Source organism: Onychostruthus taczanowskii, unplaced genomic scaffold (assembly GCF_017590055.1).
Source record: "Onychostruthus taczanowskii isolate IOZ18803 unplaced genomic scaffold, ASM1759005v1 scaffold23, whole genome shotgun sequence".
In the NCBI taxonomy this organism is placed as follows: Eukaryota; Metazoa; Chordata; class Aves; order Passeriformes; family Passeridae; genus Onychostruthus; species Onychostruthus taczanowskii.
In genome coordinates, this window is record NW_024499573.1 from 9752454 (window position 1) to 9864280 (window position 111827).

Genomic DNA, 111827 nt, shown 5'->3' on the forward strand with positions numbered 1-111827 from the left:
GGCGGGCGCGCTGGCCGCTCTGCTGCTCCAGCTGAAGCTGGAGCTGCCCTTCGACCGCGTGGTCACCATCGGGACCGTCCTCATCCCCATCCTCCTCGTCACCCTCGTCTTCACCAAGAACTTTGCCGGTAAGGGCGGCAGGACGGGCAGGGTCGTGTCCCGGTGCATGCTAAACGAGACCTGGTGCTGGGGGATGACAGCCAGCCCTCGCCTTGGCGGGTGGGGACAGCGGCAGGGCGGCAGTGGCCGCTGCCTGAGAGCCACTTGTGCTCAGGAGGCCGCCGCTGCCCCTGTCGTGCCAGGACAGGGGTGTCGCCTTGCTGGGCAGGGTAGTGGTGTCGCCGTCCAGGCCGGTCCCTAACGGGGACAGCTGCTGCCTCTTTCTTGGCCGGCCGGCGAGGGGTGGGGAGGTGCTGGTGGTGCCCAGCAGCAGGTGAGAGCTGGCATGGGTGACAGGGCAGGTTAATGCTTGAGGCAGATCCTGGACAGGTCCTGAGCTGGACCTGGCTGATGTCAGGCATTGTCCTGATGTCGCTTCAGGCATCTACAGCATGTTAACTGGTCTGCCAGGGAGAGGCTGATGCTCTCATGGAGACTGATACTATATATGGATCCCCATGCAGTGTGCTTTGCCGGATTGTGACACTGGAAATCACTGGTATCTGTGTCTGCTGAGGTCATCTTGCATAAACTGGTAACAGTTTAAAAAGCCTGGTTTGAATGCCCATCACCACCAGTCTCAGAAGGTCAAGTTTTGGTGAGCCTTGAAAACTACTGATCCAGTAAAGTGTTAGGACACCTTTTGGGCCACTAGCATATGTGTAAACATTGTTTTGCTGAGTGGATTGTAGGCTTGATGAGTGTAGCTGCCAGTGCATGACTGCCTTTAATGTCCCTTGAAGCTCCATACTGAAAATCCATGGGAAATTATTGGTGTTTTAATATGCAGGGCTGACCTGGCAGTCTGTAGCTTGTGAGGTTGGTGAGAATTGGCTGTACTTAACCAGCTTAAACATACCAACATCAGGCTCTTGCTTTGTGTGCTTCTTTGGGATTGACTTACAGTCCTTAACACTTATTTTCATTATGAGGTGAAGTTAAATCATCTAGAAGTATAACTGCTTACAAATGGTGTCGTGAGATTTTTCTTAATCATAGTTAAAACTTTTTCATCTACCTCAGTTTTTTAAAAAATAGTTTTATAGCTCAGGATCTTCAACCACAGTTAATAAGAACCTCATCTTTTGGATGCTCTTCTGGAGGTGTCTTGGAGAAACCATGTTTACATGGTACATGAAAACTGGCTCTTCATAGCAACTGAAAGACAGGTTTCAAGGTCACCTTTGAGGATCCTCTGTGGGGTGCAAAAGTTTTGTGAAAAGAAAAGTTCTCTGCAGAGAACTAAGCTAACAAAAAGGCAGTCCTACAGCAGCTCACGAGAGTGCATCCTTACATATATACTTTCATACTGTTTGAGGCGTACAGATTTGAGCCTCAGTCGGCCTAAAGACAGCCTTGGATGCAGGCAGGGTCATGCCCCCTTCACGTGTGTTCCTTGACACAGGGCAGGATTGCTAGCAGAAGCCCCTAGGTGCCTCACTGCTTGGTCAGACAGCAGCAGCTTTCTCCGTATGAAGAAGTCATCTGAGGCTGCAGATGGTAGAGAAGTATCAAGTCTGAGACTCAGATTTATAAAGTGACTCTCCCTCTGCAAGGCTAAACTGTAGTCCCACATACAGAACAAAGAGGACCTGTTGAATTTGCTCGCATCTCCCTGTGCTTCTGCTGTTGAGTTTATTTTGTGCTGTGGAAGACTATTACCTAGGCTCACACTTGTGTTCCAGATTTGTTTTTCAGAAGGACTAAAAGCAGTGTCACTTATGTCTACTTATGGGCTGTGTATGCTGATTTGACCCAGTAAGATTGAGAGCAGTAGCCTATTGTGTCCTGCCAGGACAAAATTTATAAGGTAACACAGAAAACACCCTTACATCTCTGGGAAAATGTGGGAAAATGTTCTTCTCTCATATGATGTCATGTGTGTTCAGATGGTCTGCAGTTAGAAAAATAATATGAGAAAATGAAAAAATTATGCAAGAGAATGTAATTGAAAAAGTCTAAGGATCTAATAAAACTAAATAGATAATTTTTAAGCTTACGTCAAAGAGTTCCAGGTTAGTGAATTCAATTCTGCTTCCACAGAGTTCAAGAGAAAAACTTACATTAATTTTAATGTGATCTTAATCAGACGTTGCTCTTTTAATGAAACAGTATTTACTCAGACTTCTTTGCTAAGTCATGCATGTCCAGATACCCTGGTAATAACAATAGTTCAGCTGGATTCATGTTTACTACTGATTCTACAGTTTGTGTTGTTTCACCCATGCACTGTCACCAACCTTGAAAAAAAATCTAACTTTGTTTGCTTTGGATACTGCTTCTTCTGTGCAATTTAAATAGTAGCTATGCAAGTACAAACTTTGCTGGTGTAAGGTACCTACTGCCTTTTGGTTGTGAATACATAATAGCTTTCCAAACTTTGCTTTGGGCCCTTGTGTGCTTTTCTGATACTTGCCCTTATTTCTCATTTCTGTTAATGATACCCAGTGCAAGCTATGTGAAGATACCATCATGCCACTAAACTGAAAACAACCCCCTTTTCTGGGGTCTATACCATCTTACTTAATCAGTATTGGTAAAGCTTTTGGAACAATGGTGTGTGCACTCAAGACATGAAAATGTAGTTGTCTAAAATAAGTGGTTTCTCAAAACTTTTTTTCTGAGGATTGGCAGAACCCTCATGATCAGTGGGTAGAGGAGGTCAGAGCCTCTTATCTAGTTTGTCTGTGTGCAAAGTGCAGCTGAAAGTCAAGACCAGTCTGTCCAACAAGCCTGGTGAGAATTGGTCCTGCAGGGTGGGTGTCCTGCCCTGGGGGTGCAGAGGGCACCCCACCATCCTGGGAAGCCTGGGAGTCCCCACGCAGCAGTAAGTCTGCTGGGGCCAGAGCCTGCAAGGAAGCACGTATGAAAGCAAAGTTCAGCCCTTCATCAGAAGACAAAGAAAGAGCATGGTGTTTATTTAAAAGTTTGTAATTGACAACCTTAAAAGTCATTATGACTGTAGTATAATGTATTGTATGCTCTGTTTTGCCTGTGACTGCAGATAAAGCTACCTAGTTAATTATTTTGTTTTAGTACCATGGGAAAAGTCATTGTTTTGGTAAATGCATGTGCTCTTCATGTAAGTGATTTGTTTGCCCTTGAGTTGGAGTGTTCTGATCTTTAAATTTCTTTTGAGAAATTTAATGACAAATTACTGTTTTGGTAGCATAAGAGGCAAGACCTAATTATTTAGCAGATTCTATGCCAATATTGTGAAAAAATCACAATTCATCTGAACTTAATGTGTTACAAAAGACTTTGAATTAGATATTGTGCTTTTCTTCTATTACATGTATCATAAAGTCAAGGAGCTGTTTGGGTCAGAAGGTGCTGTAAAGATCATCTAGTCAACTCCCTGCCACGGACATGGATGCCTTCCCTTAGACCAGGCTACTCAAAGCCCTGTCCAGCCTGGCCTTGAACAGTGCCTTGAAGAGATGGGACATCCACAACTTCTCTGGACAGTCTGTTCCAGTGCCTCACCACCCTCACAGTAAAGAATTTCTTCCTTGTGTTCCATCTAAAGCTACCCTTTTCCAGTTTAAAACCATTCTCCTGAGATACAGGCCCTGCTAAAAGTCTGTCCCCATCATTCTCAAAAGCCTCCTTTAAGTACTGAAAGGCCTCAGTTAGGTCTTCCTGGAATCTTTTGTTTTCCAGGCCAGACAGCCCCAGTTCTCTCAGCCTGTCACAGAAGTTCTCCATCCCTGTGGTCATTTTCAGGTCCCTCTGGTCTCACTCGGGCAGATGTTTCCTGAGCAGAGGGTTCCAGAGCTGGGTGCAGTACTGCATGTGCAGTCCCACGAGAACACAGTGGAGGCTCTCAACCTGCTGGCCACACTCCACGCTGTGCAGCCCTGCATGCTTGGTGTCCTTCCAGTGTGTCTTGAGGTGGGAGGAGAGGTTGTCATCCTTGGTGTGCTTTTGCTCTATAAATGAATCTGTAACGTGGCTAAAATATATTGGGAGATAAGGTTTTGTTTCCATACGTCACTACTAGGTGGCAGTGCATTCGGGGTGAAATTGAGCTCTCTGCAGGAGCAAGGCAAAGGGCAGACACTTTGCTAGGATGTGCTCCTGAAAGTTAAATTCAGGCTGCAAAGGAGACAGCAAGAATTTGACCGCTGAATTCAATGGGGACAAGAGTTCACTCTGATGGCTGAAGTAAGATACGATTCTTGCACTGACCCCCACTTCCTAAAGTTTTTTCACCGGAGGAAAGAAAGTCATGTAGCTAACCTCCTACAGTGTCATTTCTGAGTCTCCTAATTCTCCTTTGTTTTTCGAGCAAGCCAGTGTGATTCCAGAAAGGAGACCCATAGAAAGTTAATTAAAATAAATCTATGAGCCATATTTTTACTGAGCGTAAGATCATCATAAAGTCATCTAGGAGTGATATTCAGCTACCCAACACAAAGAAAGCCCACATCAGCACTCACAAAAGAAGAATGAATATTATTTCCCTTTCTAAAACTCAACCATGAATGGACTTCATACAAAACTAGCATATCCTCTATTTAGAGGCCAATGTATGATGACCTTGAGGATAATAAGGAAAGTTTTTGAGGCATTTTCTCTCACCTAGTGGGTGGAATCTATATTTAACCATGAGTTTTCTGGCTTCCTGGAGTCAGAGGGCTCTCAGAAGGCAGCATAGGCTAAAGGATATCTCTCCAATAGCAGTGTCCTTGTTAAGGTAACAGTGTGTGCAGCGGGTGGTTCCAAGGGAACATTGGTTTGATCTGTTCTTGTTTGAAAATTACTGCTTTAAAGATAACAACTAAATTTTTTATTTAAATATGAGATCAAATATGTCTGAAATTCTGTCAGAACAGTGACATAACCCCCATCACAGTCTTAAGCATCTTCTGGAGCGCTCATGAGATGTGTATGCAGTGCTTTGCAGAGATCCATGCTTGTATTTGACTCTCTGGAGGTTTGATTTCTCACACGGAGCTTTTTGTTTCCTAGCAGTTAGTTATTCCTGTGCAAATTAGAAGTAAAATACAACCAGTATGAGCAGAGAGTCCAGATTTGATAGTACTGCGCTGTCCCAGTGTATGAATGGGTGACTATACCAGGTACTGCCTTGGAGGTAAAGCAAATTTTATGTCTGTTAGTATAGGCTGTCACATTTGTCTTTCCATTTTAGTTGCATTGAAGCCTCCTGGATTGTTCTCTTTCCTATGATAAAAGTTTTGGGATTCTTTTTATTGGAAGTGTTTCTTTGTTAACCTAAGTCAGCCTTAGGTTAATATTTAATGAAAAAAATGGTAATACACCAAATTTAATTAAATTTTAGAAGGTAAGGATTTAAGGTACATAGTCTTAGTCCAGCTGTAGTCTGTGTTGGTTTTCAGTTTATAACATTTTTTTAGTTATAAATTTTCAGTATCTCTTGTCAAGGCATGGTCAGTCTGGAATGGTATGGATATAGAGAAACAAGATCAGTCCATCAGCCTTTCCATTTTCACTTCCTTTCCAAAATGCACAGAATGTGGGGTGTTAGGCTGCCAGTTTGAGGTGGGTCTGTTTGATGTTCCGTGCTTTTTATCCTTCACTCTCCCTGGTTTTGCCATGGCATCAGTACACACAAGCTGCAGCCACAAGTAGGATGCTGCTGGGTCAGCACCTGCTGTATCCTCTCCTCCATGACTGGGAATGGTGCTGCAGCAGCAGGTGGCAGCCTTTGGTGTTGAGTGTCTCATGGCATTTGCTGAATTTCAGGACACTGTTCTCTAATCCAGTAGGTATTGAGAGACATTTGGCTTTCATGATGTGCTGCTTAGTTCTTTTGTATCACTTCATGCTTTTAGTGACGGGTTGAAATATTCCAGTGTTGTGCTGGGTTGAGAAGCAACCCATCAATAATATCTGTGGGAAGTTCTGTCTGTAAGGGACCAGAGAGTGGTGCATCCCAAAGGAGATTACGTTGCTGGTTTTGTTGTGTTATCTTCATAATATTGAAATATTTTGGTTTCCAAACTGATGTTGTAATGGTATTGCTAAGTCATATCCCTCTAGTACAGTGCCTCACGCTTTCTATTCACAGTGAATTATTCTTTCCATATTGCAGTCATGTTTGCTTTTCCCACCCAAGCTGTTAAATGCCGGTACTTTATTAAAATAAAGCAGAGCATTCATCCAGTTGATTTTTATACTTTAGTCAAAAGCCAGGCTTTGGCATTGGTTTTCTTACTAGGTTCTTAAAACAGTGCCTGCAAAATAAAAAAGAGGTTGCTCAAAAATACTGTATTTCTTTGTCTCTTAGCAGTTGTGTAGTTCAGCCCTCTACCATCTTTCTGCTAGAAAATTTTCATAAGAAAGCAATGGAAGGAAACAATGTTTAATGACTGAAGTATCACTTCAAGGTTTTATGTTACATTTTCTGTAATTATTTGTATAAGCAATGCTTATATTACTGTATAATACAGTATACACATGAGTTCAATGTCTTTCTCAATTTTCACCCTACAGTATGTTTGAAATAGCATATGTCAGATTTTTATATTATGAGATGGAGTTTTATTTTGTATTTCTGGTCACTTTTCTAATTTGTATTTGTTTTGAATTGTGTCAGGATAATTACAAATGCTTATTTAGGTGACTTACCTAATAGATGGCTTTCGATCTTTCCATTTTTTCTCTCCAACTGCACTTGAAGAAAGTGAAGATGGCATTTTCCCAAGTGACTTTGTTAGAACTAAGAGTACAGATCCGGATTGTTTAGTGTATGACAAACTGATGACACTGGTGCAGAAATTGTTCTGAGGTGATATTTGCAGAGAAAACAGAATCTAGGGAGTGTAACAGTACCACTTAAGTGCTTTCTTAGGATGTATTTTTAGAAAGGGTTGAAGTGATGCAAGTACCCACAGGCTGGCTGCAGTCTGGCTGCTGGCTGTTCACATTGCTGGTGGGATTTTTCCCAGAGGATGAGGGCCCTTTACACTCACACAAACTCGAGGTGTGCACAAGATACACTAGCTGGGACTCTGTGAGTTTTGATCATTTAAAGATTTGCAATTACACAGGTGAATGGGGAATAGGACAGTATTCTTGAGCAAATGCATGAGCCATGCAGGCTCCACTGCAGTTCCTAATGACTGCAGATATTTTTTCTGTCATAAATTCCATTTCTCAGACTTCATCAACACACATACATCACCATTTTTTAGTTATGTCTTTAATGACCTGTTTGCATTGTTAACCCCTTCATTTTTTCAAATGTCATATGTGGGAAGAGGTCCAAAATACGGATGAATTTTGGCTTACTACATGCTTTCAGATAACCAACAGACTTGAACAGATGGTCAAAAATATTTTTCTTTAAGAGTTACTTAATTTATTCACCTTTGACAAAAGGAAACCTTGTGAATAAATGAAGAGTAAGGTCAAGACTGTTTTTCAAAGCTACCCTGAAGTATTTGAGGCTCTTTGTTGTTTCTAAACTAGATAGAAATCATGCATCCATGATGTAGAGGAAATTTCAGCTTGCGTGGTTTCTTAGGTCTGTAAAAGTCTTCAGGAAGAATCTGCATCATCACTGAGTTCCTTGGGTCCTCTCATTATTAAAAATAGCTGCAGTGGATACCCTCAGTACGTGTATATGTTTAATTACAAAAGCTGAATAATTTCACAGTAGACCAGCATAATTCTTGTAGATTCCTTCTTTTCCACATTATACAGGATTTATTCTAAGAAAACCATTGAAATCAGGACACATATTTGCATCATTGGGGATTTTGTCCCCGGCATGTATTATACTCTTGCATTTGAATGGGGAAGTGCAGCTGTTCACTGGGATAGCAAGCACAGTTAGCGAGCTCTGGGGGTTTGTGTGCTTTTCTTTAGTGGCACCAAGCCTGTCATGCAGGCTCAGAGTTCATGGAGTAGTGCTGCAGCCAGGTGCTGAGATGTGTGGTGTGGTTTTTGCAGCTCAGAGCTCCATGGCTGTTTCTGGAGTTTCAGTTTAATTTTAGTTTTATGATGAAGTAATTACTTCACATTTTGAAGTTGCGGTACCTTATCTTCTGTGAGAGCCATGTTTTCTTCAGGAGGTCAGGAGACCTCTACACTGGAAGTGGCAGAGCCCTTGGGAGCCTCGGGTGGTGCATTGTTCTGTCTCTTCTGGGATGAATCCATACAGTTCTGATACTTCACAAAACCCAACTTCTCTACACATGAGGAACCAGTTTTCCAAGAGCAGTAGACCAGCCGTCTCTGCCCTCTAAATACTATGTTATTAAAATAATGTTATTACCCAGTGAGCTAACTGTAGGTTCCTTTTCTTTTTTTCAATATGAACTTTTCTGGGTGCTGTGTTTATGCCAAAAGGTACTTAATACAAGCCATCTTTTTAATATCTAGTCATTAAATAATAATAATGCAATAGAACAAACTGTGGTTGTATTTTGTACTTGACCCTTGATTTAAGACGCCACCATTGTTCATGTATTATCAGTTTCACTGGATTCTCATGATTCATTTCATTTCAGCATTTATTCTTGCAGTTTACTTTAGGTGTTACTGCAGTCCACATTATACTGTCTGAGTGCATGTAGTTGCTTTGGGGTTCCATCTCCAACAGGCAATTTTTGACCTCTGCAAAACATTAAAATATTATTTTCACACCTTACTACTTCTATGCAGAAGATCTGTACATCACTGAAATTCCACTCACCTCCTCATGCAAGCACTAAATTGAAAAGTAAACATTATTCAGATCTCTTTCGTGGGACTGACTGCATGGCTGAATTTTATTAATTATATTTAGATTAATACATTCCTTTAAATTCAGATCTAACCTTCCCTCAAATCTTGGCACCAACAGTCAGTCATATAAATAAGCTCTCTTTTAAGTGACTTTACCACCACGTGGTAGAGGTCAGCTCATGACTGAGGACACATTCCTCTATAGGAGCAGCCTAAGGGATTTCATCCAAGTGTTTCTGCACCTTCCTCATGACAGGGGCTATTTCCAGCACACCAGACAAGCAGGAGTCTGTTTTTCCTGACTAACCTGGGCAGGTGTACAAAGCCTGAAGCCTCAGATTTCCAGCTACTTTTAGAAGAGACAGAGTCTATTACATAAAGGGAATATGGTTCTGTGAATTCATATATACACTAGGAGAGTGCACTGTTAATTCATTGATTCTACAGATCCAAAATATATGCAGTTCGAGCAGCAGTCCTGCAAGGCAAAAAGACCCAAATTGGAAATACAGGGAGGCCTGCTGCTACCCTCGCACTTCAGTTACCCTTGTGGGTGAACCATTGCCAGTCAGTCTTTGAAATTGCTTATCTACATCTCACTCTTTATGACTAATCCTTGCAGAGTATAGGCCAATGAAGCCTAATAGCTGCAGTGGTTTCCTGTCTCATTTATTTAGGGACTTTCTTTTCAAGATTTTTTTCTTAAACAGGACAAGTTGTTTCAGAGATTGGGCAAAAAAGGCTTTGCTGATCATGGAGAAATTTGTACCTTAGGAAGACTTCATGGGCATGGAACCTGTATTCAGTCTGGAAAGAATATTCCCTAAGAAAGGTAAAGGTATTGCCTTTTTATTTCAGTAAAACTAGTAATTCTTAATAATTAGCTGGCTAAGTTGAGGCTTAGTTTGATGGATGTTTTCTCATTCATAAGAGTAAACTCAGTGAGTTAAATAGGACTGTATGACACACAAAATTAATTTCAGGGATCCATCCTTACCCTGTACTAATTTCTAACCTTTAAATATCCTTTAAATAAAATTGTTGAAATAAACTAGTTAAATTCAGTGAGTTTTTCCTTTTGCTGACAGTTAATTAGCTAGCATATGTTAAAATTATTCGAAGCAGAATTAGGTATTCCTTGTGGACTGTGTGACTGGGATGGAAGACATGTATACTGTTTAGATAATATTTTACTTTCTTAGACTACATTTTCAACCTCAGTAACATAAATGTTCTTTATTTGTTTTTCCAGAGAGAAGAGGATCCAGGACATTTCTTCTTTTCCATTTAAAAATTGCTGAAAAATAAATTATTTCTGTTTCTAAAAATAAACAGTTTGCTACCTGCTTTCTTGTGCAATCCTTTTAGTACCCTAGATGAATGAGGCATGTATGTCAGATTGCTTACATGTATGTGCCACAAAGCAGTGTAAGGAATACCCTTGTTAAATACTGGCATTTATCACTGAATTCAGGGAGTTTATGATTTATTTTGTCTATTAGAAATGTGTGTACTGGGAAGTGATGGGCAGGGAGATTCAGAGATTCTACCTAACTGTTGAATTTCTCCTTGGAGACAAGTGGAGAGGACTACACAAGGAGTGCTTCAGAGATCTTGACTGGATTGCCAGCTTATCTTCACAGGCAGGCTGGGCACAGGAGTGAGGATGATTTAGAGCTCTCTTCAAGAGGGCAGAGTGCCAGTTGCTAGGAACACTAGGCTAGCATGAGTGTGCAGTATATTTAACTCAGTAAGTGTAGTTATCACTATACCTACCTGATACTTAGCTAGGGTCTCCAGCTAGAGTGGTTAGGCACTTGTCCAGAGGCTGGGAGATCCAGCCTGCTCAGCAGCACCTAATCACCAGTTCTGCTGCCCACACCCTGTGTGGGGTAGTGGCAGTCACACTGAATGTTAACTAGATCCTTGAAGCCTTCACACAAGAAGGCTTCCTTTGCCTTGAATTGAATACTTACCTTTGCCTTGAATTGAATTCTTGCCTTGAAGATTTTTCATAATTTTTTTACATTTTTGTATTATATTTTCTCAAAACTGTTTCATTTTTTCTGTCTGCTAGAAAATTTTACTGTTTCTTTTGCTCTACTCAATTATTACATTGGAATGCTAAATAATGCATTTCAGTGGGAAGATTAATGAAGTGTGATTTCTTCTCTTAGAGTAAATTCTGAAAGCTGGAGGTCACAGGAAGCATATACAATTTGTTATCATGGTTTATATTTTGGCAAATATACTTTATTCCACTGATAATGCAGTAGGTATAAAAAATCATTTGCCCTGTTATGTAGGAGCATATACATATGTTTATTATTAGTATTATTATTTTCTTTTTTTTGTAATGCCTACCAAAGCACTCTAAATGTGTTGTCTACCTTTATTTAAATAAATTTTGCTCATAATAATATTTTAGAAGCTTTATAACTACAACATCATATCTTCAAAGAGAGATGCATATGCCAGATTTTATGCACTGTTAGTAATCACATTGACTTAAGGGAAATGCCCAATGCCTGCAGTTGCTTAAGTATTTTCAGGAGCAGGTCTGACTTTTTATAGCATTGAATGCTAAGAGATGTCAGTTTTACTTTTATTTTTAAGTGGTGAGTGTGTTAGATGCAATTCACATGCTTTCCCAGGAAGACTTGTAAAATCTTAACTTTGAATAGACTATGGAGGGTGATGCGCATCTACAGTTTCACCATGTCTTCTTGGCAGTGTCATTTTAGGCCACATTTCTTGCAAAGTGTTTCTTGTTATAGATGGGCAAATACATGCACACACGCCCCTCCCACGGCCTCCTTGGTGAGCTGTGCTTCAGCATCTCTTCCCTCTGTTGAGGTGCAGTACTGAGGCCTGAGCTCCAGCCACATGTATGTCTGTGACAGCCTTCTAGCTGTATTTTACTGGATGTGTTCTTAATGCAACTGGCCATTGCATTCATTTTCTGAAATGGCTGTTTCTCAAAAATGAAAAAAAAAATACTGCTACATGGATCAGCCATTCTTGCTGGACATGACCTAAAGAAGATGAAAATTCACTTTGAGGGCAATCAAGCATTGTCCCTGCCTGAGCAGGATGCAGGGGCAGGTTGAATAGCCTCTGTTTTGAAGTTTTCAGATTGACAAAGCCCTAATCAAGCTGGTCTGAAGTCAGTCCTGACTCTGCTTTGAGTGGGATGTGGGACTCAGCATTTCTATGATTTTGCATTGGGGTATATTTTCAAGAAATGGTCTAGGAACAGCAGTCTGGTAACTCCATTTCCACATCTGAGATTCATTTCTGTAGTGGAAAGTTTTCAAGGGTTCCAACCCCAAACCTCAGCATTCTGGCCCCTTCCTTGAGGAATCCAGAACTTGGAATATTATAACTCCAGTTTAAAATTTAGCAGTTTTATTTTTATTAACATATAATTCATGCCTAACACTTGCAGCCTGAAAAAATGGTGTTTAATTCAGGGCCTCTCAAAGAGGACAGTTGAATGTATATCACAGTATATGGAGGTTGGGGAGCAGGAGGTGGCTGACCTTGCATTGGGAGCGGTAGGAGTGGGAGCATGTGCCTGCAGGAAGCCCACAGGCATTTCTCCAAGCCTTTTCTAAAAGCAGCAGACTTGACAGCTCCTAGCTTCAGGACTTTGACTTCACTCCTTTCCATACTGTCTGGATTCTCTCTAAAGAGTTTTTTTGGGCACAACCCCTTCCTTTATCCCTCTCCCTACCTTGAGTGTCTTCTGCAGCCATGCACTTCCATTCCCTTGAGGTACGACTTCTGTACCACAGTACCTCCCTCAAGTCACTTCTCTCCCTTTCAGAAATGCTTAAAATGATGGGATGGAGTGAGATGTTGCAGAATGGAGCATGTGAAAAAACTTCTCTGCCAAGGGATTTTAATTTCTCAAGTGTCATAACACAATCAGTTGTATTACACAACTAAGTAGTTCTGTGTTGTTTATTTCGTCTTGATTGCATGTCTGAAAAATGCAGTCAGATCTCTCTCATACCTTATCCTACAGGACAGTTCTGTGGATTTCTAGAAGCTACTTAGGTGCATAGTGAGCAGGATAAAATGTAAAATGTATTTATGTACAATTGTTGAAAACATCTGACATACTGAAAAAAGGGAAATGAAGTTTGTTATTGTGCATGTTTAGGCTTAAGTTAATATTTTTAAAAAATCACATATCACCATCAAAGCCTTTTTTTTTTTCCCAATGTAGTAATTATTAGGAATACATCTTTCAAGGAGCAGAGAGACAGATTATTTTTATGGGCTGTAGATTAGATAACATTGAGAGGATGACCAATCTACTCAGCCATATTAATGCTCCCCAACTTTTAAAAATTTTCTTTACAATACTTTATTCATTACCATATGCAGTTAAATTGTGGCGTCTCAAGGAAGAGCTGTTTCATGGTGGCTGGAATGGCTATATGAAAAAGGACCTTCACAAATTGTGTAAGAATTTTCAGGATGAAAGAAGAGTATCAGTAGAAACTTTCTATATTTATGAATATAAAGTTAAAAGCAAATGCAATTTTTATATTGCATGATCCAACATCAGAGCTATGATTTTAACACCATTGCAACCTTTTTTTAATGCTTCTTACCTATCAGGAGAACATTCTAAAACAAAGAAATAAAAAAAATCTGCTGTGTCTTGAAACTGCATTAAGCAGAGGTCTCACAGCTAAGTGAGTTATATGTGTGAGAACAACTTGTTCCTCTGCTGTCCTCATCAGATCTGTGTGTTAATATGCAGCTATAGATCACTGCCAGCTTTCATAACAGGATTAGTTATTGACATGGTGCTTTTCTTTTTCATTAATTAATGATGGACACAGGCTGCAGCAGAGAAGAAACAGCCCCATACCCTACTACACCTGGATCAAACACCTTCAGGGTGTTTGTTAAATGCCAGGTTAAATGCTGCCACTGTCTAAGAAGTAACATTCGCAAAAGCTAACTCAAAACCTGGTGTGGATCCTGCTTGGCAGCCTCTTGTCAGTGCAGAGAGACAGATTCTTTGTCCAGGCAACAGCTAAATGAGTCTTTTGCTTTGAATCACTTCAGAAGGGAATTCCTCTCTTCTCAGTTGTCTGGACCATTTTCTAGGGGAAGGAGCTTCCAGGTTTGATGCAATGCTTTGTGAGTCAAGTCCTCTGATGAGAGGGTTAAGCTAAATATCCCTGTGGAATAACTTCACCTAAATTTATGGCAGTCTCTGACAGTAAATACAGCTCAAAGATAATGCTAAGAGAGGTTGTGGCAGTGCCATCCCTGGAAGTGTTCAAGGCAAGGCTGGATGGGGTTTTGGGTAGCCTGGTCTAGTGGAAGGTGTCCCTGCCCATGGTAGGGGGGCTGGGACTAGATGATCTCTAAGATCCCTTCCAGCCCAAACCAGTCTGTGGTTCTAATATTATATTAGAAAATACTATTTGAATGTTGGAACCCCACTGCTCTCACTTCAGTCAGTTATCCGAAGTCCCACTGGCTCCACAGAGGATTTGTTTTTGTTTGAAGGGTCTTCGGGTTTACGTTACATAATGAAAATCATGCTAATTTTGCAAATATGCAAAGAAAATACTAGATTAGTAGCAACAAGGTACAAAACATTGATTAAGAGTGGGACACCGTGCTCGGCTGGCCAAATAAATTAGAATCTTTTACAACCTCACAGAAAATTGGGTCAGATAAAAACAAGTTTAACAGAGGAAAAGAGACCAAATTCCTCTCAAGTGACGTTTGCTTTTCCCACTGTTTGGGACAGCCTCATTTTGTAGCCTGTAATGCAGCTCGTCAGTCCAAACTGGACTTCTGAAGCTCTTTAGACTTTTTTCACCAAAGCAGTGGCAATGGATGGAGTGCATTAGTCTATCAGTGATCTGTTCAATATAAATGTAAAATGTTAAGATATTTTCATTTGTTTCTTTTTTTTTTTTTTTAATTTATAAAGGAAAAATATATTGGATTGTTGTTGTATATATATACAATTTTGGCAACAGTCACCCTAGCTTTTGGGTCTCAGTGAAGACAACTGAAAGAACTAATCAGTTTATTTGATAGTAGTAACTGATGCAGGAATGAGAAGATAATCCTTATGGCTGATTTGTAGGAATACTTGCTGCTGTTTTCCCAAGTATTTGTGGTGTTGAGACCTAGAAGAAATGAACTCATGTCTGCCACAGAAAACTTGCTTTCATACTGGAAAGTTCTACTGGGCTTAGGGATACCCAATTAAAAAAATTTCAGCTTATGAGAAACATAGCATTCTGCTTTGCCTTTTTTTTACCCCATGGGAACATTTTTGCGCAGGATTCTGTTTGGCCTCCTGGGGAATTTTACCATAAGTCTTTGATAGTAGGAGATTAAGCTTTTTGTATGCATCCCTTCATGGGTAGGTTTGGGAGGCCGTGTAATTACGAAACCGAGGGAGTCAATGAGCAATTTTCTTATTACATATATCTGCAAGTACATAAAAATAGTCTAAATGGAAGTGCTTCAAGCTATTCTCTGAGACTGAAGTTAGATAATTTTAAAATAGTCTTCAAAAATTACATTTAAATATTTGCAGGGTGTACTCACTTTCCATGCTGTCTTGAGTAGCAGCATTTATTCTGTCAACTCTGTTTAAGTTGGTAGCATTAATTCTCTCTAGGTCACAGAAGAGGTTTATACCTCCACTCCAAAGAACTCACTTTTGCTTTGCTCACGTGTGAAAAGTAACTGGTCAAGTAAGGAGTCATTTTTTAAGCCAGAAAGATTAGGGGGAGTTGCCTGTCTATTAATTTTTAATATTCTATTTCTTGTTATCAATATGGTATTTTTTGTTTTCATTTTTATTATAAAGAGAACAGTGCCACCATGCTTTTCCAGGGAGCTGTTCTTGATCTGAATTGTAGACTACATTCAGAGCCAGAGCAGGCTTGGTGTTCTTGAGTGGTTCTCAAGTCAAAAGAGCATGCCTCCTCCTCCTCCTCCATCCATTCTGGGATGTTTGTTAAAGGTGTACCAGAACACTGTAAAATATATTCTCTTTGTTCTACCTGTCAAAACATGAAAACATGGTCTTCCTCTTTGAATAAGATGTCTTCATAATGGTCATTGTTCTCGGGGGAATTGATGCTGCTTTAGCTTTCGCAAGTTTTTCTCTCTCATGTATTGCTAGGAAAAAAAAATCATGTATAATTTATCTACTGGGTCAGGACCTTTATCTCAACATTCTGATGATGACGGTGAAATACAAATGTTTAGAAGGAGTGTTAAAATAGGCAAGTATGTGGTAATTTCCTTTGACAAACCCTTCTGTCCTCCAGCAGAATATGACTGAAACATTTTCTGAGAGAAAAATTGCATCACTGTGAATTTAATAATCCTTGCTATACTTTTTCTCCTATTACTTTTTCTGATTTCTTTCTTGATCCACAGTATTTGTTTCTTCCATAATACTGTCTGAGGGCAATTTGCATTTCATTACACATTGTGTAAAAATCCCAAAGTTGCAATTACAAATGTAGAATTAAATTTTCTTAGCCAAAAAATTGTTAACACACCAGATTCTGTCCTGGTCAGTCGCACTTTTATTCAAGAATATTTGCTGAGAGGAATACAGTTGACTAAATCCTTGTATGTCTCGAGTTTCATTTTTTCCTATCATATCAAATGAGTTGACTTTGTTAATAATTATTAAAAACATTGTCTTAAGCTATGTCTAACTTTTTTCTATATAGAAGAATGCTTAGCTGGGATGAACCTTATATTTCATCCCATTTTCAGCATTTGCATGGAACATCCTCGGCTGCTGGCTTTGTAGCGAATATTAGGTCTTTTAGCTTTACAGAGTTTACATCACAGTTGCTTAGGATGTTGTTTTCAGAGAGGTCATTAAACCAAAATATATATTTCTTGCTGACATTTCTAACTCAGGCTCATTCTAAAACTTTCAGGTAAATAGTTTTGCCGTAGGGTTTGTGAGGATGTGTGTGCAGACTGAGCTGGCTAATAGATGTGGAGGGCTTAATGGTCATGTGAAGATACAGTAAAATAAAATTGATATAATTTGAAATGTTTATTTTCCAGAGCCCCTTTTGTAGGTTAAATGCACAGCAGTGACTTTTCTCTCTGTTATACAGAGGAGCCAATATACTGTTACACACCACACAACTTCACCCGCGATCAAGCCTTGTATGCCCGAGGATATTGTTGGACAGAATTAAAAGATGCCTTGCCAGGAGTTGATGCCAGCCACTGGCCCTCCTTGTTTGAGCATAAGTTCCTACCTTATGCACTGCTGGCTTTTGCTGGGATAATGTACATTCCAGCTTTGGGCTGGGAATTTCTGGCCTCCACTCGACTGACTTCGGAGCTTAATTTTTTGCTTCAGGAGATCGATAACTGCTACCACCGTGCAGCTGAAGGGCGGGCACCAAAAATAGAGAAACAGATTCAGTCCAAAGGCCCAGGGATAACAGAGAGAGAGAAAAGAGAAATAATTGAGAATGCAGAGAAGGAAAAAAGCCCTGAGCAGAACTTGTTTGAGAAATATCTGGAAAGAAGAGGACGAAGTAATTTTTTAGCTAAGCTTTATCTTGCAAGACATCTGTTCATCATCTTTTTAAGCATCATACCAATCACATACTTATCCACCTACTATGCTACACAGAAGCAAAATGAATTTACGTGTGCACTAGGTGAGCCTCCAGACAAAACTAGCAGCTCCAAATTGCACATCAGAGTGAACTGTAAACTGCCATCTGTCCAGCTCCAGCGGATTATTGCTGGTGTAGATATTGTTCTCCTCTGCTTCATGAACTTGATAATCCTCATCAACTTGATTCACCTCTTCATATTTCGCAAGTCTAACTTCATATTTGATAAACTGAACAAAGTAGGAATCAAGACCAAGAAACAGTGGCAGAAGTCCCAGTTTTGTGATATTAATATTTTGGCCATGTTTTGTAATGAAAATAGGGACCACATAAAATCACTGAACCGTCTGGATTTTATTACAAATGAAAGCGATCTGATGTACGACAACGTGGTGCGCCAGCTGCTCGCGGCACTGGCCCAGTCCAACCACGATGCCACTCCGACCATGCGTGATTCAGGGATTCAGACCATAGACCCAAGCGTTGATCCAGCAGACATCGATGCTAATGAACAGCTCATCATTAAGAGGCCAAGGAAGAAGATGAAATGGATCCCAACTACCAATCCCCTTCCGCAGCCATTCAAGGAGCAGTTAGCCATTATGAAGGTTGAGAACCACAAGCCTGACAAACCGAAGCCTGTGCGGAGAAAAACAGCGACAGACAGCCTTATAGCTCCTTTGCTGGAGTCTGCTGCAAAAACCTCACAGCAATCGTCCGCTCACAAGAGCGAGCCAAACGCCATCCCAAGCACAAGCAGTGAAAAAAAGCACACACGGCACTTTTCCTTGGATGTTCATCCATATATACTCAGTAGCAAAAAACCCAAGCCAGAGGTTCAAGCCATCCCCTCGATGCCTACGTCAAAAAGCCAAGAGGGTGGATTTTTAAACCAGGAAGAGAATGTTGTAGTGCATGTTACCTCCTCTCTCAAAGGTACAGTATGCCATAATGCCCATACCACCTCCACAGGCCATAATTTACATAGCAATCTTAAGGAACTCAGAAACTGTTTGACCTACCTTGCTAGATTTGGAGATAGCTAGTAGATAGTAATCTCAAAGTTTGCAGGTCTCAGAAATAGAGGTTCTCTCTCTTTAACAACTGTAGGGAGGGTAAGGATTATTACAAGTGGAGCTGTACAAAACAGGCTGCAGGCTGTTGGTGTGGGTAATGTTTCAAATGTAAGCAGATTTTCACAACTGCAAATGTGATCATGCCTTGCCAAGGAAATGAGGAGCGTTCGGCTTCCATGATACCCTTCCTGCTCCACCAGCACCTGGCATGTTTCAAACCTGCCTTATTTTCAAGTCGTATGGGAACTGCCATGGTACATGACCTGAGCAGTAACAGCCCCTTAGGGGTGTGTGGGTGACTACTAATGGCAGTTAAAGCTGCCTGTGGAAAAAAGATCTCTTAGACTACCAACTCTCAGGGGTTGTCATATGTTTGTCACCTAGAAAATCAAAACTCAGCTTGTTGGCATTGTTCTTCACACACATTTTAAACTGCCCTGTGTCTTATGTGGACCAGAGGATGGATGCTCTGAAGTGTTGGTGCTGGTCAGGGGTTCAGGATTTCTGCCATTCCCTTCCCATGTGGCCTCACAGGAGATGCTCTTTCTGTGCCTCAGTTCCCTGGGGGTCTTGTAAATCCTGTCCCTTTCTTAACTCAAGGGAGTGTTCCAAATATATCAGTAATTGCTGTGAGCTAGGATGATGAGGAAAGCCATTTGAACATTACAAAAAGTGATAGATCAGTAAATAAACTGATAGACAGATATCTTCTTGTTTATTTTTGTAAGCTACTGACATAAGAAAGAAGCACAATGCAGTTGAAGTTACAGAAAAATCTGTACGTACTTAAAGCAATGGCTCTCATCTCATTACAAGCTAAGACCTCCCTCTGGGCTTCGACAGACTGACCTCTACCGTCACCCCACTGCCCAGCAAAGAAGTGATTTGAGGTATAAAAGTTTCTGTCACTTCCAAATCCCTATGCTCCTTAGAGTCCTGCAACTCCCCAATGTGCATGTGAGCTATTCTACAGCATTCTTTATCCAGTCACCTGCTCTGATTTCAACTCCTCAAAACTGCTGGGGTTTTCTGGTTCAATTACCTTAATCTAAATTAGTGCTTGAATATTTTAAGGGCAATAAATAATTATTGGAGTTTTGGGGCTCTGTGACTCCCTATTCACATTAAAAATTTTCAGCTTTGTTTTTGAGTTAGACCTACATTGCAGTCCATCAGGTAAGGCAGACTTATAAATTCTGGAAAGAGACTTCAGTTTATGACAAATTGCTGAGTTCCTTCTAAAGACAAGTGGCTTACAATGTGTAACCACTGTTTTTTCCCACTGAAAATATCAATGCCTTTTGTATTCCATCCTGTGGATTTCAATAGTCATTGCATTTGTCAAAATATTAAACCATACTGTTTAAAAAACACTGGCCAGACTAGGAGGGGAATAAATATACTTTTCAGTTGGTTTTTTTTTCTTCATTTTACAAAAATACCATTCACATAAGGAAGCATGAGCATGCATAAAACAGAGTGAGATTTAGAAACCCCACTTGTTGTTTGTCCTGTTTCCCTGAGCTTAAAACCCTGTTATTTTCAAACAGTCCTGTTTGGATTTCTCAAGGGTCCTAAGAAAATTCCATTTGGGATCCTCTTCTGATCCCACTGAAATCAGTGTCGAGACTGCCAATGACTTTTATTGGTTCAGGACACTCCTCGCTGATGGACTGGAATGGTGAGAGACTACCTGTCCTTCATCTGTCTGTTTTGTTCTCTTGTAGACACCCCTCATCCTGCAAAAGAGATCCTGTACTCATCCGAGACATGCAGAACTGTGCCTGCTGCTGCGGCTTTTGTCACGTGTAACCACAACCATATAGCCACCACTGCTGCTGCCACCAGTATGGCTTTGAACCAGGTCAAGCCAGAGCCCACGCCTGCACTGAGCTGCAACCCGGCCCACCCTCTGCTGCACATCAACACGCTGTACGAGGACCATGAGGAGGAGGTATCCAACATGATGGACAATGGGATTCACTCGCCGAGCGACGCCGGGGAGATGCTCTCCATCCCCACCCCGAAGCAGATCAGGCTGGCGACGTTTGACGAGCCCATGGCGATGGTGAGCTCGGTGGAGTACTGAGGGCCCGGCCGGGCCCGGGAGCACGGCGGTGCTGGCCATGGTCCCCCAGCAATGCAACTCACTGCATGAGCATGGAGAGTTTTCTCACGGACTATAGCTTCTGGTAATAACACCAAACAGTTCTTCAGGATCACATCATAGGCACTGTCAGTCATTTGCAAAATAGGATAAAGAAAATCTGGTGGAAATAGACCTTTAACACTAAGACAACCATTAGCTCTAACTCTAAACTATAGCTTCCTGATTTAAATGGGAATTAGCACAATTTATGAACATTAAGAGTCTAATGGCATGCCACAGCAATTTTAGTGAGTGTTTAAATCCTTTGCATTCAGAATCACTGATTAAACTTAACATGGAAGTGAGGTATGCTTTTTAATGGCAGCAGTTCAATAAGAGTTCTTTTCTAGGCAGGGAGGATTTTTTTTTTTTTAATTCAGGATTATGAAAAAGTTATATGCAAGCAAAATTTTGTGTTTGTTTGTTTATTTAGCTCACTGATGTTGGGCTTGATGAAGACTTAGCTGAAAGGGCCTTACTACCACCAGCATTTAAGTGCAAAAGATTGACACACTCAATCTCTTGCATTTATAAATGAAAATACCTGAATTATGCCCCGCCCTTTAACATGCTTATATGTTTGATGGAAGATGATTAAATTAAGAGTTTATTTTTTTAAATATATTTTACCATGGAAAAAATTGCTTTAATAACTTTTCAAACCAGGTGTTACTTTTAACAAAATGTGTAGAAGAGAGTCATTGTAGCTGCTTATTTTTTCATAGTGTATTTATGAACCAGGTTAGAAACTTTCATGGGTGCTTCACTGATACGAACAATCTTACAGAGGTCATTACAAAATATCTTACAAAATGTGAAACCAGCAAACCTGTTTTCAAATAACACACAGTTAAAGAAGTCTATTAATTCAGTTCTACAGATTTGGCTAGTCCTTGATTCAGCAAAAATTAAGGCCATGGATGACACTGAAATGACTCATGTCTAAAACTAAGCACACACTGAAATGGCTTTGCTGGATCTGGGCTCTAGTGAAGGCAGACAATAATGCTGCAGTATGTGCTATCACTGATTCAGTATTTGCCATCCTTGGCTCAAAGCACATCTTCATGCCCATCTTCCTATAATTACGATATGTGTGATCTAATAGAAAACTCTAGTATAACTAAAACGTCTATTAAAAGTGTATCATGCAATAACCATTCTCAGCAAAATTATAGTGAAACAAAAAGTGACTGTGTAAAACAATATTCCTAGCTGCATTCAGAATTACAGACTGTGTGTGTTTGCTTCAAAAATATGTATAATGATAGAAAAAAATATGCAGCACAAATATGGGACTGAAATCTTGAGTTTATTTTTAATTTATTACCTCAGACATGGATATATTATACCGATATTTAATGAAAATAGTACTGAAAATAAATGCCTATTATTCTGAATATTTTAATGTGTACTACTTCCTAGCTTAGTGTTACAACCAACCTCAAAAGCAGGGTAACCGAAGTTCTTGTCAATAGATCCCTTGGGACAGATTAGAGTAAAATGACACTGAATTACCAGTGTACATTTTTGAGGCAAGTTTATTTTAAAACAAATTGGTTGCACTGGAAAGGAGGTATGTAGCCACTTCGTTTCTTCTCTGTGCAATCATAAAAAGATGACAAAGAAAATATATAAGGAGAAGAAAAAAAGAGAAGGAAAGGACAAGAGTAGATAGGGGAAGGAAAGATGTCACCACCCGTGGATCTACAAAATGACTTGATTGTTGCAATTTTGATGTCCATGGCTGGAGTCATCATGGCAGCCTTGTTCTGTTGGGGCCAGCACCCAGACAACAAAGAGTTTGACAGCTTGTATGCATTCAGGCTTAATACCCCAGTACTTCCCCCGGGGAGGGGTTTTCTCTGGGGGTCTTTTGATGGTTTGTGGCCCCTTCCAATGACATGATTGCTTCTTTGGCCCTGTTTCTAACTGTGCCAGCTGTGCCTCCTTAGGGAGCAATAGCTTCAGGCCTCTGTGTGAGTGCCCAACACCTGCTCTGGGAGGGAGTTTTATGCTGTCAGCCTTATTGGGGGAGAGGAAATTGGTATGATGAAAAGCATTACTTCATCTCTGCAGGACAGACTTCTTAACAGCCTTTTACCTTATCTGGAATAAAAATGCCTTGTTTAAGACATCAGTCCCACTTTATGAGGGAAACAATAGCCGAGCTCAACCTGCCCATCCAAGCAAAGTTCAGTCTATCACACATTGTTACATACAGTGGGGGTTTTATGATAAGCAGTATGCAGGTCCTGTAATTTACATAATGGAAAGCCACCGTTCCTCCTTACATTGCCTCAGTTGTGCCCAGCTGCATGGCCTCTTTGGCCTGAACAGCTCAATACCATAATGGCAGCAAGGCACAGGACAGCTGCTGCCAACAGGACAGAGGGTTGGGGACAGCTGGAGGACCTGGCTCTAACACACCCAGGTCTCAGAGCAGTGCAGCACGGAGCTGATGGGGGACGTGGAGCTCGGTCCTGGCTGCTGGGAGATAGGACTGCAATGGCTCCTGCTGGCTTGTGTCCTTCCAGCCCTGGGAAAAGGCACTGGTGTGACCCCAAATAACAAATCTGCACCTGCATAGCCTGGGTCTCGTTCCACTCAAGGTACAAGAGTGGAGCATCACCTGTGACAGGATTGCAGGCAAGGTCAGTGCCTGGCCCGATGGGTGACTGCCAGGTAACTGCTCAGGTGACTCAGAGTCACCTGAAAGCAATGGCACATAGATTCTGGAGAGGAGTCAAATGCCCCACTGCAATTTTTTAGATTAATTAAAACCATTATAGTTCAGAACTTGTTAGACACCAATAAAAAATTAGGTTAAAAAAAAATTTAAAAAAAAAAAAAAAAACCAGAAAATTGCCGTAAGAATTGTTACTAAAAGCAAGGTGAAAGAACAGGACCCTGAGGCCAGTTTTAAAGTGATGTAACTTCCTTATGCCACTGTACTTTCAGTTGTCAGTGTGGTGAATTTCTTGCTGGCTGCAGCAGCTCAGCTGACAATTTCAAGCCGTGTGGGGGAGTCCTTGAGGCTGCCCATTCACTCTCCACTTGGTACAGTTACATAGGTCAGTATGGGTCTGGAGTGATACACCAATGTATGGAAGTACCAGTGTCAGGCAAAGCAGATTTTCTCAAAACTAAGGATCTGAACTTTGTGATGTGTTTTGAAAGCAGCAAAATTCAATAATTGGAGAGAATTTCATTATGCAGAAAATGCAGAGCCAGATTCTCTAAGGCATGTACCCTTACTCATCTGATGAGGGTGGTGTTTCCTAGGAAGAGCTACCCACAAAGGTTCACGTGTTGCCATTTCATTCAAGAGCAGGACTCAAAGCTGTGTGGACAAAGTCATTCTCTGTGACACTGCTGGTTCCTATTGATTTAGCATCTGTTGCTGCCCTCGTAGAAATCAATATCAGACTTGACTGGACCTACTCATAGAAAGAAAGACAGAAAGAAAGAAAGGAAACCATATATCTTTCCTTGTCCCTGGGATAAGCTAGACTCAGAGAACACCCCCTTTACTCATCTCTGCATGTTGTGTTCCAGGAGGTTTGCACCAATGCTTTCACAAGCTGGAGGCTGCTGATGTCGGGCACCCAGCTGAGAGCGTTGGCACAGCCCCTGCTTGCTGAGGGCAGGTCGTGGCCCACATGTGGTGTTTGACTGACCAAACTAGCAGACAGCAAGTATATCTTGGCTGATGGAGGGCTAGATAATTCATGCAGGCACATAGCAAGCACTGCTCTGCTGAACTGAAAGGAAAATTTTAGTGCCCTGTCCACCAAAGGGGGGCATTTAAACTGAATGACCAAAGAGGAGAAAGATGAGACAATGCTGCATTTTTAAAATGTCTGTTCAGCCTGAATTGCATTTACATCTCCATCTGCCTTGCCTGTGCCTAGTGGTTTCAGCTTGACAGATCTGATGACTCACATTCTTCAAGGCTGCTTTCCCATTTCCTTCACAGGAAATAGGACTCTATGTTGAGAGCACAGAAACCCCTTTCTCCAGGGTACTCTTACTCAGAGTACATTTGACAACCAAAAAGAGAGACAAGTGTGTCAGAAACATCTTTTGAGCTATATTTGGGCTGTATAAACCCAGCAGGAGATCAACAATTTCTGTCTCACAGCAGCTAGAGAAGTACAGTGCTTCTGTGAGGACTTTTCTAATGCAATAATGACTTTAGTATTGATGTTACTAATATTTAGCTATACTGAGTGAATGTACACATACACAAATATAAATTTTTATATGTATAAACTGTACATCTACTAATTCTATATATACATGCAAATATGCATCTTGCATAGGAATGTTCATCTTCTGTACTTCACTTTGTAAATAAGCTATATTTAGTATATTTAGTAATTTGTTTTCCCTTCATTTCCCATTATCACATATTGGGCCCAACCCATCTGGTTACATCTTGCTGACTCCACTGGCATTTTCCAGTGCTCAGCCTGCTGCTGAGGATGCTCTGGTCCTGCTGGGTTGATACTGTTAGTGAGTCAGGCCCTGATCGTGGGAGCTGTTCTCTGCATTGTACTTCCTATGACTCCTCAGCACTAAAACCCAGGGTAGAATTTCTCTCTGTGCTGCTGGGGGCACAGTTGGTATAGCTGGCAGTCACTTTGCACATCCTTTGTATCTCCAGAGCTGGCTCCCAAAGCCAGCGTTGGACCAGAGGAAAGCAAAGCAGAGATGAAGCTCCCAAAGCCAGCACTGAGCAGAGGAAAGCGAAGCAGAGGTGAAGCTCCCAAAGCCAGCACTGGAGCAGAGGAAAGCGAAGCAGAGGTGAAGCTCCTGTCACTTTGTCCCAGCCACCAGGTTATCTGCCATTTTAAAGAACAGCAAGGATAGAGCTGGCAGGCTGTAAGAGATGCTGCACTGAGGGAATTGCATCTCCAGCTTGAAGCAAGCTTGTCACTGCCCTCTCAGGCTTACATCAAAAGGAGCACTAATGAAAAGCTAGAGCTGAGACATGAGCCCAGGCTCCTAAAGCCACTGACTGAACGAGAACTGAAGACAGCCTCAATCACACTTGACCTAGCACTGCACAGGGGAAAATTCTCACCTTCGTATCACAATCACAGAAGAGTATTAATAGGAATTGTGAAAACCCATCTTTAGCCATTCAGTCAGAGGGTTCAAGAAGCTCCAGAAGAGCTCATCCTTATTATCCCTGGCTTATAGTTACAGACACTGAAGCACAAGAAAGCAAAACAATTTGTCCCAAAGCTACTCCCGCTCTGTCTAAACTATCTAATCTAAAGCTGACAATGTGCCATAGGTAGAGCACTACCTGCCGGCAAAACCAGGTCAGGATGGTTTTGGGTTCTGCAGGAAAGCTCTCTGAACTGTCTTCCTACTAGAATTTTTTTTTTTTTTTAATTCTGACAGAATCATTGTGGAATATTGATCAAGGAAGGTTTCATTTTAAAGATGCAACATCTTTTCTCATTAAAATCATTCTACTAAAATACATGCCACAGAGCACATTGGGAGTTTTTAACAATAATTTTTGAGACATCTTCCAATATTTTCTGGCTTTTAATGATGAATATTTCACTCTGTGTGTAAACAGACAGTAACTAATGGCAAAACATTCTGTATACTTTATTTACAAGAAGCAAAAATAATTATTAATTACTGCCATGCCATTGAGGATCTCAGGGTTCTGCAGGTCAGATTCAAGGAAATGCTGGCCTCCCAGTCCTGTTGTCCTCATTGGTTTTGGATGCTTCTGTCTTCTAATGCTTCACTGATTTGCTGTTTGTTCACAGAATGGATTTGCCTGGTGCCAGTGCCAGCTCCAACTGAAAGAAGTTGTTGGGCCTCCTGCTGCTCTCGAGAGCAAAGAAGTTTACTGACTCTTGCTTAACTCATTTTGCTTTATAATCACAGGGTTCATAGCAGTCACCAGTCTAGCTTTCCACAAACACATCCAGGGACAGCAAAGACTACAATAAATCCCTGAAAGAGGAATGCATGATTCACAAGCAAAATTTGACATCTTGCATGAAATGAGACAGAAAACCGACCCATAACCCACTCCACTGCAGATGGGTGCCTGTAAAGAAAAATTACACATTTAGAAGATTATAGCAGTTTTTTGCTCTTAGAGCTTTTATACCATGGCAATAACCCCATGGCAGTTTCCCAGTTCCTGCTCTGGAATTAACAAGCTTGTGCCCAGACCCTGAGGCGCACAGCGGAGGAGACAGATGGGTACATTTTGTTGCTGAGGAAAAGAGTTTCTGAGAGCAGTTCAGGAACTTCTTTTGCAAAGTGATGGATGTGTTCATCCATGCAAACTTGGAAAAAGGATGTGTCACAATGGGGGCTAAGAAAACTCTGTACTATTTGTCCTCTATGTGCAGTCCTGTGGACTTCACATTGACAGATTTATCCTGTTATTGGAAAGGCTTGAACAATATAAAGGAGTGACTAGATGTCTAGAATAAATTAATAGTCAGGAGAAGGGAAGCCTCCAGGGAGATCTTATTGTGGCCTTTCAATACTTAAAGGGGATTATAAGAAAGATGGAGGCAGACTTTTTCATAGGGTCTGTAGAAATATGACAAGGCGTAATGGTTTTAAACTAGAAGAAGGTTTAAAAGAGAGTTTAAACTAGAAGAGGATATATCTAGATTCAGACTAGCTATAAAGAATAAATGGTCCAGAATAACAAAACTGAGAGTCTGAGAAACCTAGTATCCCAGGTTTCTTCATAGGATGCTTCACATGACAACAGAAGTCGCAGAAGAGTCAAAGCAGCTTCTGTAAGAAGCTTAAGTATCATGAGAATTACCCCAAGGCAATGACAGAGAATATTTTAGTGCTTGGAAAGAAGACATGAAGGGTCACAAAGGTGATGGAGTATCTCTCCTATTAGGAACAGCCGAGAGAGCTGAGGCAATGAATACAACCTTTCAGCTAGACAGGCAGTGGTTGTAAAAGGAATGCATTGAACATACCTAATGCCTCTGGTCCCCCTGGCACCAAGCTCCCTCAAAACCTCTCCCTGTGACCATGTGAAATCAAGGAATTCCCTGTTATGGAAAGAGAACATCAGCCAGCAACACAGTATATATACAGATAGGTAACTTTCTCTGTGTTTAAGGTCTTTTCAAAAGTTTATTTAACACTTTTTACCGTGGGTTTGTCAGGATGTCCTCCAGCAGCAGTCAAAGTGTTTCTCTGCTAGCCTGTCTTTACTTATAACAGCTGCTGGCCTTGCCTAATTTGCTCTAAATCCTCAGTTTCTACTCAGCTGCAGGGGAGGCCTGGTCTCCTGCCATAAGTCTTTGTTTAAACAGTTTCATCTTGAAGTAACCGCAAGATGGGGACCAAGGGCACATCCAAGAGTAAAGTCTTGGAAAGAGACACTTGGACCCAAAGCTAGAGATATTTCTTTTCATATTCTCCTTTTACCATCTAGATGCAGGTTTATGTTACACTGAATTTCTGGGTAACAACAGAGGAAACGTGGGCTGACAAATGAAATTTCCCCTGCAGGCATGCTCCTCTTTTTTCCTAACAGACCAAGTGTCTCCTTTGGAGGTTCTGACCCTGGACTTTAAACAGTTCAGCACGTTACTTCCTAGTGTTTGGGCAGCAGCAGTGCTTGGGAGCTGCTGTGACAGAGCTGCTCCAGCCGAGCAGGCAGCGAGCCCAGAGCCCTGGCACTGCTCCTGCCCAGCCTCAGCCTGCCTGGGCTTGCAGCTGCCCCTCCTGGAGGGCTCCTGGAGCACTCATGGCTTTGCTCAGCAGAACACTCTCCATTCAGAGGGCTGCCCTCTTCCTTCTTTGTGCAGGCCAAAACGTTACCCAGTGAGAAATGAGAGCCCACGGGCCTGCAGCCTTGGCTGTGCAGGGCATGGGGACACAGGAGGGATCACTTGGCTTACTGATTTCTCAGGAGAGCTGGTGAGGAGCAGAACACGGGTGGGTCAGAGCCCAGAGCTACCAAAGGTAACAGGCATCCTCTGGTAAGTCAGACACAGCCAAAGGCCATGTACACAATGCTTATCCTTAGCTGGAACAGTCACTGACTTGTCTCTGCTCCTCTCCCCTTCACCCAAAGTCCACAATCTGTGACATCCCTGCCTGCTGAGCCCTCTTCTGACATTCCGCTCTGTTTCTCCACCGTACATCTCTTTGCACAAAAAAGCTGTTCTTCTCAAGGCAATTCTTACAAATACTGTGCCTAGGTTTCACTGCCTGCTTCTTTCATTAACCAGTAACCCAGTACCACAGGAGCAGATCAGTAAATAGAAGCAGTTGGTAATTTCCTCACTGCTCCAGCATCTGTGGTCTGGAAGTTTAAATTCAGATGACATTTAATGTGTTGTCCTGGACCAAAAATTCCTGCCAGGCATGTATGTGAGACTTGTCATGTGTCTGAAGCCTTATATCTCTACCAGGGGCTGGTTTGTACCTCTGGTAGAATCTCCAGGGAGTTCTATGCTGGAGAAGCTGCACACACAACAGAGTCACTCTGCAAAATTAACCAATGTGCAGCAGGCAGATGTGACAGGCAATTTTGTCCAGAATCACACTACTCCTTGAAGCCAAACTGCCAGAAATGATGGTGTTACACGCTCTTCTCTCCCTCAGCCATCTTCATAACACCTCACTCCCAGAGCTACAGATCCTGGACTGGTGGGAAGCACCTTGCTCTGCCTCACCAAAGGCTCTGCCTGGCTGCAGCTCATCACCACAGCTGCCATACAAGAAGCTGCAGAACCCCCCAGCAATGAGGAAAACAGGGAGAGCCAGCAGGTGCCAATACTGTTCACCAGCTCTGGAGAGCCAAACTGAGTGGAGTTTACCAGTTTTGCTTCACTGAATGTGAAGTGGCTTCAGCTTTGCCCACTGAATGTGCTAACATTAGCTACTGTGAAGTAAAATTAGACTAAAATTTACAGTCTATTTACTACCTCTGTGTGACAGTTATGTGTGTGTGTTTACTCTTGCTCCATGCTAAGTGTTAAATAAATCCCTCATTTTCACTGAAGAGCAAGTTTGCTTTATCAAAGGATGGACACAAATACAAGACTGCCTGCCCTAGAATACCTAAGGCCTCCCAAATCCACTTTCTAGCCTCCCCCACCAGTTTCTTGTATTCTCTGGAGCTGACTCCATTAGGAAACTCCTTAGAGACAGGAATACTAATGTCTTCATTATCATGTTGAAATTTTAAATGTTCATTTGTTATTTCTGCTCAGGAAGCCAGAGACCATGTGATAAGTGATACCAAATGTGTCCAAATAAGCTATGATTGTGCTGAGCAATCTGTCAGGTCAGAGTAATAAATACACAAACAGAGTAAAAACTACACAAACAGCTACCTTTAATGATGTTTCCTCTGCAGATTTATAGCAGAAAAAAAAACCCCAAGCATTTGGCTCCCAAGCAGCACAGACAAGACCTGTTTAGCATGGATGTCTGATACACACAGAGTTTATAGCATAGAATTTGGTACACCTGAATGCAAACTGAGGATTTTATGCTATCATTTCCATTTTTCTTCCTGCTGCATGTTAATAAAAGCAGCAAATGTATGAATAAGATAACATTGTTTCTGTTAGCAATCAGCTAACCAACTTTCTATGTGCACTAGGTAATTGTATGTGCTGGTCCAATTATGTCTTACTCCTGGAGAATAATGCCTAGTATTTAGCAGAACTGTTATTCCAATGACACATTACCTCCAAATGTTTCTGTTAAAATATCTTCCTCTTGATAGCTCTCTTAATCACCTCCTGAAATGTTAATATGTATGTGTCGATATATTAAATACTTTTCCTTTAATTAGAGTTCAAAGGCAAAAGCTTTGCTGATGAAATGGAGTCAACTCTCCTCTACATTAGCCTGGACCATTTATTTTGCTATCACCTGGGCTGGACGACGAGCTGCTCCTGCTGGCAGGAGTCCTGCTGGGCTGTCAGGATGGGCCCACTTGTCTTCAGCAAGGCAGAGGCAGCAAACTGGCCCTTGTCCTCAGAAAGGCTGTGACTGAAGGGCCACCTTCCTGCTGGGTGTCCTCCATCACAGCAAACTTGGCCAGCTGAAGCCTCTACTTCAGAGGCATAACCAAACCACTAATCACAGGCCACAGAAATTCAGGGGGAATTTAACATGGACTGTTTTATTGAGGCACAGGACCTTTTTTTATAGTCTGAATTATTTTCATAGTTTAGTTATTAAGGTTAGCCAGAGAGTTCTGAGAGCTCATTACTTCAGTACATGTGAGGAAAAAAATATAAATAGTTGTAAAATATTTTCTGAAGCATTGCTTTTTCTGTCTCCTGAAAAAATGTTGAGATGAAAATACCTGACACATATACAGGAAAAGGGATGTACAAGATGGAAACACAGATGACAGCAGATACATATATGAAATTAGTAAATGAAAACTCAGAAATGATATAACAGAAACAGCTTTGCAATTTTGTACAGGCAAGCAGCCTGGATAAAGCTGTATATTTACCAAAGATTGTACAGGTAAAATAAAGACGTTCTATGTGCTATACCTAGACTAAATGTCAAGGTCAAATGCCACGGTGCAACACTCCTCTGTGAAATGAGTTTTCACTGACCTTCCTGCATCACCTCTCTACCATGCTGCTTTCAACACAGTGGTAAACACTGTGGATAACAGATGCTGCTTTGGGGAACAGGATTTGGGGGTAGAAGCCCCAGTGTCTTTTGTTGGGATATTAAGATTGTAACTTGTCTGATTTTATTATTAATGTGTCTGTTGCCAGCTGAACTACCATACACAAAGAAATTCCTGTGGGCAAGCATAACCTCTCCTTCTCTGAGGGGTTTCACATTTTTTAATTCAAAGGCAGCAATACAGGCTGAGCATACCTACACTCTGTATCCCAGTTCTTCAGGTTTCTTCTTCAGCTAATGGCTTATACAAGCCTGCCAGCTTACAAGACATCAGGTTCCAGCCAGGCTGCTTCAGGATTCCACACCTGTCTCACCTGCAGGAACCATTCCAGCACTATCTGAGGCCACATTAAATAACCCACAGTTCTCCACATCTGACACTTTCAAGGTGGACAATATGAGTACAGGTAGGTACACCGATTTATTCACCAGTTGCAGCAATTCCACTGCATTTCCATGGTGGTATGAAGTGAGGAATTCAGCTCAGTTTTTACATTTCCTGGAGAAATATCCAAATAAAATGTATTTAGCAATTTTGGATCAGTGGGTAAGAACTTTGAAGTAGACAGATTTTCTCCCCTTTTCCTAGGGTTCAGTGTTCTGAAGTGGGATGGAACTCTTTCTCTCAGCACCAGCACTCCTTTACTGTTAAAACTGTCCTGTTCATTAAGAATCTTGCAGTAAGAAAGATCCTTTCCAGCCAGTAAGTCTGACACAGTGAGACTACACGAGAGACCAGGCAGAGGAGCTGCTTGTGTCTGAACTGTGTTGAGCTGCAGGTGCTGCAAGGTGCTGCTCAGTATTCATTTGTTTCCTGCCGGGAGCCGACAGCTGACAGTGCTGACTGCCCAACGCTCCGCGCAGGTGGTAAAAGTGCAGGAAACAGCATTTCTACACACAGCTAGCACTGCTAAACAGCTTGTGCCAGCTGCTCCTGCTCCTCTCCCTCTCTCACCAGGAGACAGACCTTAATAGTGTGTGTTGGCAGGAGCTGCCTTTGGTACACACATGGAAATGTTTCCATTAACTTCAACATCGGCATTGATCACAATCATGAGCTCATGCAGAAATGGAAGATTCAAAAAGGAACCAGTTTCTATTCCTTCTGATAAATTAATCCAAAAGGTGACATTTTGTATGCCAGTTCAGAATAAACCCATTGAATGTCCAGTTTTTCTGGTTAATATTCACACATATCCATTATTAACATCATTCAAAGAGATAAAATGTTTTCATTTGTTGCCATTATGTGTCATTCTATCATTTGGTATGATTTAGTATAATAAGTATTTGCAGCAATCTCAGCCCTTATCCTGGTAACTACATTTAATAACAGGCTTCCTAAATGACCTACAAGAGAAATTAATCAGACAATACCTTACCTGCATATTGCATTAATTATGCATTCACCCAGCGGCAACAATTAAAGTTCAAGCCTTGCCTGAAGTTAGACTTAAGAATCAGCAAATGCATTTTTAACAGTTTAAAGCTAAAATCACCCTTTATGTAATTTCTTATTCAGAAATAATCATAGTATTGGTCTTGCATGTAACTTGCAGACACAGGCATTTATCTGATTTTTTTCATACTTTTTTCTTACCATTTGTTATCAACCAAGGTAACTGCACATCTTTGCATGTGTTGTACAGTCTTTTCTATCAAGAGTTTCATAATCAGTTTCTGGAAGAAACTAAAATTTTTATATTGCAGCATGAAATCTAAAACTATCACAAGTGTAGGTGACAGAAATAGAGAAAATATGTTTCCCCAAAAACTTATGTAATATGATCTGAATTAATCTCAATGATAGACAGGGAGAAGAAATTATTTTTTACTAAGTTGTCTGGAAAGAACACCCTCCTAACAGTAAGCAGCAATGTTTGTTCTTTCACTATCATAAGTCATATTTAGCTAAAAACATTAATCCCTCACTTGTGAGCCTTCACTCACGGCTTTGATGAATAACATACTAATATTGCACAGAAAGAACTTGGAACATTTTCTCATATACCTGTCATGTGTGCTTTGTGTTTATGCGAATTTATTTTATGGAATTAGAGTGCTCCTGGTGGTACTGCAACGAAATCAGTGCAGTTATTGTAATTTGATGTACCTTGCCAGAGGAAAGGTCAGCTTTCAAAGAAGAAGGAATAATTTCACCTTTCCCTTCATGAGCCAGACTCCTTTCTGATGTGTATGTACAAAGCCTAAATTTCCATCTCTTTTGTTAGCTGACAAATTTACTGAATTCTTTCTGGAAAAAAATAAAGAAAGAACCCAGAGTAACCCTTAGCTAAAAGCATTTTCAGGCTGCATTTAGAAATCACTTTTCTCATTTCTGAACTGCAGTCACCCCATAGTAAAATGGATTTTCTAATAGGAAGCAGTGTCAGACAATTTCAAAGCAAAATTTCAGGGGGGATGGAGAGAAGTCAGGCTGTAATTACACCTGGTGAAAATTACCCAGGACTGAAGGCTAATAGAACACTTCTTTTTAAGTCTCATGAGATTGCTTCAGGGACAGAAGGCAGCATAGAATTCTCATCACAGGATAGGAGCAGATGAAGCAGAACAGAGCCAATCTGTTGAAAAGACAGAGATTATGTAAAGGATTTGGGCACTCACCACACACCCTGCTTGTCCACATCAGCCCAAGCAAGCACTTACTCAGGAGTTTCCACATCTCTATACACAATCTGTCACATCCTCATGCTCTAAATTATCTGAACAAGTACATTCATAAATATCCAGGGATCTCAAATTCCCCAGGGAAATTAAACAGCTCTTTCTAGGCAGGCTTTGTGGAAACTAAACTTCTTTTTGGAAAATATTGATTTTGCATAAGCAGAATTTATACCATTGTGCTGGGAGGGCAGTTCCACAACTGGCAATCCGTGGCTCCAGGTAGGATAATGAAGCTGGCAGCTCAGCCCATGTGCAGAATGCTACACAGCCACACTGCTGCTGGAGCCAGTCTCTCCCTCAGGGTCCTGTCTCTCTGTCTGCAGCAAGGATTAAGCCCATTTTATTCATACATTTTCTGATGGGCAAGGTCAGTCTCTGCAAAGATGGGTATTGGATCACGTCACGTTGAATATGAGCGTCAGCGACCCATGAAATTAAAGGACGCGTTTCAGTATTCTCTCAGGACAGCCCAAGTTTCCCAAAGGTAGATCTGCTTGGAAAATCCTAGCTAGACTGAAGAAATTGTTGGTAGGTGGAATAAACACCTGAACTAAAAATACAAAGAAATTACAAGTGTAGTTTGAATCCAGTGAAACCACCACTCAAAGTGGTGGTGGTGTCAGCCTGTTTTGTTTCTTTTTTCTTTTTACATCAGAGAACAAGATACAAAACAAGGAAACAAAAATAATCCTAGAGATGTGTTTTATCTTAAAATCTTTGAGGGACTAAAACTACAATATAGTGGTTAGGGCAGTTTATAGGGCATATCAAAAACAGCACTGCGGTATCTGCAAGGATCTGTCTGTTCCCAGGTTTTGGCAAGAATTTCAGTCCTCTGAGGGGGAAACAGCCTGTGAAGAATTGTCTCTTTCCACAGCTGTGGTCACAGAGGTTATCCTCTGATCCTTCCCCTCAGTATGAAGTCTGAGACTGTTTAATGTGAGGTCTTGGTGACATACAAGTCTGCTGCCACCCAAATCTGAAACCATCTAGATTTGGTGATGCAGTGAGTGAGGGTCCACATGAGTGAGTTGCAGTCTGCCTCTGTTATACATGACTTTGGAGGGGCTTCCCAGAAATCCCACATAATGTGACATGGTATCCAATTGCCTGAACTGTTCCCTGCTAGCTTGATAAACACTAGCTTTTGCATATGTCCATTGCATTGTTAAAAACCTCCTGGAGTGTCTCCAGCTGTATACGCATTTCTGTCTTTAATAACACTAATACATTCTCAGAAAATCAATATAACAGGATCAGAATTTGCCAGCCCAAACTTGCTCATTTGATGAATAGGAACAGTTGTGCAGCTACTAAAGAGACTAAAAATTTCTCAGCCTGAAAAAAAAAAAAAAAGGGAGACAAGAATTACTTTTTGAACACAAAAACTGCAGATGACTGATATTTGCATCAAGAAAAAAACTTAATGTCAGCTTTCCAATGTCTAATGCAATTATGTCAAGCACTGACTTTTTATCACATCTAAAGGGCTCTCTATGAAAATGCACCATTCTAACCTGAATGACAAGCAGCATTGCAGGCAGTGATTTCTCCAGCCTACCACACCTGCTTGGTATTTGTGGCCATAGTCTTGGTATCAGCCCAGGGTACAAAGCAGAGATTTGCAGGAGAAAGAAAAAGAAACCTAGCACGAAACTGTATAGTACAGTTCTTTTTGCCAGAAATGATGTTAATACCTGCCCTGTTGAAGTGCAAACATTTTCTTACATCAAACTTTGTAAAACACTTAAGATAATCTGCCCAGAAATGAGATGCCTGGCAGCAAGGTGAACAACTGGCTTCTTGTCTGTTCTTTACATAAGGCACTTTATGTGCTCTACTTATTAAAAAAGTAAAATTAAGGGATTCTGAAGCTAGAAATTGCATGCTTTGATTGCAGGTACTTGTTTAAAATACAAGCAACAAACCAGAAAACCTTTACATAAGGGCATTAAGAAAAGGGTTCTGGCATTGGTAAGATAAACTTAAGTTACGTGACATTGATATTGATGTTTTCTTGGGTGTTCTATAACAGTGTTTTCAGAGAGATGTTTCATTTACCTATTGAATTACTCTATTTGATCCAAATTTTAAATAGTTAGCTTAAGCATTTATCTTCTCCTGCCTCTTATTTTATATCAAAAAAAGTGCTGCCTGGATTCCACAATTCAGATTTACTCATGTCCAGTGAAAGCAGGGCACTGTCAGACAGTAAAGGAATTAGGAATATGGTGGCTTGTACTTTAATCTGGAGCATCCCCAGCTTTGGAGCATCCCCAGTTTTCAGGCCCTGTGTCAGGTGACATGTCATCAACAAATACAAGTATCAGAACAACTCTGAATTCCAGTAATCTCTTCATCTCTCCCAAGGAGATCTGTGGCCCAGAACAGCCAAACCATTCCCTCTTGCATTCTCAGCACCTTCTCTATAGTCCAGAACAGTTGAAGTCTACATGTTCAACACTGTTATTCCCTAAATTTTCTTGCAACCTGCACTGGCACAAAGGATTTCACTGGAAGGAAAACTTCCTGCTGTGCCTGTAAAACTCCTATTTCCTAAAAGGCATTGTCCCAGCAGGCAGAGTACTGAGGGTACAGAGTGCCTAAGGGTACCTCCTGAGATGATACCTTTGGTCTTCTGCTTTCTAAAATGTGTCCACATGAATAAAAGTACCAGCTATAAGCTCAAGGCATACTGTTCAGTAAGTACAGGACCATTAATGTAACAGCCAATCATTCTACAGAAGCTTATTGTGAACAAAATGTAGCTGAAATGTTCCAAAATGCATTGTAGCACGTTTTCAAGACCAAGATTTTCTTAGCAGGTTAAAATTTATAACACATTTACAATCAGCTTTTATCCTGGCCTCTTCAGAGTGTATAACACATTCCCATTACACAGAAAATAAAAATGCAAGATTGTGTTTAGCCATATTCTATTACAAAAGCTGCTGCATACTAAGCCAAGGCCTCAAGAGCACTTGACTGGCCTGTCACATCTGTTAGTACTCAGTGGCTATTGTTTTGCATCTGGTTATATTTTTCAAGAGTTTTCATTCAATCCTTCCATGAACCAGCAGTTTGACTGGTGTTCACAATGGGTACAGGCTCTCCCAAGCTGGTAACAGCAGTAAGTGAACCCCAGAAGTGACATGCAGAGATGCTTCACTCAGCTCTGTGGGAGCCATCACTGCAACCAGGAGCAGGGTGAGCTATGCCAGCATGTGCTCTGCTCCAGATGGGCAGATTTATATGGGACTCACCAACTGAGATGTCTGTCCTGTGTCTGGGCTTCTGCTCCTGGCTATGCTATGGTTCTTCAGCCCTTCTAAGCTGAAAACATCCTCAAGAATGGGTGAGGGAAGGACAACTGCACAATAGGAACTCATACCACTTCAACCCAAGTGCCTGCACTCAGCACAGCATCAAATCAGTCAGTCCAGTTTTAGAATAGAAATAGAAGATGAATGATGTACAAAATCTCTGGACACAAATATTAACTGATTGTCCTGAAATTGCTGGGCAAGATAGTGAAAAAAAATCACTGCTTCTTGTCTCTGGCATAGTGGGAGTGAAATGAGAATAGAAATAGAAGATGAATGATGCACAAAATCTCTGGACACAAACATTAACTGAGTTGTCCTGAAATTGCTGGGCAAGATAGTGAAAAAAAATCACTGTTTCTTGTCTCTGGCATAGTGGGAGTGAAATTCAGCATTTGCCCTCCATGCAAGTAAAGAAAGACATATTACAATGCACTGGCTACCCAGTGGCAATATCCTACACACTGTTTGCTCACGTAATGATTGTTCTTTCCCCCTCAGTTTTGACTCAAACCTAAAGTGTGACTTACATGCGTGTCAGTTCCTACAAGTGACCACTGTGTGACTGAACACAAGAATGCAGCATCTGCAAATGTAGACAACTCTGATACCGAGAGAACTGCATCTTAGGCACACTAAATCATGCCACAAGAAACATGAAGACAGTTATTTGATGACCCCCCAAGCCTTTTTGTCTCCAGGCTGAACAAACCCAGCTCTCACAGCCTCTCCTCATATATCATGTTGCCTTAGCTTCCCAACAGGCTTAGTGGCCCTGGGCCAGATAAGTCACATTTTATCAACTGTATCTTGTCCAAAACTGGGCACACTGGTCCCAAGACAACCTCACGAGTGCCAGAGAAAAAGAATTAATATTTGCTTTGATCCTGCTGTCTACAGTTCTGTTAACACAGCCCAGAATGTGGTTGGCTACCTTTGTTGCAAGAGCACCCTGCTGACTCTTTTTTCACCCAACCTCCACAGCTGCCAGGTCTTTTTCTGCAAACTTGAGAATGGAATAAACTTCCAGAGCCTTCAAAAGTAATCCCAAGGAGAACGATTTAATGTTTCCTTCTTATCTCTAGAATCTACACTTTGATGAATTGATACCCTCAGGTAAAATTCCCATTTCACATTAGCTCCTTACTCCTGAGCTGTGCTCACCCATGTGAGCAAACAGCCCCTACAGCACGGTGCCAGCATAGCACAGATAACATTGCACTGATCCATCCTGTAGGAAACTGCATGGACTATAGAAACACAACACCACAGGCTGACCACACTACCTCCACAGTCCCTGCATAAACCAGCAGGGATTTGGGAGCTGTGATGAGATGGACTGTGAGGTCTGCCTGCTCCCAGTGCTAGCCAGCAGATGGGACGGTCTTCTTTAAGACCACCAATTCCCACCATTAACCCAGCACTGCCACCAATTCCCACCACAAAACCATGTCCCTGAGTGCCACATCTACATGTCAATTAAACACCTCCAAGGATGGCGATTCAACCACTTCCCTGGTAAGCCTGTTCCAATGCTCGACCACCCTTTTGGTGTATAAAATTTTCCTAATATCCAATCTAAATGCTGCAACCTGAGGCCATTCCCTCTCATCCTTTTGCTGTTGTGTGGGAGAAGAAGGTGTCAAAGACTTTTTAAATCTCATTTGAGGCAGAGTAACATACCTTGAAAACATGTAAATATAGGATAGAAATCATATTATAAAAGCCAAGAGGGTAGAACAAAAAAAAATTGAAGTTCCCAAAAATGTACCAACTAAGGACCTGACCATTGTACTACAATGTCATAATTAAAAGCTGGAGAGGAAGCAGCAGCAGGAGAATTACTTTAATGAAGCTTAGATGGTACAATTGAGCAAACTCTGAAAAACAAATGCTTAAATGGAAGCAATTTTTTTTATTATAGTCTCTGTGGACAAGCTGATTAATCTGTGTTTTGTATTATAAACTACAAACAAGATATTGAACAGTGCAGGCTCAGAGAAAAATAGTGATGTCCTTTTTTAGGGGTGAAATATGTAAGAAGCACAGGAGAAATCTTACTGGATTCACCATCAGGGACAGAACCGTTCTTCAACATCACTGCTAAGCCCCCTGCAAAAGGAAAAGAGCATGATGAGTGTCTTAAGACAAAAATTTAGTAAGAAATAAATGTGAATGTCATAAGCACACAAGGAACATCATATAGAATGGAAATAAAGGATGACACACTAGAAGCATGACATATACAACATATGCTAGAAAGCTGGCTTTGAAACAGCACTCACATATTCATTTCTACTCGTCAGCTGTATGAACCATGTGTATGTCTAAATGACCTCTACCAGGGGACTTTAAATTATCTGTATTCTGCTTTTAAGCCATGAGACTTGTTTTCTGGGACCTTCGTTTTTTCTTCACTAAGTATTTGATAATACATTTATTTTCTGATGAGTTTGCTCAATGGTACCTTCTAAACTTTATTAATTGAATTATTAATGTAATCACTAGAGCTGATCAAAATCCACTTATTTCCATGTAAAATAACTAGTTTATCTTCTGCCTGAGTTTCCCAGAATATTATAATTTTAACAAAACAACAGCAACAATACCATCAAATCAACAATGATATATGCAAGGGGAGTGGAGAGGGAGTGTTGCTTAGCTAAGAAACAAATACCTAATTGAAAAATAGCTATCTGAAATTATTGTTTAATTATTACTTTCTGCCAAATTTTTCATATAATTATAAACTACTAGTGCTAAAAAAGTGCTGTTACTGAAACAGGCAAATCAAAAGCTGTCTTTTCAAAAACCTCTCCAACAAGGAGCTCAGACTTCGAAGGACTGTCTGACCTTGGGGTGGGAAGCTAGAAAATAAAGGAATTTGTTCAAGGGAGCCCATAAGGTAGCCGAAAACTAATAACTGAGATTACAGATAATTACAGATAATTACACTCCAGGAATAAGAAGTGGAATTAGAAAGGTAGGTGGAAGGGCAAAATGGATAAAAAAATGTGAACATGCCACACTGGTGGGAAAATTTGCAATATTAATGTGTTTCCAATTCTGTTTATACCTTAGTTATTCTGATGTTTTCTTTACCAGTTTCAGTGAACAACCTTTTCCAAATTATGAGATAAGTATATTTAGCTGTTGGATTTGTGCGTAACCTACATGATTATTTTGCCTGAACTCTGTACTGAAACTCAAGGTGCTACTGTGTCTGACAAGCCTCCACCTCTACCTCTTCCAAGAGTTTCTAGGTAAGAATGGCAGTATCTGGGACTACTGGGACACCAGTACACTATGGCAAGGAACACGGCATAATACTCCAGCACAACTACTGAGAAGAGGATCTTGTCCTAGAGGTGGCTTTTGGCACACTACACAGTGCTGTCTGCCAAGTCAAGGAACCAAAAGCAGAGAAACAGCCCAGGAACATGCCCTCAGAACAGCAGTAAAGCAGTCGAACTACTGTTATTGATGCTGACATTTTAACCAAAATATTCTGAATCCCAACCCTCCAGTCAGTCCTAGAAGTGACCAGGGATACTCTTAGCACCCCATCTCTGTGACCTGGAAGAAGTGAAGCTATCTGAAATTATTAACACTAAGCATGAAAGATTCCTTTTCTTAGGTTTTGAGACCACACCATTGCTCTAAAGTGCTGATACCTTAAGATGATTCATCTCAATGAAGATAGAGAAAAGCTGTAGAACCATTATTTTGGGAAAACTAGGAACACGAATTACCAAGCAGTATTTGATCTATTTGTTGTAGTGTTAGGATGGAATATGATAGTCTTTCAAGAATCACCAGTCCCAAGGAGTTGCCTGTCTTGGTCAATATGAGCATTGCAATTCCCTTTATTTTGCTGTGGCCTTGCCTGAGACTCAAGATACTGTTCAAAACCAACAAATACAAACGTTATATTCATAATGTATCTGAGTACATATATATACACATATATATATATATGTATGTATATACATGTGCGTGTGTATATATATATATGTATATGTATATATGTGTATATATACATATGTAATGTATCATAATTAGTCTGAGTACCGTAATATGATAAACCAGGGATAACATCTACAAAATGGGAATAGTCTAAGATTGAAGCTTCAAACACTACTCAAGTCAAAACTTAGCCAACCTTAGAGTGACTCTAGATGTGAGAAGAATGAGTGCACAGGAGAAGCAAAGCTGCACAGAAACCATTTCAAGCAGGTTAGAGAGATCTTTATAGAATTAGAGCATTTTAAATAATGTTTAATTTGATAATTTTAATTCTGTAGTCCAGATAAGATACTCTAATAAATTCTATTTTGTAGATTTAAAAGCATTAACAAAAGATTTCCTCCTTACAACAGAGTACTGTGTGTCAATTGCAAATCAAAGGTAATGTGAAGGACAGAATATGTTCCTTTGTTTGCTTCTTTTTTTCTGCCTCATCCACAAGCAAATCCATATATTTGACCAATATCTTTCTGAAGAATATGTGTGATGGTGTTCTCTTTGATGACATGGGACACTAAATCCTTGGATATTTGCATTTTACTGGCCAGACAATGGCAACAGTAGAGGGCACAGCAAAGCAGGATTAAATTGTGATATTTTAAGCAATTTCTCAGCAAACTAAAGTGGCACATTGAACAAAGTGAAATCTATGGGTTTGAATCACATAGAGTTGAGTAGAAATATGTATTTTTACCATCTTGAAGCACAATGTGTGCACGACCAATGAAATATTCACTACTGCTGTCAAAAGGCTTACCATACAAAGACTGAAACAGAAGGAAACAGAATCACAGGAGATCCTGCCACTAGGTTTTTTTGCAGTCTAATTTGCTTTGAATGTCTTTCCATAGATCATCCTGAAAAGCTTAAACTTCAAGGAGAGACAATGTGACTGTCATTAACTTTTCAAGTTGCACAAAGTAAACAGTGGCATTTAAAAATAAACTATGCACATGTTGGAAGGCCAATTGTTTAAGTTTTCCAACCCCAGGATAGCCATCTCTTATTTAAAAATTCACCTGTTCTTACTTAAAAATTCATCTGTTATAAAGGCCAGTTTAGTTCTGGTTTTCTGTAACATGAAGTTTAGCTACAGCAAATAATTCATATTGGACGAAATATCAAAGCACTTTTGAAGTTTGAAAGATTTATATTCTTGGCATTCTAGATCAGCATTATAAAATAGTCCTTGTTTCATAACAAGGGTCTAATCTTAGCACCCTGTTAATCCTAAATATTACTTTGTCCAAACAACAGAGCTGTTGTTTCTACAACTGCAACACAAATTGCTCCTTGATTTGAATAGCCAGTATGTTAGAATTTATATTAGCCTTTTGTAAAAAATGGTATGATCTTTTATTAAAATATACTATTTTGATGAGTGACTTTAAAGTGGATGACAGAAAACAAACACATATTCCAGCAAGGGATAGATGGTACTGTCCCCAGTAATATTTTCCAGTTACAGCCATTTTGACCATCTAGACAAAATGAACCTTGAATCCAGATAAATTTTAAAACTTAAAGTAAGATTTGATTACTGAGCACAAAGAATTCCAGACAATTGAAACAGCTACTGGGAATCTCTTAATCTGGAAATTAATTAGAGAAGAATGACATTTCTTTCTCACAATTGCAAAAGTTAATGTTGTTAATTCTAGGAACTGGCAATAAACATTCAATTAACACTCACAGCCAGTTCATTAAATCTTTGGTGATATAAATATATTTAGCATTTACGTGGTCATTGCCAAGGTTTATCCTATTTTATTGAGGCCAAGAGTGCAGAGTGATGGTTTACATTTTTAAATTATTCATTACATTCAGCTGATGTGCTCGGATTCAGACCCAATCACCATACAAACATACATTGGTACGTTTCAAACTTGCTCTTACTCCTATTTTTATATTCTTAGCACCTTAAAACCAAAACAAATTCACTGAAGTGCATATTTACACTATGTTTGAATGTGTTTTAACAAAGTACTTCATTTTGACTGACTATTATGTGTCACATAAAGCAACAAGGGTCAAAATCAGAAATAATTTTAGTCATCAGTAAAGTAAAAATAGAGCAATGTCATATTCTTGTAAATTTTCAGAGCTTATTAACTCAAATAAAGAAGATCTTTTTATAAACCCAGTGCAATTCTATGCCCCTTTCCCACACTCTCTATAATGCCTGTTTTATTGCATCTATAATGGATCTTTTGAATAATAATTTTTAAAACCCACAACATGCTTCTCTCTCTACATTTCAATGTAAACTTCACTTCACTTGCATTTAGTTGCACCTTGTGTAGACATACAGCAATGCAAATACTCCAAGTTGACACAGTGACCTGTTTTGCTCTTAGTAGCTGCCAAACTTTATTTCTCAAGTACCATTTACCATACAAATGACACTTTTTGCCCATTGTTAAAATTGTACATCATCTTGACTTCCAGAAAATAACATGAGTTCCACTATCACATAACTAAAAAAAAAGAGACATTTACAAGCAAAAATTAAACATATATTTTGTAAAATAATAAACATCAGCCCTCAAAAATAAAGCACTGTTTTGCCTTCAGAGATTCCTAACACATTTCCAGAGTCCACCTACGCAGATGAATACCCAAATGACTGTGAAGACTGTTCACACTACACTGTTAACCTGGAACATGATCATCATAGCTAAATAGCCACCTAATACATGAAAGAAAGCCTTTCCCCCAAAGTTGCTCCACTCCTCCCATGAAGCTACCAGTCATCTTCTTTACTCGTTTGACCATTCTCCACAGCTTTACAAGTCACATTCCTAAGAGATGCCATGTTCTGGAGTTCCCTTGTGGTTCTTTGATTCTTTTCTGAAATCATTCCTCCCCTGTTTGCTGGTTAAGGGGGGCACGTCTTTGCTGCGAGGTAGAGAAATACGTAAAAGTAGAGTTCACAGGTTTTAAGGAAGTGGAAAGAAATGGGAGTTAAGCTCTAAAAGTTCAGGACTCTCTGGAGTGTATGGCTTGCTGTTCCTCAAACTCCAAATGCAAACCAAGATCTATTGCAAAAAACCCAAATTATTGTAGATTTATATTGCTGTCTGACCTGAATACACCAAGAGCTACACAGCAAATCTTGGGGATTCTCCATTTACTCTCAGGTTGTATACAGGTCTGGCTTCAAAAATGTAGGTGGGGGCACACTTCAGAGACAGATCCTTCGAGAGAGGAAAAATGTTAGAATCTGAGGGCTGATTTTTAGAAACCCTTCTATAAAACAATCAGCCTGTTCCATTTATTCTGCTATTAACAGTAAAAGTTCAAAGCAAACTTCTGAAGGGCAATGAACCTTCTCTCCGTTTGCCACCCCTCATCAGATTTGATCGTGCAGCTTTTTCCATCTTCTTGTACGACAGGGACCAAGGTTTTAGGTCTTTTCAGCCCTGCAAATATATATATATAACCAGCCACACACTGGCTAAGAGGACAGGCATATCCTGAAGGAGGGAGTAACACTTAGAGCTGCAGCTCCACCTTTAGATAGAAATCGGCATTGGAAATACCAACAGCAGAAAAAGCACCCGTAGCAGCTGAACACTCACACCGAAGGCAGGATACCTGTGGCAATGGGATGTACGATGCTGGACAGTCTCTCAAGCAGCTCCCAGTGTCAGCTGCTGGCATGGCTGTCCAGGTGCCCCTGGACCAGGCCTGCCCCTCGTGCACTCCAGCAGTTTATCAGTAACATCATTTTCCAGTCTCAGAAGAAAACTCACATGGTGTAATGTCAAGAGACACCTCTCTTGCTCTCCTAGATCCTCTACTCTTTCCTGGTCCACGTTTAGGTGCCTTGGCATGTATACCACCCAGAAAATCAGTCAGCCTTGCCTCAGATGTCCCTGCTGCCTCAGAGAGTGATGTCTGTCCAGTTAGCCACCACTCCCTGCCCAAGTGGTCCGCAGGCTCCAGTGGGGACCTGCTGCCCTGCAGGACACATGGCCAGGCCAGCAGGCACCTTCCCAGCACCTTCCCCTCCGAAGGACTTGAGGTGCTCATAGCACACCTAACACAGGCTCCAGAGGAATGGAGCCTGGAGGAGGACGCTCAAGTGGAAATGGTGAATCTGAAGGAAGGATATTCCCAGTGGGGTGTACTCAGTTATGTGGGAAAGAAGGGAACTGGAGGGGACAAGGGGCAGAAGGGGGGGATCTCAGCGAGGGGTGGTGATGCCCAGCAGGTGGGCAGGGACGCGGGCAGCCAGCAGGCAGGCCAGCACAATACCGACGAGCTGCAGCAGCGCCAGCCCCAGGGCAGCGTTGGCAACATAAAACATGTTGCTGCCGACGAAGGCGGACACGGTGCCGAAGCAGCCGTCGCGGTGCAGGCTGCGCGCGTCGGGCGGGCTGCGCTGGCAGCCGCGGCGGGCCCGGCAGCAGCTCAGGGGCACCGAGCCGTTCTGCTCCAGCCCCCAGGGCGAGGCCAGCCAGTCGCGGTAGCTCTCCACACCGCAGCAGGACAAGGCGCGCTGCAGCGCGTCCAGGGCGTCCGCCACCCCGTCGTCCTCCCCGTAGGCCAGCAGCGCCCGGCGCAGCCCCTCCTGGAAGCCCTGCGCCAGCGTCTGGCGGTACAGGAGCGCCGAGAGCCCGGCCGCCAGCCCGGCCGCCAGCACGGCGGCCAGGAAGGCGCTGTAGGCGCGCAGGAGTCCCCGGTGCTCCGTAGCGGCGCCGAAGCATCCCAGGAAGCCCCAGATGATGACAGCGACGCCGGTGGCCAAGAGGATGGCGGGGGCGCTGGGGTAGTCACTGGCCGACAGCGCCAAGTAACTGCCCAGAGACACCTTGGCCCAGAGGCCGATGATGAGCATGGTCAGCCCCGCTGCCCAGAAGACGAAGCTGAAGGCCATGAGGGACAGCTTGAGCAGGGTCATGGTGCCCTCGCGCCCTGGTGTCGTAGGGAGGGCGGTGGCGGTCACGGTGAGGGCCTGCCGCGGCCGTCGGTGCCGCCGGCCGGAGCGGAGCGGAGCACGGGCGGTCACGGTGAGGGCCTGCCGCGGCACTGTTGGAGGTGCGGCCCCGCCGGCTCCCCGAGCAGCCCTCGGTGCTGCCCGGTGCGAGTGCCGCCGCTCTTCCGCCCCGTGCCCCTTTTGAGGGCGCGGCCCGGGGCGGGCCGGCGGCGCTTGGCCGCGCTGCGGGGCTCGGCGGGGGGGTCGAGCCGCCCAGGGCGAGCAGCTGCCCGGCCGTCGTCCCCGGGCTCCGCTCTCGTCTCCCCGGGATAAGTAAACGGGTGCGACTCCAGCTGCTCCTGCCCGCAGCACTGCGCACCCTCAGCCGAAAACATTCTGTAGCAGGAAAGCTCGGTGTGAAACTTGCCCAGGGTAAACCTGCAGCCCAGGTTTACCCTGGGCAAGGGACTAAACTTTTATAAGCACTAGGAGTAACACTTAACACACAGATAACCTACAGGAAGCACAACGAGTGGTTTTGGTTTTATTTCTTTAATTTTGGTTTTATCTCGTTTACTGCATCAAGCTGTACTATTAAGACCCTTTGTAGAAATAAGCATAAATCTGTACCTGACTATTAACTAACTACACATTCAGTCAGTCACTCAGTTTAGATTTTCCCAGCTGGAAACTATTTTCAGTGTGGCCTGGCCCTGTTAAATATTCATTTGATTTAGCCCATGATAACACTGAGCCGCTGAGAAGACATTAAAGCACAGCAAGGTACTGTTATGTAACTAGTGGCCCAGTAAGCTGCAAGAAGAGATCCCATCATCAGTGTAGTCTCATTGCAAAAGAGCAAAAGATAAGCTACCCCTACAAGTTAGGTTAAAAAAAAAATTAGTAAGAAACTTTAAATGAGACAGTGTCCCAGTCAGAGGTAGAATTAGCATCTCCAGGGGTTTAGTTTGTATGTTCAACAGTCACACTGAAAAAAAAAGGCTGGAGTACCCTGTGGTTCACATCTTTATCAAACCCTTTTGTGACTGAATTCTGAGGTTTACTTGTTTCAGTGGTAACATTTTCTTGATTTCTTTCTGTTACAGATTTAGGGAGGGAAAGGAGGTCCTTTGTGTCACATTTTAATGCACAGGCTTAATGTTCAACCAGAAACTCATAGCTGTCAAACCATTAATATAGCATAATCACAACTGAAAAATCACTTGTTCTTTATTAGAGGCCTTGAATTCTGTCCATTCTCATAATCCATACTTCTGGAACTGTTTGTGTAAGTAGAGGAGGTAGGATTGGACTCCTTGGCCATATATGAAGCCATAAATGATGAAACAGCTTCAGTGTCTGAAAAATAAACTTACTAGAATAGCTTGATTTTTCAGACATTAGCCAAATCCTAAATTATGTTTACATCTTACTAATAAAAAGGTTAAAGAATCTCATTAAATCATACAAGTAAATCAATTTCTATTGTATTACATGTGATATGTGGACTGGCAATACGATGAAAGAGAAGTGATGATCCATTCCGTGTTGTTTTGGAAAGCAAAGTGTTGTGAAAATACCACAAGAAGGGAGGATTCAAATGTGCCTGAGCTACTAAGTCAGAGCAGCAACACCAATTATCAAAGAGTGGTTACAAATTTGGGTAGGGCATTCACTGAGAGTGACTCTGGGAAATGCAAGCTAATATATCCTAGAGAAAACTGGTGCTTAGTGACAGCAAGAAGCTGCCTGCCAAACTGTGCGTCTGAAGGACATGGGGGCGATGGGACATACCTAATTAGGCAGTGCTCTGAAATACTGTTTGGCAAGGAAAAGCCATCTGCTTGAAGTATGAATTTTCCTGTTTCTTTACTCTTCTGGTTTGGTAATATCTTAAGTGTTACATTTTCTTGGCAAATGCATGGTGATTTTGATATAAAGTGATCATCTTGACTTCCTGTCGAGATGATCACTTTTTTTTTTTTTTTTTTTTTTTTTTTTTTTTTTTTTTTTTTGCTGGAGTTTACACTTGAGATTCTGAAGTGACTATTTCCCATCATTCTGTAACAGAGGGGAAGAACAATGCAGGGATTCTTCATGGCTTTTCAAGGAAAATGAGCCTTTTTGTGGTTCTTAGTTCATGACTATTTAAGGTACCTCTGGCTAGAAGAATGAGTGGCAGTACTGGCGCAGACAGCAAGATCAGGTACTTAGGAGCTCTACCACAAAAAAATGGGTAGCAAGAGTAGCTTAAAAAAGTATTGGTTTAATGTTCTTAACTGTATTTTCCTTAGAGACCTGAATGAGATTTTCACGTCATGATTTACACATAGGTACTATAGCTGCTAATGTACCTGCAAATTTACCTTGGGGAAAACTAGAAGTCCTATGATGCCAGCATAGTGTTCTGCTGGTGTTATACTAGTGTACCTTTGATGTTGTAACTATTTATTATTGGTAGTTTATTGTCTGGCACTATGCTTAAGAGCTCCTCCTATGGACAAGATGCCTACTGGGTGGGATCCCTGTAAATACAAAACAAAGGTGTCTCCTATAGTAAAGTCTGATATTGCAATGTTTCATCATGTTGACTGATTTCTTACACCATAAACTCAAGTCCATGGAGTTCAATAGAAATGTTAATAGGAACAGTGTTTTAGTGTAAGATAAGTTATCTAATTCCAACTGAAATTATTTTTATCTAAAACTGAAAGTTATCTCTATTTTAAATTGAATCAGATGAAACAGAAGTCATGGTTTTACAGACTCCCAGGGCTGTGCTGCATGGATGTGGTGCAAGTCCAGGTTGAATGGGAAAAGATGAACTTGGGGAAAGAGAATTTCCCCTTAATCTTTCCATTCATTCTGGGAAGGAAATGTATCAACATTTCATAACAGAACTCACTTCCAGCTGCAGGTCCCTTCAGTGAAAATTAATAGATTATGAAACACCACGTATTACTTGCCTCACAAGTAATCACAAACCCTTGGTCCAAGAAGAAATATTGGATAAACTGCTCCTGCTCATCAGCAGACTCAGAGATGCAGCCTGGGCAGAGCAGAGAAGCATCTGGTGGGGTTCCTACCAGCTTGCATGGCTGAGCAGTTGTCTCCACCTGCACAACTATGATCCTAAGGAAGAACTCAACCTACTGATCCTTGGAATGTACTAATGTACTTCACCAACTGTACTAGCACTATTTCCTTTTTTTCACAGCGAGTTTATTTTAGGAACTCAGATGTGCAATCTCTGCTACATATCAGTTACTTTGCTATTAATAGCAATGATCAGAGATGCTATGAATTAATGATTTACTTCTAATGTGTTTTTTGACCTTAAAGTAAAGCACAAAATTTAATTTTAGCTGTACCTTCACTATAACTAGAGGAAAATAGAATCCATGCCTTGAGCAAGTCTCTCAAGGAAAAATTCAATGCACTTTCCACTTACCCCACAGAAAATTATTATATGCTGGACATCAGATATATTTCAACACTAGTATATCCAAATAGCATGCAGGCTAGGTTGGTGGTAATGTGTCAAAATACCCTGTCAAAGGAATAAAAAAACAAAGTAGATCTTTAAATTTTTCAGGGAGCAATGAGAAGACATGATCAGATTAAACATTGGCAAATTTTACATTTAATTTTAAAATATTTGAATATATTTCTACTAATTCTCTGTTTCCACTTGTTGTATTAGGAGCTGAGGGTATTAAGCATTTCACATATGGGATCTGTGCATAGTGACAGCAGCTCAGTGTACTTGGCAAGTCATCATTCATATAACACTTACCTACACTTATCAACACAGATTTCCATACTTGAGATTTACAAGATCTGCAGCAACAAAAATTTCTTCCACTTTTCACTTTGTTGGTATAATTTTGTATCACCTTTGCTGGGTTTGAAAGTTAATGACTTCATTTCTCTATAGCCCCTTTTCCTGTCTTATCTTAAATGCCATGATACTAATTGTGGAGCAGCCAATCCAAAACAGAGTAAATTAGGGTAAACTAGGGGCTCTCACTGCATAGCACAACCACTTCTCTTTAATTTTATCACAACAGTGGAGGCTTCCAGTTCACAAATGCTGATGCAAGGGAGAAGAGTGTTCTTCTCTGGATGCATAAGAGACCCCAATACACCATGTATTTTATTTTGTTATGCAACCAATGGACAGTAGACTTTTTTGTGATATTGTAAGTGTAGCATTATGGAATGAACAGCTGTCATTGCTGATTATATAAAAAAGATAATGCACACATCCTGATGTATAGAGGTGATCTATATGTTGCCTGTAAAGTGTTTTTATCAAAAAATACCTATCAGTAGTCCCTTGCCTCCTACTGGTGCTTGGCACAAGGTTAGTGGGGAAAAGGAATATTTGGTTACAAGCAAGGTTCATGCTTTCTGTGTCCCTGGGTGAAGAATTGAGAAATCTCATGGATAATTGCACAGCTGAAGCATTTAGCAGCAGAGGTCCAGTGCAAATGTAGGTATTCCACATGTACCAGCTGATTCCTACCTGCACACGTATCTTCTTTGTCTCTGCTGTGCTTCTGTGTTTTGGCAGACCTTGCCATCACAGGAGAGGACAAGGTGACCACGCACCCTGTGTGTAGGCTGGTGAAAGAGCACCACTATTATCCTGGGGTCACTCAAACCTGTGTCCTTGCTGAGGTGAATGGTTACAGCTTTTCTGTAATGCAACAACAGTAGAACAGCAGAGGTTTTTCCAAGCCTTGGGGCCTGGATCTGTTTTTTTACGGCTTCCTTGAATTGCTCACATGAAGTGTGCTGTCCTCAAGCAAGCATTGCTCTTGCCTGCTGTAAAGGTCAGGAAAGGCTTATTCAAAGGAAACAGCCTGTGTGCAAACAACATCCCACACTGGCATCATTGCTTTAATCAGGACAATCATTTGTCAGCCTGCCTGTCCTCTCTGATACTTAGATATGGAGGATCTGGTTTCGCTCTCTTATGATGACAAAATCTTAAGTATTCTTACTAAATTTTGTATTAAAAATGTCTGTTACATTATTCATTCTACACCTTCTCTGTAGACAATAAAGCTACAAGAAGTTTTCTTACAGTTTCCCATAGGAAGAATTGCTAAAAATTTTCTTATTTGATTTTTGTGAGACATTTTTCACATACTTCTAAAGTTATTTTTCTTCATGGAATCATGAGGGGAAAGTCCTGCTTAACAAACTTAATTTTCCTTTATGACAAAGTCACCCATCTAGTTGACCAAGGGAAGACAGTAGATGTGGGATTCTTTTTATTTTGGCAAAGTTCTCAATACAGTCTCTCACAGTATCCTTCTGGACAAAATGCCCAGCACACACAGCTGGATGTGCCCACAATACATAAACAGTACGATTTTATACTGCTGTAGTTTGGGTTCCTTTGCCCGAGAAAAGCAGCCAATTTAAGCTGTAACCTGTCTGGGGACTATTCAGGTTTTCAGATGGGTAAATTTTGTTGCAGGGCACAGGTAGCCCTTAAGCAAGTGGCTTGGGAAGTTATTGCTGTTAATTCCTATATTCTCACCAGAGATGGAGGGACAGATTACAAGAGTGCTTCTAGGCAACTGTCATGCCAGGTAGGATGGATTTGCTTAAACCCTCTCCAATTCATTAGGGGCACTAAACTCTTTAAACCACTCTACCAGGACCACAAGGGCAGGTGAGTAGAAGCTGTTGGTTGTGACCATGTGTCACAGCATGGCCACAGTACACAGAGTATCACCACACAATTCCAAAAGGCTTTAAGCATTTTCCCATACAGACTAACACCATATCTCATCAGAAGGCATCAGGCATCTACCCATAGATAGTAACACCACATCAGAAAGCTTCAAGTGCCTGCTCTCCTTGTTCTTCAGCCCAGCCTTTTATAGTCTTATGTTCATGCATTTCACCTGTGTGTCCCTTTGGTGATTGGTGAGTGCACCTGGGCACTCCATGTCCCATTGCTTTCAATGCTGCTCACCTGCTTTTCACAGCTGTAGTGCATTAGGCATGAGGCTCTGCCACAGCCAAATTCCCAGTTACCACAAACTGTCTACCTCCCACCATGTGGTAATTTTATTCTTAATTTTTCTTCCTAATAGAGTCCTTTTCAGACTTGTCTGTAAGTTCTTTCTTCTTACTTTTAACCAGTAAGTTCTCCACCTTCTCAGAAATCTTGAGGATGTCTCCTTCCTTCTCTTCACTCTTATCTTTAGGTGTATGCTCCAGGATTTTTTGCAGAAAATTTGAACACATTTAATTTCTTGGAAATTCCACCTCTTCATTTCAAGATCCATTAGAGGACACAGCATAGGTATTAACATTTTTACTCAAATCCATGGGAGGCAACTGATATGTAGTAGGTATAATTTTGGGTTTTAGGTTCTGATTCTGCATTGTGCACTGAAACATGTACATGAACACAACATTAACATTAGGGTGCCCTAATGATTTTATTAGCAACTTAATTCTTTTTTTCAGGAGAAAGGCATTATGAAGGGACCTTTCATGTGTTAAGCACTTTTCCATCTAATCTATGAAGACAAAAGCAGCTGGGATTTGTGAATCAGAGATTTGTGAATCTAGATATTAGTAAGAAAGGGATTGTAATCATGTGAAAGGGTGGATTTTTCTTTTACTTGAATTATATAATTGAACTAATACCATCCTAACAGTATTGAGGCTTTCCATCCTTAGGCCACTCACAGCAAGCTCCTGGAGGCAGGTCCTGTAGCCACTGAAGTGAGGGAGAACTTTGTCATGGACTTCAGTTGTGCAAGCTATGTCCTCAGATGAATGCAAGTACACATAAGGAGTCTTACAGCTCATGCAAATAGGGGAGCTGATGAGTGGGCAAGTCGATTACAGCACTTTCACTGATTCCACATATGGATGTAGTATGTGGGAAAATGTTTGCACCACTTGCTCAAATTAACTTACTGTCCTTTGCTTTGAATGATCCCTTGGGGAATCAGTGGAGAGCAGGAAGCACCCAGCTCTTTCAATTCCCAGTTCAATTTGTTGTAGGAAAAGCTGTTACTGTATGTGTATGCCCCAAGGCTTTTGAGAACAGAGAAACTGAACAGAAAAAAAATCCCATTGCCAAACCAGGGTTTTCAGTGCAACTTTAAACCAAGTATCTGGACCCCTCATTCTATTTATTGTGTCCACATCTCACATTGACATCAGCAGTGATTTTCAGTGCTTCATTCAACTCATTTGTTTACTTATTTGCAGGGATTACAACCAAAGCCTCCCATAATGTCATACAGCTTTCAAATCTGAGGCAGACAACTGTGCATTATGGATTGCAAACTGGCATTAGCCCAGATTTTCTGCTCTGTAGCTCTAATCCAGTCTGTTATTAGTTGAAGACAGCATCGTGCAATTTAATTGTTCATGTGTAGGAACAAGACCACATATAATACCTCTGTTGTCTCTCCTTGTCTTCCAAAGCTTATGGGAGTCAGGCTTTGTTGTGAGACTTGTGTTTACCTCTGGTGAACAGAAAGATTAATTTGTGCAGTCCTCAGCTTCCTCACAGAGGTACATCTGTTTTGCCTTCTTTTCCAGCCTTTCCTGCAGAGAAGCACAGGCTAATTTGCCTCCTGGACAAAGAAAGCCCAGAGCCGGTGTCTCACATCCACCTTGCTGTCACAGCAGTGCCACGTTGCTTGCTCTACATGCCTCCCACACAAACGATCTCACAAAGAGCCCTGTGCCGACGCAGCTTCTGTACCCAAGCTGTGTTACCCACAAGCACTAGGAATGCCTCTGCAATGCACTGTGCTCTGCAGGTCTGCTACAAATTTAATGGAAAGGGGGAGAGCAGAGGGTGGGGATGATGCAGAGGAAGAACAAAGGAGCTGTAGCCTTTCCACCCCCTCTGCCATCAGCACCATCCTCCTCCACATGCACGCTGTGGACTGCACACCTGCCTGCGCCCATGCCGCAGTCACCAGCACAGCAGCTAAGGCTGGACCCCAGCTATTAAAGCCTTGCTCACAGTCATCAGCTTCCCTTCACAGCAACCTCTCATGATGAACTGCCCCCACATCTCATGCAAATTTTAATGGAAAATTGTAAAGTCTAGAGATAGTTGAAGTAGTCCTGTGTGTGGTTTGGTTCTTCTCATTTACCAAATCAGCTTTGTTGGAGCCAGTTCCAGCATACAGCATATGGCTCCGTGGAGCCAGCTCCACATATAGCAGCTCCGTTGTAGAAGCAGTGTAGAAGGAACATCTCCTAGACCTTCTCAGCCTCAGGAGCAGATACGCCAGTGCACGGAGGGCACTGGGTCTGGATGGCACTCTTGACATGGCAGGCTGCCACCCCTGTGACAGAACAGCCGTATCTCTCCTGGGTGCAGCAGAATCACTCTCTAAATTCCCTCTTAGCATGTTTAGATGACGCTGTTTAGGAGCAAGGTGAATACAGACCATACTCGCGACCGAGGGAGTGAAGCACGCTGGAGGTGGCCCTCGGGGGCTTTTCTGAGCGATAACAACACGCAGCGAGTGAGATCGAAATGACAGAGACCCGCGCCTCCTCCAGGGAGGACGGTCAAAGAAATTCCGCGAAGCTGCTAGTCACTCTGCCTTTCTTCTGCTGCTTCGGTGGTGTCTCCCAGAAAAGAAGACTGAAGGAGGGGTGCGGGGGCTGTGGGGTGACCCCGGCGCGGCGCGGGAGCCGCAGCATCCCCGAGGGGCGCTGACGGAGCGCGGCCGGCAGGGGGCGGCACAGCCCCGCGGCACCGAACAGGCCCAGCCCGGCCCCGCCGTGTGCCTGCCCTCAGCTCCCTGCCCTCTGCTCCCTGCCCCCTGCTCCCTGCCCCCTGCTCCCTTCCCTCAGCTCCCTGCCATCTGCTCCCTGCCCTCTGCTCCCTGCCCTCTGCTCCCTGCCCTCTGCTCCCTGCCCTCTGCTCCCTGCCCTCTGCTCCCTGCCCTCTGCTCCCTGCCCTCTGCTCCCTGCCCTCTGCTCCCTGCCCTCTGCTCCCTGCCCTCTGCTCCCTGCCCTCTGCTCCCTGCCCTCTGCTCCCTGCCCTCTGCTCCCTGCCCTCTGCTCCCTGCCCTCTGCTCCCTGCCCTCTGCTCCCTGCCCTCTGCTCCCTGCCCTCTGCTCCCTGCCCTCTGCTCCCTGCCCTCTGCTCCCTGCCCTCTGCTCCCTGCCCTCTGCTCCCTGCCCTCTGCTCCCTGCCCTCTGCTCCCTGCCCTCTGCTCCCTGCCCTCTGCTCCCTGCCCTCTGCTCCCTGCCCTCTGCTCCCTGCCCTCTGCTCCCTGCCCTCTGCTCCCTGCCCTCTGCTCCCTGCCCTCTGCTCCCTGCCCTCTGCTCCCTGCCCTCTGCTCCCTGCCCTCTGCTCCCTGCCCTCTGCTCCCTGCCCTCTGCTCCCTGCCCTCTGCTCCCTGCCCTCTGCTCCCTGCCCTCTGCTCCCTGCCCTCTGCTCCCTGCCCTCTGCTCCCTGCCCTCTGCTCCCTGCCCTCTGCTCCCTGCCCTCTGCTCCCTGCCCTCTGCTCCCTGCCCTCTGCTCCCTGCCCTCTGCTCCCTGCCCTCTGCTCCCTGCCCTCTGCTCCCTGCCCTCTGCTCCCTGCCCTCTGCTCCCTGCCCTCTGCTCCCTGCCCTCTGCTCCCTGCCCTCTGCTCCCTGCCCTCTGCTCCCTGCCCTCTGCTCCCTGCCCTCTGCTCCCTGCCCTCTGCTCCCTGCCCTCTGCTCCCTGCCCTCTGCTCCCTGCCCTCTGCTCCCTGCCCTCTGCTCCCTGCCCTCTGCTCCCTGCCCTCTGCTCCCTTCCCTCTGCTCCCTTCCCTCTGCTGCCCACCCTCTGCTCCCTGCCCTCTGCTCCCTGCCCTCTGCTCCCTTCCCTCTGCTCCCCGCTCCTGCCCCAGCGCGCCCGTGAAACGCTCCCGTCGGTGTCCCGACGAGCCATGGTCACAGCACCTTGCTCCCGGGCTGGAAACGCCAGAGGTGGTGGGGCAGGATCCTGCTGATCTGGGAATGCTCAGCAGTGATGGGACCAGGTACCAGCCCCAGCCAAGTATCCACGAGGCTGGGACTCACGGAGAAAATCTTAAGGCTCACTGATCTAGAGAAGGCAAGAGAAGATGTGACAATGTTTAAACAGGTGAAGGCTGCTACAAAGGGAAAGTTGTCCTCCAGTCCCACAAAGCACCAGCTACTGGATACAGGCAAACACCAGATTAGGTCAGATGCTTGAATAACATTTCTGATGGTCAAGGTTTTTTGTTTTGGGTAGTAGTGTTGATTTCTTCTTTATTACAAGTTCTTAAAAACCTCTCGTGACCTGAACAGACATATGGCCATCCAGGAAACAGCCTGGTACCTTCCCTGGCAGTCTGCTCAGGCGCTGATTCAAATGTTGCACTGGGTCTCTGTTTGCTACAAACTAAAGATCTGAAGACAATTGAGCTCTTCTGGCTGATGTCATCGTTACTCCTATCAGTTCTTAAGAAACCTTATATAAAAATAACTTTTTAAGAAAGAGAAAGAAGAGGGCAGAGTGGATGGAAAATGAAGGCAGAAGGGAGGAAAGAAAAGAAGGAAAGAGAGGAAGGGAGGGCAGGCAGAAGTGTACTTAACTTCCTCTCCTCTTCCTAGTCCTGGAAATCCCAAAAATTCCTGGAAATTTCTATGCTTAAAAACAGTGGCATGTTCATGAAGAGCCTTTCTGGCTCATTATACAACAAACTTACTTCAGATATACTGTGTGTGGCTGGTAACCATTCCATGAGGATCAGTTCCAGTATAAAAAAGAAGTGCATTTTAAGTAGAGTTGAAACAATGAAGAAATCCGGGAATCATCTATCATGCCCTCTCTTCACTACTGGCATTTGCCATTGTTGTCAAAACAGTCCCACATCAATAGCAACATTTATAGAAGATATTCAATGTATTAAATGTTAAGAACACGATTTACAGGTCACATTAGGCTTCTCAGAAAACACCAGTGACTCATCTTGCAATTGCTAATTAATGGAGTATACAATTACAACTCTCATTCATTGCTCACAACGGAGCAGAACACAATTTACAGTCACACAGGCTCTTGCAGAGACACCACAGTTGTCAGAGTGGCACAGTCCTGGCACAAGGGAACCTCTAAGACCTCCTCCTCCTGGCAGAGGTCCTTGCTTTTGATAAAGTTCCTCCCATTTCAGCCCTCCCTCTCCACTTTCAGAAATGTTGTGCACCACAAACCAAGCTGAAACAGCACAGGCAGAATCTCCAGCCACACTGTTTCGTGTCATTAGAGACCTGCATCTTACTTTAGTCCTTGTAAACGCGTGTTCAGCCACCACAGCTCTTGCTGAGCCAGCAAAGGAAACACTGCCTAAAGTAAGTATACACTTATATATGTTGACATAATCAGGGTGCAGCGTCATGACCTAAAATAAAATCAGACCAACAAGGTTCACAGTATTCCCAAAAGCACAGGGCTTGTCAATCAGATCAGATCAGATGAGGTATTTCCTGCAGGCTAAGGCGGTCCTCCCATGCTCTGACCAAAAAACCATTGAGCTTTTGCATCTGAAGCAGTGGGAAGCTTGGGGACAGACCTGTAGTTTGTCAAGGGGCTCACAGAGTTTGAACAAAACACCATTGGTGGTGTAGTAGGAGGAGCTGCAGTCAAAAAAATACTGAACTGTCACTCAGTATCAGTATCCGCTTGAACCAAATACATGACACTGCAAATAGCTGGGGCTTGAGTACAAGCCTGGCACACACTGATAGTTGAGCAAATCTGAGGATAAAATCTGTGATCAGCTGTGTAAGGGACGCTACTGCAACTTGATATTCAGGCTGCTGAGCATAAGGGCCTCTTGTGCTGCTTAGCCAATGTTCACAGGGTGGATCTGGCATCATGGAAAGCTTGTGGCTGGGCAAGGCTGATGATTGGAAAGGTGGGATTAGTAGCAGACTCAGAAGCAAGCAGCTGTGGTCAGGGGGAGCAGCTGCATCTAGAAATTCTACTACTCAAAGGGCCGATGTCCTTGGATGCCAATGAAGCCATTGGGCACACTCGTCAAAAGCATCAATCAGCTTGTTCTGATCTAGTAGTGTCCCATGTTTCTTGGTGGCCTTCACTCACCAGTTGTGGGGAAAAAAAAACAAAAAACCAAACATCTACAGCACTAGATTAAAATGCCCAATGTGAAATTTTGTTCCTTTTATGTCAGACATTGGATGGCTCTTCCTCAGAATTGAAGGTCTGTGTAGCTTGCACCTTATTTGAGTCAGTGTGTTTTGATCATTCACACGTGAAATGCCTGCTCTGTGCTTTCATAGCAAGCTGAAACAGGAAGTAAAACTCCCAACTGTCTCAACATGTCTGGACTTGATTTCCACATACCACATACTTGCAAAGCTCAGCCTAATCCTAAACTAACCCAGGATGTGAAGTAAGAAAAAAATTAGAAAATAAACCTTCACATCTGTTCAAATGAAACTGCATTTGGACAACAAATGTGTGCTCAGACTAAATGGGTGTTTTAAGCCATACTGTCACTGAACTGTGACTTACCAGAAACAGAACAGAGAAAGAGGAAAAGGGTAAGAGGCAATTCCAGGACACAACCAGTTGTTATAATCAACTCTTGACACATCTTTCTGAAAACAAATATTTTCTTGACCAGTGAAATACTTGTATGTGTCAGCCTAGTAATTTGGAGTATCACCAAATGCCCCTTGTACTTAGAGAGGTGGTGCAATACAGATTTTTCATGTTTTCTGGGTGAAACATTTGACTTTTTTCCAGCAGGAGAGGCCCACTGCAAGAGAGAAAGCAAAGGGCCAGAACAGCAGTGGCAAGCAGGGCTGCACATCGAGGGAGTAATGGATAAATTCAGAGATTATGTCGTTTGGAGTGTGACTGCGATTTCATTAGTCTTCATTAGACCCACGGCGTGTTTTCACGTGGACACCCGGTGCAGTCCCACCCCTAATCTCTCTTACTCCTTACACCTGTACGCATTTCCAGCCGGCTCCCAAGGACAGCCACGCGTGTCCCAGCAGCCACGGCAGGCACGGACACCCGGGCAGCGCTGCTGGCTCCCCGTCCAGCCTCGCAGGTCGGTGCCAAGCCGGTCTCCTGCACCAAGCCGGGCTCGGCCGAGAGCGGCCGCCGTAGCCGCAGAGTTGCTTCGCCAGCACAGACAGAAGCGGCCTCAAGACGCGGCTCAATTCCCTGCCAGAAGGGCCCCCGCCCCCCACGGAAGCTGAAGGCGCCTGGAAACCCGCTCGTGGCACCCCCGCACGCTCCGCTCCGGGGCTGCCGCAGAAATCCCGATAGCCCCTGGCGGCCCTTCCGCCGGCACAGATCCGAGCGGCCGCTGGACCCGGCCCGGACACGGGACCGCGCAGCTCCGGGCCGCAGCGGAGCGCCCGCCGGCGGAGGAGCCACGCGGGGCAGGAGGAGGAGGGGCCGGCGGCGGGCGGGCCCGGCGCGCCCCGTGGGCTGGGAGCTGTAGTCCGCTGCCGCCCGCTGCCGCGCAACCGGGAGCGGAGGAGGACTACAGTGCCCAGGATGCCCCGCGGCGGTCCCGCCCCGCGCTGACTCGTGCAGCACGTTGTCCGGCTAACGCGCCCCGCGCCCGCTCCGCCCGCAGCGCCCTGGCGAGCGGCGGCTCCGCCGCTCCCATCGACCAGCACGGCAGGTCAGCGGGGACGGGGGGTGGCCGCGCTGCCGCGTCCCTCCGGGCCGGGGGGCGGTGGGGCCGTGCTGGGGCCGACCGAGGTCGTGGCGGTGCGTGCAAGGGGAAGCGGATGGAGGGTGCCGCGGTTCTACCGGTGCCCCGCAGGAGGGGAGGGGGCTACGAGCAGCGCGGCCGTGTCCCCTCGCTGCTCGCCCTTGGCACGCACCCGGCCCTGCCCCTCCGGGTGTCGGCCCGGAGGCGCTGCCGGGCAGCGCCCGCTTGGGCAGGCAGGTGGCCGGGGCGCGGCGGCCCTGCTCGCTGCCGTTGCTGGAAGCGCTCCCCGGGCCTGGCGAGAGAGTTGCAGCCGGGGCTGGTCCGGCGCTGCCCCGCCGATGACCCCGCAGGCGGCGGGGCCGAGGGGCCTCTCCGGCGGGGGCGGCCTCGCAGCGGGCGGGCTGAGGCGATCGGGCCCGCTCGCGGGGCAGGAGGAGGCCGGGCGGCCGGTGCCCGCCGCCTGCCGGGGGCGTCCCGCCAGGAGACCCGCGCCGCCCTGCCCTGCCCTGCCCTGCCGGCCGGGTTACTGCGGCTGGGCTGGAAACTGGTGGGAAAATACCACTCTTGGGGCCGTTTGTAGGGTCCCGGGCCCGCGTGCCTTCAGCTCCTTCGTTATGGCTGTTCGCTGGTTTGGGTTCACGGACGTGGCACAACGCTCCTGATCCAGGTGGTTGGTGATAAGAGCGTGGGATTTGTTTGGTTCTGGCGGGGAGCTGCGGAAAAGCCGAGACTCACAGTTTTTCTTCTTTTTTTTTTTTGGTCTCTAAACAGTTGTGGCGTTTTCTGAATTCACCTCTGAAAACAGTTTAAATTAACCTAGCTCTTGAACATAACTTTTGTCACAGGCATAGCCTGGGCTTTTCTCTTGAGGAAAATGCATGTACTGATGCAGATGTCCATATAAAAGACGTGTTTATTTTTGCTAGCTTTCAGGAAGGAAGGGAGTATTTTTCTTTGGTAAAACTTTGGAGAAAGTTGCAACTGGTGGGTTGGAAAAGTGAGAGAAAGGGATGGTCTTTTACAGGTTAGATGCTGTTTCACAAATGTGGTGGTGACAATACTCATCGAAAAAATACCCAGGGTGTCTGGAATGACATTTCTCCATTTTGTAGAGTTGTGTATCTGTGCAACTACTGTCCACCTCATTCGTGGAGGTATTTCTTCTTAGAAAGCTAACAGAGTAAAGCAAAAAAAAATTTAAAAACCCAAACCAAACAGATTCCAGGGGTCGTTTCTCATCTGTATTTTAGTAGGGGATAGACCTTACACAGTAGGGGAAAAACTTATCCATTTAATTATCCTAAGCTAAATGAGTTTATTAACTGAAAAATCTGGGTTGTGGCTGTGGCACTGGTTTGTGCCCTGCTGTCTGTGGCAGTAGACTTTCAAGATTCAGTAACTTGAATTGACTGTTGTATTATAAATTTCAATTTTAGGCTGCTTATTGTAAATTTCAGTCCTCACAGTGCCTGACATTCTGGCACCTTAACTGTAGACTTGGATATTGTGTAGCTTGGTACTAGAAGAGTTAGATTGATTTTTCAGTATATTCTTTCTTCCATATGGTAAAAATGATGAAACACTGCTGCTGCTGCCACCACAACTGTGAATGAACCACGTGGTATTGCCGTCTATTTGTGGGAGAGTCATACGAGTGCTTTTTTTAAAAGAATACTTTTTGGAAAGCATCTTCTTTTTCCTTATTTGCTATTCAGGAAAAGTGCAGAGAGAGATTTGGGGCAGTCTTTGAAAATGTAGAAATGAGAGCAGGCCAGAGATAAGTGTGCTCCAGATTTAATGGGAGTGGTGTGTAACTCTGTCTGTCTGAAGTGATATCACAGCGTGTGCTTTGCCAGCCAGTGCCAGCAGGAAAGAAGGATTCCGTAGCTCTCCTTGTCCTGTTAGGAGACAGGACACTGGCTGTCTTTCACAGATGATTTGGTACAAAATCTGACCAATATATTCTCTTGGTGATAGTTGTTACTAGATTAGAAACATACTTGCAAATACCTATGTGACTTGAATCTGAGATCAGACCTTTAGTTATTGAATGCTTTTTTAAAGGGCCATTCAAATGGTGGTTTGAACATGTTACTTAATGCTGCAGTTCTGTATTTGAGATTAAAACTTTCGTAGTGAAAACTCTTTTTTTCCCTTTCTAAAAAAAGGACTCAAGGGAACATAACTTTGGTATTAACCACAGTTTATAGATTTGTATGAAAACGTGCATGCACTCAGTAACAAGTTCTCTTCCTGGACACTTCTTTTTATACTAATAATAATAATATTTTTAAAAAGTAGAGGAGCTCTTTTCTACTCCTGCCTCTTTCTTTGCCTTTAGTTGACCTGCTTTGCAGTTTTGATTGAAATCACTGAGGGATGCAGGATCTTAGCATGTCCACATGCAAGAATGTAAATGTCCTGATGACCCTCCATATAAAGCACTGTGCTGGAGCTCCGGGGGTGTTTTCCAGTGGGTAAGCCCTTCAGGCTGTCTGCTAAATAACTCTGTCTCTATTGATAGTGCAATGTCCTGCTCTTATGTTGAGAAGTCTGTCTATCTCAGGAAGGGTGTGCACGCTTTTGAGAGAGAGCAAGAGCCTGCACCACGGCTGAGCAAGAGCCTGCACCAGCACCATGACTGCTGGTGAAATTGAAGAAAGTGTTAAATCACTGCATGCTACATCTGGAGATGCTGGTCTTGCCTTGCTAGGATGCATGTCTTGCATGTTAACTGGTTAACATGCAAGTTAACTGGTTAACTGGTTAACATGCATGTTAGGCTGTCCTTCAGAAGGACAGCAAGACAGCCAGTTACAGTGTAGCCTGTAAAGAAGGCCTGTGTGTGAGGAACTGGGACGAGGAGTTGCTGATGGGTTTTATAATTTTTATCATTGCTTCGGAGGGCAGCAGATAGTCATGGAAATAGAGGTGATTTTCTGTTGTTTATATATATATATATATCAGTATCAGGAATAGTGTGGCCAGCAGGAGCAGGAAGGTCATTCTTCCCCTGTACTCAGCTCTGGTGAAGCAGCACCTTGAGTGCTGTGTCCAGTTCTGGCCCCTCACTTTGGGAAGGACTTTGAGATGCTTGAGCGTCCAGAGGAGGCAACGAGGCTGGTGAGGGGCTTGGAACACAAACCCTGTGAGGAACGGCTGAAGGAGCTGGGGGTGTTTAGCCTGGAGAAAAGGAGACTCAGGGGTGACCTTATCACTCTCTACAACTCCCTGAAAGGTGGCTGTGGTCAGGTGGGGGTCGGGCTCTTCCACCAGGCAGCAACTGACAGAACAAGAGGACACAGTCTCAAGCTGTGTCAAGGGAAATGTAGTTTGGATAATAGGAAAAAGTTTTTCATGGAAAGAGTGATAAAGTACTGGAATGGCCTGCCCAGGGAGGTGGTGGAGTCACCATTCCTGCATGTGTTTGAAGAAAGACTGGATGTGGCACTCAGTGCCATGGTTTAGTTGAGATGTTGGGCATGGGTTGGACTCAATGATCTTTAATGTCTCTTCCAACCTGGTCATTCTATGAATTCTGTGAATATTCTGAATTGGTTAGGTGCAGAGTCCTTTACAGGTTAAATGAGTGGTGCAACAGCTGGATGGACTTGGAAATAGAAGAGCTTTCCTGTGTGTCTACACAGTTATTGTTATTATAGTCATGGGGCTTCTGCAACTGCAGGCTGGAATTTGCTAGCCTGGAGCTTTGTCTCCGAGGAGTTTTTCTTCAGTTCTCTGCTACAGTGGAGCTGTATTTCTTTATTTTTGGCCAGAAGATGGGCCCATGTCATGTAACTGTGTTCACCTAATGATTTTGAAAGAGTACATCACCTTGTTCACAGATAGTGTTTGGAGAGTAGGATGAAAGGGACAGGAAGAACTCTACTGATAAGTAATGTGCTTGGCAGTTGGGCAAAATTATCTTGTCCTCTGAAATCCCAATTTTACCGTCACAAGGATTGTGTTTCAAGTGTTTTTAACAAAAGTGAATGTGTCTGCTGGTACTTTTGAGATGCAGCTTCTGTATATTTCAGCAGACAGCCATTGGCATCACAGAACTTCACTTGTTTCCTTTTCTTGCTGCTTGTAGGTGATGAACAGAGTGGAAGAGCAACTTCTTGTAGAACTCCATGCACATGCAGCAGCTGTGCTATTTCCCTTCTGCTTGGGAGCGTTTTGCAGAGGATTTTCCAAAACCAGAAGTATCACTTTGTTCATAGCTTTATGTGGCCTGGAGGGAGAGGTGCTGATATCTGACTCCAAGCTGCTGGATACAGGAAAGTCTAATAAAATCATTTTGGTTCTAGATCTTTGCTGAATTCACATAATTCACATTGGAATGCAATAGGAAAGTGACTTGAATAGGTGTTAGGCTCTAAAAAACTGTCAGGTTGAGTGCCTGTCCAGACTTGAGCCACATCACTGTAGTCTTTCTGTCCCATGTTTCTAAATTTAGCTGTGTATTTATAACCTCTGCAACCTCTTAAAAGAGTAAAGATTTGGGCTAATGTTTGTTCATAAATCTGCAATGCAGTGCATTAGCATCCTGATACACCTCATACTTACTCATTTTGTCAAGTAGCCTCAGTCAGTGTGATTAGCAATAACTTGCAAAACCACAGAGCATATGAGAATGCCTCCTTGTCTTTCACTGATAAACATGTTTTCAGTGTCCCACGCCGCATATTCTCATGTTTCAACACTTCCTTTCAAGCAAAATTAATGTAGTTGTCTTTGACTTTTATGTTTTAACTACCAAAGCATGCAAATGGACGTTGACTCTAGTGTTCAGGTACCTGAGTTTAGGCTGCGTATGTCTGCACAGTTCATTTTGCAGGAAAACCTCATTGATGCTCAGAGGGTAAAAATATGCATTTTGAAATTTGTGAACTTTTGAGTAGTGAGAAACCAGAGCCATGCTCTACAACCATCTGTGATTACAAAACCAGTTGCTCAGTTGAGTTTCAAAGGCGTGGGTTTGTGTCAAAGAGATAACATGCAATATGTGGAGCAGGTCACCTTGGTGATAATTTTGAAATACATTCCAATTTCTGAATTTGTGGCTGTCACATTAATTGCTAGACAGGTCTCCATGGATGTATCCTTCTGAGTATGAACAGGCTATCAACAGAGTAGACACCATTTGGAGCTGATGATTATAAACATTTGTGAGATTTCTGTGCATAAGTATGGAAAAAGCCTCATCAATCTTAAATTCTGTGTTTATGTTGCAGAGTATGGTGCTGAGACTTAAAGAGGGTATCTGTTATTTTGCTTTTGCCTTCTTAGTAGGTTAAATGTTAAGCATGGAAGGTGCTTTATTAGGTATTTCAGACAGTAAGTAAAGAGTGCAACAGTTTGTCAGTGGGAGAAAAGTTTGGTCTGTATCTTCTGAAGTACTGATATGCCTCTTCTGTTTATACAAAATAAGTGATCCTGTTGAACAGTAGCAGTATTCAAATGAGATGTCTTTATGCAGCACATATTAATGTGAAGTGTACAGGCTATACCAGCTAATTCAAGTACATACAGGCTAAATCAAATATCCATTGCTAGTGGAACTGCAGGTTTAGAGGATGAAAGGAACGCAGCACTCCTGATGCGCATAGATGCAGGTAGATTTCTATTGCTGCATCTCATGTCAAGCTAATGGAAGCTGTGTTCTGGCCAGGGATACTGGTGTTAGGGGGCTCACACATGAATCTGTTTGTGACATAGTCTTTTTGTGTGTGCCTGTGGTTTATGTCCAGTTCAGGACAGTTTTGGCTCAGTTTTAGTATGACCTGTGTGAGGTGTGCTATATTCTCACTGGAGGACTCCCACCTTATTGTGTGACAGCTTGCTCTCAAATTCAGTACTCAGCCTCTCTCTTGTCTTTCCCACAGCAGCTTTAGAGGACCAAGGATGGGTGGCGGTGCCTCGTTACTAGGAGGAAGTGCTGTCCTGTGGGGTGCGTGGGGATCCTAGAAGGACCAATGATTAAAAAGAAAGGAAAATTCAGATTGCAAAATTGAAATGCTTTGAAAGTTCCATGAGCCTTCTAACTACTTGTTTAGCTACCAGAGGTCAGATTTGTAGATGTATTTAAGCATTCATATACCTCAGTTACTTACTTGTAAACAGGAACGTACGTACAATCCTATCTCGGAGGCTACAGGATTAACACTTTGAGATTAACAGTTTGATTAACACTAGAGATGTGGGTACCTTCTGCAATGTTAGTGAATACTGTAGCTATCAAAAGCACTGATAGATACATTTAGATTTGTTTGTTGAGGGGATCCAACACAGAAATTTTTCCTGTTCCTTTCAATAAAAGGTGGGACAAGCTGTAGTTTGGTGACTCCTTTCCTAGTTTCTTTATTAGCTATGCTGATGTGTGTGCAGCACATGGAAAATACAGAGCAATTATAAGACTATGGACAGCTTTTATTTCCCTCTTGCAGTGTCAACATGTTGAGGAAACAAAGTGCTGCTTCTGAATTTCTGTATAGCTCAGAAGGAGGACAACATCCAATAAAAATCTTGTTAAAAAGTAGCTGATTATGTTGTTTTATGGGTAGGAGCATGAGAGGTTTTTTGAGAGCTTTTTTATCGATTCAGTTGAATCACTGTCTGAAGGAAGCAAATTTAGACAAGACATTAAAGGAACAAGTTTAGCCCTACTGCAGGAGGATACTGTAATGAATTTTCTGTGTGGTGTTTGAATTTTTTCACTGAACTATCTCACTGAAATGAAACAGGAAAGGGCCTTTTTTTTCTTTAACTTACCTTGCTGGAAGCAAGTGATTTGTGAGTGCATGTACCTCTTGTGTTCTTGAAACTGGAAGCTGAGAGAGTTTCAGATGCCTAAATATGAAGCTGGAACCGAAACACTTTAGTTGACTAAGGCTATCAAGTATGAAAAATGAGTTCACAAGAAGATTTTGTGCAAAGTGCTGCTGAGGCTGGTTTATATTAGGAAAACTGGAGGGCTGATAGGAAATAGCATGGCAGGGGGTTCTTTCTGCCTCTGGTTTGCCAGTGTCTGTGCAGGGTAAGTAAGCACTGCTAGAAGATGTTGAACTTTTCTGTGTGTTCCTTTCTGAACTTGCTATTTTGGGGGAAAGAGAATAATTCCCATGTGCATAGGAAAAATACATCCCCTCTTTGGCAGTACTTTTCTCAGTAGCAATGACTGTCCTGTGTGTGCTGTAGGAACAAGAAGAGCTTGAGAGGAAATATGTGCCTATCAATAGAGATGAGTAGTGGCTAAATTCTAGGTTTGCAGTTTATTTAGTGGTCTTCAAAATTCCTGTTTGGTTGCCTAGTGTCCTGGTTTAGGACAAATTAGGGGAAATCTCCAAAAGGGAGCCCCCTAAAAAAAACCTCCAACCACCCCTCCCCCAATACCGGGTTCGGGAAGGAATTCCTCGGAGGAGCACAGTGGAAAACAAAACCTATTTATTAACAAATAACAAAAGGACACTCCCCAACACAAGAAAAGAAAAGAAAACCAGGCAGTGCTGTGGAGGGCGCTGAGCTTCTCTCGCAGACTCCGGGGGTCCTGGACGTCCCAGGTCAGATCCGGAGCCGGTCCAATATCTTCAGGGGAGGGTAAGAAAGAGGGAACGAAAGAAAAAGGAAAAAAAAAACCAGCGTAGAAAGCAGAAAGCGGCAAACAGCAGCTAGCAGCCGAGGCAGGAGCAAGCAAGCCAGCCAAGCCAAGCAGCCAAAAGCAAAAGCCAAGGTGCCTGGTCACACTCACACCCCTCCCTCCCCGCCCCGCCGCGGCAAGACGGCCGGGGGAGGAAAAGGCGCAGCTGCCAGACACAACACACGATATTGGGATAAAGGCTGTCACCCCACGACACCTAGGTATTTTAAGAGTTGGCAAAAGGGCTTCATTTTTTCACATACGTATGTATAAACAACAGTTTTTAATGGCCCAGTGAAAGGCAGGTCCCTTTGGACTAACAAAGATGCAATAAGCACAAGAATTCCATTTGCCTGGTAAAAAGGTGTTTGAGGTGGAGATTCAATCATCAATCACCCGTCTTTGTTTCTTCTAGCTCCAGGAATTTTCTTGGTAGTACTTGAATCAGGAGAATGAATCCCTGATTAAGACAGTCTCCTGGCAGATAAGAGAACAGAAATACTTCCTAATCTCTGATCTTTATGAGTGCCTAAAAGCTGCATCTCCCAGTGCATCTGAAAGAAGTGCACTGTCATGTCTGAGATTTTCAGTATATGGTATATCTCACAAGGGGCTCTTACAGGCCTTTGAAGTAGCTGGAGATGGGGAATTTGATTGGTTTCACATGTTCATGCCAAATCTCATGGTAAGTAGAACTTGAGGTTATGAGATATTGCAGTAATACATATTATGGAACACTGTAAATAATTGAACAGGGTTTTTTTGTCTGTGGCTTTTCAGTTTGGGATTGAATTTCCTTCTGTTCCCTGGCAAGTTCTGTGGACTGCTTCTTTTTCACAAGCACTTCGTCTAACCTTCAATGATCTGTTTCTCCTGGAGGAGCAGTGCTGTGTGTTCACCTCTAAATGACTGTGAGACTCTTCCCTGCTTGCCAAAATAGTTGAAAATTCACCTATGGGTGAAAAAGCACAAACAAATAAGATGCCTTGTTACCTTGTGTAATTTCTTTAGGAAAGTAAACTTAAAAAAACCAAAAAAGAATAAAAAAAAGCCCAGAACACAGGTTGGAAAATTAAACTCCAATAAATTTTGAAATGCATGTATGTAAATTGTTCAGATGATGCCAGAATTTTATCTGAATTGGCTCCTTTTCTTGCTATTGGACATGGTGAAAGGAAGTGCATACCCGTGTTAGTTAGCCTGTGTGAAAGTCAAAGTTCTCTCCCCCACCCCCACCAGTATCAGACATATAATTTAGCTAGTAGTGAGAATGGGATGACGTTTTCTAAAATGTCACTTGGTGGGAAAAAAATACCATGTAGTGCTGTATAGGAGTCTATTTTTAAAATGAAACTTGCACTTCATTAGTTTGAAGAGTAGTCTGTGGATAAGAGACATATTTTCAAATGCCAACAGACCTTAATCAAGCTTAGAAGTTTAGGTTGTATTTAGGGCCAGCTAATTCACTGACAGAAAAACACTGTGGTGTGTTGCACACAAACCAATTGAGAACCAAGCCTAGAGCTGAGCATCAGAGTATTGGTACACACTGAGTGATGCTGTAGTTGAAGTATTTTCTCAGAGCTGGTTTCAGCATCTCCGCTTCTTGCTGTTCCTCAAGTTTTGGTGCTGAAGTTCTTCCTGCAGCTGTTTAATCATCTGAACTAAAAATGCCTTGGTAGAGTGGGGGGAAAAAGTGGTGTTTTTTTGAAACTGAGCCTGCTTTCCAGTGTAGTTTACTGCCTACGTCACCATGTAGGCCGGAAGGTCCTGGTTTTAAAATTGTGCCTTGTAGCACAACCACTGGAGTGCTTATGTTGCCTGTGCAGACTTCTTGCATGTTTTTGAATAGTTTGTTTTAATGAACCTCTTGGACTGTGTTGCAGTGAGTATTTTTTTGTTTTAATGAGGTATTTGCCTCACAGCTCAGGAGTTGTGTCTGTAGCTGTTCCTGCTCAAGCTGTGGGAATCTGTTGGGTTTCAAGGGAATTTTACTCTAGAGACTGTGAAGAAGCCACTCTACTTTTTTCTTGCCCAGCCTACAGCTGTGATCTCAGGTTTGCTCGCTGACCATGAGCAGTGGACAGTGAGAAGACACAAATTTCTGAGATCCCTGCAGCATGGTGGAAGATGTGCCAGTGGACAGAATTACACTCACCTGCCCAGGCAAATGCTCTTTTAAAGAAATGTATTTTAAGCAAAGCTAGAAAGCAAAATGGCTTTCTAGAAACCAGAATGCAGAGTGCTGATTCGACTGCAGGAGACTTTTGTATTTGGGGAAGAAGAAGACTTGCCATTGTCATCACATTTGTGTGCTGAAGTATGCTGTCACCCAAATGACAGCCAGCTTTTCTCCAGCCTCATATGACCATAGGGCAGGAGCCAGACTTGTCTGTCCACTCCTCAGAGCGGGACTGCAAACATATTTGATGAATAAGTTGTTCAGGATTGCTCTCTCTTTATTTAATAAAATAAAACAAAACACTAATCACATGTACTGTGAAATAGCTCAAATGAGGGTAGCCCAACATGCTGTAGTAGAGAAGCATCACTTTCTTTGAGTGCTTCAGTATTAGTGGGATGGCAGTGAGAATAAGCAGAATGAGCACTAGTCCATTCATTGTCTCATGTAATCACCTCAGAGTACCACCCAAGTCCAATCAGTACTCTGCCAGTGTCAGGAAGAACTTTGGACTTTTAAGATTCCTTTATCCCTGTCATTAAATAAAACATAGAAACCATTCAGTAAGGGTATGAAAACCTAGTTTCACGGGTTTGTCACACAGAAACTAGCTGACCTTCCAACCCTGGCATATTTATAAATATATGTGGTCACATGATGCAGTTAAAACAACATGTATTGCTATAGTTGAATATGAAGACTGTGACTGGTCTCCTGTTCTGTGCAGCAGTGAAGTACTAGAAATAGAGATGATTCCTAAAATCTGCCTGAAAACTGTCTTGATGTAGTTGATATGAACTACACAGAACTACTGAATAAGTTGAGCAGGATTTCTGCTATTGGAGAAACCGCCCTCTGGCTTGAGCCACCTCAAGAACCATACTGAAACAGGCTGGTTTTACCTACCGCTGGGGGAGTTGCTGTTAGTTTTTCTGGTTCTCTTAATGGCAGTAGAGTTGAAGAGGTGACATTTGTGCCTCTTCAGTTTGCTGCTTTTATTACTTCAGCCTTTATTAGAGACTGTAGAGACACATCTTTTTCTTTTTTTTTTTTTTTTTCCTGGACAGTTCTTGAGCAAATATTCTGGTTTATGCCAATAATTTTTAATTCTCTCCCATTTCTTTTTACTTCTTGCAGTTCTTGTGTGATTGGTGATTGGTGAAAATAAGCCTACACTTCAGGAATGCAAGAGGAGCAACAGCCTGAGGTAGGGAAGATGAAATTTGTATCTCAGTACAATCGCAGGGAAGGTCAAGACTGAATCAGCCAGGTTCTTCCACTTATTTTTGGGCAAGTTCTGCAAAGTCTTAGGACTGATAATGCTGGTGTGAGACCCCTTTTAAAATGGGAATGGAGAGCTGAGTGCTAGTTTTCTTGATACATTTCTGTTCTTTTCTGGTTCTCTTTCCTTCCACTTGCAAAAGCTAAAATGGGTATTTTCTATTATTCTGCTTGCATGTGAGGAATTGCCTAACCTATGAGATTAAACCGTTAGGAGGAAAAAGGTTTTGTGAGTAAATTACAGAACCTGATTATATAATCATTGTATAATCAATGATTGTATAATATATATCTCATTGTACATGGCTGAAGTTCCTTGCCATATTAAATTGAGATGCTTTTTCTATCCTTTCTGTTCCTTTTCTTCTTCTTTCATATCCATGTATCTCAAAACCTTTTTCTGGTGTAATAGGTGAAGCTCAGGAAGTTTTTATCCTATGAAGTATAAGAAGTCAGTTCTTTTGTCCTGTTAATAAAAAGAAAGAACAACAGATTCCTAATGTGGTGGTTTAGTGCTGTGCTTATTGCAGTGTTTTGATGTTGTGATGACAAAGCCAGCATAAGTGATAGGATTAATTCCATATGTTACAGATGGATAAATTTTTCCAAAATATTGTTGTGACTAGACTCAACGTATGCAAGCAGTAGTAAAGCCATATGTTGTGATCAAAAGCTGAGCTGGTGTTAAATTAGATTTGTGCATGTAATTGCAATTTGCAGTGTAATTGCAGTTTGCAGTTGTCAATGAACAGACTTCTGCTTTGTAGTGAAAGGATGATGTGTTGCTGTGACTTTTTTAAACTTTGCACTGTAAAGCTGTTGTACTTTTTGAGTTTAGTCCATGAAATGTATAATAAATTTTTCCTTGCTTTCAGTGGGGCCACGGTAAGACAATCAGGATTTATTTTCTCAAAATTCCTGTTTGGCATAATGGAATGCAAGAAGAAAATAATTACTCTTATAGAAAGCTCTTAACATTTGGGTGTGCTTTGTACAGCCTTGCCTTAAACCTTACCAGGTTAAGTACAAAGTGCATAAACCAATCATTTTAGCTAAAAAGCTGGCATCCATCAGGAGAGGTTGGCTGCCTGCTTGCTGACTCATTAATGTTGTCTTTCCTTTGGAAAGTACTTAAATCATGATGGGTTCTCATCCCATCTCTAACTTTTTGACTTACCGTTGTTCAGAAATTCCAAATTCTTCCAGTAATCATCCTGATTAAACTTGGAATTAAGGTAGTTACCTAAAGGTAATTTATAATTTAGCATTCCCTTACTCCTGAGTCTTTTCTGCACTAACTCTGCCTCTCTGGCTTGAATGACATTGGCTGAATGACTGGAATTATTTAAATTCTATGCACAGGTTTTAAAACTTGCTGTTTAATTAAAAATAAGAAAGGTTTTTGTTAGCCAAAGACCTGTATCATATACTTCTAGGGATAATATCGAAGAGTCAGTGTTTGTGAATCTTTTCAATTGCCTGCTGTTCCTTTAGAGAGCAGAACTCTGCAGATGCCTTGTATCTTTTGATTTTTTATATGTATAATGTCAACATACACATGAACTTTTTAAGATTTGATGTGCATATTGTGTAATTGCCTTATTCCAACAAATACTTGGCCTGACTCTTCTAGAATGGATGTGCTTAGTCTTGTGAGTACTGATTAACTTTGTCAGACTCCTGACAGACTAATGCTGACTGATAGTTGAGTCAAATGGTATAAAATAATCAGTGCACATTTTAGTTTTCAACACAAAGTGCTGTAGTACTGTAGTAGTGTTAGAGATAAATTTGTTTCTTTTTATCTGGAATCCCGTTTATTTTAAAACTCTGTGTCAGGTATAAATATTATCTCTTAAAATAGGCATGAAGTAGTCAGTTTTCAAGATGTACTTTCTCATACTCAGGCAGATAGGAAAAATAGTTGTAAAATCACAGATGTTTTGAACTGTGGCACTGCTTAAATTACTTACTTGCTTGAATATTATTGGTAGGTTCAAACTGAGTAAACTCACAAAGGGAAAGATGTATTGAAACATTTCATTATAATTCCCAGCCTCCTTTTGAATTTGTTTCATACAGGCTGCTGCAGATCCAATGTCGTCCTCTGATGCACCAGAAGATGGCCCAAAGGAAACGTCAAGTATATCACAGAATATCTGTATGTTTCTGGTTGGACTGGGGAGGGTGTATCATACTGGAAGGGGTATTTAAATGTCCTTGCCTTTTCCTTACCTAAAAAGGACAGGGCTGTTGGCAAAAAAAGGAGATGCTGATGAAGTCATAGCTGATTCAATTTGTTCTTGATTTGTTTCAAGTCCCAGTTGTGTAAATCAAATTTAGAAAGAGCAATGACATAGATTGTCAGTTTGCTGATCCCATACTTTTAAAAGTAAATATTTTTAGACTTAATAGATACACTCAGCTATTGTTTTAAGCTTAGCTATTGCTTTCTAAGCCAGTAATGCATGAGTATATGTTTGCTTTGACAGTCTGGCATCTAGTGATATGATGGCGATGAGTTGTCCCAAGTGAAAAGCTTTGCCCATGCTAGCATGATAATATTTTGGCAAGCCTACAGGATGTGGCAATAGAAGTATTCCAGCCAAAACTGTCTTGTGAAGCCCAGGAAGAGTATCTTTTCTTACCTGTTATTGGTAAGATCAGATAATAACAGGCATTTCTTTCTCAAGAGGAAAAAACAAAGGCTTCCTAGGATTTGCTTTATCTATATTGATAAACTGTTATGATATAATGTATCCAGTGCTCATTTATAACAATAGGAACACGCTGATTGTGCTTTCTGGCAAGTAATAAGCTCTGAACCACCTTAGGGCAAATTAGTGTGTAATAGTAACACTACTGAATAATTCCTAGGGATCTCAGCTTTCATGGGAGCAAACAGAGCCTTGACTAAAGCTATGGGAGGTGTATAAGGGAGACTTGAAGGGAGATTAATTTTTTATGTTGCTTTTTTCTCCAGATATAGAAGTTGGTTCAATAAAAACTGTAGGTGCTCCTGAGAATGTTTTCCTTAATTGTGATCTTAATTTAAAACATCTGGTGCTGTACCACTATCACATTTTTTCTTCATATTATTCAGTCCAGTACTGAGTGTATGTGTGAGGTGAAAGCTTGAAAAATAAATAGAAATTAACACTCTTTAAGGGTTACTAAATATGTAGAAACCACTTTCAGCTGGGGGAATCTGAATCATAAATGGCTTTAGGCTAGGAAAGTATTTGAGACAGGTATTACACACACTTCCCCATGTATTATGTTCTCCATTAGGTATTTACTTTTGACCATAGTGAGGGGTGGGATATTTGCTTAGGTGGATTTTTGTTCATCTGCTACGGCTGCTTTTATAATTATGTGCCTGAGAGTGCTACAAATGCAACAGCCTTACCTCTACTTCCTTTTTCACTCATGTTTTGCTTACCTCCTCCTCAGCATCACCAACTGTTTTGGCAGTAACATTGTTGTAGCTCAGACAGTACTGATTGCAGCACGCCATGTTCTTGGGTGTTGACCATGAAGTAGCAGGTTGCTCAAATGCTAAGAAGGATGTTGAAGGGTTGCTTTTCGTTTTTTTTTCGTTGGGTTTTCTCTTCTGTTTGGTTGGTTTTCTTCTAATTTGGTGGGGTTTTTATTTGGTAGGTTTTGGTTTGGGGTTGTTTTTTTTTTTTTTGTTTTTTGTTTTTTTCATAAAGTCTTACAAGATTAGTATTTGTGGGACACAGCTGGGGCCAGAGCCACACAGTTAAACCAGATTCATAAAATGAATGTGTGGTAGGAGGCTGTAATTTATCTGCATCTTTGACATCCTGCCTACAAACTGTTCACTAATCTTTTTTTTTTTGTTCCCCTGGGCTTATGATCCTATTCCAGGCTTCTGGAGACCACTTGAGACCTCTGCTAACTTGTGCAGCAGCTTGCCAGAGAAAGAGAGTTGGTTGGAAACAAAACTCTGCTTTCCTGCTTGATACTTTTTTTTCCTAAGATGCATTACAGCTTTAGGATGACTCATTCAAAGCAACTTTAATTTCCCATTGATGTAGAGTTAAGGCTTCTCTGTCTCAGTCGATGAGACTACCTGGCAATGAGCATCTGTGACAGAGCTGATAGATCCTCCTGTTTTCCATACAGCAAGCTTGACATGGAGGAGTAAACTCACTTTGTACCATTTTGATCTTAAATAGTTGTTGAGCTAGGGAAGAATGATTGGATTCCTGACCTAAATACCTCTTGAGGTTTAATTTTCCTTTGTGTACTGATCCCTTGTGTGTTAATCACAGAAAAGGCTATGGTTGGTACTGTAGGTATCCTGTATGTGCCAATATGTGGAGGTGACTTTGCCATCATATTCACACCAGTGTCCATGTGTTGCTATCGTTTATATAGATAAGAATCCCAAAACTGAACACTTTGGGTTTAAAATTTTAAAAATGCTTTTTTTTTCTTTTTCTCTAATTTAGTGTATACTTTTTCTAAGTATTCTTTGCTTCTCTGTCCACCTCACCTGCCACACAGCTTCTCTCTTTCCCTTACTGAACTGCGTGGACAACCTGTCCCAGTGTCCACAGGGTAGGAAACCTGGACTGAGACCCATGCTTGGAGGCAGCCTCTCCAGTGATGGCACTCTCAATGATGTAGCTTCAGAATTGAATGTAAGATTACAGTGGTAAATCAATGGCCTTTTAGCTCTGCTCTGCTGTTTAGTGGTGACATTTTTATTTTCTGTCTTACTTACCTGCACTTTATATCATGTGTGCTTTTCTCTTCTGTTTTTCTTTACATTTATAGCTGATGCAGATGCATTCAAAATTCTCCTGGAGATGAAGCTGAAGAAAAGGCAGAAAAGGCCTGCTTTACCAAGCACTGTGACTGAGCTTGATACTGAGGATGGTTCTAAAGTGTACGTGGTTGGAACAGCCCACTTCAGTGACAGCAGCAAAAAGGATGTAGTAAAGGTAAATACTCAGCATGAGCCCTTCAGCAGCATCTTTACAATGTTTCAGCTTAGCACTAAGTAGGATGAAGTCCAGCTCTCTGACTTGGTTTTGTGCTGTAACCTTCAGGTTCTGTTTTTTCTAATTGGCTGTTGGAGGCCTAACAGCACTATGGGATGAGAAGCAGATATGTTACAGTAATAATTTTTGATGCAATACATTGGTCTCCCAGCTCAAATATTTTTATTTGCCCTTCAGTGAAAAAGGCAGATACAGCATCAGTGTTGAAAGCAGAAATCTCACTAGTGAAGCTTACATTGCCTGGATATTATTTGGCTGTAAAACCATGCTGCATAAAACTTGGGTTCCATTCTCAAGCTGCAAATAGGTCTGAAGCCCTAGTGCAAGTAGGAACTACTTAATATTGTACCTCCTGCAAACTCTGCCGTTTAGACTACCTTTATTCAGGAGGTAGAGAGGGAGGAATCTTGTAAGAACCAGGGTTGCAGGGTTGACAGTTCTGCCACAAAGTGTATTCTAACTCAAATGGTAAAATACCACAGAGAACAGTCAAATTAATTTTGTGAATGTGAAAAGTTTAACGTGAAGTATTTCTTCCCTGCTCCCCTCCCCAGCACAATATGTTCACCATTATCCTGTCCCAAAGCATCTAGTAGCTAAGACATTTTGCTGTCCTTCCTTAAAATTTTTATCAATGCATAGTTATTTCGAGAACTCTTATTTACTATTCTATTGTTTTTTTAATTGAAAATTATTATTGGAATGTGATCTTAAGGTCCTTTTTCTCTTTAAAGTGTTGATATTGGCTGCATTTCTGTTTATTCCTTTCTAAAGTAGTATAAATAAATTCATCTTTTTCAGACAATACAAGAAGTGCAGCCTGATGTAGTTGTGGTGGAGCTGTGCCAGTACAGAGTTTCTATGTTAAAGATGGATGAAAAGACGTTACTAAAAGAAGCCAAAGAAATAAATCTGGAAAAACTTCAACAAGCTATAAAACAGGTATGATTCCTACAATGAGAATTAATGGTTTGTGTTAAGAACAATTTGTCAAATTGCAATCAAAACCAGTGTTCCCACCAGCTGGGAACCTAATACTGTTGATGTAGGTGAGAGTAATATTACAGTGGCAAAACTAGGTAGCATTGAGGACTTTCTTTTCACAACGGGATTGGTTGGGCAGATTGTTGACCTTGACAGGAATCCTCCTGCATTTAATATCTGCTCCATTTGCAGGACACAAGTCTAACTTTGCAATTGTAATGCTCTGCTAATATATTTAAACGTGAATATTATTCCTACAATCTGCATCTGTATCACAACTATTAAAGAGCACTTAATTTTGGTATTTTCTCTTTAGCTGCATTCCTTCTTCAACCTAGTATGTTGCTCTTTAATTCCTACCTATCCACTTGTCTTTGGAGTAGTGTCTAATTGACAGTAGGCCCTGAAGGGGGATTCTGAAAAATTTGGGCTAAAATGTGTGGGATTCTCTTCAAATTATAACTACTCTGGCAGTTTGATGTGGACATGTCTGGATGTGTGTGCAAAAAAAAAAAAATCCTGTATTTTTTCATTTTCACTTAGCTAGCTTGCATTTGAGTGATTTTAAGCTAGACACAGTGCAACAACACAAAGTTGACTTTAAAATGGCAGGACACTTGATTAGAATGGCAGTGCTTGGTCAATATTAAAGAGTTTCAGTGTCCAGTTGGATGAAGAAGTTTGTAGATTGTTATTTTGATTGTGTGGTAACTGTATATTGGAATTGCTTTATTGATGTAATTGGGAGATTTCCAGGATTTACCCTCCCCTCTCCACAGGAACAGAATCTGCATGCATGCAGAAGCACTTGCAGTGGCTCGGAGCTATGCAGTGTGTATGCTCACACACAGGGTCTCAGAGCTGGCTTTCTGACTTGCTGAGGGAGGCAATAATGCCTTTCCTGTTTTCTTTGTGCCCTATCAAAGGAAAAGACACTGCAAAACACTTGCATGTTGCATGAATTTCTGCATCTATCTGTTTATCTTAGGTAAGATGGATTATTCTGATGCACTGAGACAAAATGCATGTTCACAACAACTGGAACAGCATAGGTGGGGGTCTTCTGACCTTGTGAACAGGCACAGAAACATTTTTCTTTATATCAAAGCTAAATGCAAGTTTATATTGTGTTAAGAGGAAAAAGACAATGAGAACAAAATAGCAGATATTTTTTTCTGTGATGTAAAGTCACATTGGCAGTTTTGCAGTTAGCACTTCCTACTAGGGCTTGAAGTGGTCTTGCATGCAGACAGTAGAATACACAGATTGTATTGGCTCAAAAGCCAGAAAATACTGCAAGGATCCTTCCTATTCTTATAGGTCATTATTAGTCTCCTTTACTTTATTTGCAGGAATAATGCAAATAATAAAATTTGAACATCGGGCCTTTTAAAAAACATATTTCTCTATCTATGGTCTCAACCAAAAAATTCCCCAACCTTTCCCCTTTAAATCACTAACAGTATGGATTATATAGGGAAAACCAGGAAGAACAGTCCAACTGTCCCATGCCAAACTATAGTCTTTGTTTTTCTCTGATAAAAATCAGACTAGTTGATAAGTTGCTCAGTTATGCCTTAGGTGCCTCCTCTCATTGAAATGAGACAGGCCCAAAAGCTACACTAAAAGTCAAAGCTGCTTTTACTTTCATCCTTAAATTTGGAAATGAGGAAAAAAAGCCCAAACGGTGTCTTTTTATAATCACTTACATTAAATATTAAGCACTAAAATTGGATTTCATTGCTCTTAATTGAAGCTGAAAATTGAGCAGAATGTTAACATGAAACATACATATTTGCAATGGATCACTGGCATCCACAGCTTATCAAGTAACTGCTGCTGGTTAAAACCAGACTTTCTTTAGCTCCTCAGTGAATTTCAAAACCCTTAACAACATGGTGCAGACTGGTATCTGGCTCAAATGTGGATAACCTGGAGATGTGCAGTCACAGTTGGCTTAAACCAAACTGATAAGACAGGTTTTTTTTACCTTCTCCCTGGCTTCCTGCTTCCTCTATCCCTTCTGTGTCCATACCACAGAACTGTTTAACCATTAAGTTATTCAGACACTTGCTTCAAGCACACAGAGTAAATATAGACTGAAATAAATCTGGGTATCCTTCTTTATTTTCTTAACCCATTGTACATTTTTGTTGAAGGGCAGAATACTTTGGCCACACAGTGAGGTAAGTTGATAAAAACTGACATATGGGCTGTATTGATCAGTGAATTGGCTCCAAAATGCAGCTTCAGTGTTGTTTCTTCATTAAAATAATTATTTTTTTTTTTTCATTTCTGTGAACAGTGCATTCTTCAGCCTGGTTTTTTTATACATGTTTTTCTCCCTCTTCTGCCAGAACGGAGTCATGTCTGGATTGATGCAAATGCTGCTTCTGAAGGTTTCTGCTCACATCACAGAACAGCTGGGAATGGCTCCAGGAGGAGAATTCAGGGAGGCTTTCAAAGAGGTGCGAACTTGAAATGGCTTTTCTGAGGTCAGATTACTGGCCTTTTGCTTCCAGAGTTGAACTCAATAAAACTATTTTGCTATTGCCTAGTAAAGAGCACTCTGACCATACCTCTGCTGAAGCCAATGAAGTAGTAAAAATCGTTTTCGACTTCAAACTGTACCTTAAGGGACAAAGATTTGTAGACATAAGTGGTAGGAAAGCAATTTTAAAAAGGCTTCAAATAAGGCTTTTTCCTGATGATATATCTGAAGACATTTGTTTTCATTAATAATTTCGTTTCTTTTAAATAACTATTTCGTATTCTCAATATTGATCTTGGTTTCACTGTTGGTGGTGTCAGGATTTCAGGCCATGAAAACCAGCTCTAAAGGATTAATGAGATCTGACACGTTCCATTCATCTACAAAGACTGGGGAAGTGAAATATCTGACTGATCTGTTAGTCCTACATGGTCTTTTAATGTCACCTTTTGTACTACTGCCAGCAGTGGTACTGGAATTAAATAGTAGCTGTGTTTTACACTGCTCTTATTTTTTTTGTCTGGGGATACTCAGACACTATTTTCTGTATCTGCATCCATCTTGCAGAATGTATCTTGCTATTTTTATGTAAATTATGTACTAGTAAGGAAATCTGAGAGACATTGCTGATAAATAATCTGGAATCATGTGGTATATTTATCCTTAATAAAAAGAAAACTTCTTCAAGGTTTATTTTCTTGAGCATTCTAGACCAGAATGAAATATTTTAAGTGTTTCCCATTTTAAGCGGGAAAGAAAAAAAATTAGCTCTGTCCTATTCTAAAGCGATTGCTGAAAATTTTTAAACAACTATCCATAGAAAAGAATTTTCTAGAAATTCTGTACTGTGCTAAAATGTGTCAGTGTGAGCTATAGCCAAGTCTGACATTATCACATGGTATCTGGCATCAGTTATTGTCTCATAAGCTCTTTCTTTAATATCTTTTACAATGACCAGCTGTAAGGTTGATGATCCTGACAAATCCTAGGTGAAAGCAAAATGATGACACCAATGATGGTTCACCTCAGACTTTATTCAAGCCCAGATAGATATTGAGCCCCATTGTCACCTTATGTAGTAATAATCAGAAGCTTTGTCTTCAGTGCAAGTAACCTCAAGGGTGTGGCATTACAATTTAGTGTTTTTTACTGTAATACCTACTGCATTGTGTAGTGGATTTATTCCTTTACGAAGTAATGTAGTAGTATTTTGTAAATTTTACTTATTGCAAAGCCAAAATATTTTTTTATGTTGAAGTAAGGAAGTACCTTGCTCTTTCAGATACCTTGTATAACACAGTAAATCCTTAACGTTCATTAATAAGAGTGTGCTGTGCTGCCGTATGAAATGTTGACTAGTTATTTGTATCTTCCCTTTCAGGCCAGTAAAGTACCTTTCTGTAAATTCCACCTTGGTGACCGGCCCATCCCTGTTACATTTAAGAGAGCAATTGCTGCACTTTCCTTCTGGCAAAAAGTCAAGCTTGCTTGGGGCCTTTGCTTCTTATCTGACCCCATCAGGTATGAATAAGCACCCCATATGTTTTATGTTTGGGGTGGATTATTCAATTCTTCAGTCTGACTTTAGCATGAGGGTACCCAGCCTGATGCAATGAAATTTGAAGTTAGTGAGAAGGATGAATATACAAACTATCCTGCAATAATGTGTATTTTTGAAGTGAAAGCTGTCTTTCTGATCTTGTCAGGTCTTCCTTTGTCTTTCAGTGCATTACTTCCAGGTGAAGTGTAAGATGAGATGCTGATGAATTCCTAGTATACTTTAAAAATTCTTTAAATTATTGTTTTATTATTTTTATGCAGAAACTGAATTTTTTCTCACTACTGTGTGTGGATATTGTAAATAAGAGAGAGTAAAGGCCTCAGTACAGTAATTTGTATATTCATAAGAGTTCCACATCCAGCCATCAACATGAGATTCCTTGGAAAATGAAGTAATAATTCAACATCAAAATTGTCAGTCTGTTGATGTTTCTGGGTCTGCTGAAGCTAGCATTTCTCCTTTAGCTTGCCCTGCTGACGTTTGTAGTATTCTTTTCATCTTGGAAACTAAAGGAAGCCTGTTTGACATCATTCTTTGATAGACAGTGATGCCAAACCAGAAAATTTCATTGCCACAAGCTATGACCCACAGCTAGGGGTGCTAACAGAAGGGTTTATAGCACCTATGAAAAGAATAAAAGCTCATTACATTTTCTCCTGCAGTTCTTATTTTGCATTTCCTGCCCGTTTGCTATTTTTCTGTTCTGTGAGTTTATAACTTTGACATCCCTGCTAAAGACCTGATTGACCTAGTGATTGACACTAGGAACCTGCAGATCTTTCTCCATGCCCTCAGACTGTGCATTACAGTGTACCTTTTTTGTTCCTTAAGTAGAGTCTCTGTGTGTTCAGTGATCAGATCTGCTTCCTCAGAAGAGCTGTGTGTAGGCTCTTCTAAGCTTATTAACGCACACTGAAAGTGGGGCACCATGGTAACTCCTGCCTTTGAAGCCCTAGTGGTTTTGCTGACTTGTCAGCTTTTAAAGTGGGAAAGGAGAAAATCCAGTTGAACTGGCTAAAGGCAGGTGACCTCTTTTCTTTCCCTTTCCTTCACTGCAGAGGCATTGTTAGGTATCAAGTTCTACAGATTTATAGAGATTATTTTCCTTCTGGAGAGGAAAACTGGAAAGAGAACTGTAGACTGCATTTAGGTGTAACACCCAATTGTTTTTATTCATTAGTTTGTCTGTGTTGACCTTTAAAAGCGTAACAGATACTGAGAAAACTTACCTTTCTTTCAGTAAAGATGATGTGGAGAAATGCAAACAGAAGGATTTACTGGAACAGATGATGGCAGAAATGATTGGAGAATTCCCTGACCTTCATAGAACAATTGTCTCCGAACGAGATATTTACTTGACCTACATGCTGAAGCAAGCAGCAAAGCAGATAGAACTACCTCGAGCTTCAGAAAGTAATTGTTTTAAAGCAGAGATTATAACCAGCAAGGTGTTCTTGGTGTATTGGTCCAAAGTTCAGTTTTCAGGAAATCTGGGATTCAGTTCATGAATACCACATGTCACTTAAGAGACAATGCTTAAAAAATTTAAAAGGGGTATTACTATTCTGTTGAAATTACCTAGGCCAGTAGACTCTAAATTGTTTCCTTTCTCATTGTGCTGTTTAAAACTGGTAAGTACTAATTAGCCAGACAACCATTTCAAAAGGCAGAGATCTGCTATGACAGCACAGTATGGGACAGTTGTCTATCTCGCTTGTCCCGTTATCTCACCAAATTCGTTGTTGTCACTGGCTGCTAAGGGACTCATTTCTTCATAAGTTAATTCTCCCATTTCAGTACTCTTCATAGTTTTTTTTTTATAATTGTAAATTGGGCTGCTAGGAACTTTAGTGATCTAGCAGTAATAATCATATGTGACTCTGCTCTTTCAGCAAGGTATAGGCATATAGAAAAATAGTATTTGACCAATCTTTGGAAGTATTCTGCTGCCATATGTAATCGGCATGCCCTTCCTATAGATAAGCATACTGAAGTATGTTACCTCTTACTTAATAGCTTAAGAAGACAGTTCGTCATCAATTCAGTGCAGAACTGTTGTAGTTGCAGTTCTGCTTTAGAGGAACTCTAGAATAGACTGAAAAAAGAAAATTTTAGAAAAACCATTTTGGTAAATATGTATAATAGTTCTAGTGTTTTCAATACAGTTTTGTTTCATTTTGAAGTGGGCTGCTCTTCACATGTTTACTTTTTTTTCTGGAAAAATCAAGGGTGAATATTTAAAGCAAAACAGTGGAACTTGTATTTTTTATTTATGCATTATGTAGAATTTTCCCCATAGGAAAGCAGCCTGATTATTATTCCTTAGAAAGTTTTTTGTGAGTTATTGTGGCATGGTGCTATATTTTTCATTAGGGAAAACTTCCAGAAACCACATTTTGTGTGTTGTGAAATACAGATGTTAGATGGGAGGTGAGGGTGAGAGCTGGCATATGTTGCATATGATGGTTGCTGGCTAACTGCTGGATGTCACTGGTCTGGGTTTGCTCTTGCTGAGGCCAGGTCTCTTAACAGAGAGCTTCAGAGGAACAGGTGTGGTCTCAAGTGCTGTTCTCAGATTGTGAGCCCAAATCTTGTTACACTTTGTGTGCCAGGTGCCATTATCCAAAGTAGCAGAGAAGGTTCTCTGTTCAGGAGACAGCAAAGACCAAAGGTGTTCCTCATAAGCAGCACAGAAGGATAACCTACTCAGAGAAGGAAAGAAGTTAATTTAGCATGCATCTGCTGAGCCTGTCACTCTGAGGCTGAAGTATGAGCACTGCCCAGGTCTATTTATTAAATAAATGATTCCTGAAAATCCAGAAACCATGCTGACTTTTTCAGACTTTCAATGAAAGAGGCAGTAGGTGAGCAGTATGCAACAACAGGGTTTCAATATGTGGTAGTAAAAGCCCCTGTATCTTGGAAAAATCAATTTTGTAGTCTCACACATTGGCTACATATTTATAGCTTGAAATTAGTTCTTTTATAGATATGTTCCTTTCTCTTCATCTTTCTTTTCTTAGATGAACCTAGAAAATATATCCCAGCTGTTGTAGTTGGTGTTGTTGGCATGGGTCATGTACCTGGGATTGAAAAGAACTGGAATTCTGACTTAAAGATCCAGGAAATAATGAGGTAAGAGTTGTGCTTTCCTACATGTTGATGTAACAGCTTGTTTTGCTAAAAACCAGCAGTTTCTTTGGAGTTTTTTTGGTTGATTGTCACAGCTTGAAGAAGCATCTCTACTGTCATCCCTGCCCTGTCAGCTTGCTGACTTGCTGTGCAGTGCTTGCAGATTGTGCTGACAGCAAAGAAAAAGAAAATATCAAAGAAAAAAATAAATAGTTGAATGTGGAGGGAAGTAGAGATGAGACTATGCCCTTGTCTAGAAAGAAAATTAGTTGATCCTCATTTAAGTCTTCAAAATGAAAATTCAAATGAGGGCTGTTGAAGATGGTGAAAACAGAACAAGGCTTTTAGTCTGACTTGGGTAAATATAAATCATTGGATTTAAAGCTTTTGTCTTGTCAGGACACTACTGGCTCTGGCAAGCTTACTGTTGCAGTTGATCGTACCCCATTTTAAGTGTGTATCTAAGTAGTGACTTATTTTAATGTGTATACGTAACTAATTATGAGCTGTTTTAAGCCATGTATCTGGTGAACTCTTGCTTCCAAGTACCTATTAAAGTAGATGTATATGCTTTGTAAAAGACAGAATTGAAGAACCAAAGCATTCAGACTATGTGTATCCCATAAAGCCACAAAAGGTCAAGACTTCAGAAATACAGGAGAGATTATAATACAGCCTAGTAGTATTGGTATGTGGTGCTTTAGGATTATGGAGTCTTTCATATATTCACACTTACCTTATCACATCTGTTTATTGTACTTATGTAACCACCTCACCAATCTCTTCAGAGGCTATGAAAACCAGAAAAGACTGACATCCACATAAATGTTATATTTGGACATCTAAAATACGATTTAGAGAGACTTTTGTTGTCTGAATTCAAGAATGCAAAGTATAGAAGCTGCCTAGCTATTTTTAACTATCTTTCAAGGCTAAGCATCACTGGAGTCACAAACTAGATGTCCATTTTCCTCTGCACCCTCACAAATAACCTGTGTAGTTGTATGGTGGCAATGATGCTGGTTACATCATTGAAAACACAGAACTGAACAGCCCAAAGACCAAGTGCATGTCTTCAAGCCTGCATAGAAGGTCTTTCTCATCAAAGTTTAGGCTCTGACGTGATTGTCTTTACCATGCCAGTGCCATAACTGAGCAGAAGAGTTACTAGTATCTTTCACAAGACATTAACATTGCATTAACTTGATTTTCTGAAATAATATGACGCAAATGACATTCATAAGAGTGCTATTTTTTACCCTTCCTGCTGTTACACTGCAGTTGCAGAGTAGAGTTAGGGCTTTCTTTTGAGTGTTTAGTGTTCATCACTGCTCTAAGGTGGCAAGATTTTAAGACTTTCACAGGTATTTAGTTAAATTTTAAAAGTTGGAATGTGAACTTGAAAATTTTCTGGATAAAAACATACATATATTTCTAATTTTTAAGTTCACGCATTGAACCTGACTCCAAGCAGACCTTACTGTCTGCCACAGAATATTTTGAGCTGGAAGGGATGTACAAGGATCATCGAGTCCCAACTCCTAAATGAATGGCCCATACAGGAATTGAACCCATTACCTGGGCATTATTAGCACCATGCTCTGATCAGCTGTTATTAATTGGTTTTTTTTAAATTGTGGTGAGGTATTAGAATTGAGAAAGAATAGGTGGAGAAGGGTAGAACATGTAAAGAGATGCCTTTACACCATTTTTGGATCAATACATACACTTTTTTCAACTCTCCTGTATATTGCTGTAATGTGCAAAGTCTTAGCTGTGATAACTTTTTCCTAGTTTGAGCACATGGATCTAAACTCAGTCTAGTTGTATCCTAATCTCAGCACATTTAACCTAGTTTGAGAGCACCCAGTATTTTTGCACTATTGTAACTGATTACTTCTGAATACATTAGAAACTTTTTCTGGATGTAAAAAAATGATAACTTGAAGCTCCTTTGAAACCATATATGAGAACCTCTGAGTTACCTGTGAGAGGATCATGAGTTGCTGTGGGTGCAGAGCCTGTTAGTGAGGGTGCAGGGCTGCACGTGCATGTGGCTGTGCTCTCAAAGTCAACTTTACACATTCACAGTGAGACTGTGAATGTTGGGGGCTAGACCTGGTGTCCCTGTTGTCCTCTGCCCTCCTGGTTCAGGTGGCCAGTGCAGAGACTTCCAAGTGGCTCTGTGAAAATCTTAATATTCTCTTTGTAGTATTCTTCAAAAAGTCTGAATATTGACTTAGTTATTTTGGCAGGGTGATGGACAAGTAAAGGTTCCTAGCCATTAAGAGCGGCATTTGTAGAAAGGGCTTTGTTAGTGTTTATTAATTTTTATTGTCATTTAATTGTATGTAGGGCTTGAACATGAAAGAATACATTGTTCATTCATGATGCATCTGTTACCTGAAAATTTCCTGCTCTATGGGGAGGAAGGGGAGAAAAGATCCCTTTTCTTTTTTTTTAATTGGAAAATGCTTACTGTTTCCAGCTATGCAAATATTGTTTTCTATCTTTTGTTTCAGTGTGCCTCCTCCATCAGCTTCAAGTAAGATTTTCAAATTTGTTTTAAAAGCAACAGTTTTTGGACTGCTGGGATACAGCTGCTACCGAATAGGTCACAGGACAGTTCAGTTTGTTCTCTCAATGCCAGCAACACAGAGCTATCTTCAGAGGCTGACAGAGTTGCCTCAGCAGTGACCAACAAATAGAGGCTCTGTGTGAAGAAGGTGGCTGAGGAAAGGGTGATGGAGGCAACGCATGAACTGGACTGAAGGATGAGGATTCTAGTCCAAGCTGATTGATGCTGAGCAACACTCAATCACTATATAGTAAAAGATTTGATACTGAAGTTACACCAGCTATGATCTAATTAATAGTTTTGATTCTTGATAGGTGTGTTGCATGAAACCAGATGATTCCAGACTGAGGTAAAAGAAATGTGTATGCAAATATATATATATTATATATGCATACTATATACATGTACACTATATATATGCATTATATATTATATATATATATATATAACTGATGATGTAGTACAGGCAGCTTAAAGGGTGTGTGTTCATGGCTCCTTTTCCAGAGGAAAGAACAACACAAAGTAACCTAATCAGCTGCATCTCCTGAAGTTCAGGGACACTTGAGTGATTCTTTGCTTTTTTTCTTAGGTATAATAATACCAAGTGTTCGTTTCTGGTGCCAGACACTTTTACACGTAATTTAAAAGGACATCTTCTCAATGTGTGTTTTATACCTAAAACATTTAGGCTTTTTTAAACTTAAGAGCTTTCCAGAAATTTCAGAATTGTACAGGCTGTCATACGTACATGGCTCAAATTTTTTACAAGCCTTACTGAAGAACAGGAACGTTGCCTTTAGATTGCATCCCTTGTTACCACCACCAGTTGAATTGTCTTTCTCCTGCATAGAGAAGGTATAGCCACCCCATCAGAATGCAATGTGGTTTGTGTCACATGTTTACAGGACCCTCTGTTCCTTTAGATTAGCTTATTTAAACTGTTATTATTTAGCCAAATCCTGCTGGTTCCAGTATTGTAAATTTAAGAGAGTAGAACTACTGTACAATTTACTTTTGTTTCTCACACCTTTCATGTTTGGCATAAAAAGCCTGGAATTAACCTGCCCCTTGTTTTTGCTACATGAAAATGTTCTATTTATCAATGTAATTTCTTGGTGGATGAATATTTTAATCTATTTAATAGGAAAGCAGTGTTCAATTTAGTTTTTCAACCAAATGTAGCATTTTATTTGCATTACCTGCTATTTATATGCAGAATTATGGGTACTACAGACTGCTGTTACTTTGTTTTTTAAATATCTGGAACACTCATCCATCATCAATCTTTCTTTCTTTCTTTTTATTTTTTAATCCTAGGTTCATATTTCATTGGAATTTTTTGGTACCTTCCCTTTTTATAGGATTGTCAGTGATTGTAAAATGCCCTTGGCAATCAGCTAGTCCTAGTTCAACAACACAGATAACATTGTCATATCAAAATTAACCCAATGTATTTGAATGGAAAAGTCCCATTTGCTCCTCAGGCTTATATACAGTTGCTCATTGCTTAAAGTGAGGTCTTTATCTGTATTAATTTCTTTTGGGAATGAAAGATTGGAACCAGTACGTGAGGCAGGAGGAGGAAAAGGTGATGTTGTGTTTTGTGTTTCATTGTGGTTTTTCAGTTGGTTCAATAAAATCCAGAAACCACTTTTAATAGGGTATATTTCCAAAGGGTTGTGTTGGAAATAGTTCCATACAGTCTTTTGTTTGCTAAAAGTATGTACATCCATCTTCTCTACAGTGTAGTCTTTTTTGAGCTTTTAAATTTAAGGTTCTGATGCTCCTCTCTGTGATGGCATTGACTTTGCTGGGAGCTGGTCTGTCCATGCAACCTGATGCTTTTCTGCCTTGCTTTTTGAAAATTGTATGAGTTCCAGTGCAGCACATTATTAAACTGCATGTTTATCTTAAACCTTACTGCATCTAACCCGATTCTGCAGAGCTCTTAAGATGATGCTAGGTGCTCTTCTGGGTCTGGGCCTTACAGGTGTCCAGGGAATAAACCTTAGCAAATGAGAATGACAGCAGTTCATGCTTCTAGGACACGAAGTGTAAATGATCATACAGAAAACAGTGGGGGCAGGTCCTTTTATTTTCTTTTTATTAGTGCTTAAGAAACCACCAGCCATCTCTAGCAAGAGGAGAAGCAGCATTTGTAAACAATTTATAGAAGAGTAGAGTAACTGCCTAAATTTTGATTCCTGTTTTTTAAAAACATTTAATGTATTGTTTACAATTAAGCAGTCCTATTTGAATAATTCTATTACATTTTATGTACATTTTTAAAAGATGAAAGCATAAGCTTAAGCTCACTCTTCTCCTGTCTTTACTGACATACCAAAATGTTTTTCTGTTGGTTATTTTCTTGAGAATATTTAGCTGGTAGAATTAAATATATGGATATTTTGCTTTAAGTTATCTACAGATTTCTAAGTATCTGCAGGTATTTTAAAAGCTCTGTAGATCTTTGATATCTGTGCTCAGGTAATTTTACACAAAGGAAAACAAATCTGAGGTAAATTTTAGATAGGAGCCTTAATCTTGGGTGGGACTAATGCTAAATGATTGTCATGGAGCATTCTTGTAGACTTGATGTTTTTATGCTTTTTAGCCAAAAGTGATTACCATCTAAGGTGTCCATTTGTTATTCAGTTATACTCTCCAGTCAGTACTTTAAGTCTACTGTTTCAATATGTTTCAATCTTCAATCTTTCTCTTTTTTTCTTTCTTTTTTTTTTCTTTTTTTTTTTTTTTTTTTACAAAGCATATCAGCAGATTCTTCAGAGAACCTCTTGGAGAATTTGCAATTTGTCTTCCCACTGTTGCAAATTGGCAGATCATATGCATGCACTGTTTATTCAGTGGCACTGGAAAGTGATGAATTTGCAGAACTAACAATTCTATGAATCCATACACAGATTCTTGATGTTGTGTATTCAGTGTGTTGTACTGTTTATATAACATAATCCGTGGTTTAGGTCCATTCTTTTCTGTTCTAGTCAGTCCTTTCACTGTTAGCAGCATCCTGTAAAACTTTAAGTATATTGTTGAATTGTCCCAGGCCCGCCTCAACCTTATGAAGCCATATTGTATTTTTTTGGTGACATGTACATTTGTTTTATGCATTTGTACATGTGATGTAAATTTGAAGTATTTTTAACAATGTGTGCCTTTAAAATGATTTAAAGTAAACAGCAGTATGTTCTATTATATAAAAAATAAAATATTTTAACCACCATTTCTGTTGAAGGTATTTATTTTCCTAATTAACCAGTATTTTTATTAAGAGCAAACACTGGTTAGCTAGATCTAGTACAGGATAATTCCACCATCTAACACATTTTCCTGGAGAACATCAGTTGAACTAATTACCTTCTGCTCAGGGGTATCTGGGTGTAATGCTGGAGCAGGGGAACTAGTTTCTCTACCTACCACATGTTGCTGGTTGAGAGGAAAAGGATGAGTTTCCCTATCCAACTGAACACCCAGGGAGACTGTCTGCTCAATGTGAGAACTTAAAATCAGAGTTCAGAGTTAGGCGTGGTGAGTTGATTTTGTTGTTGTTGCTTTTCTTTTCATGTCTCCAGTGCTCAGTCTTGCAAGGAGCTGACAGCTGTAGTCCCAGTCCAGCAGAGCACTCCAATATTGGCTTTACATCAGTCATTTGTACTTAAAGTGCTGTCCTCCGTGTGGGAAATAAAGATCCTTTAAGTGCAAAAGATGTTGAATAGTGGCAAAGAGCTTTATCTTTCAAATTGGCACAGGTAAATCAATATGACCATTACTTTAAAAAATGCATTAATACAAAGACCCTGTACTCATATATATGATAAGCTGTATTCCATACAGATAATGTGTCATCTGTGTGTACCCTCTGTCAATCAGTGGTCCATATTTTTTGATAGCGTGTAAATCAAAACACAGCCCTTTTTTCCTTGATCAGGCAAAGTTCCCTCCAGGTGCAATTGGAGCCATGGCTGTAAAGAATTGCTGGTAAAACCATTTAGGTGGAAGAAGAAACTGAGGATACTGTAGGGCTGTGCTGTCCCTGGAGTGGCAGAGGAGGCTGCACAGCAGCTCTGCTCTGGAGCACTGCTGGGGCAGACAGGCTCAGGTGGTACCCGGCAGCTGCCTGCCTTGGCAGCGTATTGTCGTTCACCAGCACGGCGTTGCACACTGCTGGCCCACGTCACGTTTGAGGTGTCTTTTCTATACCAAATACTGAACAAAATTTTAAAATTGACTTTTTGAAGTGGATTAAAATTTCTGTGTTTCCACTGGAAGCTGTATTTCTGTGTGTATTGTAAAACATCTAAAAAAGTGAGAAATATATCAAGTTACCTCAAAGTGCCAGGCAGTCGGAGCTACACGTGGAAAAGAAACATCACATTATCACTTGTGTAACTCTTAAGATACTCATGCATGTATTTCCCTGTTTCTTTTTAAAATTGAAATAAACTTTAATTTTAGACTTGTGTTTTAAGACTGACATTTTTGTAAGATGTGGGAGCTTTTAAGTATTGGCAGAAGAAGGGTCACTCATGTGGGTCTGACTTATGGACAGACTTCAGCAGGGTGCCGAGCCCATGCTGTGGAGAGGTGTTGCCATATATCTCTTCACAGGGAAAAGCAAGGCACAATTCTTCCCAAGGATTTCTGAACCTCAGAGAAAGGGAAAACAGAATTCTTATCACTTGCTGTGCCTGTGTTGTGCCAAAGTAGAATGCAATATGGAGACTGTTTATCCAGAGTGAGAATGTTTTGTTTCCTTGGCCTGTTAGGGCCAAGAGTGTGTGTGTGTCGGGACTGTCTGCTGACAGTCATGGGAGAGTCAGGAGATGAGTGCAGTTCTGTGCAGTTGTGTGCAGAGTGAGTGCATGGCAGATTCAGTTTAGATGAAATGTATATATAGTATAATAAAGTAATTAATTAGCCTCCTGATAAGACAGAGTCCTCCTCATCATTCTCTCCCCTTCATCTGGCACCCCCTTGCTTTGATAGAAATGCACATGGAAGACATCAAGCACAGGACAAAAGCTGCTCCAAAGATACACACCTGAAATCAGTCTGTTGACTCTTCGGGTGAAAAAATGCACAGCTGTGTATATCCTCACACCAGCAGGTCTTGTGTGTGTCCGTGTGTATGGGAGGACCCAGGAACAGCTGAAGCAGCTGTCTTGTTCAGCCGCTCCCAGCTGAAGAAGCTGGCTGGGGGATGTGTAGTTATCCCTCCCCTCCATCGCTTGCCTTGTGCCTGCTGCAGAGGGAGCTTTCTATATTCCAGGGAGGCTCTTACCCTCACTCCCAGTAGAGAAAAGGCTGGGAGCTGGGGGGATGTGTGCTCTTTTCCATAACAAGCCCTTGTCCTTTGAGTCCGGACACCTAACCTGGCCCTGGCTCCTCCATTGTAGCTCCCTGCTGGGGGTGACTGTGCTGCAAAGTGAGCAAACGCTTCTGCTTGGATGTTTTGTCTGCTGGTTTGTGTAGTATGACATGGAAAAGCTCTAGTGATGATAAGGGCAGGGGGAAAGATGCACACAGCTACTTTCACACCTGCCTTATCCAAGGTACTTGGTACTTGTGTATCATGACTAATATGTGAGGGAAAGTGGGAAAAACTTATCCCAGCTAGGTGACATTTTTTCAGTGGTAAGATGTCCCTGATTCTGGCTACAGAGATGATTTACAAGCAAGTAATGAAAAGTGATATTTGATTAGAGCTGGCTGGTTATTACTGTAATGTGTCTCTCCAGCAATTAAGCTGCACATGTGCTTTCTCCAGGGCCTGCAGGAGAGCTGTGTGGGCAAGCTCGGCAAAGCTGCTCAGGTTTGTACAAGTGCAACAGGGCTCTGGGTGTGCAGCACCCACCGCTGGGCAGCTCCCCTCCCTCTCCCTGCTGCCATCACTTCGTTGTCTCTCTGTTATGGTTACACGCCGATTCTTTAGAGCTGACGCTCACGGTTGAGTTTAGCCGGAGAGTACAAGCAATAGTCATAATTTAGCGCCATCTACTGTCTGCAGATGGTTTACCTGCTATGTCCGGGCTTGAGTGGCGGCATCCACTGGAGCCTTCAGAGAAACTAAGTGCGCGCACCTTGGAGAGGTTTGGTCTTGACCCACCGCTGAGGTAGCTGCTATTGACTGAAATAACACAAAACAGGAGCATTCTGAACAAGCTCTGATTTGCGGCATACATTCGTTTATCTTTTTTCTTCCTGTGGGTCCCTCCGAGAACTGCTGGCCGCGCTGCTCCGCCCGGGGCCAGTTTCACCCGCCGGGCCCAGCCGCGCTCCCGGTCTCCGGGCGGGCTGTCCCCATGGGCGGGACTCGCGGCGGCGCCGCCCCCGGCCCGGGCGCATGGCCTCGGTGCTGCGCAGCGCCGCTCGCTTCGCCCCGCGGCTCCTGCGGGCGGCCTCGGGCCCGGCCATGCAGCAGCCCGAGGGCGGCGGGGGCTGGCTGGGCGCGCTGCGCTTCGACAACCTGGCTCTGCGCTCGCTGCCCGTGGACGCCTCGGAGGAGAGCGGCCCGCGGACCGTGCCCGGCGCCTGCTTCGCTCGGGTGCGGCCCAGCCCGCTGCAGAACCCGCGGCTCGTGGCCATGTCGCTGCCGGCGCTGGCGCTGCTGGGGCTGGAGGCGCCCGCGGCCGACCCGGCGGCGGCGGAGGCCGAGGCCGCGCTGTTCTTCAGCGGGAACCGGGTGCCGGCGGGCGCGGAGCCCGCGGCGCACTGCTACTGCGGCCACCAGTTCGGCAGCTTCGCGGGGCAGCTGGGCGACGGCGCCGCCATGTACCTGGGCGAGGTGCTGGGCCCGCGGGGCGAGCGCTGGGAGATCCAGCTCAAGGGCGCCGGCATCACCCCCTTTTCCCGGTAAGGCCCGGGCGGGACGGGGCCGGGGCAGCGGCGGGGCGCGGTTTGGCCGCAGCAGCGCCCGCTGCCCCGTGCCTGGCTCGGGCGCTGTGAGGGGAGGACGGGGACGGACTTGCCGGCCCGAGGTCGCATTGGCGAGGGGCTGGTACCGTGCTGAGGATCGTTCCCTGAGGCAAAGGTCACCTCTTAAGCCCTCGTGGTTATTTGTTTTTTGTTTAACTTTGGCAGCAGCGAGTGTAATGCTTAAATGTCGGAGCAGGAGGTGCCAAAATTTTCCACTGGAAAACAAGAGTGTAACTGCATCTCACTGCATCGTTCAGGTGTACATTACTTCTGTCCCTGGTTATCCTCCAGGGATAGCCCTGGTAATCCCTGTGGTTTCCCCCTGTGGCAGGATGCAGACCATGATGACAGTGAGGACAGCCGTGTGTAATTGCAGCCCACACAGACGGGATTTGAATGTGGGCATTTTGGTCCTGCTGGTCCTTCCTCCCACTCTTCCCAGCTGTAGGAGGAAATAGTGGAAGAGTCCCCAGAATGCTATACTGGCCAAATCCCTGCAAGGGATGGGTATCTGCATTAGTCACGTTAACCTTTAAATATTTCAGGTAATTTTTCCCACTTGCATTTGCCATATTTTCTGTTCCAGCCGTACGGTCTCTGTAACACCTTAGTTTCATGTACGTGGTCCTCTGAAGGCCTTCTTCAGGTCTGTGAGGGTTAAGGAAATCTCAGTGAAAATCCCAGATATAGTGTTAGCTTTGTAGATCTGCCCTGGGCAGCTCTCCTGCTTGCCTGTGGCTTTGGAAGTGCTGGGAGTGTGGACTGAGAACCACCTGTGTCTGTTCCATATGCTTACTATCTATTAAATAAGCTAGTTTGTTTAGGTGTTTGGGTTTTTGGTTTTTTTAGTGCAGCTGTTGTGCATGCTCATATTTAGGACCCCATTTCTAGATTGCTTACCCAGAAAGATTCAAAATAATATTTTTCATCATATTTCATTTAATTAAGAAGAAGACATTGACTTGATAAACAATAAAATAGCTATAGCTGTCCAAATTTAAAAAAAAAATAAATAAAGACTGTTGCATCAATAAAACAAACACAGTTAATGATTAGAAGGGATATGTGTACCTGGAAGGTTTATTCTGTTGTGTGTGCTCTTCATTGCAAGTTGTTGTGTCCGTGTAATTGAACTTCAGCAGAAGTTTGAAGGTCCAGCTTTTCACATCTGCCACTACATTTTTGTGGGACCATGGACAGAGTGTGTCACTTGTAGGCTTTTATTTCTCTGCTGCTACAGAGGAGACAGGAGTTCCTGCCTTTGTAGGCTAAAAGCCATCCATGTCTCCTTGGTGCAGACAAGCTGATGGTCGGAAAGTGCTGCGGTCGAGCATCCGGGAGTTCCTGTGCAGCGAGGCCATGTTTCACCTGGGAATACCAACAACGCGGGCTGGCACCTGCGTCACGTCCGACTCCAGAGTCGTTCGGGACATGTTTTATGATGGGAATCCAAAAAATGAAAGGTGTACGGTTGTTCTGAGAATAGCCTCTACATTTATAAGGTAGAAGCCTATTTTATTGATCATTTTGTTTTGTTTTTGTTTTGGTTTTTTTTTCCTGTAAAACTAAACAGTCTTTTAAACTGTATTTCCCTAACAGTACACACTGTTCGTTTGTTTCTTGTTCTGGAGGCTTGGAACTTCTCTGGCTGGGCTGTAGGAAGCTGTTTTTCTTGTTCAGCAGATGGGATGGGCTGCTGTCTTTGCACTGAGACATATAAATACTAGAGATGCTGGCCTGGTAGAAAGAAGAAGTTCTGCAGACTTAGGAGAAGATATTTTTCATGTTTATTCCTGTACAGAATACATTATTGGTTTTTTATAGTAGTAGTAATAGTGGTGAATTATACCTTGATCCTTAATTCCAGTTCTAATGTAGTTCTGTGAGAGTTTGGGTGTACTTTCCCTGCCTGAGAAGTGTATGAGGTTCTTGCTGCAGCAGAAGCTATTAGGCATTTCAGCAAGTTGCATTGCTTCCTCTAAGGTTACAGAATATTAGAGGTATGAAGAACATGTGAGGTATGAGGAATGTGTGTGTGTGTATTTGTGTGCATTCCTGTGTGTTTACATATATGGAAAATATATCTGGTATGCTTGATGTACAGTCTAGTATTTAAAGTAAGTCCAACTTCTACATATTAGCAGGATAAAAATTTTTCAGTAGAAGGAGTTGTAAGAAACTTTAATTAGCTGGTGTTCAGTACTGGCAAGGTTGGTCAGTTTAGTTACATGAGGATGTAGGAGCTTCCTTTCACCAAGTCACTGAGCCTCACCACGTTCAGTGTAGGAATCTTGCAGATCTTTTCTCTCAGCCACCTGAAGAATTGGTGTTAAGAGATGATGTGCTGTTATTGCAACAACAGTAAATGTTTTTATTACATGCAATATCAAATTAATAGTATCAGATAATTCTCAAACATGTTTTTATTTTGAGACAGATTTGGCTCTTTTGAAATTTTTAAGCCCCCTGATGAATACACAGGACGCAAGGGTCCCAGCGTGAACCGAAATGACATTCGAATACAGATGCTTGATTATGTGATCAGCACTTTCTACCCAGAAATCCAGGAGGCTTATTCGGACAACACTGTTCAGAGGAATGCTGCTTTCTTCAAAGAGGTAAGGAAGATCAGATTCTCTTCATAAATCCACATCAGTTGTCTTTAGGAAGTGCATCTGAGAGCACAGGTGACTGGAGTCAGTTAATACTTCGTATCACTCAATTGTCTGAACTCCTCGTTGAAGAAAGCACTCTTAGTGGACCCCGTTTATTGATGAAAGCAGTGTTGGTATTGATCTAACCAGTGAAAACAGTGTAACCTTCCTAATGGTAAATCATGATTTCCCTGCTTTGGGGGGGTGGCTTCCAAAGGCTTGTCTCAATTTTCTGGGACTATCTTAGACTGGGAGAGGGAGTTCTGGCTCTTACTGTCAGGTGATGAGTTGATGGTGCTGAGATATTACTTGCAAGGCATCATTTTGTAAAATACTGAGATGCTGAGTCTCATTTTCCAAATTACAAACAGGAGTGTTCTCTGCAAATCAGTTTAACTTCAAACTTCGGAACTGAAATGTTTCAAGGCAGTTGAGCACTTCTATAACTAGCCAGCAAACAGGGTAATTAAAAAATACCAGTGTCTAATACTTTCTGAAAGCTGTTGTGGTGCTTTAAAGCCTGAACTTGCCTGGTATGAACTGAGGGAATGGCTGCAGCATGGATGCACTTTCATAACAGACCAGTAAGAGGTCAAAAGCCAGACTTGATAGCTGACATGCTACAGTTTGGTTTCGTGACTTTTTTTTCCTTACCACAACCTGTGCATACTTGCATTAATTCTTCAAACCAAGCTGTGGCTTAGTTCACCACTATGTTCCAAAGAATTTAATTCTGCTGGACAAGTCCTTTGTGTGCGAACAGTTTGGTTTGATGAGGAGAGCTGTGGCTTGTCACTCACTCTGTTTTGTTCAGCTCTGTAGCTGTGATGGCATGTTTGCTTCCTGATGGCAGAAAAGTCATGGGACTTGGGGATCTTTGTGAATGTGTGTGTGCCCAGTCTGCTTCTTCCTTGCTTCTTTGGCTGCTTTTCTCGGCCCAGTTACTACTGGTTTCCTTTTCCTTCCCTCCACCTATATTCCTAGCATCCTTTTCTTGTTTCCCCAGATGCATTTTTTGTTTGTTGTGCTCCTCGTGCCACTGCCTGTCCACACTCCCATGTCTGTGCTGTCATTGCCTCCTCATGTTTTCTCTCTCATCCTTAGTGGAGACTTTCCTGACTTTCCTCCACCTGAAAATCATCCTTTTTTAATTAAACAAACACATCCATTTGCAGGGAACTGCTGTCACTTCAACTCTATCTTGCTTTATCATTCTTTCTGCACTGTGGAGGAAATAGAGAAAAAAGTACAGGTGGTTGCATTTCACAGCACTGTCTAGAAAGCAGACATCATTAGCTGTACTTCTCAAATAATTTGTAGCTGTTGTTTAAATTTAAATGAGCATGTCCTTCAGCTGACAGTCTCATTTATATATACACCATACTTGCCTTCTAGTTTGGCTAGCTGTAGAAAAATGTTAATGAAAAATAAAGGTCACAGAAGATGCAGAGCTGTCTCTTCATTATCAATATACCCATCTTTGAGTGGCACCCAAGCTTTAGTTGCTTTTGGACACTCTAATCAGGGGGATTTCTTTTTACCAGAACCCTGGTGGAGTGCAGTGCATCCATACAAGGACTGCCTTACCACTGGAGTGCTTTCATCCCACCCCTGGTGGCCAGGACTTTTTCATTTTTAAATTTTGTATTTTCCTGGCAGAGAGCCATTCTGCAGGGTGTGCCTCTCTTACTGGGCCATGGCCTAGGTAATCAGTTTTGGACACATGTAGCTGGCTGCTGGCTTCCAGCTGCCCCGTGAATCAGCACTCAGGGAAAATGTGTAAAGTACCTACCATGAGAATTTTGGAAAAATTAGAAGTGTGGAATCTCATGGTAGACCAAAAGGTTGTGTTCCATGCATCATTTGTGGTTTTCACTGCCTGTCAGGGCAAGATTTGTCTAATTTTTCTTCTTTACTTGACTGCATGTGTTTTTAAAAAGGTAGAAAAATTCTGGATTTGAACACAAAGGCATAGAAACATCTAATTAAACAATTTATAGGTTGTTTTTTGAACCTTAATGAAATATACTTACACTGCAGCATGGAGCAAATAGTTGTTGAATTTTTGTGCATTGTTAGCTATTTGGGAAGAAGAATGATTTTATCTATGAAAATAATTTGATTTAAAAGTTTTAGTGAATGGCTATGCAAAATTTTTACTTACAGCAATTTAGCAAAGTATTTGCAACTAGTTTTATTTAAAAACCATTTTAGCTTCATGACTTTTAGATTTTTAGAGTTGTAGTTGACAGGTGGGTTAATGTATTTAATAACTAGGACTGCTTTAAAATATTACACTATTTATTTGAAGGATGGGGCACATGCAGTGATTTTAGTCAATTCCATACAAATAGTTCCATACAAATAGTTCTCAGTTCAGCAGTGAAAAATTACTGATGAAAATGCATTCGGTGAAGAATTGCATTTGAATAAAATCATTGTTCTTGCAATACTTTTATTTAATCTTGTAGCCTTATTTCCACTCTCAGAACATGGAGAGAAATGCTTATCAGTGCTAAAACCCGTTTGCATGGAATAGTTTTTTGTGTCAGCCCTTTAACCTCCCTCTAAATCACCCCTACATATGAGGTAAACCAAAAGACTACACTTGCTTATGTGATTTCCTGCCTTTAGTTACTCTTTAAAATTAATAATGGGCAAAAGAATATATTTGTACAATGACCGCACTAGTATGCACGTCTGACCTCAGACAGTTTACATTGTTTCAGTGTCCTGTCCCCAGAGCATTTGGAAGCTGCTCAATTGACTGACAAGTCAAGCATGGAAGGAGAGAAGTGGATGCAAGTGGAAATGGGAGGCAGGGAAACAGGAGGAGAGAGGCAAACTGGCCTTAAGGTGTTTGTGTGCACGGCATACTGCCAGAATCTGCTTCCACTGGAGCTGTAGAAACATAGTTCAGACTAGGAAATACATGAATGTGTTGGAAATACATTGTTGTGGTGACAAATGAACACAATGTCCTTTCTTTCAGATCACCAAGCGGACAGCGAGGCTGGTTGCTGAGTGGCAGTGTGTGGGGTTTTGCCATGGCGTGCTGAATACAGACAACATGAGTATTGTTGGACTCACCATTGACTATGGCCCTTTTGGGTTTATGGACAGGTCAGTGTGGCATCATTGTTTGCAATGTACATATGTTGGTCTTGCTATGTAGGACAGTCCTGGTGTTCGTGGTTGCTTTAATATTTTAACTCTAAAGCAGACTTTTGAATTACCTTCACGGCAAAGGAGATCAAGGTAGTTGTCCTATAATTCTTCTTGTCAATGTACTTTAAATGTGTTCACAACTTCTCTAGCTGTTAGACTGTTCTTGTAGCCTGTGGCTTTGGGAAAAGAATCAAGGAGTGTTTCCTTTCAAATTTTGTAGTTCCAGCAGACTAAAATAATAAAAGTACTACTTCTCACAGTATTAGTGTCCAGGTAAGTAGAAGAATGCTAACAATTTCTTCTCTTGTAGGTATGACCCTGAGCACGTGTGCAATGGGTCTGATAATACAGGGCGCTATGCTTACAACAAACAGCCAGAGATTTGCAAGTGGAACCTGGGGAAACTTGCTGAAGCTTTAGTTCCAGAGCTGCCCTTGGAAATAAGCCAACTCATCCTGGAAGAGGAATATGATGCAGAATTTGAGAAACACTATTTGCAGAAGATGAGAAAAAAACTAGGCCTAATCCAGCTGGAATTAGAAGAAGATAGTAAGCTGGTGTCTGTTCTGCTTGAAACCATGCATCTCACAGGTTGGTGAACAGCACAGAAGGTGCTTATTTAATAGCCTATCAGAGTTTATTGTCAAATCAAAATACAATTTATATCTTGACCTTAAAAGAAAATAGCCTTGTGCAACTACATTGTTATTTGGGAGAAGAACAAAAGGCTGAAAATAATTACCTTTGTGTGAACTGTGGAGTAGTTGTTGCCTTATGCAACTCACATTTGCACCCTCACTGAAAGAACAGTTTTATTTGCCTCTTTAGAATGGTGACCTGTACTGCTGAGGGAGGAGGTAGGAAGGAGGTATGGGAACTGCTTTCCTGCTGCTTTATTAGTTGCATTACTGATAATTTTTTTTTTTCAGCTGGAGACTTCACAAATATTTTTTACTTGCTGAGTTCATTCTCAGTAGACATTGATCCTTCAAAATTTGAAGGTTTCTTGGAAGACCTTACAAGTCAGTGTGCTTCTGTGGAAGAACTGAAAGTTGTTTTTAAACCACAGATGGATCCAAGGTATTACTCTGCTTAAATGCTTTCGGTTTTTGCTTTTAGTCTCATTATAACCATAATGGTACGCATGGTATATAATATTTGACTGATTTTAAGATTAGAAATGTCACTGTTAAGTACATGCACTATGGTACACAGCAGTGACTTTCAGCAGTTGGCTCTTGAGTTAAAGTTCTCTGAGCTTTTGCTTGGTCTTTTTTTTTTTTTTATTTCCTTCCCTGTTTCTTCTGACTTGAGGAATTGAGATTGCCAAGTAATGAAGTGATATGGAAGTATTTTAGAGAAGAAATGGGTTTGAGCTACAATGCTACTGTGTTCTGCTAGTGTAGTGTCAGCAAAAAGTCACTTTCAACAGTCAAAGTTCTGGCCTAAGGATAACCTTGAGGTGGTGTAGTCCATGCCCCATTTGTTCTGCAGTCCAGCTACTCTGAGCATGGAAAAATAATAATTCATGTTCATCTGCTGTTTATAACAGTGTCTGCAGCAGTTTTTCAGTTTTTTGGAGATGGGGGAGAAAAAATTAAAGGTTTTCTCAATATACTTCTCTCCCTCCCACCAGCCTTGTGTACTAAGTGCTCCATGAAGGTAATGAACCTACCAGATTTTCAGCTTTTGCTGTGTATTGATAGCACAATACAGAGATAGTTTGTGTGGTAGAGATGGGACAGTATTTTTTAAACACTGCATTCAGGACTAGAGAAACATGAAAAATAGCTGTAAGTCATCATGATAGGGATCATTTTGGAGGGGAATAGTACTGTATTAAAGTGAGTGCATGACTGATTTATTTTTTAATCCCAGCACTTGGATATCACAGATCTAGGCATGTCAGATGTGTACACCAGATCTGGATAGTACTTTATATAAACTCATAAATCAAAGCACCTGGCTTCTCTCTGCTGACTAAAAGTAGGAAAATATAACTTGATATAATGAATTGTCTGTTTTGATGACAGGAGAAATGTTTTCTTTTGTCCTTTGCTTAAAACTGCATTCACAGAGAAAATAAAAACACGTTGTAATTTGATATGCTGCAGCTCTTTGGGTTTTTATTTTACTTTATGCTATGCTGTAGTTATTAATTCAGGAAAAATAAAAGCTAGCACAGTATTGCAAAATAAGGTGGAGCTATTGTACAGCACCAGCTAACACAGTGAAATATTAAAAGATACAATCCTAGTCAAACTTGCAGCAAAATAGTCTGGATATTGTTTGGAATTTATTACCAGAAAGAAGTTCTCAGTCTGTGATTTAGACTTGCTAACTAAAAAATTCAAACACAGTGTTGTCTCATGCAACTTAAATGAAGTATTTTCCCCATATCAATTGGGTTTTTATAGTACTGGCAAAATTAGTAGCGTTAAAGAAAAAAAAAAAAACCCCAAACAACAAAACCTTTGAACTCTATATTATCTTGATAGCTAAATAAGATTGAAAATTTTAAGCAAATTTCTTTCGAAGTTCAAAGGGTATTTTGATGAGAATTGTGCAACTAAACCACTAATTTTAAAAATCTACTGTCTGCGCTTTATATACCACAGGAGTATGAATTAAACACACTGAAGAAGGAAGAAAAAATTAGGATAATATATAATAAAAGTTGTTTTGTTAATTATGAATTTCTGTTACTTAACCTCTCTAGTGAAACCCCAGTTTGTTGTGAATATTTTTGTATCTACTTTGATTGCAAAGAGATGGTTCTTGACGAGCAGCTCAACTTTAGTATCTAACATGTTTGTTCTTTTTGTTCCCAGACAACTGTCAATGATGCTGATGCTGGCTCAGTCTAATCCTCAGCTGTTAGCATTAATTGGAACAAAAGCTAATATAAATAAAGAACTGGAGCGCATTGAACAGTTCTCTAAACTGCAGCAGTTAACAGCAGATGATTTACTTAGCAGAAATAAAAGACACTGGAAGGAATGGCTGGAGAAATACAGGTAAGGTTTCTCAGTACTGATAGCACTGTTATATTTCTGCATTTTGAGAACAATGTGCATGTCTCACAAGAGACACCCTATCTCAAATACAGATTAGGAGGGTGGGGAGGGTATGCAACTGAAGAATATTGTCTACTGCCATCATCAGTGTCTTTGTTGCTGTGAAAGTTCAAGGACATCTTTTTACTTTGTTTACTAAATTTTGAGGTAGTGTGAAGATGTAGAAATCATGTAGCATCAAATCTAATATGAAAAGTGCTTCAGCAATGTTGATGTTGATTCTGACATAGACTAATTCCAGTTGTGAACGTTTAAGTGCTCAATAACTACGACTTACTGACCTCTAAGTATTCTATCCTTTGAAGTTTTTCTCCAATGGAAAAGTCTATGTGTACTGTGTGGATTAGGGCAGATCTTTCCTCACCTGGCTGCCTGTGATCTTATTTCTCCAGCAGGGCTGAGAGCTTTAGCAAGTATTACTGGTAGAAGGTACCTGAAACTGCCTCTGCTGTATTGCATCCTCGTGCTTTTATCAGAACAGCAAAAGCTTTTACCAATAAACAATGTAGAAATACTTGAAAGACAAACCTGAATGTGTCAGTCATTGCAGAGCAATGCAGAACAGACCATATCCTGTGTCTTGATCTGACTGGAGAACAGAAAAGCTGTGCTGTGCCACTTCCTCAAGCTGTGTCAGGATCTGCTGACTGTCCCTGCTTTTAAACTAAGTGGTGTTTTCTAGTCTGTTGTCATGCTGCATTTTATAAACTGAGAGCATTATAGATGATGTAGTATTTTTTAAGAACTGCAAATGAAGTATCTCAAAACAAGAAAATGTGTCAACTTCTACATATGGTTCTTGGTAAAAACCAGTTGTTTCTTAATTTCAGAGTCCGTTTGCAGAAAGAAATAGAAAGCGTTGGTAATGCCGATGCCTGGAACACAGAGCATGTCAAGGTCATGAATTCAAACAATCCAAAATATATCTTGAGGAATTATATTGCCCAGAATGCCATAGAAGCAGCTGAAAATGGTGATTTCTCAGAGGTATGCTATTATTGCTCTCTCTCTCTAGGCTTGTGTGGATGTGTAGTGGTGCTGTCAATGACTGACATTATACCAGGCAAAATTTAGTCTGGAATCTTGGGCAGTAAGGGGATTGGGAATTCACTGTTCAGTAGATCTCTGTTGTTTTTATTGTAACTTTAATTTTAAGGACTGCAGTACAAATAATGGAATAAAAACTCTGAATGTGAACTTCACCAGCTCTTGTAGGCTGACCTCAGGACAAGGCATGTACACTGCTTTTACATCCTGAGAGTGGCTTGGAAGGCAGTTGAGGGTAAATTTATACTTGTTCCTTTCTGGAAAATGTTATCTTTTAAAATGTACAGCTTTCACCTGTGGACTTCAGCATGTGGAACATTACATGCAGAATATTGCAGAATATGGGAAAATTAATTTAAGAAATTATATAAGAATTTATATTTAATATTTGCATTTCAAGTTATTTGAGCCTGAGTCCCATACACATACAAACTCAGCCACGTACAATTTTACAGTTTGCATCTTATGTATAGTGTTCATCTGTTTAATATTTGGCTTGTTTGGAGTTCATGTATTAAATACAATACACTTGCTCATTATTTGGCATGAGATTTGTCTCCGTATCATTTTGCCTTCACTTCCTAAATTCTTAACAACCATGCTGTGTTTTCGCTCTAGGTAAGAAATGTGCTGAAACTTTTAGAGCATCCATTCCAAGAAGCAGAAGGTTTCCAGGAGATAAAGGAGGATGCAGAAGAGGAGGGAGCAGCTGCTACAGCAGCTGTTTGTTCTCAAGAGAGCAGAAGCAAACAATCATATTGCAGCAAACCTCCGCTGTGGGCTTCGGAGCTCTGCGTTACGTGATCTTCATAACTGCCTTGTTTCGTTTTTTGCTGTGAACTGAAGACTGATCCTCCTTCAGCAGTGAAGAATTCAGCAAGGCAAACATCAAAGTGCTATTAAGTTATTGAAACAACACTACATTTGGATGCATCTGCAGCAGTTTTCAGCTGTGCTTAATTTGAAGCAATTGTGGATCATTGGAACAAACCAGTGACAATCAACAGCCCATACACATCAGTAATCTAAATGTTTTAAGGCCCAAAGTTTTTCCTTTATCCTCACTACATTGTAAGGAAAAAACAAGGTTTTATGTTGAAGCAGGCTGAACTTCAGTCATCGAAATGGAGTTGTTGTTATGTGAAGACAAAACCAGCAAGTCAGGAATCTGATCTGTTTTTGTCTGATGTCTTAACTAATAGTACTTCTCATATTTATTTACTGCTTTCTCTATGCAGAAACTTTTAGTCCTCTTTAATGGAGGAACAGATTCAGTGTTGCTTGTTTGAAGCTATGTTTCATTTAATTAAGTAGTTCATTTCTTGTGAACCTGCAGATTGGTATTTAATCATTATCTATTTTCTGAGAACGTGTGCAGGCTAGAATTTGGGGGAGCAATTTAATTTTTTTTAGGAGCAGAATTAAGGGAGATTACATACATCTGCGCTTGAAAACTTGGTGGTGAAGTTTATTCAGGTTCAGTATGTTTGCACACAGCACCCATAAATATCTGCTAAACTCAGGAGTGCAGTTTGTAACCCAATTGCCTTGGGCAGGATCCATAAGCCAAATTAGTTTGAGCCTTAAACTACCCCAGCACTCAAATCCGGGTTTGTTGTGTCTTTATATCGGTGCTCCTAACAGAGTCTGCCTGTTTGAGAAGTGTGCAGGTGAGGTACCTGCTCATCATGCAGGTCAGTGGGGCTCTTCCATTCCTTCTCTACTCTTGCACCATTTAGTTTGTTTCCATGGTCCTTGAAAATCTTCAAGCTGGAAATTGGCCATTTAGGAGCGTGCTGTTTGAGCTTGGTAAAAGATGATGGAGGATGTGGGAGAAGAAGAGGAGCTGACTTGCTCACAAGTTACTTAAAATGCTTCAGTTGAGGTTTCAGGGGAAGGTTGTTTGCCATTATTGTCACATCATCAGAGTTGTTCTGTAGTTGTTACTTAGCTTTGAGTTTCTCTTTGAAGGACTGTTACTAGTTCAGACACCTGAAAGGTTTGGTTTAATGCAAAGGCTTCTCCTTCCAAAGAGATCACTGGCTCACACTGAGATGTTACGTGTCCTCCAGGAAATTCTTCTGCTACCCCCATGCAAATTTGTCACCAGCTTGGGTTGAATTGTGGTTTTTTAAGTCTTCCTCAGTATGAGCTGTCAGCAGACAGAAAGTACAGCTGGACTGTTGCTTATCCACCTGCACTAATAGTCAGTTTGTCCTCCTCACTGTCACAGGACATAGGACATGCTTTGAATGTAAGCATTTATTCTGTCTTGGAGCTGGAGGAACTGATTTGTGATAAACTGTGATCTCTGACAAGCACAGCACTTTCTGTGTGATTTTGGAGTCCTTAAAGAAAAGGACAAACTAGGTGTATTACCTAGCCCATGGAAGAATGGTGTAGTTGAAAAAGGTCTGTTGGGAATAATCCATTTTTGTGGGAATTAGGAGCTTTCATTGAGGATTATCCTCCCTTTAAATTTGGGTTACTGAAACCAAACCACTTAATGGAAACATTAGCAGAAAGTCAGTGCTGGGTAAACAGGACTGCATCAGGGAGGGAAAGTGCATGTGCAGTTTGAAATACACTTGAGACATCCCCTTGCAGAACCTGTGGTCTCTTACAGTGTGCCTGGTCCACAAGGGAGCAACAGAACGGGGAGAAGTTGCTCCAAACTGATCAACATAACTGTGCTGATTCTGTTTCTCAGTTTATATCTTTTATTTTGGGACACAGAGGGGAACAGAGTTTTAGAGGAGCTCTGTCCTAGCTTTTTTCTTTACCAAAATGGTGTAAAAAAGTAAGGATTCTTAGCCATACCTGAACTATTAAGTCTTTTTAACAGCATTCTAGTAATAATAATTTGGGGGGGTTGAGTAGGTCTCTGTTAATAGTGGTACAGAGAAGGAGAATAATAATGTAACTGTGTGTTTGGACATCCAAGAATTTGGATTAACTACCAAATTATTGTGCACCTATATTGCCAAAATCACAGAAGGAGATACTTTGGAATAATTTACAAGCAATTCTCTTATCTTAAAAAGGGAAAATGAATGTTACAGTGAGAACTGCAAACGCATTTGCTGCTAAATATTCTTTGCTTACATGTCAGTCAAGTGCAAGAGGTCTGGCAGGGTTGGAATGATTAATGCAGCCCCTTGGTGTGCCTCTCAGTGAAGTTGTATGTCTAACAGTGTTCACCAACAGTGGAAACTCTGAAGCTTTCACACGTTCCAGCTGCACGGACACCCAACTGCATTGGAGAACCCAACGGTTCTCCAGGGCATGCAGTAATATCAGTGCTGTGTGTTTGAAGCATGATGATCCAGAGCCAAGTGGAATGCTTGTGCTCTTCCAGCACTCATTTCAGCAGGTGGGTTGTAGTTTGATCTCTGATGATAGTGAGTTTCTTCTGTTCTTGTTCCTGGAGCAGTGTGGAAGAGGGAGGTTGAGCAGCAGCATGATTAGGCCAAATTTTGTCCAGATTAGAATGTTACCACTTAGCTCAGTTCTTCAGAGAGAAGGGAGTGCAGCTTAGAGCATTTTGGAATCTAAATACTTGAATCATAATTTGCTTCCTGATTTTTACTGCCTGTATTTGCAATGGGTTCTGAAAATAATATTCCTGGTCAAATATTCTGCTTACATAAAAGCCATGGAGTTGTGCTCAAAATGAAGTGGTGACTCTTCCTATCAAAAGCTTTCTGTGGAAATACTTGATTAGACTTAATCCTGTGGCTACACCATATATCCTAAAGTACCTTCGCATAAAATCAAGTGGTACCTACCCAGATTCCAAAACTGAAATGAGAAACTATTGGAGATGAGTCTCTGGATAGTCTCACATGATAGTGGGACTCTTTTCATGACTTGGTAAGATCTCACCATAACTCTGCTTCATGAGCTTGTAAATCTACAGTTGCAGAATGTTTTGATGTCAGCTCTTCTTTTGGAATGTTGTGTGGGTTTGGGGGACTTTTTTGGTTTGTTTCTGGGCTGGGTTTGTTGGGTTTTTTTCCAAATAAGTGCTACAGATTTGATTATTTTATTAAAATTAATTAAAATTGCAATTTTAATATTTTTGTTAATGCCTATTTCCTGAAAGTTTTACTGTTAAAACAGTACTGATCACAGATGTGAACCCAACAGGAGGGTTTCACAGTGGTGTCACATCCAGTGTACGATCACACAGTCTGAATTCTAAACAATGCTGTCACTACCTTGGTAACATAGTTGCATCTTGTCATTTGGCTTTATGCTTCCTGTGTTGACAGGAAGGTTTTTAGTGTGCACTGCAGTTCTCAGTTCCTCTCACCTGTATACAAATTGGTGCTGCCACTTCCCCTTAACACCTCTGTTTTCCCTCACCCTGACATCAGCTGTGGAGCTGAAGGATGCAGCTGCCCTGTGTGCAGCACAGGTACCATGCCATGTAAATCAAAGGACGTGAGGGGCTGTGATAAAGCTCCAGACAGACATGAGTACAGACTGCACCATTTTTGTTTGTGCAATTCTGGCAGCAGATGCCTCATTAACGGGAGCAGAAAATCAGGGGGGAAGTCAAGTTTTCTAAGCTAAGTGTGCAAAATCTCTTTGTACCCCCTGGATAAAAAAAAAAAAAAAACATACCCAAGGCTTGATATAAAGTAAACTTTGATTCTGTGTTTAACACTGCTTATATAGCCAGAAAACAAACCATTAATCCATTGTCTAGACTTCAAGGGATTTCTTTTCATGGCTTGTTGCAGAAGTGATAGAATTGCAGCTCTAAGAATCATCAAAATCATGAATGAAGACTCACTTGAAAAAAAAACACTTGTATTTATTAAGAAGTTATATATCTAGAAAGAAACAATTCTGCAACTTTTTTCCTTAAAACTTCCTAGTTGAAATGTCCATAGTCTAAATCTTATTTGGCAGACCAACTTAAAAACACTTGAACATTTGAAGGAAGATTAAATAAGCAAAGAATGACAAACATCAAATAAATAGTTTAGAATCATAAAAATACTTTTTTTTTTTTTAACCTTTAAATGCTATTATGTTGCTTTGCTATTGATTTTGTTGGTTTGGGTGGTTGTTTTGTTTTGTTTTTTTAATTTATATTCAACACTTTAAGGAAATTTGCAAATAATTGCAAATAAATGGCTGGAGTTATGTAAGAGGAGAAATTGATGGGAGCTCCAACCCTGTAGCTATGCTATCCATTTGCCATGAAGGCATCCTTTTCCTGACTCCTTGCACCAATGATTGGAACCAGCACTCCCTGACATCAAGAAACTGCCCTAATTTCAAACACTCTTCAGGATGACTTTCACTGCACACGTCTATGTTTGCATCCTAGCTTAGGACTGTTATTTCGATGCCTCTTTTTCACCACTGGGATTGGACCACAGAGCTGTCCTGGACCAAACCAACAGGATCAGCCCCCGATGAAGCCAGAACACAAACTGTGCCCCAGCTCCACTGGGCAGCCAGAGCTCACCGCCAGAGCAGTCCTTGTCCCAGGAGACACCCCTGGAGCAAGGACAGTGTGGACACAGGGCCCAGCGACTGTAAAATCACAGTAAGAATCCACAGTCCTCAGGTGAGCTTTTATACAGAGGAGTCAGCTGCTGCCCGAGGACTCACGTGCTGCAGATATCTGCCCATAGCCTCTGCCCAAAGAACTGTAATCACTTCAAGTACCTTCAAAGCTTTGCTTCTACTAACTAAATGAACACCAGCTGTGTTACTTCCTAATCTTCTACAGCAGCCTCTCCCATACCTCCACAAATTCCCTAGAGCACGGTTCTGAGCACTGGCACTGCTGCTCTGACCCTTTTCGTGACTTAGGATGCTCTTTGTATTCACTCATTGGCTCCTCCGTGGAAACATGAATTTAAAAGTTCGTCTTTCTGAAGTGACTTCACAAGTCCCTCTCAAGGATCAGATTTTAAATTATTTTTCTTTTAGAACTCTCAGGCCTCCATACCTCAGTTCCTGGAAAAACACTGTGAAATGTGGTCCCTGACTCAGAAAGTAGCTTACAATTCCCTTGCATGAAAACGGTTTAAGAAAGGCAAATTATAGCAGAGCCGAAGAAGGAGGGAAATGCAGAATTAAGTTACAAAAGCGTTCAGACGGGCACGGCTCGGCTCGGCTCGGCTCGGCGGGGCGGGCGCGTAGCCACACTTGTAGCTGTTCTTGGTGCTGAAGGAGGGAGGTTTCGGCAGCCCGGAGCCAGGGCCATCCCGGAGGCTAAGGGACACAGCCGGGAGCACCTCGCCGGACGGCTCTGGAAGTTTGCTCCGCTCCTAAAGGCCCTGCCCAGCACACGACCATCGCACAGGGATGCCCCACGCCGCCGGGCGGGAGCCCCGGGCCGGCCCCGCGGAGCCGCGGGAGCGCAGCCCCGGCGCGGCCGCAGCGCCCGCCCGGAGCGCCCGCTCAGCCTCGGTGAGACAGCGCCACCTCGAGGGCGCTGCCCGCAACTGCAGGCGCGGCGCCGCGCGCTGCAGCGGGACGGGCTCCAGGGCCGGGGGGCCCGGCTCGGCAGGATCCTGACACCAACCAGACCTTCCCATCCTCCCACGGCACGCCAGTCTGAACTACTTTCCTTAAAGGGAACAACATTTTCTTCGCTTTGCCCGGGGCTGTCTCACTTAGAACATCATTGCTGGAAGGAGGAATTCCAGGAGTGCTTAAATATGTCCAACCAGCGCTTCCATGATCATCTTTGTTGTGTGTTACTGCTCGTGTTTATGTTAAAGGCTGGCCTCGGGCAAACCACGGGACTCACACAATGTTCAATGGGTCTTTCTACAGTAACAGTGTAGGGCCAGCAGTAAGGTCCCAAACATCAGATACTGCTCCCAAAGACGCTGGCTGGGAAGTCCAGTGGCTTCAGGACAAGACATCAGTCTGCACCAGAAGCCAAGCCTGCACATACACACCCAGTCCTGTAAATTCCTGAAGAACAAGTCAGGTCTCTGCCTCCCTGGGCAACAAACCAACTCAGTCTGCAAGCCACTTGCTCTTGCAGTCCCTTTTCTGTAGAACAAAAGGCAGAGAGTTGATTAAATACAGCACAGATAAAGAAACAGCGTAGAAGATGTATGTTACAACTGTGCATTACCATGTTTTGACACTGACTTTGAATCAGAGCAGAAACATTCAGGTCAGCTTCACAGCTGGTATATTCTTTTCTCATTCAATAAAACTATCTATAAAACTATCTATCTCTAAAATAATCTTATTCAATAGTCCGTAGCTTTAAATAACTGTCCTCTAATCAGACAATGAGCTTCTCATGAAGACATCCACCTTTTAACCAACCATGACTTCAGGATCTCGAAACCAAAGTATTTCAATGCTGACTGCCTCTCTATAACATTCTAATATTATTAATTGAAAGCTCAATTGTCTCTTCTCACAATATAAGGGGATAAAAAGTGGGAAAAGGAAAATTACACAAATATGATCCTTTAGTTGGACGCAGTAGTTGGAATATATTGGGAATTACAGCTTTATTTTGCCTTAGTGATGCTGAATTTCTGTTTTAGGTGTTTTAAATAATCACCACAAAATAAGATGCATAGTTTAAATTAAGGATAAAGAAACTAAGCTTGGCACAAGTGTTCCAACGATCAACAAGTGCTTGAATAGTCAAATATTGTATCTCCTAACAGACCACTTTGGCACATCCTGTTCTCTTCCACTGTGACTGTAAGTCTTAAAGAAATTAGTTCTATTTAGATTAAGAATTAATATCAGATTGAAAATAAACCACACCAAATACCAGGTACTAATATCTGTGGGAACATTTGTACCTCATACCCATGTCTCAACAGTTTTAGAAAGTATCTGTCAATTTATTTCACATACATGTATTTACATTGAAGGAAATTCACACCACTGAAAATACAACATTTACACATTCACAGATATACAGTTTTG

At 41.7% G+C, this 111827-nt stretch overlaps 4 protein-coding genes across 7 annotated transcripts in view; 3 read left to right on the forward strand and 1 right to left on the reverse strand.

The window, feature by feature from the left end:
* PANX2 (pannexin 2) overlaps nucleotides 1–20705 on the forward strand; it is a 20803-nt gene extending 98 nt beyond the window's left edge. Inside the window, exons 1-3 of the mRNA XM_041405465.1 lie at nucleotides 1–128; nucleotides 17025–18476; nucleotides 20344–20705. The exon at nucleotides 1–128 is cut by the window's left edge and continues 98 nt beyond it. Coding sequence (XP_041261399.1) covers nucleotides 1–128; nucleotides 17025–18476; nucleotides 20344–20705 — 1942 coding nt within the window. The remainder of the gene's footprint in view (nucleotides 129–17024; nucleotides 18477–20343) is intronic.
* Nucleotides 20706–45686: 24981 nt separating this feature from the next.
* On the reverse strand, nucleotides 45687–46403 carry LOC121336401 (tetraspanin-7-like). The gene has a single exon (XM_041405524.1). It carries the CDS (start codon nucleotides 46401–46403, stop codon nucleotides 45687–45689), a length of 717 nt encoding a protein of 238 aa, XP_041261458.1.
* A 13588-nt stretch (nucleotides 46404–59991) lies between these two features.
* On the forward strand, nucleotides 59992–91957 carry TRABD (TraB domain containing). Of its 4 annotated transcripts, none has more exons than XM_041405308.1 (10): nucleotides 59992–60096; nucleotides 71088–71157; nucleotides 73314–73392; nucleotides 76038–76204; nucleotides 77066–77206; nucleotides 79606–79716; nucleotides 81121–81260; nucleotides 82541–82713; nucleotides 84324–84435; nucleotides 90601–91957. In XM_041405308.1, the coding sequence occupies exons 2-10, from the start codon at nucleotides 71134–71136 to the stop codon at nucleotides 90722–90724; spliced, it is 1071 nt and encodes a 356-aa protein (XP_041261242.1). In that variant the 5' UTR covers nucleotides 59992–60096; nucleotides 71088–71133; the 3' UTR covers nucleotides 90725–91957. The 4 variants fall into 4 exon arrangements, with proteins under 4 accessions (XP_041261242.1, XP_041261241.1, XP_041261240.1 ...); XM_041405307.1 differs by having other exon boundaries at nucleotides 89778–90721; XM_041405306.1 differs by lacking the exon at nucleotides 90601–91957 and adding an exon at nucleotides 86955–89917.
* A 1377-nt stretch (nucleotides 91958–93334) lies between these two features.
* Nucleotides 93335–107959, forward strand: SELENOO (selenoprotein O). Its single transcript, XM_041405305.1, has 9 exons — nucleotides 93335–93880; nucleotides 95242–95445; nucleotides 96381–96561; nucleotides 99590–99720; nucleotides 100076–100356; nucleotides 100695–100845; nucleotides 102597–102782; nucleotides 103673–103829; nucleotides 104508–107959. Exons 1-9 carry the CDS (start codon nucleotides 93372–93374, stop codon nucleotides 104700–104702), a joined length of 1995 nt encoding a protein of 664 aa, XP_041261239.1. The 5' UTR covers nucleotides 93335–93371; the 3' UTR covers nucleotides 104703–107959.
* The last annotated feature ends 3868 nt before the right edge of the window (nucleotides 107960–111827 follow it).

What these genes read in the sequence shown, in the direction of transcription:
- TRABD (XM_041405306.1), top strand. Translation starts at nt 71,134, where the DNA reads ATGCAAGAGGAGCAACAGCCTGAG. An exon ending in TTCAACAAGCTATAAAACAG is followed by an intron (nt 77,207 to 79,605) that starts GTATGATTCCTA and finishes CTCTTCTGCCAG; the next exon opens with AACGGAGTCATGTCTGGATT. An exon ending in AAGATCCAGGAAATAATGAG is followed by an intron (nt 84,436 to 86,954) that starts GTAAGAGTTGTG and finishes CTTTTGTTTCAG; the next exon opens with TGTGCCTCCTCCATCAGCTT.
- LOC121336401 (XM_041405524.1), bottom strand. Translation starts at nt 46,403, where the DNA reads ATGACCCTGCTCAAGCTGTCCCTCATGGCCTTCAGCTTCGTCTTCTGG.